Source organism: Coregonus lavaretus (assembly GCF_964263955.1).
Source record: "Coregonus lavaretus genome assembly, chromosome: 12".
NCBI classification, from domain to species: domain Eukaryota; kingdom Metazoa; phylum Chordata; class Actinopteri; order Salmoniformes; family Salmonidae; genus Coregonus; species Coregonus lavaretus.
This window is the reverse complement of record NC_139999.1, coordinates 20,584,261-20,699,843: the sequence shown is the minus strand read 5'-3', so window position 1 is coordinate 20,699,843 and position 115,583 is coordinate 20,584,261. Positions and strand designations below refer to the sequence as shown.

General features: G+C 44.0%; 2 protein-coding genes across 2 annotated transcripts; both read right to left on the bottom strand.

The window, feature by feature from the left end:
- Positions 1-14,435: 14,435 nt before the first annotated feature.
- On the bottom strand, positions 14,436-59,020 carry LOC311138767 (MAP kinase-activated protein kinase 3-like). The gene is made up of 10 exons (XM_084173585.1): positions 58,224-59,020; positions 39,090-39,229; positions 37,264-37,328; positions 31,362-31,441; positions 31,102-31,225; positions 30,868-30,943; positions 30,285-30,409; positions 21,066-21,151; positions 20,886-20,966; positions 14,436-15,903 (listed from the first exon to the last, which is right to left on the bottom strand). The coding sequence occupies exons 1-10, from the start codon at positions 58,518-58,520 to the stop codon at positions 15,748-15,750; spliced, it is 1,230 nt and encodes a 409-aa protein (XP_084029711.1). The 5' UTR covers positions 58,521-59,020; the 3' UTR covers positions 14,436-15,747.
- A 2,464-nt stretch (positions 59,021-61,484) lies between these two features.
- On the bottom strand, positions 61,485-113,684 carry dnah1 (dynein, axonemal, heavy chain 1; the record flags this gene model as incomplete). The annotated part of the gene is made up of 76 exons (XM_084173024.1): positions 61,485-61,606; positions 62,006-62,240; positions 62,486-62,692; positions 65,884-66,028; positions 66,230-66,360; positions 67,454-67,624; positions 67,726-67,902; positions 68,357-68,536; positions 68,655-68,825; positions 68,941-69,072; positions 69,464-69,622; positions 69,940-70,084; positions 71,041-71,237; positions 71,330-71,481; positions 71,731-71,926; positions 72,124-72,349; positions 72,481-72,641; positions 72,736-72,885; positions 75,307-75,426; positions 75,577-75,702; positions 75,872-76,003; positions 85,624-85,815; positions 86,011-86,178; positions 86,338-86,529; positions 86,658-86,843; positions 86,972-87,082; positions 87,260-87,451; positions 87,541-87,712; positions 90,552-90,760; positions 90,841-90,976; positions 91,063-91,259; positions 91,692-91,922; positions 92,017-92,195; positions 92,660-92,833; positions 92,924-93,081; positions 93,195-93,355; positions 93,474-93,614; positions 93,698-93,961; positions 94,106-94,225; positions 94,368-94,562; positions 94,668-94,845; positions 95,043-95,197; positions 95,334-95,425; positions 95,602-95,788; positions 95,879-95,965; positions 96,101-96,250; positions 96,367-96,480; positions 96,607-96,712; positions 96,876-97,064; positions 98,489-98,602; positions 98,752-98,915; positions 99,627-99,767; positions 101,212-101,391; positions 101,493-101,598; positions 101,776-101,897; positions 102,035-102,199; positions 102,430-102,642; positions 102,776-103,029; positions 103,196-103,394; positions 103,543-103,698; positions 103,779-103,920; positions 104,066-104,148; positions 104,264-104,383; positions 104,545-104,770; positions 104,863-105,056; positions 105,181-105,331; positions 108,817-109,115; positions 109,312-109,523; positions 111,297-111,454; positions 111,659-111,914; positions 112,017-112,175; positions 112,458-112,590; positions 112,702-112,858; positions 112,958-113,132; positions 113,281-113,353; positions 113,481-113,684. The coding sequence occupies 76 exons, from the start codon at positions 113,682-113,684 to the stop codon at positions 61,485-61,487; spliced, it is 12,627 nt and encodes a 4,208-aa protein (XP_084029150.1).
- Between the last annotated feature and the right edge of the window lie 1,899 nt (positions 113,685-115,583).

Genomic DNA, 115,583 nt, shown 5'->3' with positions numbered 1-115,583 from the left:
ACAATTTATTTTGTATACTTTATAGCCATTTACACATCATTATAAACACCCAATCCCTGTTTGATGCCTACATATTCCATTCATTTGGGGCGGAGGCTCATAGGTTCAGTTACACAACTATGTCTTGGAGTGTGCAGTTAACCGATTTTGGAATGCTGTTCCTTTCATTCGAGGTTTACAAATGCTATCATCTAATTTCCCCATCAATCTCCCTATGCCTATCCACTATTTAAACTTACAGGCTGCAAGTCAATTAAGGACTTTCTGGTCTCTTTGAAGGTGGTGGGAATGTCTTCCTGCCAATCAATCTTGTAGCCTGGTGTTGGGAGGACCACTGGCAGAAGTCTTAAAGCGATGTCACCTTGTGTATCTGGAGAGAAGAATGTTTAGTGAATAACTTGATCGTTTCAGGCTAAAAATGAATGAGCATCTGAGGCACCACCAACAGGGCAATTTCAAACTATACCTGCACTTGAAAGAGAAGATATTGGGCCTGCTTCTCTCGGCTGGCGAAGCAAAGTCTTTTGTCCTTGAAGACCGCGATACAGTTCTCAGTGAGTTTCCCCAAGCAGTCCGGGTTTAAAATGGAGGACCTGAGCAATCTCTAGTAAAGCAGACAAACAATTACTTTTCCATTGCAGTTAATCATTAGTCTGGCTAACACCTAACTCTCGAAGTCCTCCTGACCTCAGTCTGGAATGGCTCTTTGATGTTGTCGGCACAATGCGTCAATAATGAAGGAGGCTGTGCTTTTATTGGTTGGCTCTCCTCTGTGTCTTTCTCACTCAAACACCCACACGCACGCACAGCCACACTCAGCCCCCGAGCGCCGGCTCTGTCTAAAACAATGGTTGGATTTTCAAATCCTAACAATGTTAGGTCTCAACCAGAGAAAAAATAAAAACATTTGAGAGAACCCATCAAATCCCGTCGCACAATTTATGAGCTAATATTGCATTAACAAACAGCCTCCTTTCCAGACCAGTGTGGTCACAGCTCTCTCTGCGCTGAGTCACATCGGTCGCGTCAGCCTGGCTAGTTAATCACAGCAAACAGGATCAAATTCAAGTCTAATGTTTTTGTAAACAATTTAACCCATCATGCCTGGTTAGTCTTTAACCCATCAAGTTACGTCTTTCAAGTTTCCATTTAGGATGTACTATTGGTTATCGATGACAATTTGGAAGACGTAGATGCTGTTTTACACAGGGTCAATGAAAATCAGTGGAAGTGAATGAGGGTGAAGTATCGGAGGTGGAAGGTGTGGTGAAGTACTCAGAGCCCGAGGATTGCACAGAGGATCAGGATGAAGATGAGTCTGTGACAGTAGGAGTGAAGTTTTTGGAAAAAGTGGAGCCTTGCCTTTTGGCTGATCCATTTGTGGTTTCAAGATGGGTGAAAAGAGCGTTGGGTAAAGTGGAATCGGTGAGGGTAACTGTAGAGTTTAATGGACTATGAGGTAGAACTGGGTTAATCAAGAGCATAAAGTTAGAATTGTTTGTTACTGGGCCAGGAATTGTATCTCTCTGATCAGGAATTGTATCTCTCTGGGCCAGGAATTGTATCTCTCTGATCCAAGATGGCGAAGTAGTGCAGTCCTGTTTCTGTCGTGTGTCTGTAAATAGCCTGTAAATACCCTGTTTTTTTGTATTTTTCGTACATATTTCCCTATCAGACTTTTCATCCTTCTACAAAATATACTTTCCTGCAACCCGCCTCACTCAATGTGGAACGGATTCTATTATTGACTTACCTTTTATCTAGAATCTAGAATCTCCAGTTGAAACTAGCTAGCCAGCTAACTAGCTACTTGCTATTAGCCACAGCTAGCGGTGTTTCACCCAGATCATTGGATTTTTTTCCGCGGGATTAATTTTTAATCACTGGACATTGATCACCGGATATTCGGCCAGTCTGCACAGCGCGTTATCGACCCAGAACATATCAGTTTTTCTGCCGGAATCACTGATTCACTGGACCTTTAACTCCGGATTCATCGCTACCAGCTGGCTACAACAACAACAAAACGGACGCTGTGGTCTGGCTAATCATCCCGAGCTAGGCCCATCTCCCGGCTATCTACCTCTCTATCAACCGGACGGGACCACCTAGTGTTGACACGGAGCCCCGCCGATCCTACACGACTGGTCTGCCGACGAAATCGTCTGATGTGGTTACGACGTTAACCACGAAGATTCCATCCATCTGCTAGCCCTGGCCCGTTAGCACACGTTATCCGTGGCCTCTTACTCACTAAACTGAACTAGCTACTGAACTAGCTACTTGCTATTAGCCACAGCTAGCGGTGTTGCACCCAGAATATTGGAATTTTTTTCCGCGGGATTAATTTTTAATCACTGGACATTGATCACCGGATATTCGGCCAGTCTGCACAGCGCGTTATCGACCCAGAACATATCAGTTTTTCCGCCGGAATCACTGAATTCACTGGACCTTTAACTCCGGATTCATCGCTACCAGCTGGCTACAACAAAACGGACGTAGCACACGCTAGCCGTGGCCTCTTACTCACTAGCGCTTCACCACCGGACCTTATGATAACTCAGCTATACAGCTGATATCTGCTGGACTGTTCCTTTTTACGGTACTACATCCTGTTTATGTTTAGCCTCAGCCCAAACATGGTTAGTTTATTGTTGTTTCGGTTATTTCTAATTGTACTATATCACTGTAGACCCCCCAGCCTAGCTAAACCTGCCTTAGTTAGCTCCTTTGTCCCTCCGCCCATACACTCAGAGACCGACTCAATTGATGCCTCTAGAGATACTATCTCTTTCATTGTTACCCAACGCTTAGGTTTACCTCCACTTTACTCATATCCTTCCATATCCTTGTCTGTACATAATGCCCTGAATCTTTTCTATAACACCCGGAAATCTGCCCCCTTTATTCTATGTACCCAACGCACTAGAAGACCAGTTCTTAAAGCCTTTAGCCGTATCCTTATTCTAGTCCTCCTCTGTTCCTCTGGTGATGTAGAGGCTAACCCAGGGCCTGTAGCCCCCAGTATCACTCCTACTCCCCAGGAGCTATCATTTGATGACTTCTGTAATCGCAAAAGTCTTGGTTTCTTGCACATAAATATCAGAAGTCTACTTCCTAAGTTTGAGTTATTCACTGTGTTAGCACACTCTGCCAACCCTGATGTTCTAGCAGTGTCTGAATCCTGGCTCAGGAAGGCCACCAAAAATTCTGAAATTTCCATCCCCAACTATAACATTTTCCGTCTAGATAGAACTGCCAAAGGGGGTGGAGTTGCAATCTACTGTAGAGATAGCCTGCAGAGCTCTATCATACTATCCAGGTCTGTGCCCAAACAGTTTGAGCTTCTACTTCTAAAAATCCACCTTTCCAGAAATAAGTCTCTCACTGTTGCCGCTTGCTACAGACCCCCCTCAGCCCCCAGCTGTGCCCTGGACACCATATGTGAATTGATTGCCCCCCATTTATCCTCTGAGTTTGTACTGCTTGGTGACCTAAATTGGGATATGCTTAATACCCCAGCCATCCTACAATCCAAGCTAGATGCCCTCAACCTCACGCAAATTATCAACGAACCTACCAGGTACAACCCTAAATCCTTAAACATGGGTACCCTCATAGATATCATCCTGACTAACATACCTTCTAAATACACCTCAGCTGTCTTCAACCAGGATCTCAGCGATCACTGCCTTATTGCCTGCGTCCGTAACGGGTCTGCGGTCAAACGACCACCCCTCATCACTGTCAAACGCTCCCTAAAACACTTTAGCGAGGAGGCCTTCCTAATTGACCTGGCCCAGGTATCCTGGATGGATATAGATCTCATTCCGTCAGTAGAGGATGCCTGGTTGTTCCTTAAAAGTAATTTCCTCTCAATCTTAAATAAACATGCCCCATTCAAAAAATACAGAACTAAGAACCGATATAGCCCCTGGTTCTCCTCAGACTTGACTACCCTTGACCAGCACAAAAACATCCTGTGGCGTACAGCATTAGCATCAAATAGCCCCCGCGATATGCAACTTTTCAGGGAAGTTAGGAACCAATATACACAAGCAGTCAGGAAAGCAAAGGCTAACTTTTTCAAACAGAAATTTGCATCCTGTAGCACTAACTCCAAAAAGTTTTGGGACACTGTAAAGTCCATGGAGAATAAGAGCACTTCCTCCCAGCTGCCCACTGCACTGAGGCTAGGAAACACTATCACCACCGATAAATCTACAATAATCGAGAATTTCAACAAGCATTTTGCTACAGCTGGCCATGCTTTCCATCTGGCTACCACTAACCCGGCCACCAACTCTGCACCCTCTGCTGCAACTTGCCCATGCCCCCCCCGCTTCTCCTTCACACAAATTCAGACAGCTGATGTTTTGAAAGCGCTGCAAAATCTGGACCCCTACAAATCAGCTGGGCTAGACAATCTGGACCCTTTCTTTCTAAAACTAGCCGCCGAAATTGTCGCAACCCCTATTACTAGTCTGTTCAACCTCTCTTTCATAACGTCTGAGATCCCCAGAGATTGGAAAGCTGCCGCGGTCATCCCCCTCTTCAAAGGGGGTGACACTCTAGATCCAAACTGCTACAGACCTATATCCATCCTGCCCTGCCTTTCGAAAGTATTCGAAAGCCAAGTTAACAAACAGATCACCGACCATTTCGAATACCACCGTACCTTCTCCGCTATGCAATCCGGTTTCCGAGCTGGTCACGGGTGCACTTCAGCCACGCTCAAGGTCCTAAACGATATTATAACCACGATTGATAATAGACAGTACTGTGCAGCCGTCTTCATCGACCTGGCCAAGGCTTTCGACTCTGTCAACCACCGCATTCTTATTGGCAGACTAAATAGCCTTGGTTTCTCAAATGACTGCCTCGCCTGGTTCACCAACTACTTCTCAGATAGAGTTCAGTGTGTCAAATCGGAGGGCCTGTTGTCTGGACCTATGGCAGTCTCTATGGGGGTGCCACAGGGTTCAATTCTTGGGCCGACACTTTTCTCCGTGTATATCAATGATGTCGCTCTTGCTGCTGGTGACTCTCAGATCCACCTCTACGCAGACGACACCATTTTGTATACATCTGGCCCTTCATTGGACACTGTGTTAACAAACCTCCAAACGAGCTTCAATGCCATACAACAATCCTTCAGTAGCCTTCAACTGCTCTTAAACACTAGTAAAACTAAATGCATGCTTTTCAATCGAACGCTGCTAGCACCCGCCCACCCGACTAGAATCACCACTCTCGACGGGTCTGACCTAGAGTATGTGGACAACTACAAATATCTAGGTGTCTGGTTAGACTGTAAACTCAACTTCCAGACTCACATAAAGAATCTCCAATCCAAAGTTAAATCTAGAATCGGCTTCCTATTTCGCAACAAAGCCTCCTTCACTCATGCTGCCAAACATGCCCTCGTAAAACTGACTATCCTACCGATCCTTGACTTCGGCGATGTCATTTACAAAATAGCCTCCAACACTCTACTCAGCAAATTGGATGTAGTCTATCACAGTGCCATCCGTTTTGTCTCCAAAGCCCCATACACTACCCACCACTGTGACCTGTACGCTCTTGTTGGCTGGTCCTCACTACATGTTCGTCGTCAAACCCACTGGCTCCAGGCCATCTATAAATCACTGCTAGGCAAATCCCCGCCTTATCTTAGCTCATTGGTCACCATAGCAGCACCCACCCGTAGTCTGCGCTCCAGCAGGTATATCTCACTGGTCATTCCCAAAGCCAACACCTCCTTTGGCCGCCATTCCTTCCAGTTCTCTGCTGCCAATGACTGGAACGAATTGCAAAAATCTCTGAAGCTGGAGACTCTTATCTCCCTCAATAACTTTAAGCATCAGTTGTCAGAGCACCTTACCGATCACGGCACCTGTACACAGCCCATCTGAAATTAGCCCACCCAACTACCTCATCCCTATATTGTTATTTATTTTGCTCTTTTGCACCCCAGTATCTCTATTTGCACATCATCTCTTGCACATCTAGCATTCCAGTGTTAATACTATTGTAATTATTCTGCACTATAGCCTATTTATTGCCTTACCTCCATAACTTGCTACATTTGCACACACTGTATATATATTTTCTGTTGTATTTCTGACTTTATGTTTTTTTTACCCCATATGTAACTCTGTGTTGTTTTTATTGCACTACTTTGCTTTATCTTGGCCAGGTCGCAGTTGTAAATGAGAACCTGTTCTCAACTGGCTTACCTGGTTAAATAAAGGTGAAATAAAAAATAAAAAAATAAAAAAATTTGGGTCATTTAATTTCACTGTGTGGGGGAGTAGAGAGGAAATCTGCCCTAGGGTCAAATTGCTTGCTCTTACTTAAATCCATGGCTGTCTTATCTGATGAGAGACTGAAACTAGCTTGTGGCCTTTTGTCTCTCTCTTCAAACACAGTGAAGGGAGCGGCACCAGGGTTGAATAGAGTTTGGGCTAGACCTTTGTCTCCTTGGTATCTTCTTCATTGATTACAGCATGAGGGGGTGAGGTTTGTGTATGATTCAAGAATTTAGGGCCTTGTCATGTTTAAACTAAACATGAGTGTGTGTGCAAGACAGGGGAGCGAGTGATTGGTTGGAGTAATAGTTCAGCCGTCCTCAGGGACAAAGGAAGTGGGTGTGGAGTGATAAAGAGCGGGAAACTGAAGAGGGAGGGATTTAGAGCTAGAAGAGTTGGGATGATGGTATATAATGTGACGGGAGGAAGGGAGAACGGGGTGCCATTCTGCAGACTGGTATCGGCTTTGTTGAAACTTTAATAAAGTCATTTTCTTGATGCAACAAAAACTCTGTAAGACCTTATTTGTAATAAAGTATAGTGGTTATTTTCCACAACAGTTTCTGTTGGTCAGAGGGAGAAGGCGCTCAGATTTAGACAAATGGGGGAAAGAATGGTGAATTGTTTCGCTCTCAAGAAAAGGGCACCATTGAAAGGAGTGATTACTGGGGTAGCAGTAAATTTAAAAGTTGACCAAGTGAAGGGGAAGATTCCCGGTGTGTGTGATGCTCGTCGTTTGGTGCGACACAAACAGGGGGGCAAGAGTGGGGAAACAGAGGAGTCATTGTCGGTTCTTTTGAGTTTTGAAGTTGAGTCTTTGCCTGATAAAGTGAAGTTAGGGTATATAAGTTATCCCGTACGAGCTTATGTGCCGAATACATTACGATGTTACAGGTGTCAAACTTATGGGCATGTGGCAGCAGTGTGTAGGAGGGAGGTTCCAAGGTGTGAGAAGTGTGCAGAAGGGCATGAGACAAAGGAATGTGTAGCATTGGGGAAAGTAGTGGTATGTGCTAATTGTAGGGGTGCCCATGGGGCTGGGGATCAGAAAGGTCCTGTGTGAGAGAGGCAGGTTGAGGTTTCCAGGGTAAGAGTAGTGAAGAAGTTGTCATATGCTGAGGCAGTGAAGAAAGTAGAGGAAGATGGGTCAAGGGGGAGGAGTGGTGAGAGTAGTAGAGATGTCCCAATGCAGAGGGATAGGACAACAAGTGATATATGTTTCAGTACGATTGGATTTTTAGCATTTATAGCAATGGTTATTAATTGTACTGCAGGGATGGAACGTAAGTCTAAGAAAATTGAGGTTGTGGTGGCAGCTGCAGAGAGGTATTTGGGTGTGCAAGACTTGACATCAGAAGAGTTACAGGAAGTGTTAAGTGGTGATTTTCCATCATCTCAGGTTGAGAGCATGAGGTAGGAATGAATATATTTAAATAGTGGAGTGGGGTGGTGTTAATTATTAATAATAATTTTGAATTTGTGAGTGTAGTGTTAGATGGTAGGGTATTTCTTTATTTAATTTAATTTTTCAAGCAAAATATAAGGGAGTTGTACACCAGTCTAGTAGGTGGCGGTAATGCAACAAATTGGATGCCAACCGCCGTTAAACCTCATCGAAGAAGAAGAAGAAGAAGAAGCCATGTTACACTCATTCACCATATCCTTTACAAAGCTGTCCATGGGCCTTGACGTCTGCATTTAAGTACATAAATAAATACATGTTAGAAACATAGCTAGCTAGTTATACTAACTTGGCTACATCAAATTTAAGGTAAATTCTAACGTTAGCCATCCTCCGACTAAAGCTGCCACTGTCAGAAACCATTGAATACCAGTAAGTAACACTACTAGTTAACGCTAGCTAACTCAATCGATCACCATGTAAGCATGAAATAATCCTGCCAAATAGTTTATGTAACAGTGTTGCTTCCGTCCCTCTCCTCGCCCCTACCTGGGCTTGAACCAGGGACCCTCTGCAAACATCGACAACAGTCACCCTCGAAGCACCGTTACCCGTCGCTCCACAAAAGCCGCGGCCCTTGCAGAGCAAGGGAAACAACTACTTCAAGGTCTCAGAGCGAGTGATGTCACCGATTGAAACGCTACTAGTGTGCACCGCTAACTAGCTAGCCATTTCACACCGGTTACACTTGGTTAAATGAACTCAGACAGAGAATAAGTAAAATCTAGCTATGGTAACTTAGCTAGCATTAGCTAACGAGTGAAACAGTGTCCGACACAGTCCAGAAGAAGTGTCAGACTTAGCTAGCTAAGGTAGTTCGCTACCTAAGCTACCATTACAGACACTGACATAGTTAGCTAGCTAGCAAAACGTCGACAAAAACGAGAGGGGTCCAGCTGCGACATCATCTCTCAGCAGTCATCCCTCAGTGTCTCTATCATAGGCTGCTGATGGGAGGACAGCTCATAATAATGCCTGGAAGGGCATAAATGTAATGGCATTAAACACATGGAAACCACGTGTTGGATGTATTTGATACCATTCCACCTATTCCGCTCCAGCCATTACCACGAGCCCCGTCCTCCCCAATGAAGGTGCCATCAACCTCCTGTGGTCTCTATGCTACAACATACTGATGTGTCATCTCTCAGTATAGTGCATCTCTCAGTAAAAGTGGGGGTTTCGAACACTATGTTGAGGTAAAAATCGGAGTAAAATGCTTGTATGGATGTCAACCCCAATACATGTTCATGTCATCGTCACCATTCAACTGCATTACAGACTGTAATTATAGTTAAAAATTACTGACTACCAACACCGATTTCTCTATCCTAGATATCTTACCAGTTTATACGAACGGGAGTTAGCATTAACAGTCACTTCGTCTAAACCTGAAATGGGACTACTTCTAAATGTTATGCAGTAAAACAGCCAAATATATCCAAGTCTGACTTTGGTAACCACATTGTAGGCCTGTTACAATACATCAATGACGGATCTGATGACTATCCACTTTGTTAGATAAAATGTGTTTCTTCTATCCCCCACGATCTGCATTCCATTTACCTCTGTACCACATCTATTATCATCTACAAACCAAACACACTTTGGCCAACAAGCCATTAGTGCCTACAAAAAGACGCCATTACTATTGCTCTCTATAGAGCCACCAAAGGCTTTATGCTCTACTAAAGTTGCCTCCCTAAACCAGCTAAGCCATTTCTCAAGGCAAGATGACACAAGTCAGCTCTCCACACCACAACCTTGAGCCACCAACCAGTTACATAAGGGAGTGAACGTTATTTATAATATGGGTTACATGGAGAAAATCGGACCTCTGAAATTAAAATGGATGGCCCTCCCTTCAGCAAAATATATTTGACCTAAACCCTCCCTGAACGCTTGAAAAGAAAGTGACCCTCCCCTATACCCCAAATAATAATGAAAACATAAAGTGGATAGCAGAGAACATGTCTAACATTTACCCTCACTTCTTGAACAAACCAGAGCGTTAGATATGCAGTTTTAGAAACTGTTCTTCATCCTATATGCGTTACATGGCAACGCAGGAATTTTGATAGCACACAGGGCTGCGGGCCAGAAGGTTGTGGGTTCGCCGACCACGGTGGACAAGAGTTGGGGTGGAAAGTAGTGGTGCGCGGGTCAGCTGCTTGTTCACCTGCACCTGCCCGCAATTGCTAATAACCCATCTGCAACCGCCCGACTATATGTGATAAAGTGAAAACCCAACACTAACCCGCAAAGACAGCAGAGTTGCAAAGAAAAAGCCATATCTCAGACTGCCCAATAAAAAGAAAAGATTAAGATGGGCAGTCTGAGATATGACTTTTTCTTTGCAACTCTGCCTAGAAAGTCAGCATCCCGGAGTCGCCTCTTCACTGTTGACATTGAGACTGGTGTTTTAAGGGTACTATTTTATGAAGCTGCCAGTTGAGGACCTGTGAGGCGTCTGTTTCTCAAACTAGACACTAATGTATTTGTCCTCTTGCTCAGTTGTGCACCGGGGCTTCCCATTCCTCTTTCTATTCTGGTTAGAGCCAGTTTGCGCTGTTCTTTGAAGGGAGTAGTACACAGCGTTGTACGAGATCTTCAGTTTCTTTGCAATTTCTCGCATGGAATAGCCTTCATTTCTCAGAACAAGAATAGACTGACGAGTTTCAGAAGAAAGTGATTTGTTTCTGGGCATTTTGAGCCTGTAATCGAACCCACAATTGCTGATGCTCCAGATACTCAACTAGTCTCAAGAAGGCCAGTTTTATTGCTTCTTTAATCAGCACAACAGTTTTCAGCTGTGCTAACATAATTGCAAAAGGGTTTTCTAATGATCAATTAGCCTTTTAAAATGATAAACTTGGATTAGCAAACACAACGTGCCATTGGAACACAGGACTGATGGTTGCTGATAATGGGCCTCTGTAAGCTTATGTAGATATTCCATTAAAAATCAGCCATTTCCAGCTACAATAGCCATTTACAACATTAACAATGTCTACACTGTATTTCTGATCAATTTGATGTTATTTTAATGGACAAAAAAATTGCTTTTCTTTCGATAACAAGGACATTTCTAAGTGACCCCAAACTTTTGAACGGTAGTCTATTTCTGCTTATAATTTGAGACATTTTGGTAGGCTATTTGTTAGTTAACTTGTCTATAATTATTAGATACATGTAGCTTCTCTTTTCTCATTATATGTTGCCCTAGAATACTAAATAAACCCTTGCTCAACAGAATAATGTAATAGATAGATAGAATGAATGCTTCAATCTAGTTGACATCGGTAAAGCTTTCTCTGTCATGTTTCGCGGAGCAAAGACATTTAGGCACTGGGGAGAAAATACAATAACGCAAAAAAGAAACGGGAAGGATTTTCTATGCAAAATGTCCAAATGACATCAGTTTGACCAGTTGTAAGGAAAAATAAAGCTGTGGAAACAACCCAACATGTTTCTGCTAAGATTTCAGTTTCGATGCATATTTTATGTGGTTGAAATACTATCAGCTTTTATGATGAAGACAGCACCTCTACATATGGTATCTAACTGAGCATTAGATTCTCACAAGATGCAGAAATAAATAAATCATATTTCTCCACTCCTGTTCCCAAGTCAAAATGTTGCCTACATTTGGTGTATCATTTTACTCCAAGAAATGCTTAATTCTGCAGGAGTTATTATTAAGGCTATGTGAGAGGGTATAAACCTACAGTCAGTGACCAAATTTCAGTTTCCATTTAACCTACAGTGGGGAAAAAAGTATTTAGTCAGCCACCAATTGTGCAAGTTCTCCAACTTAAAAAGATGAGAGAGGCCTGTAATTTTCATCATAGGTACACGTCAACTATGACAGACAAAATGAGATTTTTTTTCTCCAGAAAATCACATTGTAGGATTTTTAATGAATTTATTTGCAAATTATGGTGGAAAATAAGTATTTGGTCAATAACAAAAGTTTCTCAATACTTTGTTATATACCCTTTGTTGGCAATGACACAGGTCAAAAGTTTTCTGTAAGTCTTCACAAGGTTTTCACACACTGTTGCTGGTATTTTGGCCCATTCCTCCATGCAGATCTCCTCTAGAGCAGTGATGTTTTGGGGCTGTCGCTGGGCAACACGGACTTTCAACTCCCTCCAAAGATTTTCTATGGGGTTGAGATCTGGAGACTGGCTAGGCCACTCCAGGACCTTGAAATGCTTCTTACGAAGCCACTCCTTCGTTGCCCGGGCGGTGTGTTTGGGATCATTGTCATGCTGAAAGACCCAGCCACGTTTAATCTTCAATGCCCTTGCTGATGGAAGGAGGTTTTCACTCAAAATCTCACGATACATGGCCCCATTCATTCTTTCCTATACACGGATCAGTCGTCCTGGTCCCTTTGCAGAAAAACAGCCCCAAAGCATGATGTTTCCACCCCCATGCTTCACAGTAGGTATGGTGTTCTTTGGATGCAACTCAGCATTCTTTGTCCTCCAAACACGACGAGTTGAGTTTTTACCTAAAAGTTATATTTTGGTTTCATCTGACCATATGACATTCTCCCAATCCTCTTCTGGATCATCCAAATGCACTCTAGCAAACTTCAGACGGGCCTGGACATGTACTGGCTTAAGCAGGGGGACACGTCTGGCACTGCAGGATTTGAGTCCCTGGTGGCGTAGTGTGTTACTGATGGTAGGCTTTGTTACTTTGGTCCCAGCTCTCTGCAGGTCATTCACTAGGTCCCCCCGTGTGGTTCTGGGATTTTTGCTCACCGTTCTTGTGATCATTTTGGCCCCATGAGGTGAGATCTTGCGTGGAGCCCCAGATCGAGGGAGATTATCAGTGGTCTTGTATTGTCACGCCCTGACTCTGGGGACTCGTATTTGTTGAGTCAGGGTGTGTATTTTCTGTGTGGTATGTTCTATGTTGTATTTTCTAGGTTTAGATCTAGATCGTCTAGATCTATGTTGGCCGGTGTGGTTCCCAATCAGAGGCAGCTGTCGCTCGTTGTCTCTGATTGGGGACCATACTTAGGTAGCCTATTGGCACTAGTGGGTTGTGGGATCTTGTTCCAGTTAAGGTATGTTGTGCTGCCTTGGACTTCACGTTTCGTTTTGTTTGTTATTTTGTCGTTGTGTTTAATATTGAATAAACATGTACGCATATCACGCTGCGCCTTGGTCCGTCCCGTCGATGAACGAACGTGACATGTATGTCTTCCATTTCCTAATAATTGCTCTCACAGTTGATTTCTTCAAACCAAGCTGCTTACCTATTGCAGATTCAGTCTTCCCAGCCTGGTGCAGGTCTACAATTTTGTTTCTGGTGTCCTTTGACAGCTCTTTGGTCTTGGCCATAGTGGAGTTTGGAGTGTGACTGTTTGAGGTTGTGGACAGGTGTCTTTTATACTGATAACAAGTTCAAACAGGTGCCATTAATACAGGTAACGAGTGGAGGACAGAGGAGCCTCTTAAAGAAGAAGTTACAGGTCTGTGAGAGCCAGAAATCTTGCTTGTTTGTAGGTGACCAAATACTTATTTTCCACCATATTTTGCAAATAAATTCATAAAAAATCCTACAATGTGATTTTCTGGATTTTCTTTTCTCAATTTGTCTGTCATAGTTGACGTGTACCTATGATGAAAATTACAGGCCTCTCTCATCTTTTTAAGTGGGAGAACTTGCACAATTGGTGGCTGACTAAATACTGTTTTCCCCCACTGTAGCCTAATAAGCAAATCATTCTAAAACACTGAGAAATATGGACATTTCATCAATTACAAATGACATGACCCTCTCCTGGACTAGATTTAAAAAAGACTAAACCCTCCCCTTGACTGAAATTGAAAAAGCATGACACTCCCCCATTTTACTCCAGGTATCATTATGTACTAAACATTTTGATCCATCCCTAAGGCTGCCCTGATCTCACAACCATGACAGTGACTGCTGTGCTACAGTATCTATCAGGGTTATATTACCCAGAGATTACCCTGGGCTGCATGAAGGACCTTATTAAAAACAGTTCGTTATTGTAGTAATGTGTACAAGCAAGCCTACAAATGTACCTGTTTTAAACCTGTTTTAGACTATAATTCCCAGCCAGGATCTAACTTTTAAGTAATGACATCCAGTTAGTTGGGAAGAAGAGCCTTTTGAGGAAACTTGTCAGATGATGTGAGTTGCCTGTGTTGAGTTTGATGCCTTTGAGCCAATTCTGTGTGAGAGTGAGACTGCCATAACTCTATTTTAGGCCATAAGCAATTGACAGGACAAACATTTTCCAAAATGTGTTTTAATCCCTGAAAAAAGGACCAAAACACAGACATTGTAATAAAACAGCACAGATAATCTTGACTAGAGTGTCCTGGTTTCACTGACAGTCCATGGTTAGTCTGTCTAGTTACCTCATCATCATTTCCACCATGCACCCATGTTTTCAGGTGTATGATCTGTGATATGTGCTCCTCTCTTGTGCTCAATTGTGCATGTGTAAGAGAAGGAACCTGAAATGGATAGGCAATCCAGCACAGCTCATCATCATTAGGGGAGACCGGGGTAAGGTTGTCACACCTTTTACTCTTGTGTGTATTTCTCAGCACCAGTATATCTTACAAGACTCTTTTCAATATTAGGAGAAAGACCAAGGTCTTGGGTTGAAATGGAGAAAGTTTTTTATCCTCATAAATTATTCCAACATGGAGTTATATGTCCATCAAACACACTAGCGGGGTTGGATGTCACACCCACTGGGCACAGACGTCAATTCAGCGTCTATTCAACGTAATTTCATTGAAATGATGTGGAAACAATGTTGATTCAACCAGTGTGTGCCCAGTGGGACAGTATGGAATTGGTTGTTTGCTAGTAGCTTATGCCTTTTGTAACAGGAAATGAAGCAATATAGTATACAGTCTTAGAAATAGCCTTTCTTGGGTCAAACAATATTTCTAACAAAATTCAGCCTTTTATGCCGTGAGAATAAAATATGGCATTTTGAGTAAATTTGTGTGTGTATGCGTGTGTTTGCACCCACGTGCGTGTGTGGCAGAAAAAAATATGTGTGTGAGGGAGAGGCTACGAAAGGAGCTCTTTATAGCACAAGCACAAAAGAGCTTGGGATTTATTATAATGGAGTTGATAGTGACAACCAACCCCAACCAGCTCCCCAAAGCTAATTAAGATGCTGGTTACCACATGACTTGACCTTGGAACTCATAAATATGTTTGACATATAGCTCTCCCTTTCCTCTTTTCAACAAACATAATTGTTCATGGATACTCCCACAATTCAAACATTTACAAAGAAAATACCAATATATATATATATATATTTTACTTCCACCTATGAAAAACAAAAATTCCCCTCACCTCAATGTTTTGTCATGCTGACATGAACTGACCAGCTGGATAAATTCCTTCAAATAATTCACACATTTTTACCTTAAATTACATAGTGCCATTTAGATTGGGAGTAATAGCACTGTGACAACCAACCCGTGAGACAACCAACCCCGGTCTCCCTTACACACACACAAAACCCCACAACAAACATACATTAACTGATATAGAGCAGATCCTGAACAACCTTTCAAAATAACACACATACACAAACACACAATCAAATTAAAAACTGATGGAAGGCCAACAGTATGAAGGCCTGCTGATCTTGGCTGATAAGAGATGCAGACTTTGTCATCACTTCATGTGTCCTTCAGTTCGACTGATTGTTGAGAATCTTTAAATCACATTTCCCTGCTGTTCCCTCCTCTAGGCCTTACTCTTCTCCCTCTGCTTATTCAAGTATGAACACACTCCCCCTGCTAAGTCTCTTCTACACATTCCTGCCCAGACCTCCCACAGACTTTTTCCTCTCAGCTGTTCCAGTTGTATCCACCCTCCTTCCTCTGGGCTTCCCTTCCTCTTTTTCTGCTGTTCCGGCTGTGGCTTCCCTCCCACCTCAGTCTCTCACTGGCTGTTGCAGACGGTGCCTCCCAATTTGCCCCCGGCAGCGGCCTTCTTGCGCCTCTTGTTGAGCAGAGGGTTGCTGGAAGTGTCCAGGTCTTTGATCTTCACCTGGTCGTAATCCACACGCATGGTGGCCAAAGCACTGGTCATCTCCTCCTGGAGCACACAGAGCGTAAGGAGTTAGGGAGAGAGGGAGGGTGGGAAATAGAGAAGAAAGAGAGAGAGAAAAATAACAAGAATCAGAGTGAGGGAGGTTGTATTTTATGACAGATAAATAGGAGAAGGTAGATAGGCAGAAGATAAACCTCTGCTCTGAATATACAGCATAATAAAGAGGAGGGAATAAGCCCTCTGTTAATGAACATGGCCTCAGACCTGACTGTGATGTCTGCCTCCACTTCTGGAAGGTCAACCACTCCAGGGTCATCTCCAAAGTTTGGGAGCAATTCCATTTCACATGAATTCCACAAAAAGACAGAAATTCCACTCATTTTGAGATCTCCATGGGAACACCATGTGTAATTTTCATCATATCAACCGTATTTCAAATGTGGTCTGGATGTAAACTCAATGGCGCCGGAGGGGATGGCTGCCGTTTTACGGGCTCCTAACCATCTGTGCTATTTTGTGTGTTTTTCCGCATTGTTTGTAACTTATTTTGTACATAATGTTGCTGCTACTGTCTCTTATGACCGAAAAGAGCTTCTGGATATCAGAACAGTGATTACTCACCTCGACCTGGACTACGTTTTTTCTTTAATGAGTCCGACGCGAAGGCTTCTCCGAGACCAGGCCCAAATCCCCATCATTCACGTGAAGAAAATATGGAAATACAGGGGGCGGAGATCGGGGTGCCTTGTGAGAATTCATCGGCGAGTGGGTAACCCGCCTCTACCATTGTCAGGAGTGCTGTATGTGGAAGGTGCGGGAATCAGGCGCAGGACACAGAAGCTTCGTTCAACAGTCTTTAGTGAATCAATACGAGCAAAAGTGCCCGGAGACGAGCGATACGCACACAGGCGTAAATGAACAGGAAAAATACTAACGCGCACAACAAGTGCGAAATCCTCTCCTAAAAACCAAGGAGGGAAAACCAATACAGACACGAAGACAGAAGATCCCACCAACACTGGACCAAGCAGCGTGTCCAGGAGCCAGCGCCAGAGGTATCGCTAAAGGACATCAACCTCGACTGGGCCTGGCCCACGGGGAGGAGAGACCCCCAGAATTTTTTTAGGGGGGGGCTCACGCCGTGGACGACGGGGCAGCAGGAGGCCGCGATAGAGCGGTCCAGCGGGTTTGCAGAGGAGGCCGCCAGGTTAAGGGGGCCACTGGTCACAGAGGAGAGGGAAAGTGTAGAGGCACGGCGAGAGGTACTGGGGTGTGTTACCAGTCCGGTCCGGCCCGTTCCTGATCCCTGCGTAGGGCCAGTGGTGTGTGTCCCCAGTACGGTCCGGCCTGTTCCTGTTCCTCGCATCGAGCCTGTGGTGCGCGTCGTCAGCTCGGCCCGGCCTGTTCCTGCTCCACGCACCAAGCCTATGGTGCGCATCGTCAGCCCAGCCCGGCCTGTTCCTGCTCCACGCACCAAGCCTATGGTGCGCATCGTCAGCCCGGTTCAGCCTGTTCCTGCTCCCCACACCAAGCCAGTGGTGTGCGTCGTCAGTCCGGCACAGCCCGTGCCTGTTCCACCGGTGCCTGGTCCGGCACCGGTCAGCTGCTCCACGCCGGAGCTAGAGCAATCCGCTCCACCGGTGTTCAGTCCAGCCCCTGTGGTGTTTGGTTGGCGCGGCCGGAGTCCGCGCCTTTGGGGGGGGGGGGTACTGTCACGCCCTGGCTCTGGGGACTCTAGTATGTTGAGCCAGGGTGTGAGTTTTCATTTGTTTTTCGTTCTAGTTTTGTAGTTCTATGTTGGCCAGTGTGGTTCTCAATCAGAGGCAACGTGTATCAGCTGTTGCTTGTTGTCTCTGATTGGGAACCATACTTAAGCAGCCAGTTTTCCCACAGTGTTTGTGGGATCTTGTTCCTGTGTAGGTTTGTGTTTTGCACCTTTGGACGTCACGTATCGATTTGTTGTTTTTGTTCGTGTAATCATTATTTAATAAATATGTTCACCTTCCACACTGCGCCTTGGTCCTCTGTATCCGACGATCGTGACAACAATCTGTTCTATTGGCCAACGTGCAATCACTGGAGAGTAAACCGGATGATCTCCGTTCGAGACTATCCTACCAACGGCACATAAAAACTGTAATATCTTATGTTTCACCGAGTCGTGACTGAACGACAACATGGATAATATACAGCTGGCTGGGTTTTCCATGCATCGGCAGGACAGAACAGCTACGTCTGGTAAGATGAGGGGTGGGGGTGTCTATTTGTCAGCTGGTGCGCAATGTCTAATATTAAGGAAGTCTCGAGGTATTGCTCGTCTGAGGTAGAGTACCTCATGATAAGCTGTAGACCACACTATCTACCAAGAGAGTTTCATCTATATTATTTGTAGCCGACTATTTACCACCACAAACCGATGCTGGCACTAAGACCGCACTCAACGAGCTGTATAAGGCATTAAGCAAACAAGAAAATACTCATCCAGAAGTGGCGCTCCTAGTGGCCGGGGACTTTAATGTAGGCAAACTTAAATCTGTTTTATTTAATTACTACCAGCATGTCACATGTGCAACCAGAGGGAAACAACTCTAGACCACCTTTACTCCACACACAGCGACGCATACAAAGCTCTCCCTTGCCCTCCATTTGGCAAATCTGACCATAATTCTATCCTCCTGATTCCTACTTACAAGCAAAAACTAAAGCAGGAAGTACCAGTGACTCGCTCAATACGGAAGTGGTCAGATGACGCAGATGCTACGCTACAGGACTGTTTTGCTAGCACAGACTGGAATATGTTCTGGGATTCATCCAATGGCATTGAGGAGTATACCACCTCAGTCACCGGCTTCATCAATAAGCGCATCGACGACGTTGTCCCCACAGTGACTGTACGTACATATCTCAACCAGAAGCCATGGAATACAGGCACAAAATGCATCGAGCTAAAGGCTAGAACTGCCGCTTTCAAGGAGCGGGATACTAATCCGGACGCTTATAAGAAATCCCGCTATGCCCTCCGACGAACCATCAAACAGGCAAAGCATCAATACAGGACTAAGATTGAATCCTACTACACCGGCTCTGACACTCTTCAGATGTGGCAGGGCTTGCAAACTATTACGGACTATAAAGGGAAAACCAGCCGCGAGCTGCCCATTGACGCAAACCTACCAGACGAGCTAAAAGCCTTTTATGCTCGCTTCGAGGCAAGCAGCACTGAAGCATGCATGAAATCACCAGCTGTTCCGGACGACTATGTGATCACGCTCTACGTTGCCGATTTGTGAGCAAGACCTTTAAACAGGTCAACATTTACAAGGCAGCGGGGCCAGACGGATTATCAGGACAAGTACTCAGAGCATGCGCGGACCAACTGGCAAGTGTCTTCACTGACATTTTCAACCTCTCCCTGACCGAGTCTGTAATACCTACATGTTTCAAACAGACCACCATAGTCCCTGTGCCCAAGAAAGCGAAGGTAACCTGCCTAAATGACTACTGCCCCGTAGCAATGACGTCGGTAGCCATGAAGTGCTTTGAAAGGCTGGTCATGGCTCACATCAACACCATCATCCCGGAAACCCTAGACCCACTCCAATTTGCATACCGCCCCAACAGATCCACAGATGACGCAATCTCAATCGCACTCCACACTGCCCTTTCCCACCTGGACAAAAGGAACACCTATGTGAGAATGCTGTTCATTGACTACAGCTCGGCATTCAACATCATAGTGCCCACAAAGCTCATCACTAAGCTAAGGACCCTGGGACTAAACACCTCCCTCTGCAACTGGATCTTGGACTTCCTGTGGTAAGGGTAGGCAACAACACATCTGCCACGCTGATCCTCAACACGGGGGCCCCTCAGGGGTGCGCGCTTAGTCCCCTCCTGTACTCCCTGTTCACCCACGACTGCGTGGCCAAGCACGACTCCAACAACATCATTACGTTTGCTGTCGACACAACAGTGGTAGGCCTGATCACCGACAACGATGAGACAGCCTATAAGGAGGAGGTCAAAGACCAGTGTGGTGCCAGGACAACAACCTCTCCGTCAATGTGAGCAAGACAAAGGAGATGATCGTGGACTACAGGAAAAGGAGGGCCGAACATGCCCCAATTCACATCGGCGGGGCTGCAGTGGAGCGGGTCAAGAATTTCAAGTTCCTTGGTTTCCACATCACCAACAAACTATCATGGTCCAAACACACCAAGACAGTCGTAAAGAGGGCACGACAACACCTTTTCCCCCTCAGGAGACTGAAAAGATTTGGCATGGGTCCCCAGATCCTCAACAATTTCTACAGCTGCACCATCGAGTGCATCCTGACCGGTTGCATCACCGCCTGGAATGGCAACTGCTCGGCATCTGACCGTAAGGCGCTACAGAGGGTAGTGCGTATGGCCCAGTACATCACTGAGGCCAAGCTTCCTGCCATCCAGGTGGTGTCAGAGGAAAGACTCCAGTCACCCAAGTCATAGACTGTTCTCTCTGCTACCGCACGGCAAGCGGTACCGGAGCGCCAAGTCTAGGTCCAAAAGTCTCCTTAACAGCTTCTACCCCCAAACAATAAGACTGCTGAACAATTAATCAAATGGCCACCCGGACTATTTACCTTGACCCCCCCTTTGTTTTTACACTGCTGCTACTCGCTGTTTATTATCTATGCATAGTCACTTTACCCCTACCTACATGTACAAATTACCTCGACTAACCTGTACCCCAGCACATTGACTCGGTACCGGTACCCCTGTATTAGCCTCGTTATTGTTATTTTATTGTGTTACTTTTTATTTAAAAATTTACTTTTGTTTATTTAGTAAATATTTTCTTAACTCTATTTCTTGAACTGCATTGTTGGTTAAGGGCTTGTAAGTCAGCATTTCACGGTAAGGTCTACACCTGTAGTCGGCGCATGTGACAAATACAATTTGATTTGATTTGATTTGGTTCTGCTGATCCTGGGAAGAGATGTAAGTCCCTAGATGGCCAGAAGGTGTCAGTGTTGGTCTGATTCTGACCTTCACGTCGTCCCACATCTCTCTGTCCTCAGTCAGGACCCGCGTGGTGTGGAGCGGTGTGGAGGGAACAACCATGGACTGCTGCAAAGACAGAACACAGACACACCATCAGGCATGAGATTACAGACTGACATTCATTAACTGATGCACGTTTTCACACACAAACGCACACACACTCACATTGATCCAGGGGTGGTTCATAAACTGTGTGATGGTCATTCTCTCGTTGGGGTCTGTCTTCAGCAGCTGATTGATCAACTGTTTGGCTGGAAGAGGAGAAGCAATATGAGGAAAGAGGTCAACATTCAATGAAAAACACACATTTACGCATGCTTACATATGCGTTAACAATCAAGTCAACAATCAACTCCTTTGTTTTGCTGACATTGAAGGAGAGGTTGTCGTCCTGGCACCACAATGCCAGTTCATTTACTTCCTCCCTATAGGCTGACTAGTCGTTGTTGGTTATCAGGCGTACAATCGTGGTGTCGTCAGCAAACTTGATGATGCAGTTGGTGTCGTGTAAAGCCACGCAGTTGTGGGTGAACAGGGAGTACAGCAGAGGGCTGAGGACACACCCCTGGGGGGGCCCTGTGTTAAGAGTCAGTGTGGAGGAGGTGTTGTTGTCCATCCTCACACCCTGTGGTCTGCCCGTCAGGAAGTCCAGGATCCAGTTGCAGAGGGTGGTGTCCAGACCCAGGGCTCTGAGCTTGGTGTCGAGCTTGGAGGGAACAATAGTGTTGAATGCTGAACTGTAGTCAATGAACAGCGTGTTTGTGTTGTCCAAATGTGTTACGGACGTGTGAATAGTGATGGAAATGGCATCTTCCATGGATCTGTTGGAGCGGTAGGCAAATTGGACTGGGTCCAGTGTTCCTGGTATGCTCCCCTTGATGTGGGCCATGACCAGCCTCTCAAAGCACTTCATGATGACCGGGGTGAGTGCGATGGGGCAATAGTCATTTGGTCATGTCACCTTGTTTTTCTTGGGCACTGGGACGATGGTGTTCTCCTTGAAGCAGGTGGGGACTCCACTTGGGACAAGGACAGGTTGAAAATGTCAGAGAAGACGCCTGCCAGCTGGTCAGCACACACTCTGAGGACACGGCCAGGGATGCCATATGGGCTGGTGGCTTCGTGAGTATTCACTCTTTTGAGAGTTCTTCTCACGTCAGCCTCGTAGAGCGAAAGCACCTAGTCGTCCGGAGCAAGAGTTCCTGGACAGCTTGGAATTGTCTGCCTCGAAGTGAGCATAGAATGTGTTAAGCTCGCCTGGGAGGGTGGGCACCACACAGCTGGATTTGCCTTTGTAGTTCGTGATTGTCTGTAGTCCTTGTCACATGCGACGCGAGCCTGAGTTGTCGAACATCAATTTAAGTTTGAGTCTGTATTGTCTTTTTGAATCCCTAACTGATTTGCGGAGCTCGTACCTGCTTGCCTTGTACGCGTCGCATGCCACCGAGTCATCGAGGTTCATCCAGGGTTTTTGGTTGGGGAATGTCCGGATTGCTATTGAGGGTACAACATCATCAACGCATTTTCTAATGAAGCCTGTGACTGACGACGGATATTCCTCAATGTTGATGGATGAGTCCAGGGTGGATGAATATTTGAACATATTCCAATCAGTATTCTCAAAACAGTCCTGTAGCATTGAGTCTGCCTCCTCTTGAGTGGTCGTCACTAGTTACCACAGCCACAAAGTCAGAAGACCCGCCTACTCGACCAATCAGATGAGGGAGTGTGATGACGCGTATACACACCATATACACACTCACACACACTACATTCACACTCCCACACAAAACCCACACACATTCACATACACTACATATGCACACACACTCACACACACACACACACAACACACGCACGCATACCGACACAATACAAACATACATACATATTACACACACACATACACACACGCATGCACACACACACACACACTTTTACACTAATTATTTGCTGCTGCTACTCTTATTATTATCTATCCTGATGCCTAGTCACTTTACCCTGCCTTCATGTACATATCTACCTCAAATTCCTCGTACCTCTGCACATTGATCTGGTACTGGTACTCCCTGTATATAGCTCCATTCTTGTGTATTTTATTTTGTTCCTCTTGTGTTACTATTTTATTTGTATTATAATTTTTAAACTCTGCATCGTTGGATAGGGCTCGTAAGCAAGCATTTCACGGTAATGTCTACATCGGTTGTATTCGGCGAATGTGACAAATAACATTTTATTTTATTTGATGCCGGCTCAGAAGGCCCCGCCTACCCAACCAATCAGATGAGGGAGTGTTCTTGGTTGCGGGAAGCGCCACATTCTTGAAATGGCATATCTCAAGTTCAAATTTGAGTACTAAATAACTAAATACATTTGGGAACAAGAAATGGCAACATCACTAAAATTCATAACATTGAGAAAGGACAAAAGTTTTGGGCAAAGGGGTAAGTTGGCTTTATTTTTTATTTTTTAGATAACTAGTAGCTCACTTTTGCTACTCTCATCTATAATGAGCTAGCTAGCTAGCATAAGGGATTCCATTCCAAGCACAGATAAGTTGTTCTATTTGATACTATTCATTCTAATAGTAATAAACTCAGCAAAAAAAGAAACTTCCTCTCACTGTCAACTGCGTTTATTTTCAGCAAACTTAACATATGTCAATATTTGTATGAACATAACAAGATTCAACAACTGAGACATAAACTGAACAAGTTCCACAGACATGTGACTAACAGAAATTGAATAATGTGTCCCTGAACAAAGGGGTGGTCAAAATCAAAAGTAACAGTCAGTATCTGGTGTGGCCAGATAGGATATCTCTGCATTAAGTACTGCAGTGCATCTCCTCCTCATGGACTGCACCAGATTTGCCAGTTCTTGCTGTGAGATGTTACCCCACTCTTCCACCAAGGCACCTGCAAGTTCCCAGACATTTCTGGGGGGAATGGCCCTAGCCCTCACCCTCCGATCCAACAGGTCCCAGACGTGCTCAATGGGATTGAAATCCGGGCTCTTCGCTGGCCATGGCAGAACATTGACATTCCTGTCTTGCAGGAAATCACGCACAGAACGAGCAGTATGGCTGGTGGCATTGTCATGCTGGAGGGTCATGTCAGGATGAGCCTGCAGGAAAGGTACCACATGTGGGAGGAGCATGTCTTCCCTGTAACGCACAGCGTTGAGATTGCCTGCATTGACAACAAGCTCAGTCCGATGATGCTGTGACACACCGCCCCAGACCATGATGGACCCTCCACCTCCAACTCGATCCCACTCCAGAGTACAGGCCTCGGTGTAACGCTCATTCCTTCGACGATAAGCGCGAATCCGACCATCACCCCTGGTGAGACAAAACCGCGACTCGTGTGAAGAGCACTTTTTGCCAGTCCTGTCTGGTCCAGCGATGGTGGGTTTGTGCCCATAGGCAACATTGTTGCCAGTGATGTCTGGTGAGGACCTGCCTTACAACAGGCCTACAAGCCCTCAATCCAGCCTCTCTCAGCCTATTGCGGACAGTCTGAGCACTGATGGAGAGATTGTGCATTCCTGGTGTAACTCGGGCAGTTGTTGTTGCCATCCTGTACCTGTCCCGCAGGTGTGATGTTCGGATGTACCGATCCTGTGCAGGTGTTGTTACACCTGGTCTGCCACTGCGAGGTCGATCAGCTGTCCGTCCTGTCTCCCTGTAGCGCTGTCTTAGGCGTCTCGCAGTACGGACATTGCAATTTATTGCCCTGGCCACATCTGCAGTCCTCATGCCTCCTTGCAGCATGCCTAAGGCACGTTCACGCAGATGAGCAGGGACCCTGGGCATCTTTCTTTTGGTGTTTTTCAGAGTCAGTAGAAAGGCTGTTAGTGTCTTAACGACCGTTCCACAGGTGCATGTTCATTAATTGTTTATGGTTCATTGAACAAGCATGGGAAACAGTGTTTAAACCCTTTACAATGAAGATCTGTAAAGTTATTCAGATTTTTACTAATTATCTTTGAAAGACAGGGTCCTGAAAAAGGGACGTTTCTTTTTTTGCTGAGTTGATATCTTATTCTTGACATTCAACAGATGTACAGCCTTTGGCAGGAAAAGAACTCAGTTGGGAGAGTACAAGTCTCCCATTCAGTGGTGTTCCCTTTCAAGCTGTTAGCATGAAGACATATGAATACCACCAGGGAAAGACAGACAAACAAAAGCCAAAGCCAAATATGCTGCTGAAATTAACAAGGCAGTAAGTTCAAAGACAGATAACTGTAATTTATACCATACACTTTTAAAACATTAATTTCATTTTAATAATGTTGAAGTACTAACTAACAATGGAATGTTCCTCAATTCAATTTAAGAAGATGGGACTTTAAATGGGTGTCCCAACTCTGTGGTCACTAAAGATCCCATGGCACTTATTGCAAGAGTATATAATTGGGGATAGAGTGGTGAGTTTCCCCGTACACTGTTAAGAGCTTTGGGTGTCTAGAAAAGTGCCATTTAAGTCCAATTGGTTATTATTATTATTAAATGTTTTGCCATCTTCCCTAGCTTGAAGACCATGCCTTTGTACAGAGCTGGAAACTGGTACAAAATACCAAAATGGTGGACTGCATGGCTATAATAAACAAACATCGCCCACGTTATCTGCTTTCCTGGTTTTAAGGTAAATATGAAAAAGTATATCAAGGTCTAGGCCTACTGTTGGTCAAAGTCTAAGGCTCCGTTTACACAGGCAGTCCAATTCCAATTATGGGCAAAACAGCTGATCTGATGGTCAAAACTGATCTGATGTAAACTCAGCCAAAGCTGGGACCGAGAGACTGAAAAACAGCTTCTATCTCAAGGCCATCAGACTGTTAAACCCAGTACCCTGCCCTGAACTTAGTCACTGTCACTAGCCGCCTACCACCCGGTTACTCAACTCTGCACCTTAGAGGCTGCTGCCCTATGTACATAGACATGGAATCACTGGTCACTTTAATTATGGAACACTGGTCACTTTAATAATGTTTACATACTGTTTTACTCATTTCATATGTATATACTGTATTCTAGTCAATGCCATCCTATTCAACTATTGCTATATATATACTATTCTATGCTACGTATTCTACAGATATACAAAATATTCTATCAACATACACTGCCTTCGGAAAGTATTCAGACCCCTTGACCTTTTCTAGATTTTGTTACGTTACAGCCTTATTCTAAAATGGATTAAATCATTTTTTTTTCTCCCCTCATCAATCTATACACAATACCACATAATGACAAAGCAAAAACAGATTTTTATAAATGTTTGCAAATGTATTTAAAAAAAAAACGAAAATATAACATTTACATAATTATTCAGCCCCTTTACTCAGTACTTTGTTGAAGCATCATTGGCAGCAATTACAGCCTTGAGTCTTCGTGGGTATGACGCTACAAGCTTGGCACACCTGTATTTGGGGTGTTTCTCCCATTCCTCTCTGCAGATCCTCTCAAGCTCTGTCAGGTTGGATGGAGAGCGTCACTGCACAGATATTTTCAGGTCTCTCCAGAGATGTTCAATCTGGCTGGGCCACTCAAGGACATTCAGAGACTTGTCCCGAAGCCTCTCCTGCGTTGTCTTGGCTGTGTGCTTAGGGTTGTTGTCCTGTTGGAAGGTGAACCTTCGCCCCAGTCTGAGGTCCTGAGCGCTCTGGAGCAGGTTTTCATCAAGGATATCTCTATACTTTGCTCCGTTCATCTTTCCCTCGATCCTGACTAGTCTCCCAGTCATTGCCGCTGAAAAACAACCCCACAGCATGATGCTGCCACCACCATGATTCACCGTATGGATCATGCCAGGTTTCCTCAAGACGTGACGCTTGGCATTCAGGCCAAAGAGTTAAATCTTGGTTTCATCAAACTAGATAATCTTGTTTCTCATGTTCTGAGAGTCTTTAAGTGCCTTTTGGCAAACTCCAAGCGGGCTCTAATGTGCCTTTTACTGAGGAGCGGCTTCCGTCTGGCCATTCTACCATAAAGGCCTGATTGGTGGAGTGCTGCAGAGATGGTTGTCCTTCTGGATGGTTCTCCCATCTCTACAGAGGAACTCTGAAGCTCTGTCAGAGTGACCATCGGGTTCTTGGTCACCTCCCTGACCAAGGCCCTTCTCCCCTGATTGGTCAGTTTGGCTGGGCGGCCAGCTCTAGGAAGAGTCTTGGTGGTTCCAAACTTCTTCCATTTAAGAATGATGGAGGCCACTGTGTTCTTGGGGACCTTCAATGATGCATACATGTTTTGGTACCCTTCCCCAGATCTGTCCCTCGACACAATCCTGTCTCGGAGCTCTACGGACTATTCCTTCGACCTCATGGCTTGGTTTTTACTCTGACATACACTGTCAACTGTAGGACCTAATATAGACAGGTGTGTGCCTTTCCAAATCATGTCCAATCAATTGAATTTACCACAGGTGGACTCCAATCAAGTTATCTGAATACTTATGTAAATAAGGTATTTCTGTTTTTTATTTTTAAGAAATGTGCAAACATTTCTAAAGACCTGTTTTCACTTTGTTATTATGTGGTAGATTGATGAGAGATTTTTTTTGGGATACATTTTAGAAAAAGGCTGTAACGTAACAAAATGTGGAAAAAGTCAAGGGGTCTGAATACTTTCCGAATGCACTGTACTGTCCATAATGTCTATAATGTCTATACATCCTATCACATATATATATTTATACTCTGGACTCCAACATTGTTCGTCCTAATATTGATATATTTCTTAATTCCATTATTTTACTTTTAGATCTGTGTGTATTGTTGTGAATTGTTAGATATTACTGCACTACTGGAGCTAGGAACACAAGCATTTCGCTACACCCGCAATAGCATATGCTAAATATGTGTATGCGACCAATAACATTTTATTTTATTTTATTTACATAATAATAGTACACATCTAACAAATACCACATTATTTGATGTGTAGATTGAGGAAAGTACAGTGCGCTCTAAAAAGGAGACCTCCCAGCTCTGAAGTCAGCACTAAGTGAAAAACCCAGCTCAGTGAAGGCTAGACCCAGCGCCAGGATAAAGGGACTAAGGAGGCAGTTGAAATCGGCGAAGGGGCAAAATGTTTTGGGGTTCTTGCATTGGAATTATATTGAATCACGCTATACCACAATAAAACTTAAAGTTCAAATGCAGAGACTCCGAGATCATTGAGTGCTTTTGAAATCTGTAGCCTATCTCTGCTGCACTGTATCAGCACAATGGACAGTGCCCTACAGCTAGGCTGTTTTGGCCTAAAAAACAATGCAGCTATTGGAGTAAACCTATTTTGACACATAACTATGAGTAAGGGCAAACATCATGATAAGCTTGCAAGCTGAGATTGAATAAGACATCCGATTACCACTTTGCATTTAGAACGTTTGGTTTTATTATAGCTAATAAAATGCTGTGTTCAAAACATGCATACCCGTCATCACACCCCCTCGTCTAATTGGTCTTTGCCTGAGAACCGTAAACCGGCATATGTGTCATCACCAGTGGTGGAAAAAGTACTAAATTGCCATATTTGAGTAAAAGTAAAGATACCATAATAGAAAATGGCTCAAGTAAAAGTTAAAGTCACCCAGTAAAATACTACTTGAGTAAAAGTCTAAAATTATTTGGTTTTCAAAAGTAAATGGAATTGCTAAAATATACTTAAGTATCAAAAGTAAAAGTATAAATCAATTCAAATTCCTTATATTAGGCAAACCAGATGGCAAATTATTATATATATATATATTTTTTTGTTGCATTTTCAGATAGCCAGGGGCACACTCCAACACAATTTACAAATTAAGCATTTGTGTTTAGTGAGTCCGCCAGATCAGAGGCAGTAGGAATGACCAGGGATGTTCTCTTGATACGTGCATGAATTGGACCATTTTCCTGTCACAATGTAACAAGTACTTTTGGGTGTCAGGGAAAATGTATGGAGTAAAAAGTACATAATTTTTTTTAGGAATGTAGTGAAGTAAAAGTAAAAGTGGGTAAAAATATAAATAGTAAAGTAAAGTACAGATACCCCCAAAACACTACTTAAGTTGTACTTTCAAGTATTTTTACATAAATACTTTACACCACTGGTCATCACATTCCCTCATCTGATTGGTCAAGTAGGCGGGCCTAATGACTTTGTGGGTGGTAACTAGTGACGACCCTCTTGAGTTGCTGCTTGTAGGCGAGGAGTAGGAACAGAGCGATGTGATCTGATTGGCCGAAGTGGGGGCGGGGAATGGCTTTGTACGTGTTACGGATGTTTGTATATACATGGTCCAGCACGTTGTTTCCTCTCGTGGGGAAGGATACATGTTGGTGACATCTTGGAAGAATGTGTTTTAAAACATGCTTGGTTAAAATCACCTGCAACAATAAAGACTGATTCTTGCTGGCTAATGTTCTTGTACAGTTCGTTGTGTGCTGCCTTGGTGTTTCAGGGTTTTCTCTGCCATTTCAATCCTTGGGCGGTCCAAACAGTGTACTTTTTAAACATTTTATAATTATATTTCCGGGATGGAAAAACAATTTCAGTGTAAACTTGAACCAGATATAATTTATGTAGAAAAGACACTGGACCTATATATTTTTTATAATCTTTGAGAACTAACCATCACTCAAATAAAAGCTAGACAGTCAGGGGGAATTCAAAATTCCAAAAACAATGAATTTAGCAGTATAGATTTTGTTATTATATTTCAGCAAAATAACACAGCATTAGCCATAGCAAAATACATAGAATTGCAGGAAATTTGCTTTATAACTGCAACATTTTCTCTCAGCTACATAGCAAAATGTGTAGAATTGTAGGACATTTGCTTTAAAACTGCAAACATTACTCTCAGCTCCCTACAGACAAAAAAAATATACGTGCCTTTTACATTTTCAGATTAGTGATGTTTTCAAATGTCATTATCTGCTGACTAACATCAAGAGGTATGTAGAAGTAGACAGTAGAGGTTGTGACCTTTCAGGTGATGTGTAACATTCCAACTCCAAATTATTTAGATTGTTTATACAAATGCAACTACGTCAGCTGTTCAAAATAATTCAAAATGGAGATATATGGTTCTTCGTCTGTAAGGCTCAGTTGGCCCACGTGAGCAGGATGCCCTACCAGTGTGACTTCAGAGATTCAGTCAGATAATCCCTGGCATTTAAGAGCTGCTATTCTGTGTTTATGTGCCTTGTGTATGTTTGTGTGTGCTTTTGGACGAGTGTTGTGCTGTGAAACTGACTATTTAGAAGTTTGCTTATGTTTTCTAGAGTAAAAGGTCCCTGGGACTGACATCATTTGAGGAATGCAACACTATACTAACTAAACAAAAGCCAGGGATAATAGTCTAGTGAAAGGGTAACCCGACCCAGTCTCACCTTCCTCTGACACTTCAGCCCATTCAGGTTTGGGGAACTCGTACTGGCCCAGCCTAATTCTCCGCTTCATCCCTGGAGAGATGGCCTGGCCCGTGTTAGAGTAGAACGGAGGAAACCCACACAGCCTGCAGAGGAGACAATTGCGTAGAGGTTGACAGTTATTAGGTTGCACTGACTTTCATATGATTATATACTATGTATGTACTGTATATGCACACACAGACAAACAAACACACACACACACACACACACACACGTTATGTTCTTCTATCATCGTGGGGACCTAAAATACATTTCCATTCCAAATTCTATTTTCCCTAACCCCTAACCCTACCCTTACCTTAACCCATAACCCTAAACCTAAATCCTAACCCTAACCCCTTACCCTAATTGTAACCGTAACCTTAATTGTAACCCCTAAGCTTAAAATAGCCTTTGTCCTCATGGGGACATGGAAAATGTCCCCACGAGGGAGAATTGTCCTTGTTTTACTATCCTTGTGGGGACTTTTGTGGATTTTAGGTCCCCACAAGGATAGAAGAACCAACCCACACGCATGCATGCACACACACACTGTACTCACAGGATGTACATGATGACACCCAGAGACCACATGTCACATGACTTGTCATATTTCTCCGGGCCCAAAACCTCAGGGGCTTATCAACAGGGCGACACACACAAATAGAGACAGACAGACGGAAAATACAATTACATGATGGAAACCACTTAAGTCCAAAGTATGCATAATATTGTGCAATAAATCTGATTGTCACACATACTCCTATTCCTACAGTAGTATAGTATTGTAACTTACCCACGTAGTAAGGGGTGTAGCAGGGGGTCTGCAGGAGGTTGTGCGTGGTCTCCTTAGCAAAGCCAAAGTCTGTCAGTTTGAGAGTACCATTGCGTTCCTGATGGGTGTACAGCAGGTTCTCAGGCTGAGGGAGAGGAAGTGAAACGTATCTGTCATTAAACATGTCACTGTTTACACATAGGATTAATAAATGCATGGAAACTCTGTTTGTCACTATCTGCTGCTCTTATCTTGATATGTGTGTGAGTGACATTGCTCACCTTGATGTCTCTGTGTGCGATGTTCATGTTGTGGAGGAACTCGATGGCCGTGCCAATATCCCGCATGATCTCTGAGCCCTCTAGAAGAGGAGAGCAGAGAGACATAGTCTCAGGACAACACTGTATGTAACATTAAACATACATTGTGTAACCCCCTGTAAAGACTGTGTTCAGTTTATTATGTGTGGCAATGCTCATGTACGCGTTCTGGAACTGCCCGCGCCCCCCGTACAGAACTGTCTGCGTCCACGTACGGTGTGGCACTGGCGCCAAGTATATTGGCCGGGTACACACAAATTGGGCTGAGGTGATCTTGGGGAACAATGACAGAGTTCGCTAAGAGTGTTGAGACACCAACGTTTATTGTTCAATTTACTTTTTGTTTAATAGTCAGGAACAATATGAGTGTAGCCAGCTACTTTTCACTCGCTTTCTCTTTTAATTTTGTGGTTCATCAGATTCGTCATCATCCTCGAGGGACAGACAAACAAACTGCTGGCTAGTCAATACAGCAAAGATTTTTTTATAACTAACCCAAGATAGACCACAGCCTGTCGTTTCCAATGGGAGCAAATTAATCATAGTGGGCAAAACAAGCAAGGAGGTGGGCAGAGCCAAGCTTGATTTAGCAAGATTCTATTGACGCGTTCTAGCATGTATTTGCATATTTCCGTTAGGGAACGCCTACTCTGCAAAGTGCGCGTGTGCAATAACTCAATTCGCTCTTGCACTCCTAAACAAAGCAAATTTTAGAAACCTTGGCAAAGGGTAAAGTCTACAAAACGTAGTCCACTCTGTTCGTAACAGATTCTAGTTTTGGGAACAGAAAACATTATTGAGATCAAGTGTTTAATCGATGACAGATTTAGCAGAATGTCAGCCAAAATCCATCTTGCTTCTCCCGATGTCAGTCACTGGGTTTCCTCTCATCACCATATTTGGTGGTGAGTGGAAATGCCAACCGGATGCTTCAGATTTATACTGTATATCCGGTGAAACATCTAGCTCATTGTTCTATCTGTGGGTACAGCTAGCTAAGCTAGCTAGCTACTCTACTAGCAGCATCCTACCACTACATCATCACCGGCTGCCTGCATTTATTCTACAAGTTACTCTCTGGGTACCGATAGAGCTCTCTGGTTGTTTCTTCCACCTGTTAAAACCAGTGGAATGCTTGGCCCTCTCGTTGATAGATGCTAGCTACCTATGACCCTCTGTCTGGTTCTCCTCTTTTCACTGGATGGACGGTACAGGGGAGAACGACTGCCCCCTCTCATTGAAGCCACAGAAGTTCAAGGCCGACTGCGGTACTGCAGGCATTGTTATTAGAAAACAGGATCCCCCATTATAGTGAATGGAAAATTGACAATCTTCGTGTAAATAAATGTGTTTTGGAAGACAATCATGGTACCAATAACTGCTTCTAATACACCAGATGTATGTCCTTGAACAGATTATTTTAAAATCGCACACAGAAGAAGTTATAAGGAAAATGTAGTTGCTAATGGCAGCCTACAGTACCCCGGTCGGCCTTTAACTTGAGTTACTCAATGAGAAGGGGCAACACTGAGCTAGCCTGCAATATCACTTCCTGGAGTAGCTCAAACTGCGCATGTTATGTCTCCATGAGATACCATCTTAACCGACTTCATTTTGCTTCAATGCACTATTGAATCTTCACATAGGAATGAATGGTGTCACATGATCGATGGCTTTGTCCATTCATATATTTACAGTCATTGGGATGGTAATGTTCATGTTTTAACACCTCCGTGTCCAAGGACAAGGACCTAACTTTTTTAATGTATTTTTGGGGTGTCCTAAGCTTTTTATTGTTTGTAAAACTTTAGTTTAGAGCTCTCAAGTGTTTTAACTTCACTATCTGTTGGCTTTTAGGTACAGTATATATACAGGCACCAGTTTCGAACTAGCTTCAGCTTTCTAGGGTTCAAGGTTGGGAAAGTAGTTAGCTACTGTACGTCTACAGGGTTTGATTAATATTTGATATATGGTTGAACAATTGCAATACTGTAGATTTTTTAAAATTATATGTCTTATTCAAATCCTTTAATCATTTTGAGGTTTTAATATTATTCCTGTTTAAAATTAGTCTCAGGGTTTTATAGGTCCAGTATTATTGTGTGGTCATATGGTAGTTCATTGTGTCCTTTGTGATAATTGCTATGTCCTTACATTTGTACCTTTTTACATTCTAATCCATTTTTGACCATTATCTTTAGCTTTAATAAATTCCACTGACGTGTAGGAAAAGGGTTATTGTGTTGCCATTGTGTGGGTGTATCATATAGTTTCCTATTAAGCTAGTTATAACCTTTTAAGTGTGTATGCTTATTAGGTGGAGGCACCACATTATTCTATACATGAAACATATACAGTCTGATGGTGTATCTTACCACTGTAATTTTATTTGACTCATGTTAACACACATGCAGTGTCTTGTCGGCCTACATGCTACCCATATACACAACCCTTGTCTATTACTGCCACTCACCTATATACAGTGGGGAATAAAAGTATTTAGTCAGCCACCAATTGTGCAAGTTCTCCCACTTAAAAAGATGAGAGAGGCCTGTAATTTTCATCATAGGTACACGTCAACTATGACAGACAAATTGAGAAAAACATTTCCAGAAAATCACATTGTAGGATTTTTTATGAATTTATTAGCAAATTATGGTGGAAAATAAGTATTTGGTTACCTACAAACAAGCAAGATTTCTGCCTCTCACAGACCTGTAACTTTTTCTTTAAAAGGCTCCTCTGTCCTCCACTCGTTACCTGTATTAATGGCACCTGTTTGAACTTGTTATCAGTATAAAAGACACCTGTCCACAACCTCAAACAGTCACACTCCAAACTCCACTATGGCCAAGACCAAAGAGCTGTCAAAGGACACCAGAAACAAAATTGTAGACCTGCACCAGGCTGGGAAGACTGAATCTGCAATAGGTAAGCAGCTTGGTTTGAAGAAATCAACTGTGGGAGCAATTATTAGGAAATGGAAGACATACAAGACCACTGATAATCTCCCTCGATCTGGGGCTCCACGCAAGATCTCACCCCGTGGGGTCAAAATGATCACAAGAACGGTGAGCAAAAGTCCCAGAACCACACGGGGGGACCTAGTGAATGACCTGCAGAGAGCTGGGACCAAAGTAACAAAGCCTACCATCAGTAACACACTACGCCGCCAGGGACTCAAATCCTGCAGTGCCAGACGTGTCCCCCTGCTTAAGCCAGTACATGTCCAGGCCCGTCTGAAGTTTGCTAGAGTGCATTTGGATGATCCAGAAGAGGATTGGGAGAATGTCATATGGTCAGATGAAACCAAAATATAACTTTTTGGTAAAAACTCAACTCGTCGTGTTTGGAGGACAAAGAATGCTGAGTTGCATCCAAAGAACACCATACCTACTGTGAAGCATGGGGGTGGAAACATCATGCTTTGGGGCTGTTTTTCTGCAAAGGGACCAGGACGACTGATCCGTGTAAAGGAAAGAATGAATGGGGCCATGTATCGTGAGATTTTGAGTGAAAACCTCCTTCCATCAGCAAGGGCATTGAAGATGAAACGTGGCTGGGTCTTTCAGCATGACAATGATCCCAAACACACTGCCCGGGCAACGAAGGAGTGGCTTCGTAAGAAGCATTTCAAGGTCCTGGAGTGGCCTAGCCAGTCTCCAGATCTCAACCCCATAGAAAATCTTTGGAGGGAGTTGAAAGTCCGTGTTGCCCAGCGACAGCCCCAAAACATCACTGCTCTAGAGGAGATCTGCATGGAGGAATGGGCCAAAATACCAGCAACAGTGTGTGAAAACCTTGTGAAGACTTACAGAAAACGTTTGACCTGTGTCATTGCCAACAAAGGGTATATAACAAAGTATTGAGAAACTTTTGTTATTGACCAAATACTTATTTTCCACCATAATTTGCAAATAAATTCATTAAAAATCCTACAATGTGATTTTCTGGATTTTTTTTCCTCATTTTGTCTGTCATAGTTGATGTGTACTTATGATGAAAATTACAGGCCTCTCTCATCTTTTTAAGTGGGAGAACTTGCACAATTGGTGGCTGACAAAATACTTTTTTTCCCCACTGTATATAAATAGATAGAACCCAGGTTCAGTACTATCAGTACTAGCCTAGTTAAAGTCAGAACAAAGCTGCCTGAAGAAAGAGGGGTCACACATATACAGTGGCTTCCGAAAGTATTCACCCCCCTTGGCATTTTTCCTATTTTGTTGCCTTACAACCTGGAATTAAAATGGATTTTTTGGGGGTTTGTATAATTTGATTTACACAACATGCCTACCACTTTGAAGATGCAAAATATGTTTTTATTGTGAAACAAACAAGAAACATGACTTGAGCGTGCATAACTATTCACCCCCCCCAAAATCAATACTTTGTAGAGCCACCTTTTGCAGCAATTACAGCTGCAAGTCTCTTGGGGTATGTCTCTATAAGCTTGGCACATCTAGCCACTGGGATTTTTGCCCATTCTTCAAGGCAAAACTGCTCCAGCTCCTTCAAGTTGGATGGGTTCCGCTGGTGTATAGCAATCTTTAAGTCATACCACAGATTCTCAATTGGATTGAGGTCTGGGCTTTGACTAGGGCATTCCAAGACATTTCAATGTTTCCCCTTAAACCACTTGAATGTTGCTTTAGCAGTATGCTTAGGGTCTTTGTCCTGCTGGAATGTGAACCTCCGTCCCAGTCTCAAATCTCTGGAAGACTGAAACAGGTTTCCCTCAAGAATTTCCCTGTATTTAGCGGCATCCATCATTCCTTCAATTATGACCAGATTCCCAGTCCCTGCCGATACAAAACATCCCCACAGCATGATGCTGCCACCACCATGCTTCACTCTGAGGATGGTGTTCTTGGGGTGATGAGAGGTGTTGGGTTTGCGCCAGACATAGCATTTTCCTTGATGGCCAAAAAGTACTCTCATCTGACCAGAGTACCTTCTTCCATATGTTTGGGGAGTCTCCCACATGCCTTTTGGCGAACACGTGTTTGCTTATTGTTTTCTTTAAGCAATGGCTTTTCCATAAAGCTCAGCTCTGTGGAGTGTACGGCTTAAAGTGGTCCTATGGACAGATACTCCAATCTCCGCTGTGGAGCTTTGCAGCTCCTTCAGGCTTATCTTTGGTCTCTTTGTTGCCTCTCTGATTAATGCCCTCCTTGCCTGGTCCGTGAGTTTTGGTGGGCGGTCCTCTCTTGGCAGGTTTGTTGTGGTGCCATATTCTTTCCATTTTTTAATAATAGATTTAATGGTGCTCCGTGGGATGTTCAAAGTTTCGGATATTTTTTTATAACCCAACCCTGATCTGTACTTCTCCACAACATTGTCCCTGACCTGTTTGAAGAGCTCCTTGGTCTTCATGGTGCCACTTGCTTAGTGGTGCCCCTTGCTTAGTGGTGTTGCAGACTCTGGGGCCTTTCAGAACAGGTGTATATATACTGAGATCATGTGACAGATCATGTGACACTTAGATTGCACACAGGTGGACTTTATTTAACTAATTATGTGACTTCTGAAGGTAACTGGTTGCACCAGATCTTATTTAGTGGCTTCATAGCAAAGGGGTGAATACATATGCATGCACCACTTTTCCGTTATTTATTTTTTAGAATTCTTTGAAACAAGTTATTTTATTCATTTCACTTCACCAATTTGGACTATTTTGTGTATGTCCATTAGATGAAATCCAAATAAAAATCCATTTAAATTACAGGTTGTAATGCAACAAAAATAGGAAAAACGCCAAGGGGGATGAATACTTTTGCAAGGCACTGTATAGTATGTCCATTCCCAGAAACATGTAGCCCAGTCCTCCTTCCCCGGCCCCCTTCCCTCTGAGCCCCCTTACCTCTCTCAGTGAAAGCCTGGTCCCCTCTGGCCTGGATCCGGCTGAACAGTTCTCCCCCTTGCATACTGGAACCAGAGAAACGCACACATTGAGTTAATATTGAGACGCTGTCATGGAGTTATCATTCTAAAAACAACACTGCTTATCACTCTCCTACATTATAAATGTTTCTACAAGATAAACTCTGCTACGTCAATAAAAAGCCATAAAATATTACAGTGAAAGCAGGAACCATTTAGGAGCACTCTTGATCAGCATGATGTTAGTGGGATAACGTTAGCCTGGGAAAAGAACAGTCTGCCATGCACTTCATCTCCCCCTCTGTCTTTATACACATTATACACATAAACACACACTGACATTCAGAAATCCATACACACTGTAACTCCTCTACCCTCCTTCAAGATCTCTGTCTTTAGAAAAACACTGTGAATCACTCTCTGTTATGTGGAAAGCATTGTTTATACACTGAGTGTACAAAACACTAGGAACACCTTCCTAATATTGAGTAGCACCCCCCTTTGCCCTCAGAACAGCATAAATTTGTCAGGGCATGGACTCTACAAGGTGTCAAAAGCGTTCCAAAGGGATGCTGGCCCATGTTGAGTCCAATGCTTTCCACAGTTGTGTCAAGTTGGCTGGATGTCCTTTGGGTGGTGGACCATTTTTGATACACACAGGAAACTGTTGAGCATGAAAAACCCAGCAGCGTTGTAGTTCTTGACACACTCAAACCGATGCGCCTGGCACCTACTACCATACCCTATTCAAAGGCACTTAAATATTTTTTCTTGCCCATTCACCCTCTGAATGGCACACATTCACAATCCATGTCTCAATTGTCTCAAGGATTAAACATCCTTATTTGACTTGTCTCCTCACCTTCATCTACACTGATTGAAATGGATTTAATAAGTGATATCATTAAGGGATCATTGCTTTCACCTGGATTCACCTGGTCAGTCTATGTGGTGGAAAGAGCAGGTGTTCCCAGTGTTTTGTACACTCAGTGTATGATCTTTTGAGAGAGTGTGTGTGTGTGTGTGTGTGTGTGTGTGTGTGTGCGTGCGTGTGTGTGTGTGTGTGTGTGTGTGTGTGTGTGTGTGTGTGTGTGTGTGTGTGTGTATGTGAGAGATAGAAAGAGTGAGTAAGGAGGAAGTGAGTAAGAGAGAGAGCCAAGTCCAAATCCAACATCCATGTCCAACTCAGTTACCGACTATTCTCCTTCATTACGCTAGCTGAGCTGAGCTGCTGCTCTCCTCTGACCCTCTCTGAGAAAGGAAACAGCTGACCACAAAGAGAGATTACTTTACAGAGAACAAACACGTCACACACCCTCAACTCAGCTCTGAACCGTCAGGCACCCTGTCTACGACTGGTCAGTGCACTATACTCCCATGTGTCTGAAAATGCACCTCAAGGGAAATCATTGTCAGTATCTAAACAGTATCTCTTCTGTCGTGTTTAAAATTCCACATACCATATATTCTTTATTTCCTTGGCACTTGACTGGAGGATGAGCGAATACTACAGTATATCAAGAGAGTCGGGTGTAATTATTTTGTACTGAGAGCCTGAGGTGATCTGTGAGGCACAAGTAGAGTCCCAGCCATGGCCCAGGCCTGCCACATACTTGGCCTGCATAGACATACCAAGGCCAAGTGAGTGAGCTTTCCATCAAGCCTAATGGTGTCAGAGAGAAGCTATGAGGGACTGGCAATATGTCAATAGTTTATGGCCAGTGGCTGAGGACAGAGAAATATGACTTGTATTCCCACAGAGAGCAGAGGATTCTGGGTAAAAGAGATGACAGGACAGGATCCTACCATTCCATGATGATGAGCAGGCACTTCTTTCCATGATGCATGTTCTCGTACAGACTGAGAATGCGAACGATGTAAGGTCCCCCCGACACCCGCCAGTGTAGCTCAACCTCCAGCCTCGCCTTGGGACTGTCATAGAGAATCTGAGAGAGAGAGAAACAGGAAGAGGTGGGGTAGGAATTTTATTTTTTCCCTCTTTCAGTTCCCTACCATACAAGTCCTGTGTAGCTCAGTTGGTAGAGCATGGCGTTTGCAACGCCAGGGTTGTGGGTTCGTTTCCCACGGGGGACCAGTATGAAAAAAATATGTATGCACTCACTAACTGTAAGTCGCTCTGGATAAGAGCGTCTGCTAAATGACTAAAAATGTTTTTTTAAATGTTAGGGGGCCTGTTTAAGTCATTGCACACACACAAACCTTGACTTGAAATAGACATAACACATGCGCACACATGCGCATGCACGCACACACACGCACACAGTAGGAGGCATGGTAGGCCTTGACATAGCACCTGTCTTTCATCAGAGGATATTTTTGGGTGCTGACAGTGACAGAGTGGGCTCCTGCTGGATTCAAGACCAGCCCAGTCACAGAGCTGCAGCTGAGAACAGAACACAACACAGACAGTCTGGCCACCACTCATCCTTTACCACAACCTTACACACTCTCTAACACACCTTTTACAGATTCAATTATATGATAACGTGGATGGTGAGAAATGTGGAAGCTACTGTACATGTCTCTTGCGGTTGGAGATGGAGTTTCATCTAGACAGTTGTGGTTTTAGAATGACTGGCTATAAACGGACTTAAAGGTCTCATTCGATTACAGAAGTCATAACCGGCAACCTGACTCTCTCACTGAACAATTCATTACTTTTTTTAACACAGGAAAAGTGGGTAAAAGTTAGGATTTGGTCCTAAGAGACAAGCTCTCATCACATCTTCATTACATCATCCATCCAACCTGAATGGCCTATGAGTGGCCAAGGCAGGCACGTGTTGTTTAGAGTAGTTAATAAAATACACAGTTAAAACTTTAACCAAAACAGTCATCAACCCTTTTTGAAGATTTACAATGTTACTATAGGAAGTAGGAACTAGGTTTTATATCAATTTCACCCAAAATAATAAGTGATTCTTCGTTTCTGGTTAGATGCATATTTATATTGTGAATGAGTCTGTGTTTTTATGTGTGTGTTTAGAGTATGCAGGTGCTTAGGCATGTTTTCTTTATCATTAATGAGTGTGTGTGTATTTTTAAAGAGGAAGTCCTTCCCCTTTTGTTGCAGGGGAGTGTGTTGAAAGTGGAAGCGAAGGACTTCCGTTGGCCTCTTTAACTGATTTCTGTTTAACTTAACCTCACAACCCACAGTATCCAGGGTATCCCTAAAAGAGTGGTCCTTACTTCTGTCCAGTATCTGGGGAGCATGTGAGAGTGAGTCTTGGATACCTTATTGCTTGGTCAAAAATATACAGGTTAGGACAAGAGGGTTCTAATATCCCATAAGTCTTTGCATAAATGAGGAAGAATTCTAAACAATGGGACTAGCAATGCGAGGGAAAATGACAGGAAGTGAATGTTAACAGTACAGAAAGTAAATATCCTTAAATATCCTGATCTAGTGAGATATACATGGCGGAGACTCAATCAAGCTAGTCGTCTTGACTACTTTCTTATGTCATTCTCTTTGGCACCAAAAGTTTAAAAAGTATTGATAGGGGACAGGATGCGGTCGGACAATCATATAATTGGCATATACATTACTCTTACTGAATTTCCACGTGGGCGAGGATATTGGAAATTTAATCAAAGCCTATTGGATGATAACTTGTTTTTAACTAGGACAGAGGAATTTATAACTGATTTTTTCCGACATAACATAGGTACAGCAAATCCCCTTATTGCATGGGACACCTTTAAATGTGCCTTTAGAGGCCATGCAATTCAGTACTCATCTCGAAAACAAAAGCAATTTAGGTCAAAAGAGTCCACACTAACAAAGGAAATAGAAGGTCTAACAGAACTGATAGATAGTAATAAAAACTGTAACATAGAGGCTCAGAATAAATTAGAGGAAAAACTAAAATAAATGGAGAAACTTATTCAAGAAAGATCAAGTGTAATATATTATAAAAAATAAAGCAAACTGGATGGAATATGGGGAAAAATGCACCAAATTATTTTTTAATCTTCAACATAGGAATGCTACCAAAAATAATTTATTGAAACTGGTTACAAATGACGTAGTCACCCATGATTCACCAAATTATATTTTGAAGGAGGAAACAAAGTACTTTAAGCATATGTTTTCGTTTCAGTTGCCTCCATCTCCTCTAACTGAAGCAAATTGTAGAGTTTTTTTTTTATTGATAATGTAAAATTAACAGCCATACAGAAAGTGAAGGTGAAATTACAGAGGAGGAACTTCTGGATGCAATTAAAGACTTTAAGTCCGGGAAAACGCTAGGGTTGGGATGGCATACCAGTCGAGGTATACCAAACCTTTTTTGATATACTCAGAGGACCGTTATTAGCATGTTTTAACCACTCCTATGTAAATGGTAGATTATCAGAAACTCAAGAAGAAGGCCTGATTTCATTATTACTGAAACAGGATACAAGTGGAAAATATAAAGATCCAGTCCATTAAAAAAATTGGCGGCCTCTTACACTTCAGTGTTGTGATGCAAAAATTCTAGCAAAATGTATAGTGCATAGAATTAAAAAGGTATTGTCGGACATTATACATTCTAATCAGACAGGTTTTTTACATGGGCGATACATTGGAGATAATATAAGGCAAGTACTGGAAACAATAGAACACTATGAAAAATCTGGGAAGCCAGGCCTACTATTCATAGCAGACTTCGAAAAGGCATTTGATAAAGTACGACTGGGGTTTATATATAAATGCCTGGAGCATATCAATTTTGGACAATCTCTTATAAATTGGGTTAAAATCATTTATAGTAACCCTAGGTGTAAAATAGTAAATAATGTATATTTCTCAGAAAGTTTTAAACTGTCAAGAGGAGTGAAACAAGGTTGTCCACTATCGGCATATCTATTTATTATTGCCATCGAGATGTTAGCTATTAAAATCAGATCCTACAATAATATCAAGGGATTAGAAATCCAGGCCTTAAAAACAAAGGTGTCATTGTACGCTGATGATTCATGTTTTCTTTTAAATCCACAACTTGAATCCCTCCACAGCCTCATAGAGGATCTAGATACATTTTCTAACCTCTCTGGATTACAACCAAATTATGATAAATGTACTATATTACGTATTGGATCACTAAAAAATAGAACATTTACATTACCATGTAGTTTACCAATAAAATGGTCTGATGGTGATATGGATATACTCGGAATACATATCCCAAATGAAATAAATGATCTCACTCCAAAAAAATGTATTAGAAAGTTAGCAAAAATAGATAAGATCTTGCTACCATGGAAAGGTAAATACCTGTCAATTTGTGGAAAAATCACACTGATTAACTCTTTAGTATTATCCCAGTTTACCTATTTGCTTATGGTCTTGCCTACGCCTAGCGAACAGTTTTTTAAATTATATGAGAAAATTAAACGGGCCTATTTACAGTGGGGGAAAAAAGTATTTAGTCAGCCACCAATTGTGCAAGTTCTCCCACTTAAAAAGATGAGAGAGGCCTGTAATTTTCATCATAGGTACACGTCAACTATGACAGACAAATTGAGAAAAACATTTCCAGAAAATCACATTGTAGGATTTTTAATGAATTTATTAGCAAATTATGGTGGAAAATAAGTATTTGGTCACCTACAAACAAGCAAGATTTCTGGCTCTCACATACCTGTAACTTCTTCTTTAAGAGGCTCCTCTGTCTTCCACTCGTTACCTGTATTAATGGCACCTGTTTGAACTTGTTATCAGTATAAAAGACACCTGTCCACAACCTCAAACAGTCACACTCCAAACTCCACTATGGCAAGACCAAAGAGCTGTCAAAGGACACCAGAAACAAAATTGTAGACCTGCACCAGGCTGGGAAGACTGAATCTGCAATAGGTAAGCAGCTTGGTTTGAGGAAATCAACTGTGGGAGCAATTATTAGGAAATGGAAGACATACAAGACCACTGATAATCTCCCTCGATCTGGGGCTCCACGCAAGATCTCACCCCGTGGGGTCAAAATGATCACAAGAACGGTGAGCAAAAGTCCCAGAACCACACGGGGGGACCTAGTGAATGACCTGCAGAGAGCTGGGACCAAAGTAACAAAGCCTACCATCAGTAACACACTACGCCGCCAGGGACTCAAATCCTGCAGTGCCAGACGTGTCCCCCTGCTTAAGCCAGTACATGTCCAGGCCCGTCTGACGTTTGCTAGAGTGCATTTGGATGATCCAGAAGAGGATTGGGAGAATGTCATATGGTCAGATGAAACCAAAATAGAACTTTTTGGTAAAAGCTCAACTCGTCGTGTTTGGAGGACAAAGAATGCTGAGTTGCATCCAAAGAACACCATACCTACTGTGAAGCATGGGGGTGGAAACATCATGATTTGGGGCTGTTTTTCTGCAAAGGGACCAGGACGACTGATCCGTGTAAAGGAAAGAATGAATGGGGCCATGTATCGTGAGATTTTGAGTGAAAACCTCCTTCCATCAGCAAGGGCATTGAAGATGAAATGTGGCTGTGTCTTTCAGCATGACAATGATCCCAAATACACCACCCGGGCAACGAAGGAGTGGCTTCGTAAGAAGCATTTCAAGGTCCTGGAGTGGCCTAGCCAGTCTCCAGATCTCAACCCCATAGAAAATCTTTGGAGGGAGTTGAAAGTCCGTGTTGCCCAGCGACAGCCCCAAAACATCACTGCTCTAGAGGAGATCTGCATGGAGGAATGGGCCAAAATACCAGCAACAGTGTGTGAAAACCTTGTGAAGACTTACAGAAAACGTTTGACCTGTGTCATTGCCAACAAAGGGTATATAACAAAGTATTGAGAAACTTTTGTTATTGACCAAATACTTATTTTCCACCATAATTTGCAAATAAATTCATTAAAAATCCTACAATGTGATTTTCTGGAATTTTTTTTCTCATTTTGTACCTATGATGAAAATTACAGGCCTTTCTCATCTTTTTAAGTGGGAGAACTTGCACAATTGGTGGCTGACTAAATACTTTTTTCCCCCACTGTATATAATGAATATGAATTAGGAGGACAGAAATTATTAAATATTAAAGCATTAGACCTATCACTGAAAGCTTCAGTCATACAAAAATTATACTTAAATCCGAACTGGTTCTCTAGCAAATTAGTAAAATTGTCTCATCCAATGTTCAAGAAGGGACTTTTTCCCTTTATTCAGATTACAACCCCTCACTTTCAGGTATTTCAAAAGGAAATCATCTCCCAAATATCACTATTTCTAAAACAAGCCATAGAAAGTTGGTTGCAATTTCAATTTAATCCTCCAGAAATGACAGAACAAATATTGCAACAAATATTGTGGTTAAACTCAAATATACTAATTGATAAAAAAATGTTATTTTTTGAGAAAATGTTTAAAAGAGGTATAATCTTCGTAAATTATATTATCCGTAGGAATGGTAGAGTTATGTCGCACATGCAGCTAACAAAAACATATGGAAATGTCTGCTCTACCCAAAATTACAACCAAATAATTGCAGCATTACCGCAAAAATGGAAGAGGAAAGTGGAAGGAGGAAAAAGTAAGGAACTTGTCTGTCGGCCTTGCATTAAAGAACATAATTGGTTAAATAAAATTGTGATGAATAAAAAAGTTTACCAGTTTCATTTAAGGACCAAAAGATTGACAGCCGTCCCATATACAGTGGGGAGAACAAGTATTTGATACACTGCCGATTTTGCAGGTTTTCCTACTTACAAAGCATGTAGAGGTCTGTAATTTTTATCATAGGTACACTTCAACTGTGAGAAACAAAAATCCAGAAAATCACATTGTATGATTTTTAAGTAATTAATTTGCATTTTATTGCATGACATAAGTATTTGATCACCTACCAACCAGTAAGAATTCCAGCTCTCACAGACCTGTTAGTTTTTCTTTAAGAAGCCCTCCTGTTCTCCACTCATTACCTGTATTAACTGCACCTGTTTGAACTCGTTACCTGTATAAAAGACACCTGTCCACACACTCAATCAAACAGACTCCAACCTCTCCACAATGGCCAAGACCAGAGAGTTGTGTAAGGACATCAGGGATAAAATTGTAGACCTGCACAAGGCTGGGATGGGCTACAGGACAATAGGCAAGCAGCTTGGTGAGAAGGCAACAACTGTTGGCGCAATTATTAGAAAATGGAAGAAGTTCAAGATGACGGTCAATCACCCTCGGTCTGGGGCTCCATGCAAGATCTCACCTCGTGGGGCATCAATGATCATGAGGAAGGTGAGGGATCAGCCCAGAACTACACGGCAGGACTGGTCAATGACCTGAAGAGAGCTGGGACCACAGTCTCAAAGAAAACCATTAGTAACACACTACGCCGTCATGGATTAAAATCCTGCAGCGCACGCAAGGTCCCCCTGCTCAAGCCAGCGCATGTCCAGGCCCGTCTGAAGTTTGCCAATGACCATCTGGATGATCCAGAGGAGGAATGGGAGAAGGTCATGTGGTCTGATGAGACAAAAATAGAGCTTTTTGGTCTAAACTCCACTCGCCGTGTTTGGAGGAAGAAGAAGGATGAGTACAACCCCAAGAACACCATCCCAACCGTGAAGCATGGAGGTGGAAACATCATTCTTTGGGGATGCTTTTCTGCAAAGGGGACAGGACGACTGCACCGTATTGAGGGGAGGATGGATGGGGCCATGTATCGCAAGATCTTGGCCAACAACCTCCTTCCCTCAGTAAGAGCATTGAAGATGGGCCGTGGCTGGGTCTTCCAGCATGACAATGACCCAAAACACACAGCCAGGGCAACTAAGGAGTGGCTCCGTAAGAAGCATCTCAAGGTTCTGGAGTGGCCTAGCCAGTCTCCAGACCTGAACCCAATAGAAAATCTTTGGAGGGAGCTGAAAGTCCGTATTGCCCAGCGACAGCCCCAAAACCTGAAGGATCTGGAGAAGGTCTGTATGGAGAAGTGGGCCAAAATCCCTGCTGCAGTGTGTGCAAACCTGGTCAAGACCTACAGGAAACGTATGATCTCTGTAATTGCAAACAAAGGTTTCTGTACCAAATATTAAGTTCTGCTTTTCTGATGTATCAAATACTTATGTCATGCAATAAAATGCAAATTAATTAATTACAAATCATACAATGTGATTTTCTGGATTTTTGTTTTAGATTCCGTCTCTCACAGTTGAAGTGTACCTATGATAAAAAATTAAAGACCTCTACATGCTTTGTAAGTAGGAAAACCTGCAAAATCGGCAGTGTATCAAATACTTGTTCTCCCCACTGTATGTATATATGTATGTGTATATATATATATGTGTATGCATGTGTATATGTATATATATCTATATATGTATATATGCGAGAAAAAAAAACATATGGGGGATTGGAAGTGATGCAGACAATTACATTGATGGAAGTTACAATCTATCTGCAATATTAAAGCTGATTTACCCCCTAAAAAAAAAAGAAGAAAAAAAAAAGACAAAAGACACACACACAAGAACACACACGGACACACACACAAAACTGAGTTAATATTCAGATGGACTCATTTCTAATGTGAGGTGACATCATCTGGGCACTCTGCAGATACTATGGGACCTAAAAACACACCTGTCCCTGATTCCTCTCTAAACCAATCAACAATCTCCCCCATCTTCCTCTAAACCAATCAGACCCTTCTCCGCTGAGGCCCCGGCAGTGACAAAGGTTTAATCTGGTTAAATGACCCAGCCCCTTCTTAACAGAGCATTGTGTCCTGATATCCATTTAAGAATCTCATCTTTTCACTTCATAGACCTTTTCACACACTGGCAAAACATCAAAGCTTTACACATTTATATAAATTAGGAAGTTTAGAGACTGTTCAAGGTTGAGAGCAGTCTGGACATTGGTCTGTGTGTCTCAGTAACAGAGTCTGTCTAACCTACCTTTGCCTTTATAAGTGCTCTATTCAATCTGTTTACAGATTGCATGATAGAAATGTAAAGGTAATTTCCGATTTAGCCGACATATGCAGCGTTTACCGTGAATGCAGTCTCCACTAACGCAGGAACATTGCCTTTAAATGTATATCACACTGTAACGCTGAACTTCCATGAATCGGATTGAATAGAGCCCTAAGTCTCTATTCAACCAATAAAGAGGTAATTAAAGTGGGGGGCGCTGTTGGAAGCCAAGGATGTAGCACGCGTCTCCCTATCGCTCCTGAATTAGTGACCAAATTTATATATTTAACTTTGCAAAATTGCATACATTTCTGTTTGCCCAGGCGTCTGAAGAGACCCATAAACAACTCAGTTCAAGTTTAATAAATTTAAATTCGTAATGACATCAATCCGGCCAAAAACAGAGTCTGCAAGAGCAGGCCGCAGCAAGCCTGCAACTTCTCCCGACTCACCCCCGCCACCAAACGCTGCCAATGCCGGCCCCACGGAAACACTGACTGTGGAGATGCTGCAATCCGTGATAGGCACCCTCAAAACCGACATTTTCGGAAAAATTGACTGTCTCTCTACCAATCTCAGGTCAGAGATATCAACGATCAAAGACGAGCTTAAAAAATCTATCGAGAGTATACAGAATAAGCTCGACGCACATGGGGTGACTTTATCGGATTTGGAGCGAGGTGCTACAGACCACAGCACTCGCATTAGCGAGCTAGAGGCTAACGTCGGCTCATTGACAACTAGGGTGGCATTCCTCGATAATAGATGCGAAGATATGGAAAGTAGAATGCGGAGGAACAACATTAGTCTACTGGGAATACCGGAGGGAGTGGAGGGCCCAAGGCCCACGGAGTACATGGCCCAGCTACTTCAGGAGCTGCTCGGGCTAGAGGAGAAGCCATTGCTAGACCGGGCTCACCGCACTCTGCGTAGCCGACCCAGGGATGGAGAACCCCCGCGACCATTTGTCATCAGGGTGCATTTCTTTCACGTCCGCAACGACATACTGAGAAGATCGGGAGAAGCATCCCCTCTTCTACATAAGGGTAAAAGAGTCTCGATATTTGCGGACTACACAACAGCTGTGGCTAAGAGGCGGGCTAGCTTTGGAGCTGTGAAACGCCAACTACACGCCTGCCCGGGCGTGAAGTTCGGCCTCATCTACCCTGCGGTTTTGAGACTGACTTTACCGGACGGCTCCATGCACAGATTCGAGGACCCGGCTATAGCGGCAGATTTCATCAACAAGAACGTGAAAGCGGCTGTTGTACCGCATGGTGTGTAACAAATGGTTGGCTGGCTGGTCTTCCTAGCAGGCTAGTTAGCAGGCCGAATGGGTGACTAACGAAGCCATCTTTGCTGGGTTCATCGACATATGAAGGTCATTCTCTTTTTTATCTCTTTATTTCCAGCCCAGGTTTGCCGCCTCTAATGCCAATATCTGGGGGTCTGCATGGCTGTTTCAGTTTGATCATTTACCATCTGCGTCGAGGTTAAACCTCTCTTAATCGAGGATAGTTTTCCTTAGACTCTGTTGGGGACCATTCTATCCATGTTTGGCTTACTCTAGTTAAATGGTCACTAATCTTAGGTAGCACAGAGTAAGAGTTATCATGCTTAGCTCTAAACTTTCTTTGTATTTAGGGTTTTGCTTGCATCTCATTTGGGGAGATGCTTCGGCAAGGGCGGGTGTGAGGGAAGGGTTTGTTCACTCTCTATTTGTATATAGTTTGTATATGTTTTTTGTGCCTCTTCGCTTGTCTTTGTTTTTTACATTTGCGCTTTTAGGTTCAACTAAGATCTTCAGTTTACATTGTACCTTGTCCTTTACACATCCTCTCTCTCTCTTAAGATATGACTCAGCCTAGTGTAGCCCATACTGCTGGAGGGAATGGCTTTAATTTTCTTACTTGGAACTGCAGGGGCATAAATAACCCAGTTAAACGTAGTAAGGTGCTACACCATCTTCATCATTTGAAAGCTCACATCATCTTTCTCCAAGAAACTCATCTGAAGGTATCACAACACTCAAGTCTTAGGTGCAGATGGGTGGGTCAGGTGTTCCATTCCTCATTTCAGAGTAAGGCGAGAGGGGTGGCTATTTTACTTCACAGATCGGTACCTTTTACATGTTCTAAGGTGATCGCAGATCCCCATGGTAGATATATAATTGTCAGTGGTAGGCTGCTCAATACAAAGGTTCTTCTTGTTAATATCTATGCTCCTAATTGGGACAATGGTGATTTTTTCAAATCGGTTTTCTCTACACTCCCAGATATGTCCACCCATATGTTGATTTTAGGAGGTGACTTTAACTGTTGGTTAGACCCACAATTGGATCGATCCTCCACTAAACCTACCACCTTATCAACCTCAGCTAGAGTTGTTCGAACCTTTATGTCTGAATTCGCAGTCTCAGATCCTTGGAGAATGGTTAATCCAGCTGGGAAAGCATACTCTTTTTTCTCATCAGTTCACCACACTTTTACGCGCATAGACTACTTCCTTGTGGATGACCGGCTCCTCCACTCCATATCTTCATGTTCATATAACCCAATTGTTGTATCTGACCACGCCCCTGTTACTATGGAAGTAGCTTTTCAAAATGTTGACAATCAGCGACCGCCTTGGCGACTAAAAACTCAACTGCTCAGTAATGAACACTTTGTCAATTTTGTTTTGAGTCAAATCGACTTTTTCATGATTACAAATAGAACCCCAAACATCTCTGCGTCTACTCTCTGGGAAACTTTGAAAGCTTATATCAGAGGTGAAATTATCTCCTACACCGCATATGAGAACAAATTGAAAAGGCATAGGTTATCTATGTTAACACGCTGTATTGCCCAATTAGATGACATTTATGCCGTTTCACCATCCCCGGATATTTATAAGGAACGTTTAACTCTGCAAGCAGAATTTGACACACTATTAACAGACCAGGTTACTGAAATGCTTGTCAAGTCTAGGAGCACTTACTATGAACAAGGAGATAAAGCCAGTAAATTATTAGCTCACAAGTTACGTCAACTATCATCATCATCTCAGATTACAAAAATTCGTACATCATCTGGGATATCATTAGATCCTGGGGGGATCAATGAGGAGTTCAAGAGATATTACCAGTCTCTATATACCTCTGAAAGTAAAGCGGATACACTGGAATTGGATGATTTCTTCCACTCACTTTCTGTGCCTTCGGTCGGCCGGGATTTGGTTAAAAAATTAGAGCAGCCGATCACTGTTGAAGAACTGTCTAACGCTGTCAAATCCCTTCAATCTGGGAGAAGCCCAGGGCCTGATGGCTACTCGACAGAGTTTTATAAAAAGTTTATCTCCAAAATAGCCCCTATTCTAATTGAAATGTACAATGATGCATTTGTAAATGGTGCTCTCCCACATACTCTCACTCAAGCAACCATTTGTGTTATTCTTAAAAAAAACAAAGACCCTCTTGACTGTGCATCATACCGTCCAATTAGCCTGCTAAATGTGGACTATAAAATTCTAGCCAAAATTCTGGCAACGCGGCTAGAAACAGTCCTCCCATCAATTATCTCTCCGGATCAAACAGGATTTATAAAAAATAGACACTCATTCTTCAATCTCCGAAGATTATTTAATATTATATACAATCCTTCAGTCGACAATACCTCTGAAGCCATTATATCCCTGGACGCGGAGAAAGCGTTTGATCGGGTGGAATGGAAATACCTTTTTTACACTCTAAATAAATTTGGCTTTGGCTCCAAATTCATGACCTGGATAAAACTTCTGTACTCATCCCCCCAAGCCTCTGTCAGGACTAATAACACTCAATCAGATCGCTTCCCTTTGCAAAGATCGACACGTCAGGGTTGCCCTTTAAGTCCCTTACTGTTTGCCCTCGCCATAGAGCCACTTGCAATAGCACTTCGCTCCAACCCCCCTCATCAAAGGCATAGTCAGATACGGACACGAACACAAACTGTCTTTATATGCAGATGATTTATTAATATACACATCCAATCTTTCTGTCTCTGTCCCTGCAGCCCTTGCTACTTTCGCATCCTTCGGTCACTTATCAGGGTATAAACTAAATCTCAGTAAAAGTGAATTGATGCCACTTAACATGGCTGCAAAAAAATCCCCTTTACATAACTTGCCATTTAAAATAGCTCACAGTAGTTTTATTTATCTCGGGGTACATGTCACAATTAGGTTTGAAAACCTTTTTCAAGCCAACTTTGCTCCTCTCTTAACCCGTACTAAGGACGATTTGGAACGGTGGTCTTTGCTACACCTCTCCTTAGTTGCTAGAATTAACTCTATTAAAATGAATACTCTCCCTAAATTCTTATACCTCTATCAGTGCCTTCCAATATTTCTACCCAATACATTTTTCAAAAAGATCGACGGCCTAATTCTACCCTTTATATGGGACAAAAAGCCTCCTAGGATGCGAAAACAGCTCTTGCAGAGGCCCAAACCAGACGGCGGTCTAGCTCTACCAGATTTCAGATTCTATTATTGGGCCGCTAACCTTAGGATCATTCAGTACTGGTTGCAGAGCAGAGTGATATTCCCACCCCCAACTTGGCTGGAGATGGAGGCTGCCTCGTCTACACCGGCATCATTGTCTTCCCTCGCTCACTCCTCTGTTACAGGCCCTTACTCCTCCTTCACCAATAATATATGTGTCAAAACAACATTGAAGATCTGGAATCAATTTAGGCGCCACTTTGGGTTTCAAACAACCTCTTCCTTGGCTCCGGTAGCCTCAAACCCAGCTTTTCCCCCATCTATGATTGATGGTGCTTTCTCAACATGGTCTAATCTCGGTATTAAAAGATTCAGAGATCTGTATACTAACAATACATTTAGTACGTTTCAACAATTATCAGCTAAATTTGGTCTCCCCAGACATCATTTTTTTAGGTTCTTACAAGTCCGGAGTTATGTCCGCAGCATAGATCCAGGATTCCCCAACCTTTCTGGTGGAACACAGTTCGACACATTTCTCACCCCACTTCCTAATCAGAAAGGCACATTGTCAATAATCTATAGTCAAATTTGCTCACTACAAGCCATCTCATTAAACAATATCAAATCCTCTTGGGAGGAGGAACTGGGTGAGGAAATATCTGATGAACTATGGGAAGGGGCACTCAAAAGGGTACATAGCTCTTCTATTTGCGCTCGACACGGCCTCATCCAATGCAAACTCATTCATAGGGCCCACTGGACCAAAGCAAGACTATCAAAAATTTACAAGGATGTGAACCCTAATTGTGTTCGATGTAACCAGTCCCCTGCTAATCATGTGCACATGTTTTGGTGCTGCCCATCTCTTGTTGGTTTCTGGAAAGACATCTTTAACACACTCTCAGAATTAAGCGGCACACAGATCGAGCCAGACCCTCTCATTGCATTATTTGGAGTTTCCTTACCCACAATACAATTGACCAAAATGAATAAGGATGTAATTGCCTTTGTCACGTTGTTAGCGAGACGATTAATTTTACTTAGATGGAAATCCCCTGCAGCCCCTTCTCATGCTCTTTGGATTAAATCTATTTTGAATTGCATAAAGTTGGAGAAAATAAAACAGACACTCAATGGGTCTGTAGACAAATTCTATGCAAAGTGGGCTCCCTTCTTTTCTTATGTTAAAAGAATACATTTCCCTGCAGTTCCAGAGTGATGTGTATTTATATATTGGTGATGTAAGAAGCCTGGTATGTGCATATACGACATCTCGGATGTTAAGGACGGTAATAACTGTGCTAGCTGACCTATAACAACTGGATCAAAACAGATATTTTTCCTTTTTTTTTCTTTCTTTTTTTATTTTTTTTATCTTATTTATGTGTTTAATGTCTATTTTTTCTTTCATGTCTGTCTCTCTATGTTTTGCTGTATCGTTGTCTTCAAATTGTTGTTCCATATTCATACCAAATAACTTTCAAGTGCAATTATTTACTAAATGCTGGTACTGAAAATTCAATAAACAAAGTATAAAAAAAAAAAAAAAAAGAGGTAATTAAAGTGAAAAAGTAAATAGTGCGGAGAGTTAAGTGTGAGAGTGCAGGATTTATCCTGTTGTAGACTAGTAAGTAGTTAGGGAGTGTGAAGAACAACTGTAACTCCAGGAATTAAAAAGATAATAAGCTAACACGTACACTGAGTGTACAAAACATTAGGAACACAGTGCACCCCCCTTTTCCCTCAGAACAGCCTAAATTAATTCAACAGACTCTACAAGGTGTTGAAAGCGTTCTACAGGGATGCTGGTCCATGTTGATTCCAATGCTTCCCAAAGTTTTGTCAAGTTGGCTGGATGTCCTTTGAGTGGTGGACCCTTCTTGATACACATGGAAAACTGTTGAGCGTGAAAAACCAAGCAGTGTTGCAGTTCTTGACACACTCAAACCAGTGCGCCTGGCACCTACTACCATACACCGTTCAAAGACAGTTAAATATTTTGTCTTGCCCATTCACCCTCTGAATGGCACACATACATAATCCATGTCTCAATTGTCCCAAGGCTTAAAAATCCTTCTTTACCGGTCTCCTCCCCTTCATCTACACTGACTGAAGTGGATTTAACAATTGACATCAATAAGGGATCATAGCTTTCACCTAGATTCACCTGGTCAGTCTATGTCATGGAACGAGTAGTGTTCCTAATGTTTTGTACACTCAGTGTATACTGAAGGTCTTCTGAATGTTAAGATGAAGAGATACTGCTGATATTAGATTAGTAACATTATAGGATACTCAAGAGAAAATAAGATCCCACTTGAAACAAAATGTAGCTAAATCTTTGCAAATATATAGTAATTACATATACTGTAGGCTACACAGGTAGACATTGTTACGTTTTACTAATATAGTACTTCATAGTAATACCTCTTTGTGGTATGTAGTCAGGTATAATCCTGAAATACACATTCACATGAACAGCACGTGTTTAATCTATAATGCTTATCATCCCACCATTCCTCTCTGACTGATTAACAGTTTTTATTGGCATGGCCGACTTTCCTGGGGCTGGGGCCACTGTTCAGGTTAGTAGGTTTACTATGCTACACACTACAGATTCTCAGATCACTTTCAAGTGAACCGAAACCATAGTAATTTAAGTGGGACACAGATGGACCAAAACCCTGCTAACCCTGCCAAGAAGTTGCATAAACCCTGCCAATGGCTTATAATATAAGAAGAACAACCACAAAGATTAACAGAAGCTGAAGAAACTGAACAGTGAGCTAAAACCCACATAGATGCAAAACCCTACTATGAGATTAATCTAAAAACTATTTGAAAGAAGAAGAACTTGGCTATGAAGAGAGTGCAGTAACAGTTTGTCTGGAGGAAATGGGAGTTCCAAAATGGAACATTCACCTGCCAAATAGAAGTTATAATGGAACATACAGCGAATGGAATCTTAGGAGTTCCTTCATGGAACAACACAGGGTCTTTTCAGGCTAGACACTGATTCTTGGAGCTGGCAGCCAGGCAAGTCCAAGACGAGAGAACCCTGATCGCTGTAATTGAATTAGATTAAAAGGATGGCTTCACTCCAGGTCTAGTAGAGTGGATTAAACCTATACCCATCCATTACACTTAGTGCTCAGGAGTGGATTTAATTAAAAACTGACTGAGCTGGACAGCCCTTCACCCCCATGCCTCGTTCTCCCTATGCCTGTTTGTCTTGTATTAAAAACAAAGGGGAAATCGAGTTGTAAATTACCAGCAGTGTCAATGTGATACTTTATGCACAAGGCTCACCCAGGCAACTGAAGGTTGAATAACTATTGTATAAACAGAGAGGCTGGTTTCTGTACAATCACAAACTCCACCACACGCCTGCCAGAATATTTTCCAATCCACATGTCACACTTTGTGTTTTATTTGGCATACAGTGGGTGGTGGTGTCCCTGCAGTCAATATTGAAATTATTTCAACTTCTCTCGTTCTCCAGCCTTAAACAAGCTTGTAAATGGGTTCTGAGTGAGAGCCCAAGTAGGGCAGCTTTGCCCTGTGACTTCATGGGTAGTTCCTGGTTACTGTGACCTGGTCGTCACTAGCTACCACAGCCACAAAGTCATAAACGCTGCCTATTTCTACAATTTATCTTCTTAAAATCTGATTTTAAACCTAACCCTAACCTTAACCACACTGCTGTGACCTGCTCCGGGTCCTCTCTGACTATGGGAGTTATGATCAGGCACCTGGTGAGACACCCAGCTGTGATTGCAATGAAAAGGCTAAACAACACTAGCCTGGATGACACGCCTCACATGGTACACAGCAGAGGGAGAACTGTGACACACTGGTCGGACAGGAGTCCGTTGTGAATGCATTGATTTGATTGGTTCTTTTGTCAGAAAAAAAAAAATAATCTGGGGGGTTAATACCTTACGTTGTTTGGATTTGAAAATCCAACAGTTGTATTGGAAGGGGGCGGCGCTTGGGGGCTGTGTGTGGTTGTCCATGTGGGTGTGAGTGAGAGACACAGAAGATAACCAATCAGTAAAAAGGCACATCCCCTTCATTATCGACACATCGTGCCGACAACATAAAAACAGCCTTTCCAGACTCTGAAGTCAGGAGGACTTTGAGTTAGGTGTCAGCCAGACTATAACAACACAGCTTCTTACCTGCTATAGGCAACTATAGCAGACAATGTCAGGCAGCAGGCCAATATTCAGTCCTCCAATTTAACATGCTCAGTACTAATTATCCACAGCATCCACATGCCAAATTGTGTTTTCCTGACTAATTGCACTCTGCAGTATTTTATCTCAAACTCTGAAACCTCTAATAATTGAATGTGAATGACAAGATTGATTTGAATTCAGGACAATTTCGGACACATAAGACTCTGCTCCCCTGTAAAATGACTCTCTCTCTCTTCTCTGATTCTGTACTCTATCCAATCATTTTATCCCGACCCCACCCCTCTCTTGTCCTGTGTGTGTGAGACTCTGTGCCCCTGGTTTGGGGATTATGATCCGGCTGAACTGCTTTAGACAGTAAATCGCTCCCTCTGTAGCCCTGTACTTCCAGGTGACAGCTTTCCATTGCTTGACCAGAACAACGTCTGTGTGTGTGTGTGTCACGTGTGTATGTGTTCCTAATATTCCTAGGACTGTACATTACATTTTAGTTACACTGTTTATACACACTCCATATTTATCTATATACTGGATTCTTTACATAGCTCACTCTAATATATCTACTGTTGTACATATACAGTGCCTTGCAAAAGTATTCATCCCCCATGGCGTTTTTGCTATTTTGTTGCATTACAACCTGTAATTTAAATATATTTTTATTTGGATTTCATGTAATACACAAAATAGTCCAAATTGGTGAAGTGAAATTAAAAAAATTACTTGTTTCAAAAATGTCTAAAAAATAAATAACGGAAAAGTGGTGCGTGCATATGTATTCACCCCCTTTGCTATGAAGCCCCTAAATAAGATCTGGTGCAACCAATTACCTTCAGAAGTCACATAATTAGTTAAGTAAAGTCCACCTGTGTGCAATCTAAGATTCACATGATCTGTCACATGATCTCAGTCTATATACACCTGTTCTGAAAGGCCCCAGAGTCTGCAACACCACTAAGCAAGGGGCACCACCAAGCAAGCAGCACCATGAAGACCAAGGAGCTCTCTAAACAGGTCAGGGACAAAGTTGTGGAGAAGTACAGATCAGGGTTGGGTTATAAAAAAATATCCGAAACTTTGAACATCCCACGGAGCACCATTAAATCCATTATAAAAATATTGAAAGAATATGACACCACAACAAACCTGCCAAGAGAGGGCCGCCCACCAAAACTCACAGACCAGGCAAGGAGGGCATTAATCAGAGATGCAACAAAGAAGAAAAAGGAATAGTTATGCACGCTCAAGTTTTCTGTTTTTTTTGTCTTACTTCTTGTTTGTTTCACAAGAACAAATATTTTGCATCTTCAAAGTGGTAGGCATGTTGTGTAAATTAAATGATACAAACCCCCAAGAAATCCATTTTAATTCCAGGTTGTAAGGCAACAAAATAGGAAAAATGCCAAGGGGGGTGAATACTTTCGCAAGTCACTGTAATTCTTAGTATATCTTGTATAAATTAATCTGGTGTATATACATATAGACTGCATTTGGATTACTGTTACAGTGCTATTTGGCTTGTTAATTGGATCAGTTAAATTTCTTGATTTGTTGTTTTTTTCCTTATTTTTTGTATTATTTGTGTACTTTACTGCATTGTTAGGAGCTAGTAATATAAGCATTTCGCTGCACCCCCTATAACATCTGCTAAAGTGTACATGACCAATAAACTTTGATTTGACATGTGTGTGCGCGTGGTATGAGATGAAAAAACTTGAGTTCCACGAGCTCAAGGGAAAAACCTAGTCTTTAGCTCAGCAGGATAACAGTATCTTGCATCATGCCAATGATGTTGGTTCTATTTGGTCAGATCACAAGTTTGTTGCCTCTCAACCAGAATAGTGTATGAAACATGCAAACCACACACGTGTAAATCAAGACCAGAGTAACACATTTGTTCTGAGCCTCAGCCCATCACATTTTCCCCCATGCCCATCTTCCAGGTGCAGAGTCAGCGCCGGAACTGATACCCTACACAAGGGTCATATGCCACTGCCAGCGCACGCACACACGTACAGAGAAAAACACAAAGATATGTAGAAGATGCATTACACACACATCTGGATACTGGTACACCACACACACGTGTTAATTACTGTGCTATTACACCATCATGGCCCTTCCTTGCTTTTCCTCAATAGAATACTTATGTACAATGTCATGATGCTAGTGCTTCGCACATGTTCAATGAGTTTGTAGAGGCAGAGAGAGAAATCTAATTAGAAAAACTCAGAATGTCAAAGTTCCTAGTTTTTCTAGTTGATTTGATCTTGACTAGGGATATATTATGCAAGAGCCCAATACCACCAAATGGCATCAGGACTCAAACTGAGTAACAGGCTATTTCCACGGATAGGTGGTATTACCTTCAGTGCGCACTTCTCCCCAGTTTTCTTATTGGTGCATTCCAGAACCTTCCCATTGATCCCCAACCCAAGGACCTGATTGGAGATCTTATACTCGTCTGTCACCGCGTTACGCTTTATCTCCAATTTGGGGTAAACGGGCATAGTGAAGTGCGTGGAATCCGTGTCCTCCTGTGCAGCCGGCGCCGCGTTGTCTGTGGGGGCTTGCTCGGTTTGAGGTTCTGATGGGGAGTCAGGTTCTGGCTCAGCCTTCGGCGGTTCAGAAGGTTTCTCCTTACCGTTACCATTTTGTAGCATGGTCACACAGATGATGTGTCCGTGAGTGGTCAACCAGGATTTTAAAAAACGGACCTCAACAGGCTAATATGATTTTGCAAGTGAAATGACGCGCTTGTCCAGTAATTTACAACAAGCAGAAATGACTCCTTGACATCGCTACGGGCGCGCATTCGGTGTTCACTTACTCGTGGCCAGTTCCTGTGTGCCTCGGGATGTTTAAAACATTTAAAAGACAATAGCATACGAGTCAAACGTCCCACTATTAAAAAGGTTTTATACTAAAACTTTTCTAAAATGGAAAAAATAAAATGGAAAATACTTTACGGTATATACACAACAGTAGCCTATTGATCTTCTTCAACCAATTATTAAATTCAAGTTCAATACAATAATCATGCATATCCACGGGGTAAAAAAAATCACAATAACCATGTCCAGATCTGAATAGGCTAGAGTAGAATTGTGGTCAGATGCCTTCGGTTAAACTGGCCTCGTAACTTTCCAACGTCCTTTTGTCACATGGGCTACTGACTGAGGGGAGCTTACATACGCATTACCCTCTACTCAAGTAATTTCTCAACTGGCTTTCTCTTAAAGGAGCAGTACATTTGTCGGCAAATAACTAGTAGTCTGTACTAGGACAGCTAGGCCCGAAGGGTAGGGTTGAATGGAATCAAATAAAAAAATGCCCCTAGACTAACTGCAATCTGTCAGAGTAGGTGGTATCATTAATTTTTGTTTTTAAATGTATCTGCTTTTAAACAAACTCTACTTCAAGACCATGCACAAGTGTGTCAAAATGTTCAAGGACATCCCAGGTGAGTGATGCATCTGATTTGTAATCAAAGTGCTTATTATAATCCAGGCCTAAATCCCCCCAAAAGCAAAAATCAATGAGTGGCAAGGAAAAAACTGATGATCAAGAGCGAGGGAGAGAGAAACAGATATATATAGAGAGGGGTGGGGGTAAGGAGACAGGGATGGACATCCTTGAAAACTGAAGCAGGCCACATCACCTGCTTAGCTAAACACTGTCATTCTGGCAGTCATTTTAAACACATATTCCAACATAAATAGTATGACGGTATAGCTTAATCTGACATCTGAGAGTATATCATTTATTGCATAGAGACTAAATACAGACTGAACTAAACTTTGCATAGAGTCTTAAAGTGGATTGAATAAACTGTGTGACTTACTGGTTCATCAGTTTAAATATTATGGGATTAGTGGAGGAAACTGTTTTATTGCTCTCCTCTTCCAAAATAGCACAACTAAAATAAACTTCACTGCAGTTGGCAGTGCCTTCAGAAAGTATTCACAACCCTTGACTTTTTCCACGTGTTACCACCTGAATTTAAAATTGATTAAATTGAGATTTTCTTGTCACTGGTTTACAACAATACCCCATAATGTCAAAGTGGAGTTTTTTGACATTTAATTTAAAATGAAAAGCTGAAATGTCTTGAGTTAATAAGTATTCAACCCCTTTGTTATGGCAAGCCTAAATAAAGTTCAGGAGTAAAAATAAAAAGTAACATAATACGTTTCATGGACTCACTCTGTGTGCAATAATAGTGTTTAACATGATTTATGAATGACTACCTCATCTCTATACCCCACACATACAATTATCTGTAAGGTCCCTAAGTCGAGCAGTGAATTTAAAAACACAGATTCAACCACATAGACCAGGGAGGTGTTCCAATGCCTCGCAAAGAAGGGCACCTATTGGTAGATTGTTTTTTTTAAAAAGAAGCAGACATTGAATATCATTTTGAGCATGGTAAAGTTATGAATTACACTTTGGATGGTGTATCAATACACCCAGTCACTACAAAGATACAGGCGTCCTTCCTAACTAAGTTGCCGGAGAGGAAGGAAACCGCTCAGGGATTTCACCATGAGGCCAATGGTGACTTTAAAACAGTTACAGAATTTAATGGCTGTGATAGGAGAAAACTGAGGATGGATCAACAACATTGTAGTTACTCCACAATACTCATCTAATTGAAAGAGTGAAAAGAAGGAAGCCTGTACAGAAAAAAAATATTCCAAAACATGCATCCTGTTTGCAACAAGGCACTAAAGTAATAATGCAAAAAATGTGGCAAAGCAATTAACTTTGGGGCAAATCCAATACAACACATTATTGAGTACCACTCTCCATATTTTCAAGCACAATGGTGGCTGCAACATGTTATGGGTATGCTTGTAATCGTTAAGGACTGGGGAGTTTTACAGGATAAAAAAGAAATGGAATGAAGCTAAGCACAGGCAAAATCCTAGATGAAAACCAGGTTCAGTCTGCCTTCCACCAGACACTGGGAGATTAATTCACCTTTCAGCAGATCAATAACCTAAAACACAAGGCCAAATCTACACTGGAGTTGCTTAGTAAGACAGTGAATGTTCCTGAGTGGCTGACTTACAGTTTTGACTTAAAACTACTTCAAAATCTATGAAAAGACCTGAAAATGGTTGTCTAGCAATGATCAACAACAATTTGACAGAGCTTGAAGAATGTTGAGAAAAATTATGGGCAAATGTTGCACAATCCTGGTGTGGAAGGCTCTTACCCAGAAAGACTCATAGCTGTAATCGCTGCCAAAGATGCTTCTACAAAGTATTGACTCAGGGGTGTGAATACTTGTGTAACTGAGATCTCTGTATTTCATTTTCAATAAATTTGCAAAAATGTCTAAAAACATGTTTTCACTTTGTCATTATGGGGTATTATGTGTAGATGGGTGAGAGAAAAAAAACAGTTTAATCAATTTTAAATTCAGGCTGTATCACAACAAAATGTGGAATAAGTCAAGGGGTATGAATACTTTCTGAAGGCACTGTAGAAACATAAAAACATTCCCCCTCAGCTAAAATGTGCATCCTGCCAGGAAAGTCCAGTTTGTTTGATTTTCATGTTTTTGTTGTTGTTGTGTATGTAGTAAGGGAAACAGAAACTGTGTGTGTTGATTGTGTTTAGTAGTCCAGCGCACAGATGAGGGCCACGCCCTGTTTGATCCAGTATCTCTGGGTGGTGTGTGTGGGCAGCTCCACAGCGATCACGTAGTTAGTAGAGTGACCCGTCGTAGACAGAGTTCCTATAGAGGAAACACGGAGATGCAGTCAGGACCAGACTCAAACTACTGCACTCCCTTTTATACTGATTCAGGTAAATCATGGTGATCTCATCTGTCAAGAAACTGTAATAGTCCCTGGAAGCTGACGGTGGAAAATACAGAGCTACAGTATGAAGCATTTTGTTATTGGACACCGGGTCTATTTTGGGCATGTAATAAACCACCTAAAAGAAGCACACGGGCTAATACACTATTACACAGACAGACACACTAATATAAGGGTATGCAAACACACACCAGCACACACACACAAGGCAAGCACAAATTAGCACACACACAAACACTGTTGGAGCCAGATCCATGTACATGAGTGTATACAGTAGGTGCAGTATTGGCCTGTTCTATTGCTCAGGCACTGACCGGCGCGTGTGAGGGTCTTGTAGATGGGGCAGATGTAGACCCCTGAAGTGGGTGGTTTGCGGTTGGGCTCAGGGACCATCCAGATGACAGCCATCTCAGTGTAGAGCTCTTTGGGCCGTGACTCAGTGAGCAGGCCTACCTTGGCGTCCCAGCGGGCCCCCTCCAGGAACAGGCCGTGGATGTAGCAACCCATCTCAGGCCTCTCCTTCAGCGCAGAGGCAGACTCCCTCATCACCTGGGATGGGACATAAAGGAGAAGGCACAGATGTCATTAAGTTCAAGGATGTCATCAAAAACTTCCAATGTAGAAATCGGCCAAGTAATACCCAATCAAAACAAGTAATCAATTTTCCATCAGTCTTTGGAAATACTGTAGGTTTATGTAATTTCTCACTATAAATGTAACCTGCAATATGAAATAAATTCTCATTTGGGGAGGAGGGAAGGGAGGAAGGGAGTGAGCGTGTGCTGCTATCTCACCCTGAAGTCAAAGCCGATGGTATCTATGGAGAGCACGGAATGGCGGGCAAAGTTCTGCAGTGTTCCTGTGAGGAAGGCTTGGGGGAAGAAGAAGCCACTGATCCAGAAGACAGGTGGGACACCGTCAGAGATCCAGCCATGTAGGAACTTGATCCTCTGGAGCAGGTCAGACACCCAGGAGGCCAGGGGTTTCAGAGAGGGGTAGGCCTGGTGGAAGACAGGGAGAGACGGAGGGAGTCCTTAATGACATGTACACATTTCAATGGGGTTCTCAAATGAACAGGAATCAGACAGCAGTATACAGATGAAACAATGTATTGTAAAACCAATAACCAATACCAATAAATTGAAGGCAAAACTACAGAATATAATGTAACCTTGGTGACTTGGTTGTTTTTTAGCACAGACTGTAGTATTTACTGTGGGACATATTTGGGAGATGGACCAGTTGCTAGGCAACAGTGCGACACGCGAGAGAGAAGAGAGAGGACTCACAAAAACTACAAGCTATCAACGTTTGTAACTAATTGTTTCAAGCAGTTTAAAGATGTGTACTTCGCTCACCAGGGCAAATAAATGTAGTATATATGACATTTAGTTGAGGATCGCCGATCACTGTGAGCTCAGCAAGGGAATTGTTGCTTGTACTTTCTCGGACTGAGAGGATCAACTGTCATCAACAGGCTGTTCTTTCTGTCTCTCAACCGCTATGCTGAGAGACTGTGATACAACGATCGTGGTAAAAGAGAGAGGAATTAATAGTTTGAGTGGTCCCGTTTAAATTGAAGAGGACTGTTTTGTTTTTGGGGGTTTTCACAAAAGGAAAAGTGTCGAGACGTTTCAGTGTGTTTCATAGATGCGGTAAAGAGGTCAATCAAACTCGACCAAAACAATGGAATTACCATGGAAACACGTGGGGGAAAGGGATGTGGGGGAAAGATTCCAAATCTCCTCATAGAGTACCACAGTATGAGTCATAATACCCATTAAATCTAGTGGTCAAACAAGGAAATTATTCCAATCGTTTTCCCACCATACATTTTTCCCATAGGGGATTTTAGAAACACTTAAAATAGGGACTGTGTTTCGTATAGGCTTACCCTGGCATGACGTTTTGATAACCGTGTAAGTCTTTCTAGGACAAGGTGACTTTTATCTATATACAGTACCAGTCCAAAGTTTGGACACACCTACTCATTCAAGGGTTTTTCTTTATTTTGACTATTTTCTACATTGTAGAATAATAGTGAAGACATCAAAACTATGAAATAACACATATGGAATCATGTAGTAAGCAAAGAAGTGTTAAACAAATCAAAATATATTTTATATTTGAGATTCTTCAAATAGCCACCCTTTGCCTTGATGACAGCTTTGCACACTCTTGGCATTCTCTCAACCAGCTTCACCTGGAATGCTTTTCCAACAGTCTTGAAGGAGTTCCCACATATGCTGAGCACTTGTTGGCTGCTTTTCCTTCACTCTGCCGTCCGACTCATCCTAAACCATCTCAATTGGGTTGAGGTCGGGGGATTGTGGAGGCCAGGTCATCTGATGCAGCAATCCATCACACTCCTTCTTGGTAAAATAGCCCTTACACAGCCTGGAGGTGTGTTGGGTCATTGTCTTGTTGAAAAACAAATGATAGTCCCACTACGCCCAAACCAGATGGGATGGCATATCGCTGCAGAATGCTGTGGTAGCCATGCTGGTTAAGTGTGCCTTGAATTCTAAATAAATCACAGACAGTGTCACCAGCAAAGCACCCCCACACCATAACACCTCCTCCTCCATGCTTTACGGTGGGAACTACACATGTAGAGATCATCCGTTCACCCACACCACGTCAAAGACACAGCGGTTTGAACCAAAAATCTCCAATTTGGACTCCAGACCAAAGGACAAATTTCCACCAGTCTAATGTCCATTGCCCGTGTTTCTTGGCCCAAGCAAGTCTCTTCTTATTATTGGTGTCCTTTAGTAGTGGTTTCTTTGCAGCAAATCGACCATGAAGGCCTGATTCACACAGTCCCCTCTGAACAGTTGATGTTGAGATGTGTCTGTTACTTGAACTCTGTGAAGCATTTATTTGGGCTGCAATTTCTGAGGCTGGTAACTTTAATGAACTTATCCTCTGCAGCAGAGGTAACTCTGGGTCTTCCATTCCTGTGACAGTCCTCATGAGAGTCAGTTTCATCATAGCGTTTGATGGTTTTTGCGACTGCACTTGAAGAAACTTTCAAAGTTCTTGACATTTTCAGTATTGACTGACCTTCATGCCTTAAAGTAATGATGGACTGTCGTTTCTCTTTGCTTATTTGAGCTGTTCTTGCCATAATATAGACTTGGTCTTTTACCAAATACGGCTATCTTCTGTATACCCCCCATACCTTGTCACAAAACAACTGATTGGCTCAAACGCATTAAGAAGGAAATAAATTCCACAAATTAACTTTTAAGAAGGCACACCTGTTAATTGAAATGCATTCCAGGTGACTACCTCATGAAGCTGGTTGAGAGAATGCCAAGAGTGTGCAAAGCTGTCATCAAGGCAAGGGGTGGCTATTTGAAGAATCTAAAATCTAAAATATATTTTGATTTGTTTAACACTTTTTTGGTTACGACATGATTCCATATGTGTTGTTTCTTGTTTTGATGTCTTCACTATTATTGTACAATGTAACAAATTGTAAAAATAAAGAAAAACCCTTGAATGAGTAGGTGTGTCCAAACTTTGGACTGGTAGTGTATTTGCCTCGGTCACAGGCCAGTAAAGTTTGGAACGGATTCGTGAGTGTATTTCAGACTTAGCATTTTTTCGAATGTCTTTTATTGTGTTGAAGGGGATCCCCATTTAAAGTATCTATGAGCGCTCTTAGGTGTTAAACTCTGGTACCAGGTCTTTACTAATTAGATGAGTGTGTATATACAGTAGCTGTGATTGATTTAGTGATTCAAAAGGGGTTGATAATAACTGTTGGTATATACCATGTTTTCAACTTGCGTTGTTTATTGAAACTGAATTGACATGTTTTCCTTTTTAATAATAATTCATAACTATTAGATGTTAGTGATTATTCTTTTGCATAGTTCAAGGGATATCTAATTGGTGTGTAATTCAATACTGTGTGGGCATATTATATTTCCTAGTGGGTAAACTATGTATTCTTTAGGGGTATATTACCTACTAGGTGGAGGCACTGCACTATTTTATTTTTGGTTAGGCCCACCCAGTCCACACACTAATTTTCACATGGTGCCTGCTTACAGACCACATAGTTTATTACTGCCACACACCTTAATACTAGGTCCAAACTGATATGAACTCAGGTCCCTCAGCAGAGAGGGCTAAAATAATGTAACTCTAAATATGTTCATGTATACGTTCCTGTAAATACCTTGGCCTGCCACATGTCAGGGACTTTGTTGATGAATAGGCTGTTGGCCATAAGCTCCAGTTCTGATGACATCACCACTAAGCCCTTCAGAGCCTTCACGATATCACTGAGGCTCTGGGATATGACCGCTAACAACCGGTTATACCTGAGAGAGAGAAGGGTGGGTGGAGAGAGATAGGAGAAAGAAAGAGATACTCAGGAGAATGTTGACTATAGAAGAGCTCTCTGATATGAAATATTGGGATGGTAACTGGAACTGTCTTGAGGTTAATGGTGGGAGAAACAGATCTGTCACTAGACAGAATGTTAGGGACTTCAGCAGTGGTTTATGACAGGACTAGGCTACCTGATGACCTCCTGGATCAGGACTGTGTTCATGGACTCCTCATACTGGACTGGGTACTTAGTCATCACCTCCTGAACACTGAAAGGCTGGGGGACCTTCTCAACAATGCCTGCCACTATCTCCTCCACGATCTACAGGGAGAGACAAACAAGATGCATTACCAGCCCAGCCTGAATTCCTTCAAACTTACAACCACTCAACCCCCCCCCCCCCCCCCCCCCCCTTAAGTCACCATTGGCCTCATGGTGAAATCCCTGAGCGGTTTCCTTCCTCTCCAGCAACTGAGTTAGGAAGGACGCCTGTATCTTTATAGTGACTGGGTGTATTGATACACCATCCAAAGTGTAATTAATAACTTCACGATGCTCAAAGGAATATTCAATGTCTTTTCTTTTTTTTTTTGCCAATCTACCAATAGGTGGCCTTCTTTGCGAGGCACTGGAAAACCTCCCTGGTCTTTGTGGTTGAATCTGTGCTTGAAATTCACTGCTCGACTGAGGAACCTTACAGATAATTGTATGTGTGGGTTACAGAGATGAGGTAGTCATTCAGACATCATGTTAAACACTAGTATTGCACACAGAGTGAGTTCATGCAACTTTATATGTGACTTGTTAAGCATATTTTTACTCCTGAACTCATTTAGGCTTGCCATAAAAAAGGGGTTGAATACTTATTGACTTAAGACATTTGTAGAAATGTCTAAAAACATAATTCCAGTTTGACATTATGGGGTATTGTGTGTAGGCCAGTGACACAAAATCTCAATTCAATCTATTTTAAACTCAGGCTGTAACACAACAAAATGTGGAAAAAGTCAAGGGGTGTGAATACTTTCTGAAGGCATTGTATGTTAGCATGTCAACAGAATGGTGCCCTGAGTATTTCCTATGAGCTTTTGTTAACTAGAAGAATGTAACCAATTTTGTGCATCTGTTCAACTCAAATCCGCTGGTCTTTGCCAAGTCTAACAGCTAAGGAAACTACAGTAACAGCTGTATAAGCAAAAAATATAAGTAAGACCAGCTGCTGACACGACCCCAGATGGGACAATATACAAAATAAAAAAACAAGTTCAAAACCTGTTACTTGCTGGGGTAGAGTTTCAGTGAGAGAAGACACAGGAGAGGACACACACAGTACACATACACACAGTACACACACACACACAGTACACACACACAGTACACACACAAACACACACAGTACACACACACACAGTACCTCTTCTCTGGCCTTGCCCCCGCTGGCTGCTGCTTTAGGCTGGAGCTGCATCACAGCTCCCAGCAGGGTAAACGCCTCATTCTGGGCAAAGCTGATGTTAGCATTGTCATGGAGACCAAAGATCTCAGGTGTGTCGTTGATGGGCAGGCCACGGATGTACGCCAGGTAGCCCTGAGAGACAAGCAAAATGGATATTAGTGGTTGTTGGTTGGGAATTAGCCAGTGTTTAATTGGTGCTTAACCAGACCAAACTAACCGTCTCATTCTCTGACCTTGATGTCGAGCTCAGTGTCGATCTGCCTGTAGACTCCGGAGGCGGAGTAGGCGTAGTCGGCACCGAGCACAGCAGGACAGTAGAAGTCCTCCAACACGTTGAGGATGCAGCGGCGGTCCCAGTCATCGGTCACACGGCCACCATAGTTGATCTCCCCTGCAGTGTACTTCAGAACCTGGACAGATGGAGTAGAGAACAAGTGCACAATCAATCACTGAGAGAACGCAGGCACACACACCAGAAAAAAAGGACACACTGAACCATACAAAAAATGCATAATCTTGCTAGAGGTATTTGTTTCAGCTGATAGTTCAAATATATGTAATAAGAATGACATTTCAATGACAATAGGAACCAATTTGGAATATTTGCAGTGTGTCAGACAGTGGACAAGAACGTGTGAAGTGTTACAGGGAGAGAAGAGAGATACGTTTTAGGACTGTAGACAGGAATAGTGGACAGTGGAGAATAGCTAAAAGAAAGGGATCAGAGATAAAAGAGTAGGATATGAGAGGAGAGAGAAGGAGAGGGGAGATGAAAAGAGAAATACTAAAGGAAAAGCTGGAAGAGAAGGAAGAGAGAGAGAGAGAGAAGAGAGAGAAGAGAGAGAGAGAGAGTGTCTTCCCCACCTTGTAGGGGATGTCCTGGTACTCATCCAGGAACATCTTGAGCTGGCTGATACAGATGCGCAGGTCACCGTCAGTGAACTCATACGGGATGTTGAACCCCAGTGGGCCGAACTTTCTGCGCTCAATGGCATTACCGTGGAACAGGCACAGAGACAGGAGCAAGGACTTAAGCTCTGCAGCCTGGAGAGGAGAGGAGGAACAGGGGACAGTGTTAGACGAGGGGTCTAGATATGTAGAGTTTTCCACTTGAATTACACAATACAGTCACAGTATAGTATGGGAGTGAGAGGAGCCAGACCCTGGTGCAGGTAGTGATGAAGTCATCATTCAGGCTTAGGTAGGTCTTCAACAGGTTGGCCTTGATGCCTCTGGGAGGCTCGATGGTCATCTTAGAGCCATTCTGCAGGATAGACACAGGGAACTTGTTGCTGGGCAGGCTAGTGAGCCACAGACGGAAATCCCGGTGTACCTGAAAAGGAATGAATAGGGTGTTGGCAGGTTTAAGAGTGAGAAAGGTTTCTACATCTCACTTTACTGTATATCTTCAGTTGTGTGTGTGTGTGTGTACTTCTAGGTGAGCCCACCTTATCTGGGTCAATGTTCTCAATGAGTCTCTCCATGGAGGGCATCCAGCTGGGTGCCAGGTGACAATTCTGGAAGAAGACCCACTTTCCCCTCTCCATGGCACTGTGCATCATGGCCTCAGCCCAGGGACCCTGGCACACAACCACAACACACAGGACCAGTTACACAGAGGTCTCAGATGATACCAACATGACAGTGAAATACTGTAGAGATCACCAGGCTTAGGTTCAAACCTCATGACTTTGAGCCTTAGCCTAACTCTGTCTGTCTCAGTTATTTCTCAGACTGGCTTGCACTCATTGTGATGGTGAATGTAGCACGTCTTTAGAAGGGGATACATACAGGACACAGAGTCCTAGTCCTCTGGCTAGAAATAGGCTGGTAATTATCACTGAGGTGGGGAGACTTAGCTTTTCTTAGCATGACAAATGAGAGTGACCTCATTGGGAGGACTAATTTACAGTGGGCTGTCCCATGGGTGTGAGGAGTGAGTTTCCCAGGCATTCCCCAGGCCCTGCTGACCTGCCCCTGGCCCAGGGAGATGGCACTCATCTTCTTGGAGAACTTCATGACGTCAGCAAACTTGTAGAGGTCAGCGGCAGGGTCGGTTCCGGGGGATAGGACGAAGATGAGGGGTGTGGAGGGGGATGACTCCTTAAATACAACAGACAGATCTGATGCCTGAGGGAGAGATGGAAGGAAGGAGGGAGTTAGGGAGGGAGTAAGGAGAGAGAGGTACAGTAAAGAAGGGTGTATGAGAAACATAAAATAAACAATGAGGTGACCTACATTGGGAAAAACTCTGATGAGTTTATATTGTAAATATTTAAACCAAATGGCTTTAGAATAAACCTGGTGGCAAAGTGTTTACACTGAGTTGGATACAGGGCAAACCAATTTATACCAAAGATGGCATTGACAGTGGCACTGAGGAAAATGCAACTTAGGATGTCTTCACTACCCGGGAAGGCAAAAGTGAAAAAGAGTTGGTACAGCACCTGTGGCTCTATGAAGCGCTGGCCCAGCTGAGCAGCCACAAAGTCCTGCAGGCCGTGAGTCATGCGGTCAGCCCTCAGGCAGCGCAGGATCAACAGCTTCTGGAAAGAGTCCAGTTGGGTGTTCCATTCCCCTGGGACCGGCTCCCTACACACACACGCACACATGCACGCACACCAGTCAGCAGTCAGTGTAGGTGTAATTTGCAGTATCTATTGACACACTGCAAACTAGCATGTGTTGTGTCTACACTCTTAGAAAAAAAGGTGCTATCTAGTCCTAAAGGCACTCAGTAATGGAAAGTGGCAGCTTGAGTAATAAAAAAAAGAACTTTGTCACACAACCCATTTGTAATGGGTAACTTAAATAATACTTGGGACATTGAGGATGTTTTATTTGTCTTTAAAGAAAAGTAGGAGATTGTTTAGTTCATGTTTTAAGTATCCCTATATTTCTGTTATTACGGTGCTATCACTCTGTTATGAGTACGCCTGCGCGGTAGTCTCTCTGTTGATGGACCTGGCCTGAGTGCAATGGCAACTGTGTACTGTGGAAATACAGTGAAGTAAACGTTGTTAAACTGGAACCTAGTCATTGTGTCATTTTGAGTTAACATCTAGAACCTAAAAGGGTTCTTCAGCTGTCCCCATAGGAGAACCCTTTGAAGAACCCTTTATGGTTCCAGTTAGAACCCTTTTGGGTTCAATCTAGAACCCTTTCAAAAGATGGTTCTACATGGAACCAAAAAGGGTTCTCCTATGGGGACAGCCAAATGAAGAACCCTTTTGGAACCCTTTTTCTAAGAGTGCAGGGTTGGCAGGCACAATATCAGTGGCACGGCAATCTGAGGTATCATGGCAAGGAAACAAAACATGAAGTGGACTGCATTTCTTGGCTATAGTACACAATATTTTACATAGGACCATAAAGTTCAGTCTGCTTGCTGTTTTCTTTTTTGCCATGGAAAATCGGGTATTGTGGTATTGCGATATGAGTATCGTGACAACCCTAGTTGTGTTTATAAGAAATTGAGCTTCTGTGTTCGTGTGTGTATACAGCACATCTCTGTGAATCTGGAAGGAAGTATTTGTGTGTGTGAAGACCTGTTTGGCTGGCTGCTGTCAAAGATCCTCTTGAAGGCCTTCATGTGTTTGGGGAAGCTCTCTGCCAGGCTGTTGAAGGTGGGCAAAGCGCTGAGGCCCAGGATGTCCTGCCAGGCACGCTCAGACAGCCACCTCACTGCAGGGTTGGTCAGCTGCTGCTGGGGCATGCCCCCCGCCAGCAGGTACCGCCACTCAGACTGGCAGGGGGAACACAAACAGAGTATGAGCACAGATACACTGTAAACACAATAATACAGACCAAAAACTAAACACCACCAGTTCCTCCTACCATATCGATCTTGTTCTCATTCATCATGATGCGAGCGCACAGCAGGAAGGCGAACATGAGCTTGTGCTTCTCAAACAGAGAGCGGCACACGTTGCTGTACAGGCTGAAGGTGAAGAACTCATTGATGTTAATGATCCTCTGCTCCACCGTGTCTAGGAGGGACACACAGGGCCAACACAATGGGAAAAGGAGCAGTTTATTAAGAGTTTATTTAGGGGGTTGGATATATTCATGCTACCTTTGGTGCTTAACAATACATGCTATAGAAAAGTGTTTGGCCAAGATTTTGACATTGCTGTGATGTTAGTAGTTAAGCATTCAGTTGTGAAAGGGTTGTCCTAAAATGTGTACAAATACAGTATGTATGTCTACATTTATGTGGGTGTGTGAGTTCTCTTTACCTGCTCTCTCGGAGTTGGCAATGCCCGACATGAAGATGCCCAGGAACCACTCCAGGGAGTACTGGTACATGGGGTCCACGTTGGACAGGTCCGACACGCAGAAGAAGAGGATCTGAGTACGCACAGCCACGGGGACATACTCCAGACGAGTGGCATCAATGTCCCGCTCTGTCTCCTCGGCCACCTTCACTTTGGCCTGACAATAACATCAGCCTTTGTTATGGTCATAGTGCCACATCAACGACTCAACAGTCGATTGAACAGTAACAGTATGTTCTTCGCAAAGGGGCAGAGTTAAAAATACATTTGGAAATAACATGTAAAAGCCTATTTTTGGGAAATCCAAAGGGGTCAAGTTGAAGTGTGGTGGTCACACTGCTCCCCGTGTCTGACCTGGATCTCTCCGGCCTTCATCTTGGAGGCGCCCAGCACCCGTATGAGTTCCTCATCGTCCACAGGGTTTCCCTCAGAGGAGCTGAGGCGGAACAGGATCTGGTCTTCTATCTCCTTCAGCTCCTGCTTCATACGAGCGTTACTCACTATCAGCTGGTTCTTAGCCTCCTCCAGGTCAGGCCTCTCCTCAGCCACCACCCGGCCCAGCAGCTGGTCCTCCAGACCACTACACACAGACACAGACACAGACACAGACAGACAAACACACACACACACACACACACACACACAGGGTCAGAGTTCAACCGGCCAGGGATTAGGGGCCAGTGTCTAAGTGAAGGTGGGTGAGCACAGCACCTGGAGGACAGGGTGAAGTTGATGAGGGTGACCTTAGTGGAGATCTCAGGGGAGTAGTGTGGGTTAGGTAGCTTGGTGGTGATGTACATCTTGAAGTCATCGTGGTAGGGAATGACAGCGTCTCCCAGCTTCAGAACTGTGCTGCCCTGCTGCTTGTACGTCTGAGGGCGACAACAAGCAACAACTGCAATGAGTTGACTTTATTGTGTGTTGACTGAGTGTCTTATCTACGTGTTATGTGCTCTAGGTAAGGACCTGTCGCAGTAGGACGGGTTCTAGAGCAGGGTCTAGTTCCTCTCCGACATTCTCTAGTAAGCAAGGCTTCCCGAAGCGAATGGCATTTTCCAGACTACGCAGGAAGTCCCGGTCACTCAGCTTCATCACGTCCAATCCATTGTCACGCTCCTGAGAGGAAGAAGGAAGCAGGGTTCAACCATCATGTCTAACCAACAGCTGCTGCATATACAGTGGCTTGCGAAAGTATTCACCCCCATGGCATTTTTCCTATTTTGTTGCCTTACAACCTGGGGGTTTGTATCATTTGATTTACACAACATGCCTACCACTTTGAAGATGCAAAATATTTTTTATTGTGAAACAAACAAGAAATAAGACTTGAGCATGCATAACTATTCACCCCCCCAAAGTCAATACTTTGTAGAGCCACCTTTTGCAGCAATTACAGCTGCAAGTCTCTTGGGGTATGTCTCTATAAGCTTGGCACATCTAGCCACTGGGATTTTTGCCCATTCTTCAAGGCAAAACTGCTCCAGCTCCTTCAATATGAATGGGTTCCGTTGGTGTACAGCAATCTTTAAGTCATACCACAGATTCTCAATTGGATTGAGGTCTGGGCTTTGACTAGGCCATTCCAAGACATTTAAATGTTTCCCCTTAAACCACTCGAGTGTTGCTTTAGCAGTATGCTTAGGCTCTTTGTCCTGCTGCAAGGTGAACCATCGCCCCAGTCTCAAATCTCTGGAAGACTGAAACAGGTTTCCCTCAAGAATTTCCCTGTTTTTAGCGCCATCCATCATTCCTTCAATTCTGACCAGTTTCCCAGTCCCTGCCGATGAAAAACATCCCCACAGCATGATGCTGCCACCACCATGCTTCACTGTGGGGATGGTGTTCTCGGGGTGATGAGAGGTGTTGGGTTTGCGCCAGGTTTTCCTAGATGGCCAAAAAGCTCAATTTTAGTCTCATCTGACCAGAGTACCTTCTTCCATATGTTTGGAGAGTCTCCCACATGCCTTTTGGCTAACACCAAATGTGTTTGCTTATTTTTTTCTTTAAGCAATGGCTTTTTTCTGGCCACTCTTCCAGTAAAGCCCAGCTCTGTGGAGTGTACGGCTTAAAGTGGTCCTATGGACAGATACTTTGCAGTTCCTTCAGGGTTATCTTTGGTCTCTTTGTTGCCTCTCTGATTAATGCCCTCCTTGCCTGGTCCATGAGTTTTGGTGGGCGGCCCTCTTTTGGCAGTTTTGTTGTAGTGCCATATTCTTTCTATTTTTTAATAATGGATTTAATGGTACTCCGTGGGATGTTCAAAGTTTCTGATATTTTTTTATAACCCAACCCTGATCTGTACTTCTCCACAACCTTGTCCCTGACCTGTTTGGAGAGCTCCTTGGTCTTCATGGTGCCGCTTGCTTGGTGGTGCCCCTTGCTTAGTGGTGTTGCAGACTCTGGGGCCTTTCAGAACAGGTGTATATATACTGAGGTCATGTGACAGATCATGTGACACTTAGATTGCACACATGTGGACTTTATTTAACTAATTATGTGACTTCTGAAGGTAATTGGTTGCACCAGATCTTATTTAGGGGCTTCATAGCAAAGGGGGTGAATACATATGCACGCACCAGTTTTCTGTTATTTATCTTTTTAGAATTTTTTGAAACAAGTTATTATTTTCATTTCACTTTACCAATTTGGACTATTTTGTGTATGTCCATTACATGAAATCCAAATAAAAATCCATTTAAATTACAGGTTGTAATGCAACAAAATAGGAAAAACACCAAGGGGGATGAATACTTTGCAAGGAAATACATGACCATATCCCCTGTTAAATACAGGTGTCTCATTACATACAGATGCTGAAATAAAACAACCTTTACTTACACAATGCAAAGCAGGACATTTTGGTTCTCTCTATTTTCTAAAGACACTATCTAAAGAAAGGCCCAAAGGAAGGAAGGTCCAAAAAATTGTCAAAGACTCCAGTCACCCAAGTCATAGACTGTTCTCTCTGCAACCTCACGGCAAGCGGTACCGGAGCACTAAGTCTAGGTCCAAAAGTCTCCTTAACTGCTTCTACCCCCAAGCCATAAGACTGCTAAACAATTAATCAAATGGCCACCCAGACTATTTGCAATGACACCCCCCCCCTTTGATTTTACACTGCTGCTACTCGCTGTTTATTATCGATGCATAGTCACTTTACCCCTACCTACATGTACAAATTACCTCGACTAACCTGTACCCCAGCACATTGACTCGGTACCGGTACCCCTGTATTAGCCTCGTTATTGTTATTTTATTGTGTAATTTTTTTTTTTTTATGTTTACTTTAGTTTATTAAGTAAATATTTTCTTAACTCTATTTTCTTAAAACTGCATTGTTGGTTAAGGGCTTGTAAGTAAGCATTTCACGGTAAGGTCTACACCTGTTGTATTCAGCGCATGTGACAAATACAATTTGATTTAATTTGAAAGCTGTGTAGTAATGGTTGTGGGTCATGAGAGTAGTAGCTCTATGGCTCCCTCTGTGGACTATGGTTGGAATCAGACCAGTGCACAGGAATCACAAAAGATTCTCACCATGTTTTTGACCCACTTATTGGCCTGTCCCTGTGGGTCGATGAAAAGAGCCCAGCGCTGAGAGTACTGTGTGATCACACCATTTTCCACCGACAGGTTATCCTTAGGCAGCCCTGTGATCTATACACACACACACGCACACATACATACACACATGCAAGATGGGATATTGGGATTATTTTACATAGCTATATTATTTGATACCCCGGGTCAGTCTGATATAGGATATTATGTTGTATCTGTGCTGGTAGTGTTGTGAGGGGTTCTGACCTGCCAGGAGCGGATCTTGACCTTGTCCCCCAGAGTGCTGATGAGGTTGGCCTCCTCTGTGTGGGGCACCCCCTGCTCTTTAAAGCCACGCAGCCACTCATCTGCCATGGAAGCCCGGTACTCTCCCTGACAAGGTCATATACAGACAGCACACCCAATCAACACATTGGTCATCCACGGGGCCTATTCTCTCCACAAAATACCTAAAAGCACTACTTACTGTGACAAAACTCTGACTAATACCACAGCATAACACATACATGTAACAATAGCACAACAACAGAGCAGCACTCACAGTAAAGGGTCCCAGGTAGGCCACATATCCTGCTGCTAGCAGCACGTCTCCTGACACGTTATTAACCATGTACTCCAGGTGCTGCACGGTCTCCCTCCAACGCACCTTCTCATCCGCTAGCCCTCCAATCAGCTGGAGAGACACACACAACACTCATAACATCAGCACCCACAGACACAGTAGACAACATTGAGTTATGCCTGATGTAAATAAATAGAGCATTGCAGAAATGACATTGGAAGGAAAATAAAAAACTGTTGTGTAAAATGAAACTATACAGTGACAGTGTAACAGTCAACAGTAGGGTTACAAATGGGGGAATATTACCAGTAAATGCACATAATATTTTTATATTTTAGGTAATTTTAATAACAAGTAAAATATATAAAATAATAAAATAAGATGTTTTTAATATGGAAAATAGAATCACAAAGCTGTGAAACATTATCCTAAGTATAACCCATCAACTAATTGAATACCGTTGCTGTCAATTAAAGAGTGACTTCCCCTAAGATGCAACTTCTCGTTTTGAAAATGGCCTATGTGGCATCGATATGAGTCAGAAACATTTATTATAGTGTCAAAATGTACTGCAAAGTGTAAATAGGATAATTCTGGTCATAAAGTCAGTCTCGTCCAAAATGGAGATTAGCGAGATGATAGGAAAAAATGGTATGTCATGGAATGAAGGGTACCGTAACAGTATTCCGTGGGTTGGGTTTATTTTAATTATGCCCACATGCCCACAGCTGGCAGCACCCAAGTAATCATCAATTCGGAGTGCAGCTGCACCGACCCGATCATAATGGCCATGGTCAATTTGGTTTGACATTCGATATCCCTATGGGGCAAGCTATAGACCATTAGTAAATTACACAATGTACACAGGACAATATTTTTAAAGGTTAATAGCTCCAAATTTCAATGAATTAAAAACCCTAATCAACTATACATTTTAGAAATTCATATACACATTTTGAAAGCATTTAATGAGACACCTAAAAGATGTGCAACAGGAATATGTCACGGATACAGCCGAGGCTGCCCCTCCTCCTCGCTCGGGCAGGCTTCGGCGTTCGTCGTCACCGGAGTACTAGCTGCCACCGATCGATGTTTCTGTGTCTCACTAGTCCTGTCTTTATTATTCACACCTGTTACTCATTAGGCTTATTAGTTTCCCTATATTACCTCTGTTTTCCCTCCTGGGTGTGTGCGTGATTGTTCTTTGTTAAGTCGTATGTTGAGCTGTTTGTTTTTGCCCTTCCCTGCGTGGAGGGTTTGCTATGGTTTACTTTGAGTCTAGTAAAGCCATTCATCTATCAGTTCTGTGTCCTGCACCTGATTCCGTTTCCCCACTTCACCCAGACGCTGACAGAATCACGCACCCATGCTGCAGAGACAAGGTTCGGCTCTGGATCAAGTGATCAACACCATGGATCGATGGGAAAGAGTTGGGTTTTCTACACCTCCTCCTTCGCCGATTTCTCCTCCATCAAGACCCTCAAAACCTGGGTCCAGTGGTATTCGGCTCTCGCTCCCGAGGGAATATGATGGGACAGCTGCCGGGTGTAAGGGTTTCCTGCTCCAGTTGGAGCTTTACCTGGCCACCATCCACCCAGCTCCCTCGGGATACGAGAGCGTGTCCGCCCTCATCTCCTGTCTGTCGGGCAGAGCCCTGGAATGGGCCAACGCGGAGTGGGGTGGAATAGACGCTGAGTCCGTTTGTTATGAGGATTTTACCCGCCGTTTCCGGGCAGTATTCGATCATCCGCCTGAGGGGAGAGCGGCGGGGGAGCGTCTGTTTCACCTCAGCCAGGGAAGGAGGAGCGCACAGGAATACGCCCTGGATTTCAGGACACTGGCAGCCAGCGCGGGATGGAATGAGAGGGCCCTGATTGATCACTACCGATGCAGTCTACGGGAGGACGTTCGTCGGGAGCTGGCCTGCAGGGACACTAATCTTAACCTGGACCAGCTGGTAGATTTATCGATCCGGCTGGATAACCTGTTGGCTACCCGCGGACGTCCAGATTAGGGTCCATCCAGTCCATCCCCCAGCATGTCCGAGTCCACACTTATGGAGCTTGGAGGTGCTGATGCGGAGAGAACGGGCAAGGGGGTGGTCTCCTGCACCAACTGTGGTCGCAGAGGACACACTGCGGGCCGGTGCAGGAGAAGACCCTCATGGAATCGAGGCAGCAGGCAGGGTTCTGGGGGACCATCCCCGGTGAGCAGGCACCAAACTCACCCAGAGCTCCCTGTTGCTCACATGATGGTAAATGTTATTTTTCCTGAGTTTTCCCCACATTCCCAGCATAGGGCGCTCGTAGATTCCGGCGCAGCTGGGAATTTCATGGATAGACTGGTTGCGCATAGATTAGGGATTCCTATATTGCCTTTAGATGTGCCCTTCCCCATACGTGCCCTAGATAGTCGCCCGTTAGGGTCAGGTATGGTTAGGGAGGTCACAGTTCCACTCCGGATGGAGACACAGGGGGGTCATGAGGAGAGAATTAGTCTCTTCCTTATTGATACTCCTGCTTTTCCCGTGGTGCTGGGCCTTCCCTGGCTAGCCACCCATGACCCCAGTATTTCGTGGCAACAGAGGGCTCTGAAGGGATGGTCACCTCAGTGCTCGGGAAGGTGTGTAGGTGTTTCCGTAGGGGCAACCACGGTGGAGAGTCCAAACCATGTCTCCCCAATGCACATTCCCTCAGAATATGCCGATTTGGCTCTCGCCTTCTGTAAAAAGAAGGCGACTCAATTACCACCCCATCGACGAGGGGATTGTGCGATAGATCTCCGTGAGGGCGCTGCACTTCCAAGGAGTCACGTGTATCCTCTGTCACAGGAGGAGACGGTGGCTATGGAGACATATGTCACCGAATCTCTGGGACAGGGATACATTCGGCCCTCCACTTCCCCTGCCTCCTCGAGTTTCTTTTTTGTGAAGAAAAAGGATGTAGGTTTACGCCCGTGCATTGACTATCGAGGTCTAAATCAGATAACTGTAAAATACAGCTATCCTCTTCCTCTCATTGCTAGTATGACGGAGTCATTGCACGGGGCGCGCTTCTTCACAAAATTGGACCTCAGGAGCGCGTACAATCTGATCAGTATCCAGGAGGGGGACGAGTGGAAGACGGCATTTAGTACCACCTCTGGTCACTATGAGTACCTCGTCATGCCGTACGGGTTGATGAATGCTCCCTCAGTCTTTCAATCCTTTGTCGATGAGATTTTCAGGGACCTGCACGGACAGGGTGTAGTGGTGTATATAGATGATATTCGCATCTACTCCGCTACACGAGCCGAGCATGTGTCCCTGGTGCGCAAGGTGCTTGGTAGACTGTTGGAGCATGACCTGTACATTAAGGCTGAGAAATGTCTGTTCTTCAAACAGTCCGTCTCCTTCTTAGGATACCGCCTGTCAGAGTCAGGGGTCGAGATGGAGTGTGACCGCATTTCAGCCATGCGTAATTGGCTGACTCCTACCACGGTAAAGGAGGTGCAGCGATTTTTGGGTTTTTCCAACTACTACCGGAGATTTTTCCAGGGCTTTGGCTAGGTAGCAGCTCCCATAACCTCTTTACTAAAGGGCGGATCGGTGCGCCTGCAGTGGTCAGCTGAGGCGAACAGGGCTTTTGGTCAGCTGAAGGCGCTGTTCACCACGGCTCCCGTGCTGGCTCATCCGGATCCTTCCTTGCAATTCATAGTCGAGGTGGACGTGTCCGAGGCGGGGATAGGAGCTGCACTGTCTCAGCACTCGGGTACGCCTCCCAAACTCCGCCCCTGTGCTTTCTTCTCGAAGAAGCTCAGCCCGGCGGAGCAAAACTATGACGTGGGGGATCGGGAGCTGTTAGCTGTTGTGAAAGCTCTTAAGGTGTGGAGACATTGGCTTAAGGGGGCTAAACACCCTTTTCTCATTTCGACTGACCACCGCAATCTGGAGTACATACGGGCAGCGAGGAGACTGAATCCTCGTCAGGCAAGGTGGGCCATGTTTTTCACGCGTTTTGTGTTCACCCTATCATATAGACCAGGTTCCCAGAATGCTAAGGCAGACGCTCTGTCCCGGCTGTGTGACTCAGAGGATCGGACCAGGGAGACTACTCCCATACTTCCGGCTTCTTGTCTGGTGGCACCGGTGGTATGGGAGGTTGACGCGGACATCGAGCGGGCATTACACAGAGCCCACTCCCCCCCAGTGTCCAGTGGGTCATGCGTATGTTCCGTCCGAGGTTTGCAATCGTTTGATTTATTGGGCTCACACGTCACCCTCTTCTGGCCATCCTGGCATTGGTCGGACAGTGCGCTGTCTTAGTGGGAAGTCCTGGTGGCCTACCTTAGCTCAGGACGTGAGGGTTTATGTTTCTTCCTGTTCGGTGTGCGCCCAGTGCAAGGCACCTAGACACCTGCCCAGAGGTAAATTACAACCTCTCCCCGTTCCACAGCGGCCGTGGTCACACCTATCGGTGGACTTTGTTACGGATCTTCCTCCGTCACAGGGTAACACCACAATCCTGGTCGTTGTGGATCGGTTTTCTAAGTCCTGTCGTCTCATTCATTTGCCCGGTCTCCCTACTGCCCTACAGACCGCAGAGGCCCTGTTTACACACGTCTTCCGGCACTGCGGGGTGCCAGAAGATATAGTGTCTGATCGGGGTCCCCAGTTCACATCGAGGGTCTGGAAGGCATTTATGGACCATCTGGGGGTCTCGGTCAGCCTGACCTCAGGTTTTCACCCCGAGAGTAATGGGCAGGTGGAGAGAGTAAACCAGGATGTTGGTAGGTTTCTGATGTCGTATTGCCAGGACCGGCAGGGGGATTGGTCAGTTTACATCCCCTGGGCAGAGATGGCACAAAATTCCCTCCGCCACTCCTCCACTGACCTGTCTCCCTTTTAGTGTGTACTAGGTTACCAGCCAGTCCTGGCACCGTGGCATCAGAGCCAGATCGAGGCACCTGCGGTGGATGAATGGTTTCGCCGCTCGGAGGAAACATGGAACGCAGCTGGAGCCGCGCATCGGGGGGGGGGGGGGTACTGTCACGGATACAGCCGAGGCTGCCCCTCCATGTACGCCTGCAAAGGGCGATTAGGAGACAGAAGGCGAGTGCCGACCGCCACCGCAGTGAGGCTCCGGTTTATGCACCGGGGGACCGGGTCTGGCTCTCGACCCGAAACCTGCCCCTTCGCCTAACCTGCCGGAAGCTTGGTCGGTGGTTTGTGGGGCCCTTCAAAGTCCTGAGGAGGTTGAACGAGGTTTGTTATAGGTTACAGCTCCCCCCTGATTACCGTATTAACCCCTCATTCCATGTGTCTCTCCTCAGGCCGGTAGTAGCTGGTCCGCTCTAGGAGTCCGAGGTGCGGGAGGTTCCTCCGGCCCCATTGGACATTGAGGGGGCACCGGCGTACTCGGTCCGTTCCATCATGGATTCGAGGCGTCGGGTTGGAGGCCTGCAGTATCTCGTGGAGTGGGAGGGGTACGGTCCGGAGGAACGGAGCTGGGTTCCCAGGAGGGACATCCTCGATCCCTCCTTGTTAAGGGAGTTCCATCGTCGTCATCCAACTCCACGTCCTCATGGCCGTCCCCGAGGCCGGTGTCGACGCACGGCTGGAGCCGCGCATCGGGGGGGGGGGGGGGGGGGGGGTACTGTCACGGATACAGCCGAGGCTGCCCCTCCTCTTCGCTCAGGCAGGCTTCGGTGTTCGTCGTCAACGGAGTACTAGCTGCCACCGATCGATGTTTCTGTCTCACTAGTCCTGTCTTTATTATTCACACCTGTTACTCATTAGGCTTATTAGTTTCCCTATATTACCTCTGTTTTCACTCCTGGGTGTGTGTGTGATTGTTCTTTGTTAAGTCATATGTTGAGCTGTTTGTTTTTGACCTTCCCTGCGTGGAGGGTTTGCTATGGTTTACTTTGAGTCTAGTAAAGCCATTCATCTATCAGTTCTGTGTCCTGCGCCTGATTCAGTTTCCCCACTTCACCCAGACGCTGACAGAATATATTGTCCCATTTACATTGTGTAATTTATTGACGGTTCCTAACTACAGTTGAAGTCGGAAGTTTACATACACCTTAGCCGAATACATTTAAACTCAGTTTTTCACAATTCCTGACATTTAATCCTAGTAAAAATTCCCTGTCTTAGGTCAGTTAGGATCACCACTTTATTTTAAAAATGTGAAATGTCAGAATAATAGTAGAGAGAATGATTTATTTCAGCTTTTATTTCTTTCATCACATTCCCAGTGGGTCAGAAGTTTACATACACTCAATTAGTATTTGGAAGCATTGCCTTTAAATTGTTTAACTTGGGTCAAACGTTTCGGGTAGCCTTCCACAAGCTTCCCACAATAAGTTGGGTGAATTTTGGCCCATTCCTCCTGACAGAGCTGGTGTAACTGAGTCAGGTTTGTAGGCCTCCTTGCTCGCACATGCTTTTTCAGTTCTGCCCACAAATGTTCTATAGGATTGAGGTCAGGGCTTTGAGATCGCCACTCCAATACCTTGACTTTGTTGTCCTTAAGCCATTTTGCCACAACTTTGGAAGTATGCTTGGGGTCATTGTCCATTTGGAAGACCCATTTGCGACCAAGCTTTAACTTCCTTACTGATGTCTTGAGATATATCCACATAATTTTCCTTCCTCATGATGCCATCTATTTTGTGAAGTGCACCAGTCCCTGCTGCAGCAAAGCACCCCCACAGCATGATGCTGCCACCCCCGTGCTTCACGGTTGGGATGGTGTTCTTCGGCTTGCAAGCATCCCTCTTTTTCCTCCAAACATAACGATGGTGGTTATGGCCAAACAGTTCTATTTTTGTTTCATCAGACCAGAGGACATTTCTCCAAAAAGTACAATCTTTGTCCCCATGTGCAGTTGCAAACCGTAGTCTGGCTTTTTTATGGCGGTTTTGGAGCAGTGGCTTCTTCCTTGCTGAGCGGCCTTTCAGGTTATGTCGATATAGGACTCGTTTTACTGTGGATATAGATACTTTTGTACCTGTTTCCTCCAGCATCTTCACAAGGTCCTTTGCTGTTGTTCTGGGATTGATTTGCACTTTTCGCAGTCAAAGCTATTCGCTGCTCTGGCACCCAAATGGTGGAACAAGCTCCCCCACGACGCCAGGACAGCGGAGTCACTGACCACCTTCCGGAGACACTTGAAACCCTACCTCTTTAAGGAATACCTGTAATAGTATAAAGTAATCCTTCTTCCCCCACCCCCCATTAAAATTAAAATAAATAAAATAAAAGGTGGTTGTCCCACTGGCTTTCATAAGTTGAATGCACCAATTTGTAAGTCGCTCTGGATAAGAGCGTCTGCTAAATGATGTAAATGTAAATGTAAGTACGTTCATCTCTAGGAGACAGAACGCGTCTCCTTCCTGAGCAGTATGACGGCTGCGTGGTCCCATGGTGTTTATACTTGCATACTATTGTTTGTACAGATGAACGTGGTACCTTCAGGCGTTTGGAAATTGCTCCCAAGGATGAACCAGACTTGTGGAGGTCTACAATTTATTTTCTGAGGTCTTGGCTGATTTATTTTTGTTTTTCCCATGATGTCAAGCAAAGAGGCACTGAGTTTATATATATCCACAGGTACACCTCCAATTGACTCAAATGATGTCAATTAGCCTATCAGAAGCTTCTAAAGCCATGACATCATTTTCTGGAATTTTCCAAGCTCTTTAAAGGCACAGTCAACTTAGTGTATGTAAACTTCTGACCCACTGGAATTGTGATACAGTGAATTATAAGTGAAATAATCTGTCTGTAAACAATTGTTAATTACTTGTGTCATGCACGAAGTTGATGTCCTAACCGACTTGCCAAAACTATAGTTTGTTAACAAGAAATCTGTGGAGTGGTTGAAAAACAAGTTTTAATGACTCCAACCTAAGTGTATGTAAACTTCCGACTTCAACTGTATCCCCAGAGATAGGCTATCCAAAGTCAAACCAACTTTGCCACAGTCGCACACCAGCTGGGTGAAGCTAATTCCCACCCGCTAACACACACAAGAGACACCCACATCAAACCACACCTCGAAACCAACTCACGTTTGAATTCAGTCATGGCCGCTAGCATTTCTTAATAAACCAAACGAGGCCAAATCAGGAAGTGGAGTCGCCCTTTAAGTATGTCAACATATCTCTGCTGTAAATGTTTCGGGGCCAGTTGTGAAATAAGTCAATAGTTGGAAGAGTTGCAGAATTCATTGCAATTACATTAGAAGTCTTTAGATGTTTTTTCATTAATTAGGCTATTTTGCAGTGCTTTGAGCCGGAACAGGATCCGTCACCTCTCCGTTTTGGACTGTTTCTTTCCGTAACCTATATGCCAGGATCCGGTACTTCTCGAGGCATGAAAAATAATTTTCACTGTTTGAAATGTAAAGATTCAAATAAAAGTGATCAGAGTTCATTTGAGTTGCTTCCTCTAATTCTGCTGCCCGCAAAAAAAAAAGTACATGTGAAAATGTAGTATTTTTAGCCCACGTCTGATATTCTAGAATTGATTATGGTTGGGCCGGCCCAGGTTTATGGTTTGCGCAACATTGTAACCTAGAGACCAACGCGTGGCCGTTGCTGTGGTGAGAGAGAAGTGTGCCTGTATCCCTTACAGAACTAGAATGAGATACACCCATAATACACTTTCTATGATCTCTCTCCCTCTCTCTGCTCTGATAGAGCGAGATAGGCTTTTGGCACTAGCACATCGGCCAGTGAGCTGTGCATCATTGAGTGAGTCAGTGAAAGTGGAACGTTTTTTAGGACTATATGGGCGGCAGGTAGCTTAGTGGTTAAGAGCGTTGTGCCAGTAACCGAAAGGTCGCTGGTTCTAATCCCCGAGCCCACTAGGTGAAAAATCTGTCGATGTGCCCTTGAGCAAGGCACTTAACCCTAATTGCTCCTGTAAGTCGCTCTGGATAAGAGCGTCTGCTAAATGACCAATTATTATTATTATTACTATAATTTCCTCATATTGTACAATATGTGTCTCCACACACCTAGGCCTAGGCTATTCATGGATTCAAGACATGGTCGTTTTCAATCGATCTCATATTCTCAGTTTGTCAGTGTTAAAGGAGTCTGTCATTTCGATCATTTTTGCAGTATTAAAAAATATTCTGCAGCCATATAAATTGGCATAGAATTGCATGCTATGCGTTTACACCGGGCACATTTTTTCCAGAACCTAGGCTACAAAACCTTTTTCCCATGTGTGCAACCTCTGAAAGTGCCTCTGCCTACTATACGCCACTACACAAATGCGATGATATGCATGCAATGTTTTATTCTAAAGGTGATTTTTTTTCATGCGTTCTGGTACCTCAGAGCTCCTCAGGTCACTCTCCTCTCGCGCTCATTTTTGTTCCGGCACCTCCCAATTTACAAATTAAGTCCTGCTACTTTCTCCTGAACCATATGGTCTATCTACCAGAAAATCATGGACAACATGGACACAGATATAAATAAATAAAAAATATATTTTTAATATATTACTCAAGTTGAAATTACCAAAATTTCAAACCAGGTGCAGGATTATCAAAATTACCAGTTAATTACCCAGATAAATAAAAATATCTGGTAATTTTGGTAAATTTTGGTAAAAATCCAAGTCAACAGTGTTTGGTCTGGCCTCTATTTCCTTTTAGATTTGTCCTGCACCTGCCAAGTCAGTGCAAATATGTGTGTTGCTATCAGTGAACTTTGTCTCCCTCTCTCTCTCTGACCTTGTCTGCGCGGACCAAGCGGTTCTCACACAGCTGGCACTTGTTGTCCAGCTCGTCCCTCTTGGCCAGACAGTCGTGGTACTTTGCCTGCAGCGTGGTGATGCCCTCCTCCACCTGTGCCAGCTTCTCATTGGCATCGTCCAGGATGAGCTGGGTCACAGCCAGGTCCTCCTGGGCCTCCTGCAGAGCTTTCTGCACACACACACACACACACACACACACACACACACACACACACACACACACACACACACACACACACACACACACACACAGAGACACACAGGAATGAAAGATACACATATCAACACTCACATAAATTCATTTACAGATGCAATAGTCTTGTTGTACAAGAGAGGGCAGCATTTAAAGCAAATAAATTCATACCCTTTTAGGCTCCACACCCTTGGCCACAAAGTGGTACACGTGCATGGCTCGCACCCATTGGCAGATGGAGGTGCAGGCCTTGGACACCTTGGCAATGTTGGCTGGCTGGAACTCTTCGTTATCAATGTAGGGTTGTACTAATTTGATCACGGAGTCTGGGATATTTTCCTACAGAGGAGATCAGTGCCAAAATGATTCCTGTCAAAAAGCTCTCTTTAAACTGAAAGAAAGTGAAAAGCTATCACACAAAATACTAACAAACAGCCTAACATCCAAAACATCCTGTACAAATGTTTGGGATAACGTGTCCTCAGGACACTGACATACTTTGTCAAATTTGAAGAGGCCCTCTAGGAACTTTCCGGGGTCCTGCAGCAGGCCCTTGCCAGGCTCCCAGTAGTCGTCCACCTTGGTGCCCGGCTTCTCTCCAGCCACCTTCTTAGGCTTGATGGACCTCATGATGCACACAGCCTCTATCACCAGCTTCACCCCATGGGGCGGGCGCTGCATGGCCCTCACCTAGAGAAACCGAGCCCCAGTCACACCATTACATAGAGTACAACAACCCTCATACAGTACTGAGCAATCTGGGAAAAACTACAAGCCAAAAGTACAAGTACAACCATCACTGGGCAAAATAATGTCACCTCAACAACGTCGTTCTTGTTGAGTGACTTGAGGCTGGTGAGGGCGGCGTCTAGAGCTGGCAGCGCTTCATCCAGGTCTTTCTGGGCGTCTTCAGCGATGGCCCCGGCCACACACGCTTTCTGTGAGGCTTTGGCTTCCTCTGCCTGCACCGCCGTACGGGTCTCCTCTGCTACCACGGTGTCTACCTGTCAACACACACACACACATACACACACACACTTAGAGATCAACGTACATAATTCATGTGCTATATAAAGAATACAGCATACGCAGGCGTTTGAAGAGCCTGATGAGGTTTCCTGGTCTAAGTTACCTTGATCTTCTCCATGGTGATCACTGTGTCCTTGGCAGCTTCCTCCAGCAGAGGCCTCATCATCTCCAGCTCCTCCTGCATCTTACTCACATCCTCTGCAGTCCTCAATAGCTACAGACACACACACACACACAAACACACACAGATACAGTCAAATCACACGGTTAATCGCAGTCCCGTATGAACACAGACACACATTTAAAGCAACACACAAAATAGATTTGAAGCAAAAGATGCAGAATAGAAGAAATACAAAAACATTGTAGCATTGAGGGTTCCTCCTCTCACCTTGTCCAGGCCAGTCTTCATGCGCTGCCGGGCACTGTGTAGCTCCTGTTTCTTGCGGCCGATGAGAGCGGAGAAGATTGCGAGCAGCTCCAGATAGCTCTTGGGCGTGACATAGTTGTATCTGGACAGCTCAGCCAGGTACTGCGCACATTTCCTGGCTACCATCTGGTGGATCTCCACACACATCATAATCTAGATAGGCACACAACGGTGGTGAGGGGAGGCTGGCAGGAGACAAGAACACAAACACAAACACAAACACTCTCTCTGCTTCTCCTCACCAGGCCTTTCATTGCGGTGGGGCTGGCCTCCAGCTCTGGCAGCTCGTAGAGGAAGGAGGCAGCCACAGACTGGAGGGCCTCCTCTGGCCAGGCACTGAACCAGTCTATAGTGCAGCAGGTCACCAGAGATGGGAACTGTCTGAGCCGTGCACGGAACACCTCCCCTATAGGACTAGACATGGGGAGAGGAGGAAAAGAGGCAAGGAGGAGGGGCGCGGTGAGGAAGGGAGAGGTGGAGAGAAGATAGGTGAGGAAGGGAGAGGTGGAGAGAAGATAGGTAAGGAACGGAGAGGTGGAGAGAAGATAGGTGAGGAACGGAGAGGTGGAGAGAAGATAGGTTAGGAAGGGAGAGGTGGAGAGGTGGAGAGAAGATAGGTGAGGAACGGAGAGGTGGAGAGAAGATAGGTGAGGAACGGAGAGGTGGAGAGAAGATAGGTGAGGAACGGAGAGGTGGAGAGAAGATAGGTGAGGAAGGGAGAGGTGGAGAGGTGGAGAGAAGATAGGTGAGGAATGGAGAGGTGGAGAGAAGATAGGTGAGGAACGGAGAGGTGGAGAGAAGATAGGTGAGGAACGGAGAGGTGGAGAGAAGATAGGTGAGGAAGGGAGAGGTGGAGAGGTGGAGAGAAGATAGGTGAGGAACGGAGAGGTGGAGAGAAGATAGGTGAGGAACGGAGAGGTGGAGAGGTGGAGAGAAGATAGGTGAGGAACGGAGAGGTGGAGAGAAGATAGGTAAGGAACGGAGAGAAGACAGGTGAGGAACGGAGAGGTGGAGAGAAGATAGGTTAGGAACGGAGAGGTGGAGAGAAGATAGGGGAGGAACGGAGAGGTGGAGAGAAGATGTGTGAGGGAAGAGATGGAAGTGAGGTAAAAAAAACAAAAAGGGGGTGGAGAGATGTAAAGAGAACTGAGTAGAGGTTCAAGTTATCTAATGTACCCTTCAGATGCTGTGAGTGAGCAGTTCAGTTCAAGTTCAAGTTTTATTGTCACATGCACAAGAACAGTGAAATGCTTCACTTGCAAGCTCTACCCAACAGTGCAGTAATAAATATCAAAACAATATAACTAATACAAATACAACTATATACAGTTGAAGTCGGAAGTTTGCATACACTTAGGTTGGAGTCATTAAAACTTGTTTTTCAACCACTCCACAAATGTCTTGTTAACAAACTATACTTTTGGCAAGTCGGTTAGGACATCTACTTCGTGCATGACACAAGTAATTTTTACAACAATTGTTTACAGACAGATTATTTCACCAGTGGGTCAGAAGTTTACATACACTAAGTTGACTGTGCCTTTAAAGAGCTTGGAAAATTCCAGAAAATGATGTCATGGCTTTAGAAGCTTCTGATAGGCTAATTGACATCATTTGAGTCAATTGGAGGTGTACCTGTGGATGTATTTCAAGGCCTACCTTCAAACTCAGTGCCTCTTTGCTTGACATCATGGGAAATCTAAAGAAATCAGCTAAGACCTCAGAAAATAAATTGCAGACCTCCACAAGTCTGGTTCATCCTTTGGAGCAATTTCCAAACGCCTGAAGGTACCACGTTCATCTGTACAAACAATAGTACGCAACTATAAACTCCATGGGACCACGTAGCTGTCATACTGCTCAGGAAGGAGACACGTTCTGTCTCCTAGAGATGAACGTACTTTGGTGCGAAAAGTGCAAATCAATCCCAGAACAACAGCAAAGGACCTTGTGAAGATGCTGGAGGAAACAGGTACAAAAGTATCTATATCCACAGTAAAACAAGTCCTATATCAACATAACCTGAAAGGCCGCTCAGCAAGGAAGAAGCCACTGCTCCAAAACCGCCATAAAAAGGCCAGACTACAGTTTGCAACTGCACATGGGGACAAAGATCGTACTTTTTGGAGAAATGTCCTCTGGTCTGATGAAACAAAAATAGAACTGTTTGGCCATAATGACCATCGTTATGTTTGGAGGAAAAAGGGGGACGCTTGCAAGCCAAAGAACACCATCCCAACCGTGAAGCACGGGGGTGGCAGCATCATGCTGTGGGGGTGCTTTGCTGAAGGAGGGACTGGTGCACTTCACAAAATAGATGGCATCATGAGGAAGGAGAATTGTGTGGATATATTGAAGCAACATCTCAAGACATCAGTCAGGAAGTTAAAGCTTGGTTGCAAATGGGTCTTCCAAATGGACAATGACCCCAAGCATACTTCCAAAGTTGTGGCAAAATGGCTTAAGGACAACAAAGTCAAGGTATTGGAGTGGCCATCACAAAGCCTTGACCTCAATCCTCTAGAAAATGTGTGGGCAGAAATGAAAAAGCGTGTGCGAACAAGGAGGCCTACAAACCTGACTCAGTTACACCAGCTCTGTCAGGAGGAATGGGCCAAAATTCATCCAACTTATTGTGGGAAGCATGTGGAAGGCTACCTGAAACGTTTGACCCAAGTTAAACAATTTAAAGGCAATGCTTCCAAATACTAATTGAGTGTATGTAAACTTCTGACCCACTGGGAATGTGATGAAAGAAATAAAAGCTGAAATAAATAATTCTCTACTATTATTCTGACATTTCACATTTTTAAAATAAAGTGGTGATCCTAACTGACCTAAATCAGGGAATTTTTACTAGGATTAAATGTCAGGAATTGGGGAAAAAATGAGGTAAAATGTATTTGACTAAGGTGTATGTAAACTTTCGACTTCAACTGTATAATAAAGAAATAAGAAATAAGAGAGGAAGCTATATACAGGGTCAGTGCCAGTACCAAAATGTACAATGTGCAGGGATACTGGAGTATTTGAAGTAGATATGTACATGTAGGCGGGGATTAGGAGAAAGTGCCTGGTAGCAGGAGAAATAATAATAATAGTCAACAGTATGGCAGCAGCATAAGTGGTGGGTGGGTGTGTGTGTGGTGGTGAGTGTGTGTATGTAAGTGTTAGTGCGAGTGTGTGCGCTAGAGTGACAGTGTAGGCATGCTAGGCAGATATACATGTAAGGGTACGGTGACATGAGACTGACCTCATGCAGAGCACGGTGTGGATGTTACTGCGGACTCTTTTTATGTAGGCAGCCATGAGGTTGGCTTTGGTGGGCTGCTGTCCTAGGTCCTGCACCACAGGCTTCATGGCGTTCAGGATGCGCTCCTGCTCGTCCACCGTATACAGGTTGGGCACGTCACCAGAGTTCAGGATGTTATTCACATCCTCCAAGAACGACTCGCTCTTGATCTGAGGTCAAACACACAGGGTTAGAGGACATGTTGATAAGTGGGTATGTGTAAGTGCTGACACTGTGAAAAATTCCTCACCTGTGTGTCTACAAACAGAAAGGTGATCTGTACATTCTGCAGGCCAGCCTTCAGCATGATGCTCTTGAGGTCTTCCCTCCACTCTGTGTAGCCGTAGTTCTTAGCGAGCTCAATCTGGAAACACTCATAGTCTGACCTGAGGTGTAAAACTACATATTAACACCCTATTATCACAGTAGCATACTTTCAGATGTCTGATAAAATAGAAGGTATGAGCCTCACATGTGGGTGGCCAGCTTGGTGAGTGACTGGCGCCCGCTGCCCCCGACCCCTAGGAGCAGGACATTTCCCAGGGGCTGGCGCAGGATGCGGCTGATGCGGCACACATGCTGGATGGCGTCCATGAAGAGCACCAGCTTCATCTTGGTGGTGCTGATCTGGTTGTAGTCGTCCATGTACTCCTCCATGACTCTGGCCAGCTGTGGGAGTCACAACACAGTAATGGGATGAAAAACACCCATAAATCTCACTACTATCCTAGGGCAATTCCGCCACTTTTCAACCTCATATTCATCATCTCCAATACCAAACCAGTGTCTACACATGTGAAAACAGCGTGTTTCTATGATATGTGGTTAAAAAGATAAGAAGAAAGGTCCTGAAAAAATAGTGATTTTCAAAACCTGCAACGAGTTTCAAGCCCAAGGGAGGGTATTTTCTTGCTCCCCACGTCACCACAAATCTCATAGTGTTTGAAAATGCTTTAACTTTTGATGATGTCATCGGGTAGAACTTGTAGAAATGCGCTGTTTTCACATACTGTATGTTGACACTGGAATTGTGCTGAAGATAATGAAAATGAGGTTGAAAAGTGGTGGAGTTGCCCTTTAAGTTTAGCAGTGAAGTCTCACCTTCTCCCTGTCCTCAATGAGCTGGTAGACTTTGTTGTCAGCTCCGGGGATCATGAAGTCTCCAAACAAGACCGGCTGGCAGGGCACAGCATCCTCAAAGCTGCAGCCAAACTCCTCAATGCGGGCCTGTAGGAGCTTATCAAACCAGTCCCGGTCCTCAGTACTCACCAGCCGGTCCTGGAACACCCGGCAGCTTTCATGGTACCACAACTGCAGCAAGTGCATCTTGTCCTGAGAATTAAAACAAGCAGCACATCATCAGTTTGAAGAGCCTTTCAGGGTTTCTTTACTGTATGATCTTCTGTTTGAACCCACAGTCATTTACCTCTATCTTGGCAGCCTCAGCCATCAGGATGCCCTGGAAGACCTTGGAAAGGTCCCTAAGGTTGAATGTGTAGTGGGATTTGGCTGGTGTGGGAAGGAGCTGGGAGGTGATGGTGGTGTAGACACGGATAGTGGCGTCCACCAGAGGCCCATTCAGAGGCTGGATCTCTGGAACAGGTCCTGAGGGAGGAGAGGGGGATGGGAGAGGGGTTGGATATAAAATTAGCAGAGACATCTGGAGACCCAACTTTCCTTTTTATGTGTGTAAAAGACCAGTAGCAATTTAATACTTTAGAATTTCTGTCAAGAATTTCATCAACATCCTTAATGCAATTCACCTACTCTTATTAATAATCTACATAAATTACTAAAATAATTATGCATAGGTAACACATTTCTAGAGCGTCAGTCTTCTCTTTCTCTGTCCTTCTTCTGTCTCTCTCTCCCTCTCTGACTTACTCCCTGGTTCCTTTTTACTTATATTTCCATTTGTAAGAAAGCAAAAAATCTATTAGAAAGGATTGCAGCAATTTAACAAACTGCCTCCTCAATGTGACTAGTGCCTCAACCATACCTAGCCTCCCTCAACCCTTCACCAAAATGAACATCAGTTGGATTAATTTTCGGCAGTCAGGCCGTCTCACCCATCCAGTTGCCCAGGATAGTAGAGAAGATCTTCTTCTTGCTGGCGTCCTCCATCTCAGTGAAGGAGAGGAAGTTGAAGTGGCGTGTGAAACGCTGGGTGATGGGGTTCCTGCCCCCTCCTGGAGGTCCCATAGCGCACGCAAAGTTGATGTCCACCAGGTGTTTAAAAGTGCCTGCAGGACAGATCAGAGTTCAATGTGGTGGCCTTCACAGAGCCATGGGAGCTGGATGTGCAGACTCAGCTTTGGAGGTAGGGTCCTCACCTATCTGCTTCCTGTCATACCAGCCTCCATGGTCCAGCCACTGGCGGAGAAGCTCGATGGGGGGCTGGGCCCCGTAGGTCTCCAGAATGGGCATGTTCAGGTCATCAATGAAGAAGATAAAATACTTCCCCAGGGGAGGCCCAAACACACCCTTACGCCTGATAAATACATGCTTTTGTTAGAGAGGTCAGTTTATAAAGGAATGAGACTGCCTTTAGACATTACAGCACAGATCATACAGTACAAAGAGAGATGTTGCTAAAAGGCTTACCTCTTGTCCAGTTTGCTATCGATGTAATCCTGTGTCTGGTTGGCTGAGGTACGAGCAGAGAACATAAGGAAGTGTGTGATGTACTCAGCAGGCATGTTCTTCAGCAGCTTGTCAGACATGGTCAGGGTCTTTCCTGTGCCAGTCGGTCCAATGCACAGCACCTGGTCAACACATAGCCTCTGACTAAGAACAACTCTACTCACAGAAAGACTCCTCCATTCCACTGACAAAAGCTTTCACCAGGAATGATTTATTAGTGCATTATTGGGGGGCACTTACAGGCTTCTTGTTAGACAGCAGCATATCCATCAGGAAGGAAATGCGGACTGTGTCTGGTGTGGGTATGATGATGTCAGAGTAGCTGGTCTCTGGCGTGATGACCACGTTCTGGGCAGATTTCATCCAACTGACCCAGTGCACCTACACAACAGGATGTATGTCACTTGCATGGTCCTTTATGTCTCTAAAGGTATTTCTAGAATGTTTGTTTTTGAAATGCTCACCTTCCTCCCTCTGTCCTCCTCCTCTTCGTCTCCCATGTTGCTGATTCCTGCATCATCAAGCTGGTAGTCATACACCAGGCCTTCCTCTGGAAAACACAACTCAACCTTCTCCTCTGTCATCTTGCCCCTGAGCCAAGCACTGAAGCACTGGCAGCTGGGGACGTCCCCTGTGGCTCCCACACTCCACACCAGAGAGAAGATGAACCAGGGCTCAATCAGCTCCTTCAACCGGTCCAGCTTCTCCTGCAGAAGAGGCCTCTCCCCCTGGCCAAACACACAGTACAAACACACAGACTAGTCATCAAGAGATGAACATCTCCTTCACCTCAGCTGATCACTCATCTCTTCTGTCTCCTGATGGTGGGTAGATTGTGTGGGTGTTTGTGGCATGGACCGGTGTTCACTGACCTCTCGATGGATGAAGGGTTGGAAGAAACAGTCCAGCAGTTTGAGCAGACTGCATGTGAGGTTGCTGTCCATGGAGGAGATGACCTCTTTCACAGACTTCCTTACAAATGTGATGGAATTCTAGAGACACACATACTCAATTTCCCCTGAGGCCCTACAGAACAAGGCCTGACACAGCCAGACACTCACATGTCACTTATGATACAGTTGTAAAGTGGAATAAACATTGGTAAAATGCCTGTTGAGCGGCCCTCTGTGTTACCTGGAGGAACCTGGTGAAAAGGGAATTGAGCTGGTCTGTGTAGGGCCTCAGGGTCTTGGGGACCGTCCTCAGCCAGCACTCAGTGAAGGGCGTGAGGCCCAGGATGCTGGGTTCCAGGTACACCATACCACAACGAGACACTGTGGCCGGGGACGCCACAGCCAGGTCCTGCACCTCAAACATCATTGTCTGCACCTGGAGGAGGATACACACATGTATTCTGAATGTGCATAACTGGTATCAGGTGTGGAACAAAATGAGAGAGGGAAAGCTGAGAGAAGAGATGTAAAGGTTTCTCACGTCTGTGAGTTTGATGATCTCTCCAGAGCTCAGGCAGAGTTTTTTGTTGTCATCCAGCACAGTGTTCATGTTCTCGATCCACACAGCGTCCACTGGCCCGTCAAACATGTACCACTTCTTCTCCTCGTCCATGGAGGACGATCCCCCACGGATCAGAGAGGACAGGATGCCATCCGACCTGAAGGGAGACACAGAGGGAGAAGAGGCATGAGTGTGTGTGCATGGACGTGTGAGAGTGTTCAGGATATTCAATATGCTATCTACTGTATGTGTGTTTGCAATGTACCAGGTGTATGAGTGTTTATGGACTGTAAGTGCACAAATCTACAGATGGTATGCGATGCTCTGTTATGTGCAGATGGAGCAATTACTCACCATTCATGTGTCAACAGGTCAAACTCCCCGTAGAGCTGTCCCATGGTGATGGACTTGGGGTTGAGGACATAGGTCTGTACAGCCTCGTAAACACCACCACTCACAGAGACCTGGCCCTGCAGAGCCGTCATCGCTGTCCCTAGGATCTCATAACACTGACACACAAACCAAGCCAATGGCAATCCTTTACATTCATTTGTCATACCAGAATCATTTTCAAATACAGCCTCCGCATACACAGACATATACTGTATATCATGTGCTGCTGGTAAGGATTTTTTTTATGCAGACCTTGGTTTTTCCGGAGCCGGACGGTCCCACCAACATCAGTCCATGCCTCACAACAGTGGTCTCATACAGCTGAATACACTTGGTGATGTATCCTACATTTACACATGGGAAACTACAATATCATAAACCATGTTAAAACATTTTTCTTCTTTCCCTCCTAACTTATACCTATATTCTCATATCAATAGCACAGTATCACTCATAAGCAGATAAAATGTAGGTTAGACAGTACAAAAACAAGCTATCTGTGTCCCCATAGAGTACGAACCATCCACATCCTTGAGGTTCTTCTTGGCACAGACGTTGCGGATTGACTTCTCCAGGGTGCCGTAGTCGATGGGCTCCTCCCGTATATTGGGGAAGAGATCGGACACAATGCCATTGAAGAGCTTGAGGTCATCTTGGAGGAACTTGGGGATGTTGACGTCTCGTATGGCCCGTAGACAGATTAGTTCCTGGAAGTTAGACGTGGGAGACGGGGCCGATTACATCAGGTTATTGATAGCCTGGTCAGTGTATTTAGGCATATAAAGTGCTGTTCTAACCTCATTCATATCTTGATTCTCCCTCTTCAAGTTTCCAGCAGCAGAGATCACGGTCTTCACAGCTCTCATACCAAAGTCATAGTGATCCTGCACACATATACATCAGCAAGATGTCAAACTTCCACACAGAAATAGAGCACTGTATATGGAGTTTGACCCTCATTAAGGCATGCTGTGGGTATGGGGACCGGGGCAAAGATTCTAAGTAGACTAGGGCCCCACCTGGGAGCTGAGCTGCTCGGAGGACAGTTTGAAGGTGGTGGTGATCTTCTTGGAAAGGACTTTAGCGTCGCTGAAGCCAAAGGAGTAGAGAGAGATCTCAGCGATCATAGCATAATCAGGGACCATCATAGCAACAGGACGGAACAGTGCCTTAAGACAAACAGATAGAAATGTAATGTGTTACAGTCACACCTCAGTGCTTTGTTTTACGATACCCGCCAGGGATGTGAACTGTTAAATGTTTTTGGGCAATTGTATGTAGCTACCTTAAGGTTGTCTGGTAGTTCAGTGCGGCCGGCGTAACCAGGGTTCATGGTGATGAAAACAGCACAAGACGCAACAAGTGGGATCTCTTGCCCCTCAAACACAAATCGCTCCGCCTGAGACACACAAACACACAAACGAATGCACGCACAAACATACAAAACTGTAATATTTTCATGTGTGTATGTACTTTTGACTGAGTATATGTTGTCTATGACTGTGTTTGTGTATGTTTTGTTCACCCTCTGATGCTGGGCCTTATTGATGGTGGCGATCTGTTGGGCCACCACTGACAGCACCTCCACATCAATGCGGTTAAACTCGTCAAAACATGCCCAGGCTCCAGAACTACAGGAGATACAGTAGATCACAGTCAGCATAGCCCCACAAAACACTTTAAATACATTCAACAGGATTTAGCTCAATGAGTAGATGAAAGCATGTGTTGTGCTCTTTTGTAGCACATTCCATTTATATTTTTACTGGTTTGATGTTTTATATAAGGACTAACCTGGCTAGTCCCTTGAGGAACTTGCCCATGGCGATGAAGTCCAGCTGATCAGAGCAGTTGAAGACTACAGTCTGGATAGCCAGGGCTTTCCCCAAGTCTTTAGTGGTCTCTGTCTTCCCTGTCCCTGCTGGACCCGCAGGGGCCCCTCCGAACTTCAGGTGCAGTGCCCCTGTCAGGGTCAGGTAGCACCTGAGAGGGGGAGGGAGAGAGGGGTGAGACCACAGACTTAAGCTGAATCTCAAACCGAACACTTGGCCCCTAAGCCCTTTATCAAATGGCATGTATATCAGTTCGCCAGTGATTTCATCAGCTGTTGTAGCCTGCCTGCTGCTAGCTTCACTGACAAACACTGGGATGGAATTTTATCTACCGCTAGCTATGAATGTTGGGCACTGCACTTATAAACAGCGTGGAGCTTGTCACATATTTATGATAGTTTGACAGCTTGCTGATGAAGTTGTAGACATGTTCCCAGCAGGGGGTCTGTATTTCAGCATGTTTCCAAAGCACCAATTGCTATGTTGTAACGTTGGGTCAGCTAAATGCACAGCGCAGCAGCAGACTAGATATTGTACCGACTCGGGGCAGAGCAGGTTGTACACTGCTTCATTAAAACTTGTTCATTGTGATAAAATAATGTTACTACTGCTAATAGAAGGAACAGTGCATTTTACAGTAGCTAGCTAACTAGCTAGCTTGCTTATAGAAGGAGCATTGCATTTAGTGTTGCACTAGCTGGTTGGTTAGCTTCACTTTCGTATATATATATAAGTCAGTGACTGGCTCAGGCTCAGCTAGCAAGATAATATTGGACAAGTTTTCATGTACATGATCAAACTTCGGAAATAACCTCCTTAGCTAGATCACTTGACTAAGACATCCTCAAAATTAAACTTGAAAATTAATTAATTACAGATTTCTTGATTTATCTTGATTTAATCTATTTTTGAGGGTGATGTAGTAGTGACTGTTGTTGCTAGGTACCATGCTAAGATTCATGGGAAGAAGTAGCTACCAAGGACACAGTCGGCATAGGATACCCACTTGATAAAGAGGCTTCCGAAAGGCGCCGTGGAGCCCTTGATGACTCGAAAGCTAGCGTTTGAGATTGACTCGATTGACATACCGAGTGCTCAAAGTGGTTGGTTTGAGTGACATTCAGCCTTAGATAGACATCACATCATTGTATCTGTCCCATTATGGCATCTGTGAGAGAATGGGCAACGCCATTGAGGCCATCTCCATTTTCTACTTCTACTACTTCTATGAGTTGGCAAACAAACTGAAAGGGTGCACACTGCCATCTAGTGTCTGTTGTTTGAACAGGTTTAAAACCAAGGTTGGCGATTTACTGCCAACTGCAGTTATGGAATGTTTTCTCACAAGTATAATTAATTGGCTGATCCCACCTGGTCACCTGGATGGAATTATGGGATCCTTCCTTAATACATAGGAAGTCCCACCCAGTTGACTACTTCAAAATGGTGAAAGTCCCCAATGGCGCTGCCCATGCTAAAACAGGCTTTTGTCCTCTATCTAGCTCTATGGGTGAGACATGCTTTCATAACAAGGGCGAGTGTCATTGAGACCCATGGCGGGTAGCTAAAGCTTACCTGTCTGTGAGTGGGGTGATGACCAGGCGTCCTGAGTTGCCCAGGTACTCATATCCATAGAGGAACTCTGCATTCACTGCCCGGATATACAGGTCATTTCGAGCCCAGTAATACCTAGCAACAAATACTCATTAAGGGGAATCTAGAATGTTCACAGATTTTTGCATGTCATCTTGACACAAAGGTTCAACCCAACTCTTTAGCTCTCTTAGGCAAAAGTCCATCATATGAGCAGCAGGTATGTTTTGTTGGGCAGGTCAAACCTGAGCTGGCTGATCCACTCAAAGTCATTGATGTTGGAGACACCCTCCTCTACCAGCTTGGCAGCCACGTCCTTGGCATGGACCTCTATGACGATGAGGGCAGACAGAACGGCTCTCTGCATTTTAGACAGGCGGCCCCTCACCAGCTGCACCAGGTCTCCCAGCTACACCATAACCAAGGGGAGGACACTGTCAGTCACATATGCTCTTTCACACTCTTCACAATGATATCACAGCCCATTGAAGCCATACTGACAGTCCCAGATGGCTCAGTAGGTAGAGCATGGTGCTTGCAACACTAGGGTTGTGGGTTCGATTCCCACAGGGAAAAAAGTATGAAAATGTATGCACTCACTACTGTAAGTCACTCTGGATAAGAGCATTACTAAAATGCCAAATGTTTTCCTTGCACATCTGAACTTCAGCTACAATATAGACGGGTTGGTTGTTTAGCAACAAAACAGATGAGGTTTGCTTAGATTGTTGACAACATGTAAGCTATATTTCGCCTCCAATGTTTATTGAAAACATAAATACATTTGCACAATGAGCACTTGTTGTCTCTCAAATACATCGTTACAATTGTTGGTTAGCTAGCTAGCGAATGTTTGCCATAGCATTGACATGAAATAAGTCAAAACACCTCAAAACAAGACATGGTATCAAGAACAAGATGAAACGAGCTGAAACAAGCCACTTACGATTCCCCACATGGCAGTTTCTTGTCATTCTTTCTAGCAATCTGGCCATCCAGAATCACAACAACATGCTGACTTCTTCCCCATGGAAGCGTGCACATCGTTTTAGTGACGTTGTCAACTAACCCATTTATAGCCAGGGTCTAGCCAAGCTTTGTGCAAACTTAGGATACACACCTGTGTCTGTAGCTGGGGATAGAGTCGGTCAGTCAGGTCTCCCTGCTCCAGTGCATTTGACACCTCAGTGGTCCAGAAAGTCTGGCAGCCAGCGATCACCACCTGCCCAGGCCACGATAACACCCACTCTGTACGCGGTTGCTAAGGGGAAGGGACAGGAGGACACACACACAGCACAGTTGTCAGTGGGTTTCACAAAGCTTGGGCACTATTTGGAAAATCAGAAAACCCAGTGTAACAGATGACTATACAGTAAGACAAAATCATGTTTGAACTGTGTAGTTTTCTGACAACTGGTTGATAGATTGGCAATGGCATGTATTCATGGATGCCAAGGGAAGTCAGGCTTCCCAAAAAAATTGACCAAGAAAAAAACATAAAATAATTCATCTTTCGTCTCTCTGTGTTTCATAATTGTCCTTCAATTTGCAAGAGGCTGAATGTATCTCACTGGAGAAAGCATCCGAGCAGCCAAGCAAGTGAAACAGCGCCCCTCTGTCTCAGTATGTATAGCCCATGTATCTGTTGCTGTCTGGCCTAAAATAATATGACATTGTTGCCGCCCATAGCATTGAATTCAATAGCAAGGGAAGCAAAAAAGCATTTGGCATCCCTTGATAAAAACATTCTAAAATAATAGCCAAACAGCGTTGAGCTAAACTGAGTGAGCTCAACTGTGGTTGGTCCTGGCACACCAAAAAAAGTGTCAAGGGAAACCAGTTTGGAATTGGCTTCACACCAATCACATCACATCAAAAGCAAAACGTAATTGACAGAAAAAACTTGAATTGTTGCATCTCGTTGTGTCGTTGTCTTCTGATGGCTAGCTAGCTAGTTAAAATCGTCCCTTTCCTAAATTAGCCATGGATGGAGATAAAGATTTGGACTTCTGGTTTTACTTCATTCTCCGTACTGGCCAATGACTACACCGGCGATTCTGATCCAACCATAAATTCATACATTTTATACATCATGCATTATGCACACTCACACTCACACTCACACGCACACTCACATGCACACTCACATGCACAGAAATCAGTCCCATGGACAGCCACACATATTTAGCTTACATTGATTGGTCTAAATTGTTTTTGGTATCTTTAAGTTGTCACTGTATTAGACCAAGCATAAGTGATTTGATGATGTTGAAGTTTAAATGGTGCTGGAATAGTGGAGGCAGCTCCTGTTTTCTTTGTGACTTGCGGTAACTCTTCATGGTTCTAAATCAGTAGTTGTTTACTAGTTCGAAAATGTCTGAAAAATTAACTTGATTGCCCATGCTGTAGGTTATGTAACTGTTACATTCAATATGCTTTGTGGACATCACTAGACAGATGTTGACCTCCGGTTTTGTGATGAAACAATGGTGTGGTTGAATTTATTCTGCCACTGTGTGACTGTTGTCTTCTTATTGTCTCGGCCTTAGGCCTATATATCACGGTGGCATATGAACTAACAGGTCATAGAGCAAACAACGCAATTATCACAACACATAGGTTATAATATGGCTTTTTTGTCCTGGCTTGGCTTCCCCAGTGATTTTACCCACGCACTGCTACTGTAGATCGGGTAGGGGGCTGACCTGTGGGTAGACCTTCAGCGAGCGTTCGATGTTGTCCCTCAGACAGGCCTTCATAGACTTCTCCACCTCCCTCAGCCAGTCCTCCACATTCCCAGAGGGCCACACTGGCAGGCAGAGCTTGACCTCCTCCCCCTCCCCAGAGTACATATGAGTGATCTGCAGGTCCGACTGGAACTTAAGCTGTGGGACACAGAGAAGGAGAGGGGATAGAAAGAGATAAAACTCTAGAAAATGAATAATTGAAAAGGGGCGCAGGGAGAAAGAGAGAGGGAGAGACTAACCCGTGCAATGTTCTCGAAGCATTTGCGCAGATGAGGCTGTACTGCTGTGGGATCCTTGGTCTGGGAGAGAATCTCCAGGAGCTCGTCGTCAGACAAGAAATAGAACCTACAAAGGCAAAACAAAGACCCATAGAGTTCTCTATGTTGCCATTTCTGAGAAATATCAATTCAAAGCTGTTTCTAATGGTATTAATCAACAACTATCAAATACATCTGTAATACTGAATCTAAATAAACAGTCACATAGGTTAGAGCTGAAACACTGTCAATAGTGACAGCACACCTGGGGAAGGAGCCACGCTTGGTCTCTAGGTAGTCGCTCAGACCCTTCTGTACCAGCTCCAACAGCTTATTACAGTCCCTCAGACTGTCCAACAGACGGGGGTCCGGGCACAGATCAATCACCTAGACACACACATGCAGGCACGCACACACACAACACACATTTAGTTTACACTCAGTATCAACACTAAACCCTATTGAAGTCAATCTAAGCATGATGTGGGTTGTCGTTGTATTGTGTTGTGATTACAGTATCTCACCTGTTTGTTGTCGTAGGCGCTTTTCATCACCTTTCTCCAGGTGCGTTCCATGGTCTGGTACCTCTTGCCCTCTACAGGCAGCTGGCGGTTGATGTCGTCAGAGCTGAAGATTGGCTCCAGGTAAAGCCAGGAGCGCTGGCAGGTCAGCCACTCTTCCAGCACATCCTGCAAGCCCCAGCAGAGGGCAGTCACACAACATTAATGAGGATTTGAAACATCTCATGAAGAATGTGTGAAGAATGAACAACATCTACTACAGGGATTTTAAATGGTGAGAATGGGCCAATCAGCCTATTAAGGCTCGCCATTCACCTGGTAGGAAACTTTCAATGGTACTTTAGCCTCCTTCTCCTTCCAATGACACCCAGTCAGACTTCTGTATCTTTCTGCTGTACCTGAGTCATCCTGAGCTTGCTCTCCCAGGTACTGATGCGTTCCTCAAAGGGTTTCTTGTAGGGGGAGAAAGACATGCTCTGGGTCATGACGATGTGGTCATCCAGCAGCTGTGACGCCTCGTCTGGGCTCTTCAGGATGTAAGTGCCCGTCTCCTTATAGGGCAGCACCTCGAAGGCCACCGTCGACCACTCATGCTCCATCTTATCCAGAGCCTGAATGGGGAGAGGGAGGACAGGGACACATTCAGTTCAGTCCAAAATGAGGATATTAGATAACTGTGTCCCTTAGCGCTATTGGCTATAACAGATATTAGTTACTTTATTACTGCCTGCAGTTATCCAGTACCTGTTCGATGGCGTACTCCTTCCCTGCCACCTCGGCCACCCGTGCTATCTCATCCACGTGGTCCTGCAGGCCTAGCTCCAGGCAGCGGGAGAAAGTGAGGTTGGCTTTGGGCTTGACGTTCATGTGGATGCGGTCTGACAGCAGCTCCCAGTGTCTGCTCCTCATCCCAGGGTTCCTCAGGCCCTGGATGAGAGGAATGTAGGGACGGAAGTCCTCTATCTTCCCCCGGATGTCAGACGCCACCTCCTGACACGCTGGTGTAGGTAGGTAGGTAGGTAGGAAGGTAGGTAGAGAGAGCGAGAGAGAAAGATATTTTTCCTTGCCACTCTTTGATTCTTGCTTTTGGGAGGTTTAGGCCAGGGTTATGTTAAGCACTTTGTATACAAATCAGATTTGATTACTTGATAAAGCGTCACTCACCGGGGATGTCCTTGAACATTTTGACACACTTGTGCATGGTCTTAAAGGCGTCTGTGACATTGCGCTCCAGCTGCTCGGGGTCGATGATGGAAAGGGGGTCGTTGTGCCAGCTCTCGTGCCAGCGCAGCCAGTCTGACGTGGTGGTCCACAGGTCTCTGAACGGCTGGAAGTCCCTGATCAGCTTCTGCAGACGGTCGTACTGCAACACACAGACACAACAGCAGCCAGTCAGTACAAGTCAGTCTTTGTTTTTACATGTTGGTTGATTGCTCAACAACAACATAGTCTACATCAACTCAAGTAGAAGCCATTGGGGAGGCAGATTGAGTCAATAACGCCACACTCACGTTGGTGACAGGGATGCCAAACAGACGGTCCCGGTTGTTGTATGTCTGGGCCATGGTCTGGGACTCCTTCAGCTGCTTGCCCACACGTCGTACCTCGTTGGCCACCTCGTGGGCTCGGCTGATGTCAGTGTACCCAGCAAAGCCAGCCACCACCATCTGCAACAACATATGCAGAGAGGCAGGCAACATAAAATGGTAATTTTTTCAAAGGCTGGGGATTTAGGAGCATGACTCACCTGTAGAGAGTCCAGGCGCTCCTGGAAGTTGTTCTGGTCAGCCTGCTGGATCTTATTGAAGCGTTCTTCATCCTCCACATGCTGGGCCGACACCGTCTCCATCTGGGTCACAATCTTATGTGGCCACCCAATGGCTGTCCACCTGCACAGCAAAAGGGACAGACACTTTCAGCATTCACTCAAACCTATTATTTACTTCCTACACTCCTAGTTTGACCTCTCGTTCTCACTCCCATATAAAACCATTATCTCAATCTTTTAACGTGTGTTGTAACGGCCAGCCGTACTTTCCACTGAAGTCCTCATTTGACAGGCTGTAGAAGAACTCATCAATCAACTCGTAGTCTGACATGGCTTTGGATAGGAGATCCTGAAGAAAGTGACACACAAAATGAGAACTCTCTACTCAAGAGAATGATCTTTACAGTACCAAAAATGATTATCTATTCTATTCTATTCTATTCTGTATCATTTGGTCTCTGTACCTCATGGGCCTTGAGCTGATCTGGAATCTGCTTTATCCATTCACGTTGGTCGGTCAGCTCCTCAATGCTGTTCGGCTTCTCATGCAGCTTCCTGCTGACGGCCTTACACTCTTCACATGCCTGGAAACAAACAAACACACAGTACAGACTGGTATGAGCCAAATACTAACAAACTGAACATCACCTGCAATGCCTTCTAAACAACATTGACCATTGTACATCCTCAAGTAGATATTTCTGTACTTCTCTACACCAATCTCTTGAAAAGTCTTGAGACTTACGTCCTCCACTTGCTTGCGGAGCTTGAGGGCAAGCCGATCAAGCACGGCATTAGCCAGGGCTCTGCGTTTCTTGGACAGGCTCTGGCGGACACTCTCCACGCTGACGGTGAAGGGGCCGATGACGATGGAGGATGGGAAGGAGTGGTCTAGACGCTCCTTCTCCTTTAGGTGCTGCACCACCTCCCTTTTCACCTCCTGGGGAGTCTGCTCCTCCTGGCTGTGGGCCCTGGGACACATACACACAGACAATGACTTAGTTACAGACATAGTCACAGACACAAGTGGTACAACTACAACTTCTGCTGAGACAGGTCTTACTTGAGGAAGGTCTCTATGTCTGAGTTGTGCAGCTCTAGGTGTCTCTCATACTCGCGGGCGTAGGCCCGGAGTGGGATGGCAGCCTGACGCAGGGCGGCACGGACCCTCTCCCTCAGCTCTGCCACCGCAGGCTCCCACAGATCCACTGACTCCAACAGAGGAGTGCCACTGATGAACATCTTCTGCATCACAAACTGAGAGACACAGAAAGCCATCATCATCATATACCACAGAAGTGTGACACAAATCAATACTAACTTCATTACTGTAATTGAAATCAATTGTAAAAATTATGGAATGCATGGTGTCTTGTCTTGCCTTATCCAGTTGAGGCACATTGTGGGTGGAAAGGATCCCCTTATCAAACAGGGTAATGATGGAGGTCTCAAAGTTCTCCAGAGGAGTGCTGTAGTGGACCCCAGTCACATCCAGAACCAGATCTACTAAGAACAGCGTGTTCTTCTTCGGCCTGTGGAGATACATAGGAATGCATAACTAAAATGCTGACCACACTGCTCGCGTTGCAAAATAAATGTACACATACATTTACATGTTATTCAATCATTTCATCTAAACTGCTTGCGAGCGTCTGCGTAGCCAGGCGCTAAAATAGAACTTGGTTCTATTTTTGACGCGTGACGTGCTGCAAGTCCCGCCTCTCCCATCTCCTGATTGGTTTTTAGGAGCATATACCCACGTGGGTGATTGAAAGATGAACTGAGGTCCACACTCCAGTCCAGTTGGTGGTGGTAATGCACCTTAAAGTTGGTTGCCAACAGACATATCAAGTCCACAGAAGAAGAAGAACACTACTACTACTACTACTACTACTACTACTACTACTACTACTACTACTACTACTACTACTACTACTACTACTACTACTACTACTACTACTACTACTACTACTACTACTACTACTACTACTAAATCAAATCAAATTGTATTTGTCACATACACGTGTTTAGCAGATGTTATTGCGGGTGTAGCGAAATGCTTGTGCTTCTAGCTCCGACAGTGCAGTAATATCTAACAAGTAATATCTAACAATTTCACAACATATACCCAATACACACAAATCTAGTAAGGAATGGAATTTAAGAATATATACATATATGGCCAAGCAATAACAGAGCGGCATGGACTAAGATACAGTAGAATATTATAGAATATAATACAGTATATACATATGAGATGAGTAGTGCAAGATATGTAAACATTATTAAAGTGACTAGTGTTCTATTTCTTAAAGTGGCCAGTGATTTCAACAGGCAGCAGCAGCCTCTAATGTGCTAGTGATGGCTATTTAACAGTCTGATGGCCTTGAGATTGAAGCTGTTTTTCATTATCTCGGTCCCAGCTTTGATGCACCTGTACTGACCTCGCCTTCTGGATGATAGCGGGGTGAACAGGCAGTGGCTCGGGTGGTTGATGTCCTTGATGATCTTTTTGACCTTCCTGTGACATCGGGTGCTGTAGGTGTCTTGGAGGGCGGGTAGTTTGCCCCCGGTAATGCGTTCGGCAGACCGCACCACCCTCTGGAGAGCCCTGCGGTTGCGGGCGGTGCAGTTGCCGTACCAGGCAGTGATACAGCACGACAGGATGCTCTCAATTGTGCATCTGTAAAAATGTGTGAGGGTTGTAGGTGCCAAGCCACATTTCTTCAGCCTCCTGAGGTTGAAGAGGCTCTGTTGCGCCTTCTTCACCACACTGTCTGCGTGGGTGGACCATTTCAGTTTGTCAGTGATGTGTATGCCAAGGAACTTGAAGCTTTCCACCTTCTCCACTGTGGTCCCGTCGATGTGGATAGGGGGGTGCACCCTCTGCTGTTTCCTGAAGTCCACGATCATCTCCTTTGTTTTGTTGACATTGAGTGAGAGGTTATTTTCCTGGCACCACACTCCCAGAGCCCTCACCTCCTCCCTGTAGGCGGTCTCGTCATTGTTGGTAATCAAGTCTACTACTGTTGTGTCGCCTGCAAACTTGATGATTGAGTTGGAGGCGTGCTTGGCCACGCAGTCATGGGTGAACAGGGAGTACAGGAGGGGGCTGAGCACGCACCCTTGTGGGGCCCCAGTGTTGAGGATCAGCGAAGTGGAGATGTTGTTTCCTACCTTCACCACCTGGGGGCGGCCCGTCAAGAAGTCCAGGACCCAGTTGCACCTAAGAGCTAGTCGCGAGGCCGCCATCCTCGTCGGCGCCAGGTGCTACTACTACTACTACTACTACTACTACTACTACTACTACTACTACTACTACTACTACTACTACTACTACTACTACTACTACTACCACTACTACTGAAGGAGGAGAGATTACTATAAACTAACTAGGTTTCCCCTTTTATCTGTCGATTAAATGTCGGAGTAGAGACAAAATGTTTGTACAAATTCTACAAAGATCCAGAAAAAAAGGACCTTGTGCATTTCAGGTAAAATAACAACCCAATGTTTATATGCCAGGACAAATTAGCTAGCAACAGCAAGCTAGCTAGCTAAATGTCCATGAATATTTCATGTGTTTCGACCTGTCCCCAAATTAATATATTTGGTTCAGAGTTAATTTTGATATTTCAACCTGCGCGTCTGGTGTAGATGTACAAAATCAACTTGCGCACGCGGACGCACACGCCCGGTCTAGACAGCATGTTAGGCAGCTGATAAGGGAGTAGGGTTGCAAAGTTACCGGTAATTTATAAAAGTTGCTGGAATTTTCTGAACCATTGGTAATTAACAGGGAATTTAGGGCAATCTATGGTAACTTTGGTAATTTATACTTGAATAACTTTTTAAACAATTATTCATTGATAGTATTCATTTTTCATGTCTGTGTTCATATTGTCTATGAGTTTCTAGTGGATAGACCATAATGGTTCAATAGAAAATACCCTAATTAATGAAAACAGCATCTAATCAACAATGTCATTATTTTCAATTAACTCTGCAACTCTTCCAACTATTGACTTTTTTCACAACTGCCACCAGTTTGAGGCCAAAACATTTACAACAAAGACATATTGACATAGTAAAACAAATAATAGTGTGTCAAAAAATATAAAGGATATTTCATGCTGAAAACCTCATATTAAACACCAATGGTTTTCACTAAGTTGATGGTTTATATTTAGGATAATGTTTTACAGCTTTTTCATTGTATTTTTAATCCAATGGATAATCAACGAGGGGCTATGCGTTCTATGGAAAATAATGAATGACGTGGAAGGTGTGTTCCGAATGTCCATCCACGGAGTTGCATTATTTTCCAGAGAACGCACAGAGCTGAGTTGATTATCCATTTTATACCATGGCTATAATTTAACACATTTGCCACAATAAATGTGTTCATTTGCTGGTAGAAATGTGTTCAACATCCACTGAAGTAACTAGCAGGTTTACTAGATAGCCACAGTAGTTGCCATGGGAACCAAACAAACAGACTTGCTAGTTTAGCTAACCAAACCATCAGTCCTAGCTTGCTATTATGAAAATCGAATTCAACAATGCCAATAATGTTTTCAATTCGACTTTTGGTTTCAAAAGCAGCTCAAACAAAACACGTAAGAATGAACTATAGCCATTGAATTCTACCGTACTAATATAACGTGCGATATAGGGAAATAATGCACGCTCTGGAATGCCCTTCAAGCCAATCAGAAACAAGTATTCAACAATCTTATTTTATATATTGTACATGTGATAAGGCCACACAGAGGGCCAGAGATAATTACAGACACCTGTGATAATCTGAAGTCCCCAAAAAGGCCACTAGATGTCACGTGATAAAAAAACATTTAAAAACTCGCAAGTTACCTGAATCTGGTAGTTTACTTGTAAACTTCTAAAGATACCACTAATATAACCTCCCTTTGCAACCCTATGAGGGAGACAAAGAAAGAGAAGAGAGAGTAGTTAGAAGGAAAGAGAGCAATAAGAGACAGAGGGGATGTGATCTCACTTGTAGGGGCTGTTGATGAGGTCGGAGCCCCAGGTCAGGTCCTGTGGGCAGGGGAGAACACTGTGGCAGGCATCCAGCAGCAGCTGAGCCAGGCTGACCAGGGAGTCCTGCACAAGGAAGCGCAGAGAGTCCTGCAGGCTGTAGCGCACCAAGGCCATGAGGCTGCACAGCTTGGACATCCTGTACACCTCCCAGCGGGACTCCGTCAGACTAAACCAGCCAGGGCCCACGTCTCTCAGGCTGGTGTGGATGCCCTTACACAGGGTGGTCACCCATGAGTCCCGCAGGAACAGCTGCACCTGAGGGGCCACGAGACCCCAAGGATGGGTTAGCTTTTGATGTGTATGGCTTTCAATGTATGGTGGTGTATGGCTGCTGTTGTAAGTAACTGTCTTGAATTTCCCAACAATTAGAATTCTTCAAAGACATTCTTCAGAGAGCAGGACTGGTGCCAGCAGAATATCTGAATATGTCTAGGGCTGTGTGTTACAATACCTGTGCATGTGTCTGAGACTGGGTGAGCTCAAACTCCTCTAGACGCAACGACTTGGTGAAGGTGACATGGAACAGACTCATAGCAGCCACCCTGTTGCACTCGCCCCGCACTTTGGACAAGGCAGAGATCACCTCCGGCTTGGTGAGCAGGGAGTTGAAGGCAAACGCAGCCCGGTTCTTCTCAAAGGGGTATGTAGGGACAGACACAAAGCCTGTGGACATGTCAGGTATACAATGTTTAAGAGGTGTCATTACAGGTGTCATCGACTGCTCATCTCGTAAGCCCATTTCTTTCAGGGTTCACGAAGAGACCCTGGCCCCCTGAACCCAATCTTAGGTCTTACTAGTAGAGGGATGGGCATTTTAAATGTTTCACTATTCCAATAATATTATTTTTAAAAATCAGATATCCCCCCCCCCACAGTTCTCCGGTAGTTATTGGAAACAGTGGGTTGAGCCAGTGGGTTGAGCCACCCAAAAGGTACCGATTGGATGGCTCCATCCGCGACATTTCAAGCTAGCTGCGGTGTGAGCTTACAGAACGTTCTTAACTCTGTTATATCAGGGCTGCAGGTAGCCTAGCAGTTAAGAGCATTAGGCCAGTAACCCTCTGGTTCGAATCAGCGAGCCGACTAGGTGAAAAATCTGCCGGTGTGCCCTTGAGCAAGGCACTTAACCCTAATTGCTCTGGATAAGAGTGTCTGCTAAATGACTAAAATGTTAAAAGTACATCAGGTCTTGTGGAACCTCCCTTATGTGTGTGCCTGTAATTGCTATTTGAAGAGGAGAAAATAGCATACCGTTGTCAGGGCTGACTGGAGGGCTAAATGCACTAGCTCATTGCACTGTCATAAAAACTAAATTCAAAAGTTTGTTGTTTTATTAAATAAAGGAATTTCAAATGTCATGGTATATCCATGTATGTATCAATGTCACAATGATAATATCATTTAATTTAGACAAAGCTTTTTCATTGTTATAATCCCACATGTAAAAATACTATAGTATTCTCTGTAATGTTTTTGCGGACTTTACTGTAGTATTCACTGTAGTATTTACTGTAGTATTGCGGATATGACTTTAGTATACTGTAGTATTTACTGTTTACTATCGTATAAATACTATAAAAAACTGTAGTATTTACTATTGTAATTACTGTTGTGTTTTTGCGGACTGTATTAACTGTAGTATTTACTGTAGTGTTTTTGCGGACTGTAGTATACTGTAGTATTTACTGTAGTAATTTTGCGGACATTATTGTAGTATTTACTATAGTGTTTTTGTTTTATCTTTGACATAGCAGTGGGGGCTTCCTTGAGGAAACCTACTGGACAAAATACTCGAAGAGAACATTTTCCATAACCTATACTGGACTGAGGTCTGAATGGATAGTTCAGAGCTTCTGCTCTTTTCTATAACCTGTAGGGAACACAATATATGGTCTATACTTGTCATGTAGGTTTCTCACTTATGGGTGGCACAAATTGGGATATGGGAGAGGAGAATGGGAATGGGCAGGGTATATACAAATTAAATACTGTAGTATATGCTATGGTAATTACTGTAGTGTTTTTGCGGACTGTAGTTTTTTTGCGGTCATTTCTGTAGTGTTTTTGCAGTCTGTAGTATACTATACTATTTATTATAGTATTCTAGTATATTACAACATTATATATAGTAAATACTACACGATCGAGGGATACTACAGTGTGTAGTATAGTATTCTACGGTATACTACAGTTTACTACATAATTCTATAGTAAGTACTGTAGTATTCTATAGTAAACAAAAAATGTATGCACGCATGACTGTAAGTTGCTTTGGATAAAAGCGTCTGCTAAATGGCATATTATTATTTATTATTATTATTAAACTGTAGTATAACACTCACACAAGTAATCGAATACTAACGTCCGTTCGGATATTCAAATAACCGTGCCCATCCTTAGGTCTTACATCTTCAAAAAAAACTCCAGTGAACTCACCATTCTGGGGCACACGTTCTGGCTCTCTCTGGGGAAGGGTGATGTGGGAGAAATCCTCAGGGTTTGTGAGCACCACCCTATCAAAGCTGATCTGGTTCATGCAGCGGTCATACTCCAGATTGATCTCCTTCTCCAGACGTACAATACACTCCTGCAGCCTGCCATCACAACACAACATTATACTGAAATGCATCCTAAAGGTAATGACAGTCTCCTAACATTCATATCCTGCTCTTATTCAATAAACACAGCCTGATGGTCAGTCTGCTTTAGAAAAAAGATAGCTAAACAGTCTCTACCATGAATGAAAGGCGAACTGTAAAATATGAGTATATGATTAGAAAACTAGGGATGTCTCTCACAGTTTGAGTCGGAGGCCAGGTGTAGAGAGGGCATGCTCTTTGACACGGGCAAGGCTTTGTGCATTGAGAGACGAGGTGCCACTCCACACTGGCATACAGTCTACAGACAGGTGGTAGAGCAGCAGGGCCTCTGTGTTCTCTCTGCAGCGCTGGGCAAACTGCACCCGCTGGGAAAACAGTCGAGGGTCCTCTGCACTGAACAGCAGCCTGATCCTGGGGATCCAGTACTGAGTGGCTAACTGCAGAAACACACTTACTAAAAGCAAGGAGATGGGACAGAGAGTGAGACTTTGTGTATGTTGTATACTGGTCAAGAACATACTGCATTGATACACTAGAAGTGGTAATAAACTATTACTTGTTCTCCGTCCTTCATTTAGGACTGGTTTTCCATTGGCATCCCTCACTCTGCCATTCCTGTCGGCCTTCTGGACCAGATAAAGCCCTTTCTCCTGGTTGTAGTCAAGAACCCCAACAAACTGCCAACTGTACTCCAGGGTGGGGCTTTTTGGGTCCTCTACAGAACCAGAGAAGACAAGAGAGAGGAAACTGTCTAACTATTTTCTGTTCTCATGATGAAGAATGATATAATATAATAATAATAGTATGCCATTTAGCAGACGCTTTTATCCAAAGCGACTTACAGTCATGTGTGCATAAATTTTTACGTATGGGTGGTCCCGGGGATATGATACACTATTCACTACAACAGACAACTTGTAGGTTACCATCATTTCTATTTGGGACATCCCTCTGTAAACAGCTGTTTCAAATTAAGAGCTATTCTCGAAGAACCGACCTGGTGGTATCTTGTCAGTGGTGGGCAGCAGAGCTTTGGCAGGTATGGGTTTGTGATCAGTTGATCCATTTTCATAGCCCAGGGCAAGCCAGTCTTGAGGAGTGCGACAGTCAAACTCCTCATTGTCAAACACCTAGGGGAGAAAACCAAGAAAGACGAGTGAGTCAATCAAGGACCACATTGTGATAGTGTTTTATTAACGGAAAATGTACGTTTTAACCATGAAGATGTTTGAGGAGCTCACCTCCAGAGGCAGGTAGTTTGAGACAGGTGGGAGTGGATTCTCTGGTGTGGTCACATGTTCTTCACTGCTCTGGTGTCGAGGCATCAGGAGGTTGGAGTCCATGCCTTGCTCTATCAGGAGCTGGGCAATATCCAGCTTCAGGTACTCCCGTCTGCGCCTGAGAAGAAAAACAACACATTAGAGCATTCACTTCCCCATACTGTGTGCGTGTGCGTGCGTGTGTGTATTTAGCTGTGACCCTCACAGATGCACACACCTCTCTATCTCTATCTTGCGGGGATGCTGTCCAGGCAGGCTGTGGTAGGGCAGCTGGACCTTGGCTGTGTAACCTCCAGTGGAGAAGTCAGTGTGCTGCTGGTGCTGGGTGGTGGGACCATGCATGTCCCTCTCAACCAGGCTGTGCAGGTCAGACGGAGTCCGGAAGGTGGTTACTGAAGAACAGAATACATATTGGCCAAAATAAATAAATTGTTATTAACAGAATATACCAATACATATTTACACATACACAAATGTAAAGTAGCTGATGTATTTCAGTGTGATGTTTATCATCCAACAGGCCCTGGGTAAAAGCCTCACCTTTAGGAGTGTTGGACTCATAGCCCGCTTGGCACAGTAAGCTCTGTTGGGTTTCTGGCCCCTCTGTACAAGACTGATACATGAATAGGCAGTTAGTTTATGCTCATAACTGAATAAAATATTTCTTAGAGCAAACATATCACAGGGTAGTGTTTTTAGCTGTCCTCTGACTACAGTTGAATGTGTGGGCTTATTATTACCTGTAGACAGGGTTTTGCTGCTGTAGTGATGAGCTCGGAGTAGTACCCTTTCTGCTCAATCACAGGGTACTTTCTGACAGTGGGGAGTTTGCTCCTGTGACTTTGCAGTGGGGGTAACTTCTGGTCTGAAAGTTTGCTAGGGGGGTGTGGCACAAATACACCAACCCCATGGGGATGGTTTTGGGGGACCTGCTTTGCGTCCATCTTCAGACACACATCTGTAGACGTCTGCCTCACAAAATAAGCGTTAGTAAGCATTCCAGCAGGCGCTTCTTTGTAGCTACCGGTATGTATTATTTTCAATGAGCAACCCATTATTTTATCATGACAGATAGGCCTGGACTATTGCAAATGCCCAACTGGCTTTTACATAACCAGCTAGAGAACGTATACATTATGCTAATTTAGGACAAAAGCACTTTAAATGAATGCATGTCATGGACAAGCAACTAAATTGACGGTGGCTGATAACGTTGCTGGCTGGCCAGCTAGCTAACGTTAGCTAGAAAACACAGAATGTAGGCTACATGATGGAGTAAATAATATAGTTTGAAACTTTCTAACAGGCTGTATATATTCAAGAACATTAAACCTTAAATAGCCTTCGGAGATGTTATGCGTTTTAATAGATAAAACTTGCCACTTGTTGTTAACTTCAAATTTACCTTCAACTTCCTTCACTCTGTGCTGAAATCTCGGTTTCCAAGTGCCCTAGTTGAGGACGCGGCAACGGTTGTCAGGGAGGTCTATCAAACAGCTGGGGCGGTCCTTTGTCTTCTTCTAACTTCTCTTAAAGGGAAAGTAATCCAAAAGTAACTGAAAGTAATCAGTAGGCCTACTACAGTGCTCTAGACAGACCATTTTATGTCAGGCTTTGCTGTTTAGGGCTACTAAATCTATGTCTATATAAAGTTTAGCAAATTAAGTTGAAAAGGCAAATTAAAGGGACCATCATTATATTATAAGATTTGGTGGGCAATGCTATCTGTTCTGTAGCACATCAATGTCAATATCTTCTACATTTTTTCAAAACTGCCATAGTTGTAGAAAATACATTCCAATCTGGGTTTAGGGCTACTAAAACTTTTAATTTGAAGGTAGGTCTCTCTTCCTAACGGGTTAACTCCTAAAAGCCGAAATCAATGATGCTGCTGATAATGACAGTAATGAAAATGATGGTAATGATAATTATGGTAATGATAATGATGGTAATGATAATGATGATTAGCTAGAACATTGGAATGGACATGTTTATTAACTCAAATGAGCAATTCCTTCCTGTCCCACCCTGAATGTGTCTGGTAGTGGAGAAACCCCACTGACCCGTACGATCCCCACACCACCGGGTCACAAGAGCTCCATATCCCGCTCTGTTTCCTATGGCAGATGACAGACACCACACACCTTGGTCTAAACCCACCACAGCAGCCTGGGATTGTGTAAAATTACTTGTTTCACGTGTCTGAACTTTCACGTGTCACTTATAGACAACACTGCAGACTAGGACAAAGTCAGGATGAAATGGGGTAGAGGGAGGAGGTGTAGGAGGGTAGAGGTGTGGGGGGGGGGTTGTGTTCAAAAGTGAGGCCATCTGAGGGTCTCTGACTTGCCGTGACCATAGGGATCCACATCACCTCTAATGAACTGGACAGGACAGGGAGCAATGAGATGATTAGGAGCCTTTTTCCAAGAAAGCCAATTGTGTGTATGGAGGGAACATAGGGCTAGGGGGGGCTGGTTATATCATCCTCTTGCTTAAATTTTCTGATAACATAGGCTCAAACATTATCACTGTCATTGAACTTAAGGACCCTATTCCTATGTTTCTGCCCTTTCTCTTCCACCCATCTTCCCTCTCTACATCACCTGGATTCACCCCAGTTACAGTGATGATCATCATACTTTAACTTCTGACTGCACAGACCCTTCTACAACGTGTCTGTGTCTCCAAATGATGACCTCACCCTTTGGGGGAACCCAGTCCCTTTGATGATGTCAATGAGGGAATAACCCACATCTGATGACATTATCAGAGCCCTCAGCTGTTTGATGCTGACAACCTTTCCTGGCCTGGGTGGCTCATGAATCATTAGCTAGTGTCTG

What these genes read in the sequence shown, in the direction of transcription:
- LOC311138767 (XM_084173585.1), bottom strand. Translation starts at nt 58,520, where the DNA reads ATGCTACAAAATGGTAACGGTAAGGAGAAACCTTCTGAACCGCCGAAG. An exon ending in TCGCACACAGAGACATCAAG is followed by an intron (nt 31,226 to 31,361) that starts GTGAGCAATGTC and finishes CCTCTCCCTCAG; the next exon opens with CCTGAGAACCTGCTGTACAC. An exon ending in CTACACCCCTTACTACGTGG is followed by an intron (nt 30,944 to 31,101) that starts GTAAGTTACAAT and finishes CCTGTTGATAAG; the next exon opens with CCCCTGAGGTTTTGGGCCCG.